Below are 144,179 nucleotides of genomic sequence, written 5' to 3'. Positions count from 1 at the left end.
TAAGTGAAATTATTTTGTGCCAAGTAACACATTATAAAACGATCGTTTGAAATCTCTTCTACAAATGTGTTTTACTTGAGAATCGGAGCTGTGGGTTTGAAGTTTTTTTTCTCTCTCTCTCTCTCTCTCACACGTAGTAAACATAATATGGCTATGCTGATATTGATAAACTTCATATACTGGTGAACTTCTATCACAGCTCTATGTGTACGATACTGCACGACTTCGAGACAACAAATCACGCATGGCTTCCCTTTTTGGGTGTCAGTCGACAACAAATGGTTTATACACACTTAAAGTCATGAACCCACCTGGGAATCTGGTGTTTGTTCTATAATAATTATATCGATCATGAAGTTTATAAAAAGTTGCGAGTTTAACAAGAACTCTCGAGTTTTGGAGCGCGCTCGGTAACCAGCTATTTTGTACGTGTGAATGCAGCTAGTGTTCTTACAAACAAACAAACAAACAAATCAGTGTTTTAATATTCAACCGTTTCTCTTCATCATTTCAATTACGGGTGCTAGGCCATGTGAGCAATGGAGGGAGGGATCGAGTATAAATATATTGCCAGTCGCAATGCTTATTCAGACTTATGATGATAATGATGATGATGCTGAAAACTTTGAAAAAGATTTCGTGAAGTTGTTGTGGATGGATTGATGACATGGAAAAAAGTATTGATTGTGGTGGAAGATATTGCTTGTGGTGATTATGTAAACGATGGTACGAGTGATAATCGTGGTGATGATGATAAGATGATATCCAGTTGTGAAATGATAGTAATGATGTTTATGGTCGTGCATGGTAATCTAATAAAAGCAATGATGGTAGTGATGATTGGTTGATATTAAGGAAACCAAAACCCAAAGACCAAAATGGATTGAGTGAACGCAGCATTAGCATTATACATCAGTGAAAGTTTGAGGAAAAATCGGACAATCGATGCAAAGTTTTTCGTTTTTATATTTTTTTGTGTTGTGATCACTGAATAAAGAGACTACTAGAGACCATAATGTAAAGAAAATATGAAGAGAATTCCACAAAAAAAAAATCAATGAAATTATACATTCCATCAACTTAATTGATACTGACTTATGTTAAGGGTATCATTCCCCCTACTTTCTGCAAGTGGTTAATCAAATGCTCTTCCATTACTCAAGAAAAGTGAAAACATGTTTGTTTTCTTTATATTTTCTTTATGTTGTTGCCCACACATGATGTCATGCATCCAGTGGTTCCAACATTCAAACTTAAATAATTCATAACTTTTGCATCGATTGCCCGATTTTAATGTTTAATGTTAATGTTGCTGCTTTCACTCAATCCACATTTCTTTTTGGGTTTTGGTTTCCTTCAATGATGGTCGTGATGGTAGAGGTGACGATGGTAAGTGATGAGAAGGACTATAGGGTTGGCAATGATAAAGTGAACATCAAAAAATTATTGATAGAGCCATTCAAACCGTGATACTAGAGCAATTTTGCACAAGTTGGGTCATGCATGGACTGGGAAAATAATTTGATTTTGATGGAAATAGCACATCTTTTGATTTTTAAATGCCGATCCAAAATGCCTTTTTAAAGCTGATTAAATTAAAATATCTATAGAGAGATTTCATCGATCAAAATCGATGATTACTAGCTCCCCCCCCCCCCCTCCCGCAGTTTCTCTTCCCTCCCCCATCTTCATCATGGATGTTATTGCATGAGAATGTAATCATATACGTTGATATATATATGAACCTGAACTAAAAAAGGAGCCTATACTGCGCCTTTCTGAATCATTGTGAAGTTGGAAGATAAACCCAAATTAACCTAGGAGTTCATCCATGTTATCCAAGACCAAATGCCCTCTTCGAATCTCATTTTGTGTTGCTTAAACATGATCAATGTTAACAATAGCAATCGCTGCAGACCTAAATATTTGTGAATTTTGTGAATTTTATTGACTCTTTCAACCTCCTCTCGGGGTATGAGAGCAGCAAACAAAGAGTATAGATAACAATATAACAAATCAGTGAATACAATACTCAAAGATTACACATGACACAAAAGATATACAAGATTATAGTGTATATGGGAATACAAACATGAGTAAAATGAAAGGATATACAGACGTTAATCTACATGTAAATAGCAGATTACAAATTACAAAGAAGGTTACTTCACTAACCTATATACCGCTACGTGTCGCTACGTATATGTAATACTTTGATTATGATTTATTCCAAGCTTCAATTAGATTTCCAATTTACTTTTTGCAAGATATTGATGACTACGTCGAGTTTGCATGCATCCTACTAACGCAAGTCTCGCGAGACACAGGAAAAGTGTCAGCAGACGGCTAACAAAACTTCAGAAATTACCACCTAAGGCAAAGCCTAACGCGATGGCGATGACATGTGAAGTGGAAACACACACACACACACACACACACACACACACACACACACAAACCCTCAGACACGCGCATACACATACCCATACACACAAACCCGTTGTTATGTTTCTGCTTGAAGGACGGCGTCCCATTCTCACATTGTAATCTGATTCTGTGGTTAGCAGACGACCATGCCAATGGTACTCTGTATACTGTGTAACAGTACGAACTCAACGCCTAACTGCTAAGTCCACGCACATGAGTACAAAAACCAACTTGTACAATGATAGTCTTTGCTCAAGTGACATAATGGGCAATTTCGACGCGTTAGGGTTACGGAAAAAAAAATCGCACCCCGCCCGAACGCACCAGTCGACTGGGCAGTGCTCGAGCTTCACGCTTCGGTTAGCAGCAAGCAGCAAACTGACCAATGAGATCACTCTGGTCGTTGTTAGGGGCGGAGCCTATCTGTGGCGCTCAATGCAAATTTTCGAACCAGTTTCTGCTTCGTTGAAATGCCAAAAAAACATGGCTCAGAAACACGCTATTTTTCATCTTTCCTTTGATCATTTTGCTTCAAAATTTCGACAGATGATAGAAGACATGTTAGACTCCAATAATATATCAAAATCATAAAATCGTAAGTTTTGACCAATTCTAATGCTCTGACTTCAAAATCGATTTTGACGGCTTCGACCGTGCGCGACTTTAGGACCTTTTTGTTGTAGCGGGTCACATATACAAGTATAAGGGTACGAATGGACAAAAGTATTAAACCTAAACATATTATTGAACGATGATGGAAGTTGATCATGAATATATTCAAAAAATAATTACTGCTAATTGAAAAATATTTAAATACAAACAAATTATCCAAATAAAAAACCTTTAATGTTTTAAGTTCATAAAATAAAGAATCAGTATGAGCAAGGAAATGCGATCCAGTAGAAATACCTATGTCATTCTTTTGTAATTTGGATATACAATTTATTTTGGTAGAGCCGCAAGTTCCCCTATACAATATTACAGTAACTTGTATATTGGGAATTAAGGAATTATTTAAAAGAAATAAAGTTGAACGAGGAATATATAAACTTCAGATTGAAGTTTTGTCTATTTATGTGATCGTGCACCACAAAACGAACATAAAGTCGCACACACTGATTTTGCGTGAGGACTGAAAATAAGTGAAGTGGGTCAACCTAGCCGATGTTGACTTTTTCATATTTTCTGAAAGAGCAGGTCTTCTTTTACATTATGCTAAAGTTTGGTATCATGAAACGGGCGGGAAAGTGTGTTTTTTTAACAGTTTATCTCGAACATTTTTGGTAGAATAGTGTGATTAGGTGTGACTTGAGAGTCCCTTTTTCATTTCTGAAAAACCTTGTCCACACTTTTCACTTTCAACTCTAATAACTTTTGACAGGATAGTGCTACTGCTTTGAAAGTTGGCATTAATTATGGACAGAATTTGTCAATGAGGCATACTCAATTTCAGTTTAATCTGATAATTACTTCATTGTTGTTACTCTGGTGGTTGACTTCCTGTTTTTCGTCCCATTCATCGCACAGCCAGCACGGTTTGGTAAAGATTAAGCACTTGAATAGACATTGTACTTCAGAGCCTCTTTTCTCAGTTCACACTTGTCCTGAGTTTGTGCTTTCTTTCCAATATTTTGATGGGTTAGGAGAGTCCATTTGATTTGAGTTATACATCGTTTTAAGGCTTAAGGTCTGTTCTTTCAGAATATGGACTTTCATGTTTGGCGACTTTTTGTTTGTTTTGTGGTGCAGGGTCACATATTTACTCCCAGAAATTTCGGATTTTGTTTTCTTTTCTCATGGGATATCAACAATGTTAATTATGCATCGACGTATCTGTATCATGAAGATAAAGTTTTAAGTAGATAAAACGAGTCTTTTTATGAAAAAAAAAAGTTCATTAGATTTAAACTAAGTTGATACTTTAATAATTTTAACATTTGAAGTATCATTCAAAATCTTAAGATCTGAAAGAGAATAAGATATGTTGGTATCATCAGCAAATAAAACGAAAGAGAGAAGAGAGGATGTATTAATAATATCATTGACGTCAAGAAGGAGATATAATCGACCCAGAATTGAGCCTGGGGGAACACCACATTTGATTTAAAGGGGACCAGAATCAAAACCATTAAAGGTAACATGTAGTCTTTGATTAGTTACATTATCTTCAAACCATAAATGTCCTTGACCCCGAATACCATAATGTTTAAGTTTAGAGAGTAGAATCGAATGGTCAAGATTGTCGAATGCCTTAAAAATCACATGATATACCTTCAACGTGTTTTTTATTGGCAAAAGCACTCGTAATTTTATCAGAAATTTGTATCAATGCTAAGTCAGACATATTTTGGTCAGACATATAATCTGTAAAATGAGCAGAAGTATCGCTATTTTTAGTAATAAGATCCGAAAAATCGAAATATGAGCTAAATGAACTGGCATACGTATTGGGATCATTTATTCTGATTTTTTCAATTTTCAATTTCAATTTATTTTCGTATTTCTCGATGGAAAATACATGGTATATAACAAAATATAATACAGAATGTCTAGCTTGGATATACACATGAAGAAATAGGAATACAAAAGTAATACATAACGGTCGATGTGTCATTTTCAATCAAAGTAAAGGATGCGAAGAGAAATAGGATGGAACCTACTAAAAAGCAAAGCTTGTTGAGTGTAGGTCCCAACAAAAGCCTAGTAAGGGGAACAGGATGAGGAGCACGGGTACAATTAAGACCAAAAGTAAGGATAAACAAAAGAGAATGACTATTACTCGGGGCTCAGAAGATTCTTCTCACATGTATTTATGTGTGTGATAAAATGAGAACAAGTGACCACATGCTGCACACTATAGCAGTTGCTCTAAAAGCAATTTTGACATGGGAGTGATAATGACGTGAATACTTAACCCGTTCCTTCGGCAATTCTCTGAGTGCCTTTAATGCCCCCAAACGAGATTCTTTTCGCCCGTCGACAGAGAGGCACACAGGTTGGTAATCCAGCTGTGTGAAGGCAGTCAAGCGTTTCATTGTTTCCCCCTTTCCACGGTCAACTACATGTGCCAGTGAACAATGGAAATATCGATCGGGTGCGAGGACGGTATGAATAGAGCGTGCGCTGATGAGCTCTCAGAATCTTTTGTTCTACACAAAATCAGGTACCTGAATGAGGTGACTGGGGTCAGCGAACCCGCATTTCTAACTGATCTCAGCCTTGATCGCTATGTACATGTTCGTATGAGTTTACGGCGGAACAAGCAAAAAAAAAACTAAATCAGGAAAAGGTACATAATACTGTAAAACACGCATTTTTCAAAACTGAAGGAGAACAAATCCTGATAGAGTAAACTCTGATCTTTTTATAAAACCCACTTTCCTGAGCATTTTAACACAAAGAAACATGAATTTAGGCCACTGAAACAGGCACCCTTGTCTTCATTTTGGGAACCTGGTAAACCAGGTTCCCGTAAATCAGTTGCTCCCACGGGAACCTGGTAAAACAGGTTCCCGTAAGGAACGGGTTAAGTACTATATGATTTTAGGGTTTAAACATTCCGGCTTCCATAGACACGGGGAAAGATTTGAAAAATGGCGAACATGAATCAATTGCAATTCCCATATGTGATATACCAGCCAGCTGCAATGATGCATAAAAGAAAGGAAAGAAAGAAAGGAGGGGAAACTATGCGACACGACCAAGGTCTTACTAGAAGTGGAAGGAAAAACACCAATGGGAAGGAATTTGAGAGAGCATGCAACTAAAATGTATATGCATGAGTCTGTTCACATGGCAACAACCGAGTAGTATAACAGAGCAGCCATCAGCATAATAAAAAGGAATTTTAGTGCACTTGTGTGTTGTAGCTATTCAATACATGCTGACTGAGTTTACGCTTAAAGGATGATAATGTCAGACAGCTTTTAACATCTGTTGGGAGATCATTCCAATATTTAGGACCTGTATACATAATTGTGTTTTTAGCGAAAACTGTTCGAGTTCGTGGTAGGTGATAAGCGTCACTCTGGCGAGTTGGATAATGGTGGACAGAATTGTTTCTTATGAACATCTGTAAAAAGACACCAGGAAGATCTTTTGAGGAAAATTTATATATAAAAATGCCTAAATTATAACCAAACAAATCTATCAGTTTTAAAATCTCATTTTTCTGAAATAGGGCGTTAGTAGAAGAAAAAGTGAATCCAGTAAGTATTTAGATGCGTTACCCCACGCAAGAATTCCATAATTAAGATATGGGGAAATCATGGTTGAATATACAATCTGCAAGATATGGTTGGGCAAAAAATGTTTCAGTTTGTTTAGGATTCCTGTATTTCGTGACAAAATTTCGCTTAAGAAATTAAAGTGAGTTTTCCAGGAAAGGTCACTATCGATGTAAAGTCCTAAAAACTTTGTACTATCTACTCGGGTTAGGTTAATATCATTAATCTTAACATCATCAGGAATAACTTGCAAGGAATTGCTAAATAACATATAATGTGTTTTATCAACATTTAGTGATAACTTGTTAGCGTAAATCCAGGCCTGAACAGATTTCAATTCATTATTCATTATACTTTAATACAAGGGTATTGGGATTGCGGTGAGACAGAAATAGATTTGTATCATCAGCGAAACAAATAAAAGAAAGAATCTGTGACGAATTCTGGAGATCGTTGATGTACAGGATGAATAAAAGTGGGCCAAGAAGAGAACCCTGGGGGACACCGCAAGAAGTTGACATCATACTTGACTCATAGCCATTTATGTAAACAAATTGTTTTCTGTTTGTGAGATAGTCTTTAATTTATTTTGATGCCATATAATGTGATATCATCCGTTGGTGCTGCAGCAGAATCGGATTTTTTTTTTTTTTTTTTTTTTTACTTACGACCTTTCTCTTACGACCGCTTTTTTTTTTATTCTGTCAGAAAATATAATATCTGGGATCAATTTCATCAATTTGTTTCGACAAACTTTATATATGTATCAATTAGATTCAGTTTGGTTATGAATATGTTACTTATACAAACAATTACGAGTTTTTACAGATTTCAAAATTCCTTTTTGTAATCTAAGGATCTTTTTTGTTCACTTTGGTTGTTTTTTAGTCTACATAAAGGAATATTTTTTTCATTATAATGAAACAATTTTTGATTAAAACATCTAAATGCAATATTAACATTTTAACCCTATAAATGTTTGTCCATTCCTCTTAAATTAATTTTTGTTTCAGTAATTCTACATTTCGTTTTGATTTTTTTATAATACTTAATTTTATCAAATACAGTTTTACAACCTAGTTTATATTTACAAATTGAGAATATAAGGCGCCTTGGCAGATTACATGTTCCGGCGAATCTGCGGCGCCGCCGATGAGCGTCTTTTTTTCTTTTTTTTTTCTTTTTTGTTCCGCCGGGGTCTTCTAAATCCTCCCTTTCAAAAGCCCTCATCGCGGCTCTTTTATATTTGGGCCGCCAACAGACCGCGGCGCTTTTAAAAAGCGTAACAAAAGTTGCATATCCGAGAGCCGTCGTTTTATTCAAACAAGGTAGCGCCCTCTGCGTCAGAGTTTCTGCATTCAATCAGATGCAATTTGAATGCAAACTTCAAAAAGTACAAAGACAAAGAATAACAAGTGCAATGAAATAAGTCGATAACAGTACATAAATAGAATACACATAGTTGATTGCATTGAGCAATGTAGATACACAGAAACATAAAATAAGATATACAGTATTTTTCAGTAAACAACAGAGATAATTGAATGCAGGAGACCACCATCATAAGCTATTAAGCTTGAAATGGATGGAGGCCTCATAAAATGACTATCCAACGACATAACTCTCTTGGAGGAGGGTGATCAGGTGAGTGCAGTGCAGTTGCAGGTGAGAGTGCAAGATGCAGTTGAAGGAAGAAAATAGAGATTGACAAAAAGATGACAATCTACACTTTAAATATTTGTTAGCTCAATTGGTTTGGAGAATATAATTGTATCAAATATCCTTTAAGTGAAGCTTTCAAAGAATAAATACTTGAACAAGACTTTATATTATCCGGGAGATTATTCCAAATGTCCGGACCCGAATGTCTTATAGATTTATATGTCACTAATAATTTGGGATTCAAAATGTGGAAATTTCTACATATACGAGTAGGGTACGAATGGACAGAAGTATTGAACCTAAACATGTTATCAAACGATGATGGAAGTTGATCATGTATATATTTAAACATAATTACTGCTACTTGAATAATATTCAAATCAAAAATCTTCAATGTTTTAAGCTCATGAAATAAAGAATCAGTATGAGCCAGAAATTGCGATCCTGTACAAATATGTATAACTTTCTTTTGTAATTTAAACATAGAATTTATTTTGGTAGAGCCGCAAGTACCCCATACAACATTGCAATAACTTACATATGGGGGAATTAAGGAATTATATAATAGAAATAAAGTTGAACGAGGAAGAAAGAACTTCAGCTTGAAAATTATCCCTATATTTCTAGAAATACACGTTGTAACATGGTGTAAATGCCCATTCCAAGTCTAACTTTCATCTATATATACTCCTAGAAATTTCGAATTCATTTTCTTTTCTAATGGGATATCATTAATGTTAGTATGTATCAACGTATCTTCATTATGAGAATGAATTTTGAAATGAATAAAATGAGTCTTTTCTACATTCAAAGAAAGTTTATTAGACTTAAACCAATTTGATACTTTACTAATTTTAATATTTAAGGTATCATTTAAAATCTTAAGATCTTTATGAGAATAACATATATTCGTATCATCAGCAAATAGAACAAAAGAGAGAAGAGAGGATGTATTTATGATATCATTAACATAAAGAAGGAATGATAATGGGCCCAGAATTGAGCCTTGAGGAACACCACATTTAAATAAAAGGGGGTCAGATTCACAACCATTAAAAGTAACATATTGTCTTCTATTAATTAGATAATCTTTAAGCCATAAAAGTGCTTGTCCTCGAATACCATAATGACTAAGTTTGGTGAGTAAAATAGAATGATCAAGAGTATCGAATGCCTTACTCAAATCACAAAATATACCTGCAACATGTTCTTTGTTTGCAAAAGCACTCGTAATTTTGTCATGAATTTGTATTAGTGCTAAATCAGTTGAATATTTTTTTCTGAAACCATATTGATTGGGAATAAGTAAATCATACTTATTGATAAATTTAAGAAGTCTATTATAAACAATTTTTTCTAAGATTTTGGATATACTAGGCAACAAAGAAATAGGACGATAATTGCTAATTTCATGAGGATCATCTTTTTTATGAACAGGATTAACTTTCGCTATTTTCAGCAGATCAGGGAAAATACCTTGTTATAAAGAAAGATTAAATATATAACTTAACGGTTCTGCGAGTGGATAAACTATTTCTTTCAATAACATCATACTTATTTTTATTTATCAGAACCACAAGATTTAGAGCTATTTAAAGATTTAGTGATACTAATGATTTCACTGGGACTTGTTGGATTAAAATAAATAGACTCTTGATTTTGGTCAAAAAGATAATCTGTAAAATGAGCAGAAGTATTGCTAATTTTAGTAGCAAGTTCCGGTCCGATGTTAACAAAAAATGAGTTTAATGGATTAGCATACATATTGGGATCATTTATTTTGATGCCGTTTAATGTGATATCATCCGTTGGCGGAGAATCATGTTTTTTACCTATGACCTCTTTAATAATTTTCCATGTTGCATTAATATTCGAAGAAACCTTTTTCATTCTATCAGAAAAATATAATCTGCCGGATAAACGAATCAATTTTGTCAATTTATTTCGATAAACTTTGTACATATTCAAATTAAATTCAGTTGGGTTACGAATATGTAACTTATACAAAAAATTACGAGTGTTTATGGATTTCAAAATACCTTTTGTAATCCAAGGATTTCTTTGTTTACTTCGGTTAGTTTTTATTCTACATAAAGGAATATTATTTTCATAATAATACAACAATTTATCATTAAAACGTTTATATGCCAAATTAACATTGTTAATACTATAGATTTCTGTCCATTCCTCTAAAAATAAATTATGTTTCAATAATTCCACATTACGTTTTGACTCTTTATAATACCATATTTTATCATGTAATTCATTACGACCAAATTTACATTCACAAATTGAAAATATTGGTAAATGATCAGAAACTTCAGAACATAATATACCCCCCGTAATTGTATTATTATACACATTCGAAAATATATTATCAATCTGAGTTGATGAGTGTGGATTTATCCTGGTGGGTTCATTGATAATCGACATAAAACCATATGAATACATTAAATGCATAAAATTACGGGAATTATTGTTATCGGATGTGGGGGAAAAGTTAATGTTGAAATCACCAAAAATAAAAACATGTTTACTTTCATTACCTATCTTATGGAGATATAAATCAAATTCATCACAAAAATAATTCACAATTCAGATCAGGGGGTCGATACCTTAAACCTATAATAACGTTTTTAGAGATTTACCAGGTTCCCGTGGGAGCAACTGATATACGGGAACCTGGTTTACCAGGTTCCCAAAATGAAGACAAGGGTGCCTGCTTCAGTGGCCTAAATTCATGTTTCTTTGTGTTAAAATGCTCAGAAAGGTGGGTTTGATAAAAATATCAGTTTATTCTATCAGGATTGTTCTCCTGCTGTTAAATAAAAAGGGTGTTTTACAGTATTATGTACCTTTTCCTGATTTAGTTTTTTGCTTGTTCTGCTGTAAACTCGTACGAACATGTACATAATGATCAAGGCTGAGATCAGTTAGAAATGCGAGTTCGCTGACCCCATTCACCTCATTCAGGTACTTGGTTATGTGTAGAACAAAAGATTCTGAGAGCTCATCAGCGCACGCTCTATTCATACCTCGCACCCGATCGATATTTCCATTGTTCACGGGCACATGTAGTTGACATGGGCGTAAATCCCGGGGAGGGGGGGATGGGGGGGGGGGGATATATCCCCCCCCCCTGAAATGTAGGAGGGGGGGATGGCCTGTACAATCATCCCCCCCCCCTGAATTTTGAAGAAAAAAAAATGGAGGAAGCAGAAATGTGATTGTATCAATTTTGGCATATTGCATGACGTTTGTACGCCGGCCTTCAGACAGGTAACAGAGCCGAACAGTATTTTATCTTGTAGGAAAATGTATACATAATTTTCTCAAGCGCTCGCTCGCTTCGCTCGCTCGCGAAGAAAGTATAATCGACATACACTGTAAGGTATGGCTCAGACGTTGACAACGTCAAATAGTATAGGCCTATATGTAAACATGCTATGACGCGAGTAACTGGGGACCATCTGCAAGATATGTACGAAAACAAACAAACAATAACAAAAACTATATTGCCATAATTGAACCCCCTCCATTTCCTGAATCATTCCTGAGAAACGACAGTGACTGGTGACTCAGTCAGGATACATCTATGAGCATACCCAGGAAAGATCAGGGGCGTCGAATCTATCTCGGGGGGGGGGGGGGGCAAAGGGGCATTTGCCCCGCCCCTACGGAAGTGTTTAGGCAGACAAATCATTTATCCCCCAAGCAATTCCCGAGATGAAGACAAATCTCGAACTTTCTTAAAGGAAAATTGTCCAAATATCGCCAGAACTACGCACCAGATCGTTGTATTGCAATCATAAACATGCAAAAGCTCCGCTATACAGGATCCCTTTCGATAGACTTTGTACACTTTTGAGATTGACGTATATTTCCCTAATTTATCAAAGAGTGTGCAGCAGATCTTTCACTTAACAAAAGCACCCTCATATGCAGAGGCGTCGATGGGGGAGGGGGGATGGTTCCCCCATACAAGTGGGACAAACAAAAGCGAAAAATATAGCTACAAACGGCAGTGTTTAGAGTGTAAAATGTCAAAATTTTGAAGCTCGCTCGCTTCGCTCGCTCGCATTTAATCATTATGCCATTCTCCTGATGCTGCTGCCAGTGAATGGCAGCAGTTTTCGCCCGATGCGCCCCCCTTAATTTCCAAAGCGAAAAATATAGCTACAAACGGCAGTTTTGGGACTGTAAAATGTCAAAATTTTGAAGCTCGCTCGCTTCGCTCGCTCGCATTTAATCATTATGCCATTCTCCTGATGTTGCTGCTAATAATTGCCAGTAGTTTTCGCCCGGTGCGCCTCCTTAATTTCCAAAGCGAAAAAATACAGCCACAAAGGACAGTTTGGGGGACTGTAAAATGTCAAAATTTTCAAGCTCACTCGCTTCGCTTGCTCGCATTTAATCATTATGCCATTCTCCTGATGTTGCAGCTAGTAATTGCCAGCAGTTTTCGCCCGATGCGCCCCCCTTAATTTCCAAAGCGAAAAATATAGCCAAAAGGGACAGTTTTTGGGACTGTAAAATATCACAATTTTCAAGCTCACTCGCTTCGCTCGCTCGCATTTAATCGTTATGCCATTCTCCTGATGTTACTGCCAGTAATTTCCGACAGTTGCGCCCGGTGTGTCCCCCCCCCCCTCCCCCTTGATTTCCAAAGCGAAAAAATACAGCCACAAACGACAGTATGGGGACTGTAAAATGTTAAAATTTTCAAACTCGCTCGCTTTCATTTAATCGTTATGCCATTCTCCTGATGTTGCATGCTGCCAGTAATTGCCAGCAGTTGTGCCCGGTGCGCCCCCCCCCCCCCCTTAATTTCCAAAGCGAAAAATATAGCTACAAACGACAGTTTTGGGACTGTAAAAAGTCAAAATTTTCAAGCTCACTCGCTTCGCTCTCTCGTATTCAATCGTTATGCCATTCCCCTGATGTTGCTGCCAGTAACTGCCAGTAGTTGCGCCCGGTGCGCCCCCCTTAATTTCCAAAGCGAAGAAATACAGCCAAAAGCGGCAGTTTTGGGACTGTAAAATGTCAAAATTTTCAAGCTCGCTCGCTTCACTCGCTCGCATTATGCCATTCTTCTGATGTTGCTGCCAGTAATTGCCAGCAGTTGCACCCGGTGCGCCCCCCTTAATTTCCAAAGCAAAAAAATACAGCCACAAACGGCAGTTTTTGGACTGTAAAATGTCAAGATTTTCAAGCTCACTCGCTTCGCTCGCTCGCATTTAATCGCTATACCATTCTCCTGATGTTGCTGCCAGTGATTGACAACAGTTGCGCCCGGTGCGGCCCCCCTTGATTTCCAATTAAGCGAAGAAGTATAGTTATAACAAACGGCAGTTTTTAGCATGTAAAAGCATTTGGGCCTATGTCAAAATTTTCAAGCTCGCTCGCAATTAATCGCTATGCCATTCTTCTGATGTTGCTGCCAGTGATTGACAGCAGTTGCGCACGGTGTGCCTCCCCCCTTAATTTCCAAAGCGAAGAATATAGCTACAAACGGCAGTTTTTGGACTGTGAAATGTCAAAATTTTCAATGTAAACAGATTTCACCGTGGGAGGGAGAAACCCCCCAACCATACCCTCCCCCCCCCCCCTCGCTTGCTTCGCTCCCTCACGATCTCATAACCGCTCCCCCAATCCTGTCTACGCCGGTGATAGGCCCCACTATTTAGTAGGCCTTCGCAGTGATGTCGCAAAGGCGGAGCAAGAGCTGAAATACCACGATTTAGTCATTCAATAATATATTGTGAATATTTCATTTTCTATTGGTTTTTTAAAGAAAAAAACAAACAAAAATTTCACCAAAAGTGTGCACCAGATCGCTGAATTTCAGGTCTGAAAATGCAAAATCTTCCTCGTGTGGGAGAGGGACACCCCCATACACACCCTCCCCCCGTTAACCCGGTCGCTCCGCTCTCTCTCACAGATATTTCAAAAACAAAAAATGTCTTCATACTTTTAAGGTCTGATTTTCCGCCGCAAGTCATCAGACAAGCAAAAAAAAAAAGCAACAACAAGAACAAAAAGTCTTCATATTTTTGCTGCCACTTTCCTCTCACTTTATATTTCATGCAAAAGAGTGGGACATCCGATCCCTGTAAAGTGTGTGTGTGGAAGGGGGGGGGGGCACCAAGCTTCTCCCCCCCCCCCCCCCCGGCTGCGCCGGTCCGGTTATGGGCTTGTAATCGTGGTGATGGTGACCACCCCCCCCCCCTCCTCAGTACGGATTTACGCCGTTGGTAGTTGACCGTAGAAAGGCGGACACAATGAACCGCTTGACTGCCTTCACACAGCTGGATTACCAACCTGTGTGCCTCTCTGTCGACGGGCGAAAAGAATCTCGTTTGGGGGCATTAAAGGCACTCAGAGAATTGCGGAAGGAACGGGTTAACGTGATTTCAGAACGGATTTTGAACTGTAAATTTTGCGCAATATAAAACGCAACACCGCCACCCCTTTTCCCTTGACGATCAGCCCTAACTAATTTATGACTGGGTAAATCAGAGATATCTGGGGAGTTTTTATGTAACCAAGTTTCACTTATTCCAATAACAGAAAATTCAAAATTGTTTAAAGAGTGCAAAAGATTTTCCAAATATTCAACATTTTTATTCAAACTCCTAGAGTTTATATGAAGAAGTGAAATATTATCTGAACTATACGGTACAATATCATTGAATTCAAGGGGTGTATAATATTTACTGTCGCGCATAGGCATAACGTCAGCAAGAATATCGGGGGTATTCACCTGTGGCGCCATTTTGTAATACAGAAATGCAAATTACTGGAGATTTGTGAGACAACAACTGCATAGGTGCTAATGTGCATTTTGCAAGTGCATACTACTGTGCAGGTGTGTGTACAAAGTGCAAATGTGTGTGGGGTTTCAATATACAATACAAAAGTTGGTACAATACTTAGATCCATCTTGGTCACAGTTACAATAATTACTCAATTACAACAGATCACCAGGGGATAGCCGAACCACTCAGTATAAAGGTGTTGTGTTTTAAAACATGTACAGACAGAGAATTCAAGGACCGTGACACTTGCCCAGTTAAAGTTCAGGGAGACTTTCCCGTATACGGGGGGGGGGGGGGTGGGGTGAGGGATGTAAAGGGGAGTAAACAGTAAAGGTACATTTCTTGCAACATCTGTATTGGCTATTGAATGTGGGACTTTTAACCATGCACCCATTAACACACGTATCAGAGAGAGAGAGAGAGAAAAAAAAAACAGTACAAATACTAAATGGAAATCAGGGTGTTAATAGCAACCCGAAAAAGCAGCCACGCCTCGTGTCGACACACAACATGTGAACGATTATACATTCATGGAAACTGCTTACTGTACATGTATGATAAGGACGTCTTATCAATGGGTTCGGAGTTTCAACAGGTGATTCGTAGAACAAAGGGATTTTTTTTTTCGAACAGTTCACAGTAGGATAAATATCTGCCAAAGCAGTGAGGGATGTGCTGTACTAAAAATAATAATAATAATTAAAAAATCAGAGTTCAATACCAAAAAGTGTGTGAGCTTTAAAAAAAACATTTACCAGTTATAAATTAAAAGACATTAGTGACTTTCTTTAAAAATGTAAAGTTATGGGTTCAAAAACATTTTGAAACTATGAAGTGAAATATGTGGGTAGAAATGTCTGGCTTCAATCAATACGTGAAAAAATGAGGTACTATAAACTGTCACCATACTGTGGAGAATGACCAGGTGGTGGATGAGCATAACCTTGCAAAATTGAACCGTGCATCCCTAAAATGATGACCGAAAAAGGTTTTCTATTTTCCCGTTAAACTTTTTTGATAACCGCCATCAAAAAAAAAAAAAAATATATATATATATATATGTATATATATGAATGTATATTATAGGAAATAGAAATGGTTGTAACAAGCCATGGTTCTATCATTCAATACACTCAGCGTTTGGAGTCACAGTGGATCAACAAGGAGGTCAGATAGCAGAGGCGTGGAGGGGAAACCTCTCCCTGACATTGGTTTACGCACAAGACACGTAATTAACAACACATATATTTGTAGTGATGTTACAAGGTACAATTGAGTTCTACGGTTAAATATCGAAAAAGGAAAAATGTATGGAAGCTTAGTTGACAATTGGTTGACTTTAGATGTTCTTGCTCAATAACAATAAGTTGTAAGAAAAAGGACAATTGTCAACCAAAGAGCTCCGGATGGGAATGTGCTTTGACATTCCCATTCGCAGTAATGGTGGACTTGGCAAATGAAGACAACCAATTTCAATCAAAGATTACGTAAGTTTTTTACGAGTCAAAGGGCGATGCCCGTCAATAAATCCAACAGGGTAAATAAAATGTTCCAGAATGGTAGCTTTTTAATGGCTCCTGGAAGGTAATGACAAACATACATTCTTTTCGTGGCTAATGTGTTAAATGATTTTTTTTTCTTTACTTGTTAATTTTTTTTTAATTCAACCAACGCCATTGTGCCTTACATGATCCTTAGCCACAATAAAACCAATACAAGTTGATCATGAGAGTCAAAGTGTCGAAGTATTTGACCCCTCCATACGAACAGGAAAGATAGCTCAAAAGACCGATATAAAATATTGGATATAATTTTACCGTGGTGAGGAAGGGGAGCCACGCCCTGTGTCTATATTTTAGACTTGTGTGGACAACTATAAAGACTACATATTTGTTTGTTTTTTATACATAATTATGGTTACGTTGCAGAAATAACTGAATAAAATCATTAGTTGACACAAATTCATTATACAAATTCATTACAAACTTTAGAGTTCTTTTATATGAAAACCAAAGGACCGTGACCCTTGGCCAGTTAGGGAGGGGAGGGGGGGGGGTAGTAAAGGGGGAGTGAAAGTACATCTCTTGCAACCTCTGTATTGTCTATCAAATGTGAGACTTTTAACCATGTACCCATTAAAAGACGCGTCGAAGAAAAAAAAAATACAGTACAAATATTGAATGGAAATCAGGGTGTACAAACAGGAACCCGTTCAACATGCGTCAAACACAGGTGCCACTTGCAGTGGCTTGATTAACATACAAACATATAAGCAGGTCGTGGTGTGAAAGAGTAGCCACGCTCAGTGTCTACACTAAACATGTGAACGATTACACATTCTTGCAAAATTCTGATAGTACACATGCATAGAATAAGAACATGATAACACACTGCATGAACATGTAGCCTACATGTTGTATCAGCCTTTCTCTGATCTCCATGGTTTGTGGTCTTACAGCAGCCATTTCTCACTGCGCGAGAAAACAAACGCCAGAATCCACAACTTCATTATACATTGGAAAATAAAACAACCAGAATACCAGATGATTGCTTTACAACATCTCTCCGCCAACCATTTTAATGATCTTTATTACTTGACAAAGGTTTATAGGCCCCTATTTTTCCCAATCAATTATTTAACATGGCCTCGCGGTTTTAGAAGGTTTTTATGTATTTTTTTCCGGTGTAGCTTTCAAAGTTGAATGCGGGTAAACTTTTGCATGTCTTTCTAATGGTGCGGAAATGGTGCTCGGAAACCAGACTAATCTACGTTGTTTTATGGATGGGTTTTTGCTTATATTTAGAATAAAAAAAGATGTTATAATATTGACTTGCTTTCATGCTCTCATTTCGATACGTAATTTTCGCTTCTATTACGTTATCACAATCTCTGCATCCACACTAGTGTTAAATCAGTAACAAAGTTAACCGACGCGTCAAAATAGTGTTAAAGAAAAATTTCCGTAAACGGCCCTGAAAATCTGATTTCCTGTTTTAATTTTTTCAGATCTTTTTCATTTCAGATAAAAAAGAAGTCTACTTCGTCTTTCTGATATTCCCAGACTATGAAGTCTTGTGTATATCCTTATGGTCATACTCTCGAGTGAAAATATTCACTCCTAAAGGAGTGAATATAAAATAAAAAGGGTTAATTTAGAGGGAAATTGGAGTGAATTTTGATTGAAAATGTTCATTTTCACTCGATTGAGAGTGACCTCAGGGATCACTTCAAAATCTTCGAGTGATCCTTGAGGTCACTCCAGAATGAGTGAAAATGAATATTTTCACTCAAAATTCACTCCAATTTCACTCTCTATTTTGTAATCACTCCTTTAAGAGTGAATATTTTCACTCGATTTTATGAAACAAAAACATCATCGTGAGGGCGAGTCGGTATGCCCTACATATTCCTTCTCGAAAGGTGGACAGTCTTGACACAAACCATGATAACCACGAGATTGTCACAACCAACCAAAACAGCTATGCATAATGATACCTGTTGATTGAGAGTCTTTTTTGTCATGGCTTATACATCAATATACAAACCTGGATAATTATGGACCAACTGTTTTGACCAACAATACTGTGGATACTAGAACCTCGGGGAAACAACCTGACATGTGTCTCCGACATTTGCCGTGACGGGTTACTTCACCATACCACCGTTATGTAGCTATATCAATCTAGAAATTGATTCAACAACAACAACAACAACAAGCAGACAAACAAAACAGGAGGGCCTGGCATCAATATAGTCATTAACAAGTACATAATGAATCATAGTCATTTTCATATCAAAGGTTAGAAGATGCAGGGCTGCCAACTCTCACGCATTGAGCGTGAAACTTCGGCATTTTGGTCCTTTCTCACTCTAAAACTGTATTAATTTTCATTTGCATGCATTTCTATTGATCTCACTCATTTTGACTCCTAAATTATAGCATTGGCTTATGGGAGTCTCACTCTCATCTAGTTTCCAATGTTGGCAGCTGTGGAAGATGTTTTTCTTTCTCGCTGATGACGGCAATTAAACATGCATCTCCAGATTTGTTAGACTTTGATACATACCACTTTATGTATCAAAACACGGATATCAGGCATTTAAACTGGCACTAAAAATCTACTCGTTTTTCTAGAATGACAGTAAATTGCATTATTCTATGTGCGGAGACATGCCTATTATACCCCTTGTATATTAAAATTTTGTGCGACGCTATCAGTTCGCACTGCTCTTTGATGATTGCGTTGAATGTACATCTCTAGGCCTTTCATCTTTCCCCAACCCACGACCCAGACAAAAACCCAAACCTCTCAACATTTTAGAAGTCATAAATAGCCTGTATTATCCTGTATTATAACTGCAACTGCCCATTTCATTCAGCTCACATGCTGACGCGCGTTAGAGTGTCGTCATGTAGAGCAACGTAAATTTTGTTATTAACGGACTGCCGCTGCCAAGGCAGAGTGATCGAAAAGGGCCGTGGCCAAAATATGATCAAAAGCAGAAAGGGCTGCACAAACTATTGAATGAAAGGGCCTAGAGATGTACATTCAACGCAATCATCATAGAGCAGTGCGAACTGATAGCGTCGCACAAAATTTCGACTTCTCCAAGGCCTTCGACACCATCAATCATGATATTTTACTTAACAAATTACATCATTATGGAGTGCGTGGGAAGGCCTTGGAGTGGTTCAGGAGCTACCTCATGAACAGGAAACAATATGTTTCTTTAAATGGTTGTAATTCACAAATATTAAATATTATATGTGGGGTGCCACAGGGAAGTTTATTAGGTCCACTGTTGTTTACTGTTTACAAAAATGATTTTTGTAGATCATCAGATGTTCTTTTTTTTATTCTTTTTGCAGACGACTCAAATCTATTTTTTTTTCACACAATAATCTTTTTACCCTTGTTAATACAATAAATTTAGAATTAGAAAATGTTGCCCAGTGGATAAAAGCAAATAAGCTATCTCTTAATCTTCAAAACACTAAATATATGCTCTTTAGTAATTCTACTGAGGCATTACCTGTTGATATTGTTTTAGATGGTACTCCACTCGAAAATGTTTCCTATATAAAATTTCTTGGAGTAACAGTTGACAATAAGCTGTCCTGGAAATTTCATTATTGACAGTATATGTAAAATCATTTCACGTAATATTGGTATAATTAATAAGCTTAAGTTTTGTTTTCCTTTGTCGTCCCTGCTCGTATTATATTCATCCTTAATATTGCCATATCTAAGTTACGGTATTCTCGCGTGGGGAAATACATATAAAACATTCTTAGATAAATTACTTTTATTGCAAAAGAAATCACTCCGTGTTATATGTCATACTGCATTTTTGTCCCATACTGACCCACTATTTTATGAGCATAAAATATTGAAAATTAATGATTTGTATTTGTTTAATCTAGGACAATTTATGTATAATCATAATGAAAATAATCTCCCAAATATATTTGAAACAATGTTTCAAAGAAATCAACCCGTTCATAATTATCCAACACGGCGATCAAATGATTTCCATTTGCCATTTCTGAGAACTTTGTTGGCTCAAAACACATTTATTTACAACGGGCCAAAGTACTGGAATTCACTTCCCAGTAACGTTACAACAGCTCAATCTCTGCATTCCTTCAAGAATAAATTAAAATCATTTTTATTGAAATTTTACAACATCCAACAGAGTTAGTTTCCCTTTATCATCTCAGTCAAGTCATCATTCTTTTTTACATAAGTCCTCCTAAGTATGTCCCTGTCTGTGTTCTAAATATAACGATGTGTTTGTTTTTTTCTCCTGCATTCTTACCAACATAACTACGTATAAAAAAATGTTTTGCATTACATTCAATCCAGCTTGTATTTCATCACTTATTTTACATTATGAAATCCAGATTGCTTGCGTCCACGATGGCACATGCTGTAGTTCCCTCTTTTTTCTCCCTTTTTTTTCCTCTCTTTTTTCCCTCTTTTTTTTTCCTTTCCTTTTCTTATTCCTCTTCCCAATTATTTTGATGTCAGTTGACATCGGTTCGTTTATTGTGTTTTATATTGATGTTTTGTGTATTTTCTGAGGGTCCCATATCGTACAAGCTTTGCTTCTTAGTGGGACCCTCCACTTCCATCCTCATCCTTAGTTGACTTGTATTATACGCTTTATGTATTTAACAAAGATGTAATCGCATCTACTTTTCATTTTCATAATTATTTTATGTACCTTTTCAAATTTTGTTCTGTATCACAAATATCCCGTGTATATGCAATGTACATAATTTCTTTGTTCATTTTGATGGAGGTGAAAAATAAAGTTGAAGTTGAAGTTGACCCGAGGAGAAGAGGTCATAAGGCGTGCATTGTTCATAACTGAAGTACAATACTACAAAGCCGTTTCAAAACAGCTTTGCGTTTATCAACTTCCAAAAGGCTTTTACAAATAGGTTTCTGAAAACCTGTTTAGGAAACCTGTATGGATAGCCACAAATTTGGCGCTTTCAAAAAGGCTTTCCTAAAGGGCTTTCAAAACAGCTTTGCGTTTACCAACTCGTAAAAATTCCTTGAAAGCTGTTTGGATAACGTGTGTCTGCCGAGAAAGGAGAGTTGATAAACGCACCCTTTCGTAAAGGCTTTCCTAAAGGGCTTTCAAAACAGCTTTGCGTTTATCAACTCGTAAAAATTCCTTGAAAGCTGTTTTGATAACCTGTTTCTGCCGAGAAAAGGAGTTGATAAACGCACCCCGAGACACTTGTACCAAGGAGGTTTTATACATGGAGTTCCAACTGGCTGTAATTATTCAAACGGTTGTCAGACTTCTATTGATGTACAGAGGAATTCCACAGGTGCACTTGTGCCTTTGATAATCGATGTTCCTTGCCGCCGTCTTAGCTGAGCATTCTGAAGATTAATTTTGAAAGTTATCATAATGTTGGCCATATTTTGCTTATCTATATATTAAATGAAATGAAATTTCACTTAATAATAAAGCATGTAAAACAAAAGACAATTCGGTCCAGAAATTTGCGCATAAGTGTAAATCAGAGCTGTATCATGTGAAACTGTTTGAAACTGTACCATCATAGAAAGCTGGTTTTATCATTTTTCCGATTAGTTTCCGCAAATGAAACTAGTATGGAATAATCTTTAAGTATAATTCTTTATTGATTGATGTATGAGATTAGTAACCGGTATGACCAGTGGAGTATTTTTCATCTTTATTTCATTTTTTTCTCAATTTCTATTCGCGCATGCTCATGTCTGTACCAACTACCTTTTATAAGAAGGGATAGCGAAAAATAATTACCATCACAAAGAAATATCTTCCTTTGAAAGCGGCTAGTGATTATGCAATGAGACAAGAGTCAATTGTCTTCCTATCTGCGCGGCAGATCATGTTTGGCACATGCTTCAAATACTTTTGAGCGGCGGCTTCGAACATCTAGCAAAGGAAATAAGACGGTTGTGACTCCATTCTCTAGAACCTCCTTGCTTACACACACATGCCCCTGTAGAGCCCAATAATGTCAAAACAACCACTAATGTCATTTTGATAACACGTCGACGACAAATGTCAAAACAACCACTTATGTCATAACACGTCGACGACAAATGTCATAACAACCACTAATGTCATAACACGTCGACGATAAATGTCAAAATCGGATCAACCACTAATACCATAACACGTCGACAACGAATGTCAAAATTTCCATTTTTACTGCAAATGTGATAACACGTCGACGACAAATGTCAAAATCGGATCAACCACTAATGTCATAACACGTCGACAACAAATGTCAAAATTTCCAAATTTACTGCAAATGTCATGACGCGACACAAGGGCGGATCCAGGAATTCCATAAAGAGGAGGCGCCTTTACAAAATCATAGGCTGGCGCGACCCTCGCCCCCCCCCCCCCACATTTTGTTATTTTTATTTCTGTTGTGTTGAAAAAATAAAGAGAGGGGGCACTATTCAAAAGGGGATACGCCCCCTGTAAATCCGCGATTGCGTCAACCACAAGTATCAATATTGGATTAACCACAAATATCATAACACGTCGACCACATGTCATAACGCGCCACAGGGGCGTATCCAGGAATTCCGTAAAGGGGGGAGGGGTGCCCTTACAAAATGAAAGGCTGGCGCAACCCACCTTTTCTTATTTTTGTTTCTGTTGGTTCAACCTAATAAAGTGAGGGTGCACCAGATGGGAAAGCGCCCCTCTCGATCCATCATTGCGTCAACCACAAATGGAAAAACTCATTGCTTGCATTACAGGGGCGGATCCAGGTATTTTGTAAAGGGGAGGCGTCTTTACAAAGTCAAAGGCTTGCGCGTTCATCCCCCTCCCCATTTTCTTCTGTTTAGTTCTGTTGTGTTGACGAAATAAAGAGAGGGGCAATAAAGGGGGATTGCCCCCCCCCCCCTCTCAATCCGCGGTTGCGTCAACCGCAAATGTCAAAATCGGGGATTAAGCACAAATGCCATAACACGTCGCCCACAAGGGTCATAACACGTCACAGGGGCGTATCCAGGAATTCCTTGAAGGGAGGCGCCTTTACCACAATTAAAGGCTAGCGGGACCCCCCCCCCCCACACACACACTTTCTTCTTTTCATTTTCTCTTGTTTTAGCAAAATATAGAGAGGGGGCACCATGGGGGTTGCGCCCCTCTCGATCCGTGATTGCGTCAACCACATTGGTTTAATGACCAAACTCATTGCTTGCATTACAGGGGCGTATCCAGGAGTTCCGTGAAGGGGAGGCGCCTTTACAAAATCAAAGGCTCGCGTGACACCACCCCATAATTTCTGCCTTTCATTTTCTCTTGTTTTAACAAAATATAGAGAGGGGGCACCACGGGGGATGCGCAACCTCTCGATCCATGATTGCTTCAACCACAAATAACCAAACTCATTGCTTTTTATTACAGGAGCGGATCCAGATATTTTGTAAAGGGGAGGCGTCTTTACAAATTCAAAGGCTGGCGCGATCCTCCCCCCCCCCCCCCCCCTCCGTCATTTTCTTCCTTTTATTTCTGTTGTGATGACAAAACAAAGAGAGGGGTGGGGGCACTAAAGGGGGATGCGCCCCCTCTCAATCCGCGATTGCGTCAACCGCAAATGTCAAAATCGGAGATTAACCACAAATGTCATAACACGGCGACCACAAAGGTCATAACGCGTCACAGGGGTGGATCCAGGAATTCTGTGAAGGGAAGGCGCCTTTACAAAATCAAAGGCACGCGCCACACCACCCCATTTTCTTCTTTTCATTTTCTCTTGTTTTAACAAAATATAGAAGAGGGGGCATCATGGGGGATGCGCCTCCTCTCGTTCTATGATTGCGTAACCCACAAATGACCAAACTCATTGTTTGCTTACAGGGGCCTATCCAAGAATTTCGTAAAAGGGAGGCGTCTTTACAATGTAAAAGGCTGGCGCGACCCTTCTCCCTCCCCTATTCTCTTCTTTTTATATCCCAGCCACACATAGTGTGAAGGGGGTATATAGGAATCACCGTGATGTTGGTCGGACGGCGGTCGGTCTGTTGCAAAATCTTGCCTCGCGAACTCCTCCTACAGTTTTGAAGCAATTTAAATGAAACTTAAGGGCTTTTTACACTTGTAAATTTTTGCTTAGCCCCGGACTATCGGTGGGGCTAAGGGGGGGCCTTAGCCCCACCGATAGTACGGGACTATCCTTAGCCCACTTTCTGTTTACACTCGTTTTTGCCAAAGTGGGCTAGCCCCACCGATAGTACGGTACTATCTGGCCCTGCAAAATAGCAGGGGTTAGCACCGCAATTGCGGTGCTAGCACCGCAATTGCGGTGCCAAGCAAGTGAGTGTAAACAGAACGAAAAAATAATCCTGGGCTAAGCGACGGAGACGAAGTGCGACCCTCACTGACCAATCAGAAACGAGGTAATCAAGTGCTGCCGGTGCGTGCGTGTACGTGTACAGTACACAGCGTAATTATGAATATTCATGTGGTTTGGAAAGTCCGGGGCTAAGAAAGACGAGTGTAAAAAGGTCAGTTTTCTCCTTAGCCCCGGACAAGAGATAGTACGGGACTAATTGGCGAGTGTAAAAAGCTGAAAAAATTGGTACGGGACTAACGATAGTCCTGGGTCAGAGAAAGTCCGGGGTTAAGAAACACAAGTGTAAAAAGCCCTTTAGGGTAATTCATGGTATTGAGGTATAGATGTGCAAGACATGTTTTGTGTGTGTGTTTGTCGGACAATGCGTTGCCATGGCAACCATAATTTTACCAAAACCTTGCGGATTGAATAATTCACTTCCATAATATTTAAGCAAACAATTTCAAAATTGGTATCTATGATGATCTATAGGTATAGTTATGCAAGACACTCTTTGTGTTTATACTTGACAAAGCGTTGCCATGGTAACCGCATGTTTTCTTCGAAATCTTGTGGAGTGAACACCTTCCACAGTTTTGAAGCAATTGGGCTAATAGATATCAAAGGTAAGAAAGAAGCAGATAGAAATATTTCCATAAAATCTTGTGAGATTATATTTTGTTTCAATAAATCTAGATTTTAATATAGATTTATTGAAACAAAATATAATCTCACAAGATTTTATGGAAATATTTCTATCTGCTTCCTTCTTAACTTTGATATCTAAGCCCACACGTTTAGTTAATGAATCCGCCTCCCTTATTGATAATATTTTTTGTAATATTCTGCCTTCTCCTGATTCCCTTATATTACTTTCAGATATTACAGATCACTTCCCCATTTCGACTAGTTTCTTTTTAAATGATACTATTGATAATAAATCTAGTTGTTTATTTACACGAAGAATTACACATGAAAATGTTGCCAGTCTGGGTGCTAGTTTAGACAGGACAGACTGGTCGTCTATTTTTGACTCAAATGATGTGAATTTGTCATTTGAATATTTTATGCATATCTTTACTCAACTCTTGGACATTCATATTTCAAAACGAAGAGAAAAGTCATCCAACTATAAAAAGGTACCCAGGTTACCTTGGATTTCTCAATCACTTTTGCGTTCAATAAATAGAAAGAATAATTTATATTACAAATTCAAAATGAAACCTACTGAGCAATCAAAACTGAAATATACTAGTTATAAAAATACTTTGACGAAAATTATACGTATCGAAAAAAAATATTATACTAAGCAGTTACAATTTTATAAGCATGATATGCAAAATACATTGAAAGTTTTAAAGCAAGCAATGAATATATCAAAAAATAAGTTGAATATTATTAAAATTGGATCTGATGATAAAATTTATGAAGACCCTCATTATATTTGTAATATTCTGAATAATTATTTTTCTTTCACTGGGGAAAATCTTGCAAGCAAAATTCCTTCTTCAAATAAACATTTTTCTGAATTTTTAGGTCCACCAAATTTAAACTCAATGTTTTTAGTCCAATATATAGTCAGGAGATAATCAATATTGTTTCTGATTTTCGTTCCAAAAAAAAAGTGCTGGACACGATGACATCAGTAATTTTCTGCTGAAGGGGGTAATATCTTCAATTGCGGATCCCTTAGCTCATATATTCAATTTATCTCTTTTTTATGGTATTGTTCATGAAAGTATGAAAATAGCAAAAGTCATCCCTTTGTTTAAAAAAGGTGACAAATTAGATGTTAATAATCATAGGCCAATTTCTTTGTTATGTACATTGTCCAAAATTCTTGAAAAAATTGTTTATAAAAGAACTATTACTTTTTTGAAATTCAATAATATACTCTGAAATACTCAGTTTGGTTTTAGGGAAAAACATAGCACCTCACATGCATTATTGAGTTTTGTAGAAAAAGTAGCACATGCTATCGACAAATCTTCACATCTCATAGGTTTGTTCCTGGACTTCTCCAAGGCCTTCGACACCATTAATCATTATATTTTACTTAATAAATTGCAACAATACGGAGTCCGTGGAAAGGCCTTGGAGTGGTTCAGGAGCTACCTCTTGAATAGGAAGCAATATGTCTCTTTAAATGGTTGCAATTCACAAATGTTAAATGTTAAATGTGGGGTCCCACAGGGAAGTTTATTAGGTCCGCTTCAGTTTCTTATTTATATAAATGATTTCTGTAGATCATCAGATATTCTTTCTATCATTCTCTTTGCGGATAATTAAATTTTTTTTTTCGCATAATAATCCCTTTACCCTTGTAAATACATTAAATTTTGAATTAGAAAAAGTTGCTCAATGGATAAAAGCTAATATATTATCTCTCAATCCTCAAAAAACAAAATATATGCTTTTCAGCAACTCCATTGAGGCACTACCTGTTGATATTATTTCTGATGGCACACCACTGGAAAATGTTGCTTACATCAAATTTCTGGGAATAACAGTTGATAATAAGCTTTCATGGAAATTTCATATTGATAGTATATGTAAGATTATTTCACGAAATATTGGTATAATCAAAAAGATTAAATTTTGTCTTCCTTTGTCTTCCCTGCTTACATTATATTCATCCCTCATATTACCTTATTCAAATTACGGTATTCTTGTATGGGAAAATACATATCAAACTCTTTTGGATAAATTACTTCTCCTGCAAAAGAAGTCACTGCGTATTATATGTCACACTGCATATTTGTCTCATACTGATCCGTTATTTTTTGAATTTAGAATATTTGAAATTAAAGATTTGTATTTGTTTAATTTAGGACAATTTATGTATAATTACAATAAAAATAATCTTCCATATATATTTGAATCAATGTTTTCAAAAAATCAATCTGTTAATAATTATCCTACAAGGCAATCAAACGAATTTCATTTGCCATTTTTTAAGGACTTTGCAGGCTCAGCAAACCTTCATCTACGAGGGGCCAAAGTATTGGAACTCACTTCCCAACGGCATAGTAACAGCACAAACTTTGAATTCTTTTCAGAACAAATTAAAATTCTTTCTGTTGAAATCTTATGATGTACAACCAAGTTAGGTTTGGTTTTATTGTCTCAATCAAGTCGGTTTTTTTTTTGTTTTTTTTTACAAGTATTAAGATATCACACGGAAATCATTTTTAAGGAAAACAATCTGTCTAACATAAGTTTACCTCAGATATTTCTTTTATTGTACCAGACAACAGTGTGTCTATTCTCTTTCTCTTTTTTTTTATATCCGTTCCTATGCATTCATACCGGCATATACACTCAATTAATCGCAATATCGAACCAGGGAGCGTTATTGCATTTCCATCATAAAGTACAGTATGCTTGTGTTCACGATGGCGTGTGTTGTACCATAGTCTCATTTCCCCCTTTTTGTTCTTTTTTTTTTCTTCCTTCCTAAGTTAATTTCATGTCAGTTGACATTGGTTTCTTTGATTTTGTGTACGTATTTTTCGAGGGTCCCATACCCTACAAGCTTTGCTTTTAAGTGGGACCCTCCATTTCCATTCCAATCTTTGTATTATGTATATGTATATACCTTAGAAAGAAAATTCTGTTGTTACTCGTGACCACTTGTACGTTTTCTTTGAAATTGTTACAAATATGTTCTGTATATGTATTGTATATATATATATATATATATATATATATATATATTTCTGTTTATTCAATGGAAATGGAAGTAAAATTGAATTGAATTGAATTGAATTGAAATCAAATTTGGTAGGCATTATGGTCTTGAGGCATAAGCCATGTTCAGACGTATTTCTAGTCGGAGTAAGAATTTATGGCTCGGCAATTAAAATTCAAATATCTTAAAACGACCCTTGTGTCCACACGACGGTCCACAGTGGGCCAGAGAGATACCAGAGTGCGCCAAAAGTCACTTTGGGCACTTGGGATTTTTTAATTTTTGACATGCGATCTTGAGAGGTAATGCTTTGAAGAATATATCATTAAAATATTTGAATCAGGTATGTACATTAAAGGGGTATATTTCCCACCTGAAGTAGCAAAATACAATATTTTAAGAGTTTCAAAGCAAATTGTAAACTTTTTAATAAATAAGTAATTTCAACATGTAGTTTTTGAGATATCAACCTGTAATTTCTCCCACATATTTCTCAAAGTTCATTTTACGTTATGAATGCCATAAAAATGCAAAGAAACTTAATGTTCATGAATTTTACGCTTAATATCCTGGAAAAGAGGGTAATTATTTGTCTTTTTAATATACCCTAATGAAAACTTAGATTGCCACGGATTTCCAACTAAATTCTATTACCACCACATTTCCTGATGTCTCAGCTTTAAGCTGATACCAGATTTGGCTGCCACCTTTTGCCACTTTTTGTGTTAGAGACGATTTTCCTCGACACATTACGCCTATTTTGGACCTTGCAGCCGCTTAGGAATGCTGTTATATCATACGGGGCTGCATGAGGGCGGCATTTATTTATTCATTTTTTTTTTCTCGCACGTTAAAGGCACAGAAACATGAACAACACTGAATAAGAGGCAAACAGAGTTCTAAAATACATGTATAGGGCTAGTCCGGCACCTAAAAGACCCCTCCTCCGAAGACAAAAGAGTACATAATTGCATATAGCCAAGGCCATATAGCCATATTGTCCATAATTGTCATAGCCACTACTGTAAACATAGCTATTCCCACTGCGATACATATTGTATGGACACCTAAATACATGTACTTCGATCCTACTCTTGACATATGCAGATAGAACGTTAAACACCAAAACACAGAGATTTCATTCTCATCGGCTACTCGTTGGAAGTCTGTTGCTTTCCGGCCACTCAGCAAAGTGTATAGGATCGCAGTTTGTGAATCCGATTGCAGGTCAATGTCAGACATTGCTCGCGTGATCCTCATCGGACGATCTTGCCTCATCGGATCACGCCTGACATGTCTGACATTGACCTGATAGGCGACCAATACAAGTCGGATTCATCAAAATGTGATCCCATACACTTTGTGGGTTGTCGGAAGCAAAAAAACTTTGCTTCCGACGACTGATGAGAAAAAAAAAAATCACTGTGGAAGGTGGATGAATTTATAATTTCATATGATAGTGATTTCGATAAATTTTTCATTATAAAAAAAAAAAAAATCTTATTATTTTAGCTTTTCCAAGTAAACTTTCATACACGGCAGACTCATTCTTAGCTGCTAAGTAGGAACCTTTCATTTTCCTGATTACTGACTTCACAATTTGTTATCTTTCCAATAAAATTAGACAAAATGGTTTTTGCGCTTGTATGAATTGATGTGGCATAGGCCTAAGGTTATATATGAAATAGAGAGATAAGAACTATATCGGAGATTGATTTTATATCGCGCATTTATGTCCTGCTATAGAATAAAGTGAATAAATTCACCCAAACGTACAGCGTACACCATAAACTTATATTCTAACTAGTTTACACGGACAACAGTATCATTTTGCAGTACGTGTGTAACATGGAACTTTCAGCATAAATTCGATTCTTTTAAGGAAACCCGAATGTTTATACACTTTCTATGACATGTAAGCATCGTGTATTCAATGGTAGTAGATAAGCAGTGTCCGTGAAGGTGAAAAGATAAATTAATCTTAAAAAAAAATAATAAAATAACAGCCTATGATTTGCATTGTTTTATTCGTCATTTACAGGCAGATTTTTGGTAGCCAATGAAAAATCAACCTCACAGTGACGTCATATGAGTTTGAAATTATGTTCAATCAATTCTACCCCCCCCCCCCCAATTACTCTTAGACATCAAATTTGGGTAAAAAGAAACCACGGAATATAATTTTGGCGCACTTTGAGCTCATTCTGCCCCACTGTACGCCCCTCCCCAGACCCCTCCCCCCCCCCCATCTCTCTCTCTCTCTCTCTCTCTCTCTTGCAACTCTGTGGTCTCTGTTGTTGTGTGTGCCTTGTGGGGCGGGGTGTCATGTTCATCATGATTGATAGATTTTTAATGTTTACATCAAGCCAGTGAAATGACATATTTTGATGCCAGAGTTATATTCTTCTTTGAAGGTAAGGAATATCCTCTTAGATAATCATAAATAATCTTAAAGTGTCGATAAACAGTTCATGTTACTTTGTTTTAGCATGATGTTTTCGCGGTAGGCCTACATCATAGGCTTCTGTTTCTGTTATTGTGTAGGGTTATTGAGGTGTAAGGTTAGTAAGTTTCCAATGTGGGTGTCAATGATTTTTTTTTTTCCTGTATTGAAATACATGTATGCATTCGTCCGAACGAGAATTCTTCATGCCTTATGCAATGCTGTAGACGACTGCACGCTAGAAAAACATCTCGCACAGACAACATCAGCGATGTTTTTCACAGACTGATGGTAACGGGTGACATCGTAATCAGTAGCAAATACAGAAATCACAGCCGCTTCCCGCTGATGTTGAGAAAATGTTGAAAGATCCAGCAATCCAGGACATTGCTGGTGACTCAGCAGAGATTGACTACGATTCAGAGTAATTTCAATATTTTGAACAGGTTGCTTCAGTGATACAGGTATACGGTATTTTTTTTTTGTTTCTTGTTTTGTTTTGTTTTTGTTTTTGTTTTATTTTTTTTAGTTTTCCGGGCTACAGAGGGCACTCTGAACATAATAAATTCATCAAATTTCTTTTTCAATTTGTGTACAATGTTTGTTTCTCACTTGTCTCTTATTTGCATTGTTATCGCATGCATTTTCAAGAGAGGACATCGTATACAGCAAACTATTGATTAAATATATCAAAAAAGTCCTGAAGGGCGCCCCTCTAAGTGTGACCTAAGTCTGAAAATTTGACGTCTTTCCTGTATTTTTTTTCTTTTGTTTTGTTACTTTTTATGTTGTTTCTGCACATGCGTTGCAGCTACAGTTCGCACTATCAATTTTCTGACATGGGAAAACTATTGAAACGAGAGAAATATTATATTTCTCATTGGATGTTTACAGCCAATCAGAAATCGCTATATAAATAACGTCATAGGTGTTTGAAAATGTTTTCATTGCATTCTACGGATCTGATTACCTCTAGATCGGCCAATTTAGCATACGTTTTAAGTTGATCTCGGTGAATATGAATTTTGGTGCACTTTGGAGCCATTCTGGCCCATTGTGCGCCGTATGCAAATTAGGCAATGATTAGGTTCCGCGTGCCAGTGTTGACTCGAGACGCATGACCGTCTCGCGAATTTGAGATTTCACTGGTTTTTGCTAGACTCTGTACAAGCTCCATTACAGTTGCCATGCAATTCGCGCTAGTGTCTACGATTTCGACGTGGTGGGGTGAGTCCAATTACCTCTTTCGTACTCTTCATTTCGATGTAAAATTTGTCGATATTCAAAAATATCTTCAATGTTTAATCTCTCGTTGAATTTACCTTATATTTTGCTCATAGTTTTAATGCATTCGAAACATAAACCTCTATTTTGCTGGATCCTGGCTGGTATAAAATTTTTCATACTCTATTTTTTTTTTTTTTTTAATTCGGCAGAGGAAGCATGTACCGATACTTGTTTTAAAAAATCGAAAAGATGCAAAATCTGTAAGTTACTTAAAAGTTCGTTCAAAAATTGACTAAAAAGAGACTTGCACCGGAAGTTGCGATCGCCGAAGTCAAGATATTTCTACATATGGCGCGAAGCTTGGCGCGCGCCCTTGAAAGTATTTTCTCACGACGTCAAGAATGTGTAGTCCCATACGTTGCAAATTTTGTAGTAAATGTTACTAACATGAACAAGACTAGTAGTCAACGTAGCAGAGTAACGTCTCACATTTTTTTAACAAAACTCTAAAGGAGTAAGAGTAAGACAGTCGATTGCCAAAGACTTTTTAGTGATATTTTAACTGATGAATAGACCTCAAGAGTGGTATTGTAAAATTAAATGTAGATCTAGACCTGGACTCTCTAACAATTCTAACGTTAGTCTCTAACTGTTGCAGATGGACATCTGACAAATGAAGAGTTCGGTTTCAAAAGGTACTACATCCATAATTTCAAGTTCTGAGAAAAACGCGATTTTTTAATTATCATATTAGACAAGCTCAGACTGGAATGATATTTCCCCCTATGATACTGCTAGGTGATACAACACTAAAACCACTCTCTGAGAAAATCCAGGTGCATTCATTTATTTTTTATGAATTAAACATTTTTATATTTTTGTGGATGTAGTACCTTTTGCAACCGAAAGTGGATGTAGTACCTTTTGAAACCGAAATTTCACATGTCAGAGATATATTTAGTGTGATGTTATGACATATTTCGCGGATTTATTTGTTTCATCAATGGTGTTGATGGGAATGGGATACGAGGTCAAGGGGGCCTAGGTAATTGACAATGCCCTGCCCTATTTAGCATCAAGAATAACAAACCAATGAGCATCGCTAATGCCCCACTTCTCCCTTGCTGACTAATATTTTGAATGAATGACTCTCATTGGTCATAAGTATGGGGGGGGGGGATCCCCAGACTGATGGTAACGGGTGACATCGTAATCAGTAGCAAATACAGAAATCACAGCCGCTTCCCGCTGATGTTGAGAAAATGTTGAAAGATCCAGCAATCCAGGACATTGCTGGTGACGCAGCAGAGATTGACTACGATTCAGAGTAATTTCAATATTTTGAACAGGTTGCTTCAGTGATACAGGTATACGGTATTTTTTTTTTTGTTTCTTGTTTTGTTTTGTTTTTGTTTTATTTTTTTTAGTTTTCCGGGCTACAGAGGGCGCTCTGAACATAATAAATTCATCAAATTTCTTTTTCAATTTGTGTACAATGTTTGTTTCTCACTTGTCTCTTATTTGCATTGTTATCGCATGCATTTTCAAGAGAGGACATCGTATACAGCAAACTATTGATTAAATATATCAAAAAAGTCCTGAAAGGCGCCCCTCTAAGTGTGACCTAAGTCTGAAAATTTGACGTCTTTCCTGTATTTTTTTCTTTTGTTTTGTTACTTTTTATGTTGTTTCTGCACATGCGTTGCAGCTACAGTTCGCACTATCAATTTTCTGACATGGGAAAACTATTGAAACGAGAGAAATATTATATTTCTCATTGGATGTTTACAGCCAATCAGAAATCGCTATATAAATAACGTCATAGGTGTTTGAAAATGTTTTCATTGCATTCTACGGATCTGATTACCTCTAGATCGGCCAAGTTAGCATACGTTTTAAGTTGCTCTCGGTGAATATGAATTTTGGTGCACTTTGGAGCCATTCTGGCCCATTGTGCGCCGTATGCAAATTAGGCAATGATTAGGTTCCGCGTGCCAGTGTTGACTCGAGACGCATGACCGTCTCGCGAATTTGAGATTTCACTGGTTTTTGCTAGACTCTGTACAAGCTCCATTACAGTTGCCATGCAATTCGCGCTAGTGTCTACGATTTCGACGTGGTGGGGTGAGTCCAATTACCTCTTTCGTACTCTTCATTTCGATGTAAAATTTGTCGATATTCAAAAATATCTTCAATGTTTAATCTCTCGTTGAATTTACCTTATATTTTGCTCATAGTTTTAATGCATTCGAAACATAAACCTCTATTTTGCTGGATCCTGGCTGGTATAAAATTTTTCATACTCTATTTTTTTTTTTTTTTTAATTCGGCAGAGGAAGCATGTACCGATACTTGTTTTAAAAAATCGAAAAGATGCAAAATCTGTAAGTTACTTAAAAGTTCGTTCAAAAATTGACTAAAAAGAGACTTGCACCGGAAGTTGCGATCGCCGAAGTCAAGATATTTCTACATATGGCGCGAAGCTTGGCGCGCGCCCTTGAAAGTATTTTCTCACGACGTCAAGAATGTGTAGTCCCATACGTTGCAAATTTTGTAGTAAATGTTACTAACATGAACAAGACTAGTAGTCAACGTAGCAGAGTAACGTCTCACATTTTTTTAACAAAACTCTAAAGGAGTAAGAGTAAGACAGTCGATTGCCAAAGACTTTTTAGTGATATTTTAACTGATGAATAGACCTCAAGAGTGGTATTGTAAAATTAAATGTAGATCTAGACCTGGACTCTCTAACAATTCTAACGTTAGTCTCTAACTGTTGCAGATGGACATCTGACAAATGAAGAGTTCGGTTTCAAAAGGTACTACATCCATAATTTCAAGTTCTGAGAAAAACGCGATTTTTTTAATTATCATATTTGACAAGCTCAGACTGGAATGATATTTCCCCCTATGATACTGCTAGGTGATACAACACTAAAACCACTCTCTGAGAAAATCCAGGTGCATTCATTTATTTTTTATGAATTAAACATTTTTATATTTTTGTGGATGTAGTACCTTTTGCAACCGAAAGTGGATGTAGTACCTTTTGAAACCGAAATTTCACATGTCAGAGATATATTTAGTGTGATGTTATGACATATTTCGCGGATTTATTTGTTTCATCAATGGTGTTGATGGGAATGGGATACGAGGTCAAGGGGGCCTAGGTAATTGACAATGCCCTGCCCTATTTAGCATCAAGAATAACAAACCAATGAGCATCGCTAATGCCCCACTTCTCCCTTGCTGACTAATATTTTGAATGAATGACTGTCATTGGTCATAAGTGTGGGGGGGGGGGGGATCCCCAGACTGATGGTAACGGGTGACATCGTAATCAGTAGCAAATACAGAAATCACAGCCGCTTCCCGCTGATGTTGAGAAAATGTTGAAAGATCCAGCAATCCAGGACATTGCTGGTGACGCAGCAGAGATTGACTACGATTCAGAGTAATTTCAATATTTTGAACAGGTTGCTTCAGTGATACAGGTATACGATATTTTTTTTTGTTTCTTGTTTTGTTTTGTTTTTGTTTTATTTTTTTTAGTTTTCCGGGCTACAGAGGGCGCTCTGAACATAATAAATTTATCAAATTTCTTTTTCAATTTGTGTACAATGTTTGTTTCTCACTTGTCTCTTATTTGCATTGTTATCGCATGCATTTTCAAGAGAGGACATCGTATACAGCAAACTATTGATTAAATATATCAAAAAAGTCCTAAAGGGCGCCCCTCTAAGTGTGACCTAAGTCTGAAAATTTGACGTCTTTCCTGTATTTTTTTCTTTTGTTTTGTTACTTTTCATGTTGTTTCTGCACATGCGTTGCAGCTACAGTTCGCACTATCAATTTTCTGACATGGGAAAACTATTGAAACGAGAGAAATATTAAATTTCTCATTGGATGTTTACAGCCAATCAGAAATCGCTATATAAATAACGTCATAGGTGTTTGAAAATCTTTTCATTGCATTCTACGGATCTGATTACCTCTAGATCGGCCAATTTAGCATACGTTTTAAGTTGATCTCGGTGAATATGAATTTTGGTGCACTTTGGAGCCATTCTGGCCCATTGTGCGCCGTATGCAAATTAGGCAATGATGAGGTTCCGCGTGCCAGTGTTGACTCGAGACGCATGACCGTCTCGCGAATTTGAGATTTCACTGGTTTTTGCTAGACTCTGTACAAGCTCCATTACAGTTGCCATGCAATTCGCGCTAGTGTCTACGATTTCGACATGGTGGGGTGAGTCCAATTACCTCTTTCGTACTCTTCATTTCGATGTAAAATTAGTCCATATTCAAAAATATCTTCAATGTTTAATCTCTCGTTGAATTTACCTTATATTTTGCTCATAGTTTTAATGCATTCGAAACATAAACCTCTATTTTGCTGGATCCTGGCTGGTATAAAATTTTTCATACTCTATTTTTTTTTTTTAATTCGGCAGAGGAAGCATGTACCGATACTTGTTTTAAAAAATCGAAAAGATGCAAAATCTGTAAGTTACTTAAAAGTTCGTTCAAAAATTGACTAAAAAGAGACTTGCACCGGAAGTTGCGATCGCCGAAGTCAAGATATTTCTACATATGGCGCGAAGCTTGGCGCGCGCCCTTGAAAGTATTTTCTCACGACGTCAAGAATGTGTAGTCCCATACGTTGCAAATTTTGTAGTAAATGTTACTAACATGAACAAGACTAGTAGTCAACGTAGCAGAGTAACGTCTCACATTTTTTTAACAAAACTCTAAAGGAGTAAGAGTAAGACAGTCGATTGCCAAAGACTTTTTAGTGATATTTTAACTGATGAATAGACCTCAAGAGTGGTATTGTAAAATTAAATGTAGATCTAGACCCGGACTCTCTAACAAATAGGTCTAACATTAAAGGGATAGTACAGTATTGGTGGAGATGAGAATCGGGCTTCTAACTTTTTGCAAGATACCAAGAAAACACTTATTATATAGTAAAGAGCATACCATTTTTAGAGGTATTCAAAGTTTATTTGATGAAAATCGGGTTTGGAATGACTGAAACATCCAAAAACAAAGTAAAACAAAGCGATCGTGATAAAGTGTGGGTCCCACACTTTAATAGAATCGCTCTTTTTTTATATCTCAGCCATTTCAAAACCAATTTTTATCAAATAAACGTTGAATTCTTCATAGAATTGCACGCTCTTTCATATTTTATAAGAGGTTTCTGATTATCTCACCAAAAATGGTTAGAAACCTGAAATTAGCCCGCAACCAAAACTATACGATCCCTTTAAGCAAGTTAGAATTCTATTTCTAACGTTAGTCTCTAACTGTTGCAGATGGACATCTGACAAATGAAGAGTTCGGTTTCAAAAGGTACTACATCCATAATTTCAAGTTCTGAGAAAAACGCGATTTTTTAATTATCATATTAGACAAGCTCAGACTGGAATGATATTTCCCCCTATGATACTGCTAGGTGATACAACACTAAAACCACTCTCTGAGAAAATCCAGGTGCATTCATTTATTTTTTATGAACTAAACATTTTTATATTTTTGTGGATGTAGTACCTTTTGCAACCGAAAGTGGATGTAGTACCTTTTGAAACCGAAATTTCACATGTCAGAGATATATTTAGTGTGATGTTATGACATATTTCGCGGATTTATTTGTTTCATCAATGGTGTTGATGGGAATGGGATACGAGGTCAAGGGGGCCTAGGTAATTGACAATGCCCTGCCCTATTTAGCATCAAGAATAAAAAACCAATGAGCATCGCTAATGCCCCACTTCTCCCTTGCTGACTAATATTTTGAATGAATGACTGTCATTGGTCATAAGTATGGGGGGGGATCCATTATGCGTGAATAGTTATAGATGGGGAGGGGTCGCAATATCTCACCAGGTGATTTCTCTCTTCCGATTTCTTCTTTTGTTTTTCTCTCACGATCTTTATATCAAGATTTCTTATCTTTTTCCTCTTTGTATCAAATTTTTGGCTATTTTTCTCTCTATGAATTCTCCCTTCATGTGTCTCAAGAATACTGTATTCATTATCTTTTCTTCGTTTTTTTTTTTTTGTAACTTCTAAGGGAAAGGTGGAAAAGCAGCATCTGAATTTGCTGTTTTTTTCTCAACGGTGTAATTAAATTCATTGCATGAATTTCATTCTTGTATGTTCTTTATCAGGTAAGATAAATCTGATAATCTAATAGCTGACAGAAATCAAGACCATCGATGAGTAATATGACCACCTACATTGTATATTAAACGCACATTTGGTATTACCTTTGTGACATTGTATAAACAAAAGGTGTCATTTACAAGAATGAATATAAATCTAGTGTTCAAAGCTGTATGTCACAATGTAATTTCAAGCCCTGGGGCCTGGTACTTGACTTCATGCACGTATAGAATATCACGGTATACCCACAGGTAAAGCACTGTTGGTAGGGAAGTCAGAATTTCATGCCATTGTATACAAAGTAACTTTGCTTTCAAACTATAGTTGTCAAACACTTATTGGCTGTTAAGCTATTTATGTAAGAAATAGACCATGCCTACAAAGTGTCTGTACTCTATTCTGGGGACAATTAATGGCTCAAACTCAACACCCTGCTAGCAGTAACGCACGGTACCTGTAACCGACAGTAGATGCAGTATGTGGGACTACATGAGAGTCGCGTAATTTCTCCAGTTTTCCCTTTGCTCTTTGTCGACTGCTTTTTAATTCACGATCCTTCTCCTGGGATGGTTTGTTCTGTCAATGAGTTCTCCTTCATTTTCCTACATTCCTTGATAAAAATGTAATGAGTTTTTCAAGATATTGGTCAGATTAGCGTGGTGATTTTAACGGAAAGCCAAAAAGCCAGAAGCCAACCTCTTTTGTTTACGGATTAAATCAGTAGACAATGGTAGAGGGTCAAGCCAATGCTGCACTCTGATTGGTCAATTGCACGATGATGTCATTGGAGTGGATGTAGTACCTTTTGCAACCGAACTAAAATGGATGTAGTACCTTTTGCAACCGAACTGATTTTTTAATGTAATTTTGTTAACACTTTCTGGTTGGAAATTGAACTTTTTGTTCGTATAGGTGTAAAGAGGTCCTAAAAATGTATACATCAAGACCAAAAAGTGGATTTTGATGGAAAATGGATGTAGTACCTTTTGCAACGGAGCTCTTCAAATATGGGTAATTAACAATTGCAGAACTGAAGTTTCATGTTGTGTTACCAATGTATACAGTTGGTGGCTTGATGGTGATGAACCCCCCCCCCCCCAAAAAAAAAAAATATATATATATTGATTGGATAGTTGAAGACATCATAAATCTTAAGAATTAAAACCACTGATTAACCTTGTGGTTGACTGATTTAAATTTTTTTTTTTAAACTGAGATGCATGACCTGTCTAACAATGTTCAGATGTATGAAAAAAAAAACAAGAATGCAAAAATAATGAAAGATACATATTCAGTATCAAGATATCTATGAAAATTGTATTTATCATTGCCTAGGACAATAATTCCGTCGCAGTAGTCTATGGGTTGAAGTTCACTCTTTTGATGCACTGAATGATAACCTTGAAGCATAATTTTTCACAGGTTCATATTTACATCATATCAGATATTCAGATAACAAATACGGACATGCAGCTCATATTTTTTTAACTGAGCACAATGTTAAATGCCTTAAAGGGTTCACTATGTTTTGAAATTAAGACAGAGCTTTTTTGTTACCAGATCATCCCAGTCAGCCTCTTGCAGAGCTTCATCCTGGTTTGGCAGTTCCTAAACCTGTGGACAAGTATGCACCTGAGCTGCCTCCAGACGAGCTTCATGTACCCACTCCAGTCCACTGTCCTGATCTGCCCCTACCGGAGAGGTTTGAAGAGCCCCCATCAGAGCCTCTTCCAGCCGTGTCATTGACAGGTGTGATGTGGTGATTTTTTTTTTTTTTTTGTATTTCATAGAAATTTGGAACTCAAATTTGCAAGTTTTAGTGGACTCCCTGAAACCAATGACCTTAATGAAAGGAAATATGGGGAATACAATCTCATTGGGGCTCCCATCATGCTCAAAAGAGTTACAAAATTGAGAAATGGCCCCTATAAACTTTATACACTGCCATGTTTTATGTTAATGCTCATCCAATTTTGTCAATTTAGGCTGTAGGCTAGAATATGTGACCTGTACAATAAAGTTTTTTTTTTGTTTTTTTTTTCTTATTCCTGCCTGCTTAGAAGATGAGCATATTTCACTTAAGATCATAGCCCACAGTTTTTTCACCACCCCCCCCCCCCTTTTAACTCAGATCTACCAAGTCATCCTGCGGAGCCCCATCCCGACTTGCCCCTTCGTCGACTTGTGGAAGAGTCTGCACCTAAGCTGCCTCCTAATCTACCTCCAGTGGACCTAACCATAGAGACCACACACGTCCCCTGTCTTGGTCTGCCTCCACTAGTGCGTCATGAAGAGTCTCCTCCAGAGCCATCTCCTGACCTGTCACTCATGGGTGTGTGATGAGATTTTTTTTTTTGTATTTTGTTTATCATTTACTGTGTTAAAAAAGTAAAAACTTCTAGTATCATTTACGTATACTCCTGTGCCAGAATTAAGAAGGCATACAAACATTTTAGCAAAGTCGTTTAAGACTTAATAGTAAATGCCTGATTTTTATTTATGTATGATTTTATTTCTTATTTGTTTTTTTTTTTCTGCATTGTTAGTTGGTTTTGCTTCCATATGATGGTCGACCACAATGTTAAATATTGGCTAGCTCTAAGTTGTAGTAGTAGATGCATTGATAATGAAACAAACAGTAAAATTCATAAGAGGTTGAATCTTTTCCTTCACATCCGTTTTTTTTTTTCTTTCGTTGTCCAATGAGATCCCCCAAGTCATCCTGAGGAGCACCATCCCGACTTGCCCCTCCCTCGACTTGTGGAAGAGTCTGCACCTGAGCTGCCTCCTAATCTACCTCCAGTGGACCTAACCATAGAGACCATTCACGTCCCCTGTCTTGGTCTGCCTCCACTAGTGCGTCATGAAGAGTCTCCTCCAGAGCCATCTCCTGACCTGTCACTCATTGGTGTGTGATAAAAACGATTTTTTTTTTTTGTATTTTGTTTATCATTTAGTGTGTTAAAAAAGTAAAAACTTCTAGTATCATTTACGTATACTCCTGTGCCAGAATTAAGAAGGCATACAAACATTTTAGCAAAGTCGTGTAAGACTTAATAGTGAATGCCTGATTTTTGTTTATGTATGATTTTATTTCTTATTTGTTTTTTTTTTTCTGCATTGTTAGTTGGTTTTGCTTCCATATGAAGGTCGACCACAATGTTAAATATTGGCTAGAAAGTTGTAGTAGTAGATGCATTAATAATGAAACAAACAATAAAATTCATAAGAGGTTGAATCTTTTCTTTCACATCCATTTCTTCTTTCGTTTTCCAATAAAATCCTCCGAGTCATCCTGCGGAGCCCCATCCCGACTTGCCCCTTCCTCGACTTGTGGAAGAGTCTGCACCTGAGATGCCTCCTAATCTACCTCCAGTGGACCTAACCATAGAGACCACTCACGTCCCCTGTCTTGGTCTGCCTCCACTAGTGCGTCATGAAGAGTCTCCTCCAGAGCCATCTCCTGACCTGTCACTCATTGGTGTGTGATAAAAACGATTTTTTTTTTTGTATTTTGTTTATCATTTAGTGTGTTAAAAAAGTAAAAACTTCTAGTATCATTTACGTATACTTCTGTGCTAGAATTAAGATGGCATACAGTTATCTTAGCAAATTCGTATAAGACTTGATAGTGAATGCATGATTTTTATTTATGCATCATTTTATTTCTTATTTGTTTTTGTTTTCTGCATTGTTAGTGGTTATGCTTCCATATGATCACAAGTCAAAAAGGTCGATTTTACTTCTTTCTTTTTTTTTAATTGGTCGACCACAATGTTGAAAATTGGCTTGCTCTAAGTTGTAGTAGTAGATGCATTAATAATGAAACAAACAATAAAATTCATAAGAGGTTGAATCTTTTCCTTCACATCCTTTTCTTCTTTCGTTTTCCAATAAAATCCTCCGAGTCATCCTGCGGAGCCCCATCCCGACTTGTCCCTTCCTCGACTTGTGGAAGAGTCTGCACCTGAGCTGCCTCCTAATCTACCTCCAGTGGACCTAAGCATAGAGACCACTCACGTCCCCTGTCTTGGTCTGCCTCCACTAGTGCGTCATGAAGAGTCTCCTCCAGAGCCATCTCCTGACCTGTCACTCATTGGTGTGTGATAATACCTTTTTTGGTTTTGTCTTGATTTTGTAAAAAAATCATCTCATGAAAGGCATAATTTTTAGCTTAAAAAAAATCAGAGCGTGATGGCCTGTATGCTATCACAGTATCTGATGGTGTTTGAATATAACCTGTGAGGAAATTACGTCCAAGATTATCTTTGAGTGTGTCCAAAAGCGAAAAGTTAGTGATATTATGTCTTTATACTACTGCACGTTTCATCGCAGGAGATCTAAGTAATTCAGCACCTGGTCATTTGAATCAGACCTCTGTCCTTACAGTCTATGAATATGGTTTGCTTTCATTTTATTGTCTAATATTGTGTATATACTTCAATGCATATCAGGCTTGTTTGAATAAGTTTAGCAATCCAATTGAACTCTTTGACAGTATAAATTCTGATTCTCCCTTAGAACATCATCACAAGGCTCTCGATGTGGTGAGAAGAGCTTCATGGAAAGGCACTTACGAGGATGAGCTGATGCCATCCAACAATGCTCTTCAATTTCACTGGAAAAGATCATGCTGGGTCAGCTCTGTGTGGGGTGAAGCCTTAAAGCCAATTTTCATGTATCCCGATATCTCGTTGTATGGTTACAATGTATCAAATCAAAATGGAGAAATCCAAGTTGATGTTGTATGGGATACAGATGAAAATATTGAAAGAGTAAAAAATAATATTTTGTACTTAACTCGAGGATGCTCATGTAAAAAAAAAGAAAATAAGTGCATCAATCGTCAGTGTATAAAAGCGCAAAAAAAGAAAACAATGCTTGCGGACCTGGCTGTAGGTGCAGAAGTTGTGAAAATACACCACATGCAGAAATTTCTGTAAGTTCTTCCATTGACAAAGTATTGTCAGATAGTGAAGACAGTGATATTAGTGATGATGAATACACAGAAGACAGTGATACTGAAGAGACAGGCCTCAAAGTTGATTCAGGCAGTGATTAGGAGCAGAGGATTTTGATTATCAGGAAATAGCACTGTTTTTCTTGCCTTTTTCATGTATTCATGTTTACATAGTTAAAGTGCATATATTTTGAGGTGCATTCCTTCAGAGTTAAGATTGAGGTGCATGAACTCAGAGGAGGGCGCTCATTTTCTTGTCCTATGCACATGTGTTGGATGCAGCTTTTTTGTAAGATTTAGTGTGAACCGCAGTATTTATGCTTGTACAGTATATACTGCAGAACAGAGATATTTCACTTTTACAGTATTACATGTACATCATTTACATCATGTTCTTATACTTTGATATTCAGGACTTGATACTCTTTTTTTTTTCTTGCCATGTTTGTTAGAAAGAAAAATATTTATGGCACTGTGGCAATTGTGTGTGTGTGTGTGTGTGTGTGTTTGTAGAACATGAGAGTGACTCGCATGTGTTATGTGAAACTCTGTAAGTAAACTGTGTTTGAACCATTATCTTTATATGCTACAGCACAGAGATAATTTATGTGTACAGTTTTTAAATTATTTTCATGTACCTCATACAGGTCTTGAAACCTACTTTCTCTTGCCCATTGTGTACTGATGCAATCTCACTGCGTGACTGCAGTTCTCTTTTTTTTTTTCTGTGATTGCTTTGGTGCTATCTTTATGTACTTTCCAGAGCTAGATGTCATTTGTTGCCAGTTTTACAGGTCGTTTTTTTTTCTTCATATTTTTGAATACCTGTTTCGCTCTTGCCAGAATTATAAAGAAACAGGCTGTGAACGTAGATTTTGACATTCATTTGCTTGAAATATTAAGTTGATACGACTGCTGATAAATATGTGATATACAGTCAACTCCGCGTAAGTCGACGTTGAATATCTCGAATAATCGGCTAAGTCAATGAGTTTGAAAAAGTCCCAATATTATTTCTCTCCATAGACTTGCATGTATTAAAACTCTGTATTAGGCGAATTATTGCGCAAGTCGACGTATTTCATACAGTCCCGTGAAAATCGACTTACGCGGAGTTGACTGTATTTATAAAGTGTTTTGTATTCCTTACCCTCATTTTCACAATTCATGAACAAGGATCCAATTTTAATCCTTTCCAGTCATTTTTTGCATGTAGCAATTTCATCTTTTGTGATTATCGTGTGTGTGATTAGTAATAATGGGGTTAACCCATTTATTTTGTTAGTCTATTGGGGTAGAAATGACAAAGCTAAAGCTACTAACAAGTTTTGAAAAGCTTGTACCCAATGACAGTATTAAGGATAAAGAGGTATCGAGAAAATTCAGGAATAGTAAATTTATGCAAATTGTCTGCTTGCCTGAGACCTTAACTCACGTGTGAAGAAAAGTCAGTACTGTGTGCAGATATACAATCATCTTGCCTCATGCACATGTACCTTCCGAATATTCACATTATTTACACCTTGATGGATGAATTGCACATGGTTTGCATCATTGTGTACCTCCTTTACATTCCATGTATTCCTGTGTACTTCTGTGGTGGTATTGTCAGCAAATAAAAACTTGTTTTTTTCTAAACTCTGCCTCACAAGTTTATCATATATAGGTTTCTTCCTCTTTATCCTGATTGTGTAGTCAAATATATTCACTAATGCCTGTTGCTGTGTGAGGGGAGTGTTTGTTCATGTTCCTTCTCCCTCTCTCCATCTCTGAGATGTGTGTGTGTGTGTGTGCGTTGTTGTTGTTGTTGTTTTTTTTTTTTGATTTGTTTTTTTTTTTTTGGGGGGGGGGAGGGGGTATTTGCATTCATAATATAGAGCTGCCAACGTTGAAATGCAATTATTAGAGAGATTGTTCAATGACATGCTTCTGATTTTATGCTGGTTCATAATTGTTCATTTCCAGAGAGTCTTCTGTAGAAACGGGGTCCCCCCCCCCATCCCCCCACCCCCAACCCCACCCCCCTACCTAAAAAAAAAGGTGGGGGGATTAACATTTTAAATAATCAGCCTGAAAAGAAAACGAAACTGCTTGCTTCATGAATCCAGGCCTTCGGGCTCTAGAATAATAAAAATGATGATAATAATAATAATAATAATAATAATAAAAACATGTGGCATGATTAATAGTTTATAAGATTATTTAAGATTAACATTCATGCAAATCAAAAGTACTCCACAACTTGATGTCAAACTAAACATGAAAAGAAAATCACAATGGAACATTTCGGAAAAGAAAAGGCATGAGAAACATCGTAACACAAATATCAGTATACGGGACTGAACCCATGTGTTTTTTTTTTTTTTTTTTTTTTAACAACGTGTGAAATTGCTGACGTGCTCGTATCTATATACAAGTAGTCAAACAAATGACAAAGTGGCGATAACGAAACCTTATATAATTATCTACGAAATTTTGACAGAATATGACAGAATAAACCTATTATATACACGTTTAAGCCGAGTTTCAGTCTTCGAGACCCGACACAAGAAGTGAAAAAACGACAGTAGCAGACGATGTGATGGCGTCATGCGACCGTCGTTTCTGACCAATCACGATCCAGCATTGTACGAAGGCGCTAATGGACGATTTCGAACAAAGAGCGATGTGACATACTGTTGTAACTTCTGGATCCCATGAGGTATAAAAGATAGAGTGACTTGATTTGTCCATATTTTGAAAATAAGATAATCAATTATCCTACTTATTCAGTTTGAAAGAGATGCAAGGTGGTTAAGAACGTATTTGACCCACTTCTTTCGGGGTTTAAATCTTATATTTTCAACGCGTGAAATTACTCGTATTTTAACCCTTATTTCCCTTTCCAGTATTATCAAATCATTGTCATTAGATTAGACCTTGAGCTTTCTTCTTTCATTTAATGTAAAAATGAGCTGTAAATGTTATGCTGGGGCTGCACAACCATAGTTTAAGAACAACACTGCACAGATAATTATGTATTCATGACCGCTCCGAGCGTGCATACGTCCTCCGCGCTCTGAGCGAGATTCGCACGCCGTGACGACTGACTGTTTGACATTTGTGTTTAACCCAATCGCGGATCGAGAGGGGGCGCATACCTCTACGGTGCCTCCTTTAATTTTTTGAAACAATAGAAATAAAAAGAACTAGAGAAGCACTCTGAGAGCGCGGACCTCCGCCAAGCATGCAAATCATTTTCACCACTGATCTTGTTCTTCCGTAGAGATATCAGTGATTTCCACCCATACGTACTGCATTGGGTGATTTCAATTTCGGTGCTAGTGCTAGTGCTAGCCCCCGGATAAAGCGTTAAATCGAGCTCCAACACCGACGGTCAGATTAACGAGGCGATACCGATCAAAATTATCGATCACCAGCACTAGGTGTTGGAATCACAGCACCGCGAGCTCCGCGGGAATTGCGCGACGAAAAAAAAAAAGCGATTGCGCGTGATTACAGTCAAGTATTAAAAGATGTAGCCAAAATTACTTAGTTTTAGGGACATAGTGGGGAAGAAATATTAAAATGCCACAAATTTCATCCACTCCCCAAAATACAACTATCTTAATTTTGCTCCCAGGCTCAGATTTATGAAGCCATGTCGAGAGTGTTCGTGTACGTTACGTGGGCGACCACTGCATTAGCATAGACTTTGCACGTAAAACATGCATCTATTATGGACGTGAATATGAGTCTCGCACGGCAACGCTAACACCAGCACCGAACTTGAAATGACGAAAATGTTAATCCCCAGGGGCTAGTGTTAGTCAATGGCGAAAAAGCACGTAAATCGCTAACACAATCGGCGCTCGGTTCAGCAGACGACATTCAACACCGAGCCAAGCACCAGCAACCGGAAATACGTCATAATTTTGAGGTCAACTCCCAACACCGACGTGATTTCAAGTTCGGTTTTATCGCCGGTGCTAGTGCTGAGATAGCACTAGCACTAGCACTAGCACCGAACTTGAAATCACCCATTGTGTGCTGAAAGTTGCCAGATTTCCCAATATAGAAGCCTTTGTTACGTCATAAACCCTCATCTGCACGGCGCGCCTCACCCCAGCATAAACTAGAGCACGCACTTTAGTGCGCGCAGGCAAACCTCAAATACGCGCAGCCTGAACTCCAAGTTCATTGACCCTACCTGCTAAAATATCAAAAATCCTTCATAAATTCCCCCAAAATTCTCGGATCACTACCAAACGTTAATTGTTTGGTACTTGTGTCATTCTCAACCTTTCCTGCACGTTTCATCTCAATCCGTTAACTACTTTTTGAGTTATTTTGCACACGGACAAACTAACAAACCAACGGTAACGAAAACATAACCTCCTCCCTTGGCGGAGGTAAAAATAGGGGGTGCGGCAGATTTTAATTTTGTAAAGGCGCTTCCCCTTTACGGAATTCCAGGATCCGCCCTGAAAGGCAAGCAATTAGTTTTTATATCATGGTTAAAGTGAAAACTAAGTTCTGGTAAGGGCCTGAGAACCCGTCTGACACCATTTCATATTTGCTTGCAATATATCGAAAGAGTCTACAAAGAAACTTACCTGGCTGACGCGGTTTGCCGGAATGATGAGTCGTTTTGGAGTATTTTGAGAAAAATAATAAAAGTCGGTAGACCGACTTTTATTCCAGAAGGCTCCAGACTAACTCGGTCTCAGGGAAAACTCGACCCTATTTCAGACAATTTACACACAGTTCGTGATCGCCATGTTCATCAGTACTCTATAATACTACGGGTACCAAACGAGGCCTTGATGAGCAGACAGGAAAGTTCGTGCTAATCCTGTACAAAACAAATGGACAGCGCGCGGTCCTCAAGCCTAAATACGCACATCACCTCAGTTGCTGAGACGCGCGGTCTTTGAAGTTTTTGTTGTTGTTTATCAAGCGTCTTTGATTGTTTTTCGAGGTACTTGAGAGGCGCACACTAATTTTACATGCGCGCCAAAGAGGTTTTTGATGCGCGCGTTGTAACAACTCGGACCATTACTGCAACATCCGGATCTTTGGGCTGGAGGAGATGCGAGGGGAGGATACAACTAGCAAAGTTGTGGAGCTGGCAGCCGATATGGGAGTATCCATATCAGCAAACGACATCAGTGTCAGCCACCGTCTTCCCGTCTCGGGAAGGAAACCGGATGTGCAGAAATCTTCGACGAGGCCTATCATTGTCAAATTCGTCCGTCGGTCTACGAAGCAGGCTCTGATGAAGAAGAAGAAGGAGCTGCGGAATAAAGAGACCAGGAAGAACGTCTACGTTGAGGAGGACCTCACACCCCTTCGAAACAGGATCGTGCGCGCCCTTCGGGAGGACAAGTCCATCAAAACCGTCTGGACCATCGATGGGAGAATTTTCGCCATCAAGAATGCGAACGGAAAAGAGGAGAAGGTATCCATCGACTCCGCGAAAGACCTGCGGAAAGTGGGCTGGACAGTGGAGAAGATCAAGGACATCACTCGCCACTAGGAATGCGATGGCAACAAAGAAGAAGTGGACTTCTTATCGATAAGTAGCTTAACTGATTCATCATTTCCATCTGATATTCAAATACTAGGTCTAAATGTGTGTGGCTTGCATTCTAAACTTGAATTGGGTATATTGTCAGAAATTATCCGGGATGTTGATATTGCCTGCTTATGCGAAACAAAAACAGATACTGTAGATGAAGAACTTATTCCAACAGGTTTTAAAGTCTTTTGTAAGGAAAATAATGACGGTTCATTTCGTTATGGTGGAGTTCACGGTCTGTGTATTATAGCGAAGTCGAATCTTAATATACAAGTTCTAGGTGATATAATCTCTAAATATGTCCTGTGGACCAAAGTGGAAATTAAACCTGATTGTAATTTTGTTCTTGGTGCTGTTTATATACCACATGAACATTCCAAATATTATGAACCTGACATATTTGAAGATATAGCCCGTGGAATCATAAATATTAAGAGTAAATTAGATTTACCACTGTGTTTAGTTGGGGACTTTAATGCTCGTACTGGAAATCTAGCAGATTATGTCGAAGATGGTGTACATGTGGACAACGCGGAATATTTTCCTCACTTAGAAATAAGTGATTTTATCTCTTCGCTTTCGGTAAGACGTAATAATGATAATTGTGTTAATGTTAATGGAAAGAATCTTATTGATCTATGCAAAGCATTCGATCTGTCTATTTTAAATGGCCGTGTAGGCAGCGATATTCCAGGCAACTTTACTTTTGCAAACTTAAGTACCATTGATTATTGTCTGTTTTCAAGGGATTCTTTTCAGCTTGTTAAAGATTTTGCGGTAGATCCATTTGATGACACAATTTCTGACAAACACCACGCAATACGTGTTATGTTACGTAATCATGTTGAATGTTTGGAAGAGAATAATGATACTGACTGTTTAGAAGATGATAAAGGAATTCCGCTTGAAGACGAAAATTTGTATTCAACTACAAAAACTATAATGATTATATGGGACAGATCCTTAGCTAATGAGTTTAGAGAAGGTTTGGATGAAAGACTTATAGATTCTATTTCAGACAAGATCGACGCAGTGCAAGATGAGCCTAGTCAAGACACCTTAGATGCGTTGTACGAATCAATTCAAAAAGTTTATGTTGAGGCTGCGTCCAAGGCAAACATGGTGAAAACGTTTGATTCTAAAAAAAGACGCTTTCAACCCTCTAGAACGCGTAATGATAAGCCTTGGTTCAATGACACCTGTAAAGAACTTCGAGCTAAATACCTAAAATTAAAGAAAAAATGTAAATCTCTTAACAGCACTAGTATTTGTGAGCTAGAAAGAGTAAAACGACTGTACAAGAAGACCACGAAGAATGCTCGTGATGTGTATTTTAGGGAGACCCATGAATCTCTGCGTGCTTTAAAGACAAATGACCCAAAGGAATATTGGAAAATACTAAACCCGAAAACGAAAAAGAAAATAAATAATTGCACTATCAGTATTGACGCATTTCAGGCGCACTTTGAAAATTTGAATGATAATGGTCCACCAAATCAGAACAGTATAAGTTTTAGTAGCCTGATTAATCGCAATGTTAATGTTTCAAGTTCGTCAAACGCAGAAATTTTTAACAACCCAATGTCTGGGGAAGAAGTAGTAAAGCATATCAAGCTACTGAAAAATAACAAAAGCTCTGGAAGTGATTTAATAGTGAACGAGTGTTTGAAAAATAGCAGTGGTTCATTGATAGGTGTGTTAACTAAATTGTTTAATGTCATTCTTGATACAGGGATCATACCAACAGAATGGTCAATAGGTCTTATTCGTCCAATCTATAAAAAGAAAGGTTCCATTGATGATCCAGATAATTATCGAGGTATTTCATTATTAAGTTGTGTTGAAAAACTATTTTCTTCCATTATAAATGAAAGACTCAATCAATATCTAAATTCCTTAGATCTTATTGGTGAAGAACAGGCAGGATTTCGAGAGAATTATTCCACAATTGACCATGTATTTGTGCTGCATTCTGTCATAGATTTGTACCTTTCCCAAAAGAAAAGATTATACTGCGCCTTCGTAGATTACAAAAAGGCATTTGATTCAATAGACAGAACATCTTTGTGGTATAAGCTTATACAAAACAACGTCAAGGGGAAAGTGTTCAGAGTAATATATAATATGTACTCCCATCTTAAATCTTGCGTAATAAATAATAATGAGAGGTCTGATTTTTTCAATTGCAATATGGGTGTCAGACAAGGTGAGAATTTATCTCCTCTTCTCTTTGCTATATATTTGAACGATTTTGAGTTGTACATGAGAGAGAGATTCAGTGGTGTTCATTTGTTACCAAAAAATATGAAGGAGCTCATGTTCGACAATGGCATAGACGTTCTTTTAAAACTTTATTCGCTTCTGTATGCAGACGATACGCTGATACTAGCAACAAGCGAAAATGAATTACAGTTGGCTTTAAATGCTCTCAGTGAATACTGTAAGTTATGGTCTCTCCAAGTCAATATCAGTAAAACGAAAGTGGTTATTTTCTCGAGAGGAAAGGTCAGGAGATTTAAACCATTTATGTTTAACACAGAAATATTAGAAGTTGTTGATGAGTATACATATTTGGGAGTAGTGTTCAGCTACAGAAATAATTTCAAAAATGCCCAAGATAAACAAATCAGTCAAGCAAAGAGAGCCATGTATAACTTGTTGATAAAATCTAGAAAATTAAGGCTGCCTTTAGATATTCAATTAGACCTTTTTGATAAACTTGTTTTGCCAATTCTTATCTACGGAAGCGAGGTATGGGGTTACGAAAATCTAAAGCAAATTGAAGCCTTCCATACAAATTATTGTAAACAGGTGTTAAGATTAAGAAAAACTACAATGAACTGCATGGCCCTTGGTGAGCTTGGGAGATTTGAAATGTCGCGAACAATAAAGGAAAGAATGGTTAATTTTTGGTTCCGAACTTTAAATGGTAAAGAAGTTAAAATATCGACGATTATGTGCAATATCCTAAAGCTTTTACACCAACATGACGTTTATTCCTCTCCATGGTTACTACACATCCAGAAAATATTAAACGACTTAGGACTGTCGAATGTGTGGCAAGACTATGGACACTTGTCTATTAAGTGGCTGAGGCCAGCAATTAAACTCAGGCTTTGTGATTTGTATACTCAAAACTGGATGAATAAAGTTAACACTAGCACGCAGTGCATCAACTATAGGATTTTTAAGAGCTCCTTATCACTGGATTCTTATTTAACTAAATTGCCATGTTTTTATAGAACTTCACTTGCAAAATTTAGGTGTCTTAACCACCGTTTACCTGTAGTTTCTGGAAGATATAACGGAATTGAAAGACAAAACAGACTGTGTAGCTTTTGTAACCTGGGTCGGATAGGGGATGAATTTCATTATCTATTTGAATGCCCAAAGATGGAGTCATGCAGAAAAAAGTTTGTCAAACCGTATTATAGGATTCGCCCAAATACATTGAAGATGAATCAGTTATTCAATACAGAATGTAATAAGGAACTGCTAAATCTAGCTAAATTTTCGATAGAGATAATGAAGATCCATTTAACATAAAACTTTAGTATTGTTCCCTTTTTGATATCTTAATTCTGTTATTTCATTATTATGTATATATACTGTACAGTTGTGTTTCGTCGGTTTTTTTTTCCTTGTTTGTATATATATTTAATTATTTGGATTGTTTTGTTTTGTTTTTCACTCTTTTTTAAATCAATCTCATATTGTAACAATGTCTTGAATTCGATCCAGATAGCAATTATAAATGATAATGCTAATACCCGGTGTTGCCTAGCAGAAATTTTAATCAATATAATCTAAGATATTTTTTTTTTAAACCCATCTGCATACTTTGATATATTAATTAACCACATACATACTCAGTCAAGATTTTCATTCATGCATACATGCATCTATTCTATTGTTGTTTTTACTGCTGATTGTAAATAATGTAAATAGTTTATCAAACGCATTTCGTTCAAGATTTTCGCCAATTATATCAAATGTATATTATCTACTGTGCTTTGCTGTTGATTTGTAAATAATGTAAATAGTAGTTATAAATTGTATTTTTCTTCGTTTTTGTGTTATTACTCTGTGCTATGATTTGATTTTCCCCAATACTCTATATTTGAGTGACATGGGAAAATAAAAAAACATTGTCATTGTCATTGTCATTGTCATTGTCATTGTCATTGTCATTGTCATTGTCATTGTCATTGTCACTGCGAGTAGCCAGAACGCTACAATGTAGTTTATACAGGCCGTATAGTACAACGCTGTATACAATCCAGCGGGACAACCAATACAACTCATCCCGCCGTCAAGCACAGCGAGACCGAGTTATCCCCGAGTCCGAGTCTAGCCTGACCCCGTTCGGGTAAGTTCTGAGACTGAACGTTTTTGGTTAATATTTCCCATTTTCGTCGTTACCCATCGAATATCTTGTTATTACAGCGTTATTCCGCACATTTCCTAGGCACACGTTCACATTTTGGAGCAAAATTTGACAACTTTTGCAGGCGTACCAGAACTTTCTTTGGGCTTTAACGTAATCGCGGATCGAGAAGGAGGCGCGCATTCCCCTCTGGTGCCACCTTTCTTTTTTTTTTTTAACAATAGCAATAAAATATGGGGGTGCGGCAGCCCTTATAATTATTTTGTAAAGGCGCCTCCCCTATACTGAATTCCTGGATCCGCCCTTAATGCAAGCAACGAGTTTTGACATTTGTAGTTGACGCAATCATGGATTGGGAGGGGACTGATACATCTCTGGTGCCCCCTTTTTTTTTGTTGTTGAAACAACAAAAATAAATAAAAATGGGGGCGGGGTGTGGAAGCCTTTAATTTTGTAAAGGCGCATCCCTTTTACGGAATTCCTGGATCACCCTGTAATGCAAACGATGGGTTTTGACAGTAATTTGTGGTTGACGCAATCACAGATCGGGGGGGGGGGAGGGGGAGGGGGAGGGGCGGCAGCTTCGATTTTGTAAGGCGCCTCCCCTTTACGGAATTCCTGTATTTGCCCCTATAATGCAAGCAATGAGTTTTGACATTTAAGGGCTTTTTACACTTTTTAAATTTTGCTTAGCCCCGGACCAACGGTGGGGCTAAGGGGGGGGGGGGGGCCTTAGCCCCACCGTTGGTACGGGACTATCCTTAGCCCACTCTCTGTTTACACTCGTTTTTGCCAAAGTGGGCTAGCCCCACCGATAGTACGGTACTATCTGACCCTGCAAAATAGCAGGGGTTAGCACCGCAATTGCGGTGCCAAGCAAGTGAGTGTAAACAAAACGAAAAAATAATCCTGGGCTAAGCGACGGAGACGAAGTCCGACCCTCACTGACCAATCAGAAACGAGGTAATCAAGTGCTGCCGGTGCGTGCGTGTACGTGTACAGTACACAGCATAATTATGAATAATCATGTGGTTTGAAAAGTCCAGGGCTAAGAAATACGAGTGTAAAAAGGTCAGTTTTCTCCTTAGCCCCGGTCAAGAGATAGTACGGGACTAATTGGCGAGTGTAAAAAGCTGAAAAAATTGGTACGGGAATAACGATAGTCCTGGGTCAAAGAAAGTCCGGGGTTAAGAAACACAATTGTAAAAAGCCCTTTTGTGTTTGACGCAATCGCGGATCGACAAAGGGCCGCATCCCCCCTCCCCTGGTGCTGCCTCTCTTTCTTTTTCTTTAGTTAAAACAATAGAAAAAAAAAGAAAAAATGGAGGTAGGGGTGCGGCAGTTCTAGTTTTGTAAAAACGCCTTCCTTTTTCGAAACTTCTGGATCCCCCCCCCCCTGTAACGCGTTATGCCGCACCCGATTTTTTTTTTATTTCATTTCTGTTGTTTTAACAACAACAACAACAAATAGAGAGGGGGTACCAGAGGGGGATGCGCCCCCTCTCGATCCGCGATCGCGTCAACCACAAATGTCAACACTCATTGCTTGCACTACGGGAGGGGGTCCAAGAATTCCGTAAAGCGCAGACGTCTTTTCCAAATGAATGGCTTGCGCAATCCCCCTCCCCCTTATTTATTTCTTTTTATTTCTTTTGTTTAAACGAAAAAAAAAATGAATGGGTGTGCGACAGTCTTTAATTTTGTAAAGGGGCCTCCCCTTTACGGAATTCCTGGTTTCGCCCCATGCAATGCAAACAATAAGATTAGCCATGAACTTGTGGTTGACGCAGTCGCGGATCGAGAGGGGTGGGGGGTGGTATACACAAAAGAAATTAAATTAAAAAAAATGAGGGGTGGTTTGCGCAAGCATTTGATTTTTTTAAAGGCGTCCCCCCCCCCCCCTTTACGGAATTCCTGGACCCGCCCCTATAATCCAATCGCGGATCGAGAGGGAGCGCATTCCTCTCTGGTGTCTTCTTTCATTTTTTTCAAACAACAGAAATGAAAAGAAAAAAAAATAGGGGGTGCGGCAGTTCTAATTTTGTAAAAGGGGGTCCCCTTTACGAAACTCCTTGATCCGCCCCTGTGACGCGTTTTGACATTTGCAGTACGTTTGGAAATTTCGACATTTTTGGGGGTCGACGTCTTATGACATTTTGTGGTTAGGCCTAATCCATTTTGACATTTGCGGTTGGCGCAATCGCGGATCGAGAGGGGGCGCATCCCCCTCTGGTGCCCCTTCGCTATGTTTTGTTAATGCAACAGACATAAAAATAAGAAAATGGGGGGGGGGGGGTAAGCCAGCCTTTGATATTGTAAAGGTGCCCCCTCCCCCCCCCCTTTTTTTTTCACGGAATTTCTGGATTCACCCCTGTGACGCGTTATCACATTAAATTTTGTGGTCGACGTGTTATGACATTTGTGGGTTAATCCCCGATTTTGACTTGTGGTTGACGCAATCGCGGATTGAGAGGGGGCGCATCCCCTTTAGTGCCCCTCTCTGTATTTCCTGAACACAACAGAAATAAAAAGAAGAAAATGGGGAGGGGGAAGGTCGCGCCAGCCTTTGACTTTGTAAAGACACCTCCCCCTTACAAAATTCCTGGATCCGCCCCTGTAATACAGGCAATGAGTTTTTCCATTTGTGATTGACGCAATGATGGATGGAGAGGGCTGCTTCCCCCTCTCGTGCACCCTCACTATATTAGGTTAAACCAACAGAAACAAAAATAAAAAAGGGAGGTCGCGCCAGCCTTTGATGTTGTAAAGGCGCCCCCCCCCCCTCTTTTTATTTATTTATTTTTTTTAACGGAATTCCTGGATCCGCCCCTGTGATGCGTTTTGGCATTTGTGGTCGACGTGTTATGACATTTGTGGTTAATCCAATATTGATATTTGTGGTTGACGCAATCGCGGATTTAGAGGGGGCGCACCCCCCTTTAGTGCCCTCTCTCTTTATGTTGTCAACACAATAGAAATAAAAATAAGAAAATGGGGGGGGGGACGCGTCATGACATTTGCAGTAAATTTGGAAATGTTGACATTTGTCGTCGACGTGTTATGACATTAGTGGTTAATCCGATTTTGACATTTGTCGTCGACGTGCTATGACATTAGTGGTTAATCCGATTTTGACATTTGTCGTCGACGTGTTATCACATTTGCAGTAAAAATGGAAATGCTGACATCTGTCGTCGACGTGTTATGACATTAGTGGTTGTTATGACATTTGTCGTCGACGTGTTATGACATTAGTGGTTGTTTTGACATTTGTCGTCGACGTGTTATGACATTAGTGGTTGTTATGACATTTGTCGTCGACGTGTTATGACATTAGTGGCTGTTTTGACATTTGTCGTCGACGTGTTATGACATTAGTGGCTGTTTTGACATTAGTGGGCGATTTTGACATTTCAATAGTGGGCTCTGTACAGCCCCCAATTACGTTTACATCCGTCGTCACACACTTCCCTGGACAAACACACCATACCCACACGACACGCACAAACATGTACACGCACACACACACACACACACACACACACACTCATCCCTTGCATGGTCTAGGTCCAGGTTACGGCACATTTTGGTAAATTGCACATTTTGGTAAATTACCAAAATATGCACTTACCGAAATGTGCCGTAACGTGTTACTGCACATTTTGGAAACTGCACATTTTGGTAAATTTACCAAAATGTGCAGGACATTGACGGCACATTTTGGTAACTTTCTGCTCCTCCACAATCATCACAAAAACAAATGATAAGATTTGCTTTCTCTCTGTCATTTCTCGGCCGATTTTGCTTCAGATTGCTCTGACTTATGGAGATAGGTGAGGGCTCTTCAACACAGAATTCTGAAATTCATTAATTGTGCAAATTTATGTAATTTTTTCCAGACTTGAAATTAACGAAAATGTTACTTCTCCTACACTTAATAGTGGGTTTCGATTCTGCTTGTTTTATCTGATAGGGCTTAGTTGGGACTTCCAAAGTTCAATAAAGAAAATTTATAAATTATGCAAATTTATACAAATGTATGCATTTTTATTCACAAATAAGCGAAAATGCTACTTCTACATTTTACAGTGGATTTTTATTCTGCCTGTGTTTTATCTGATAGGGCTTGGATGGGATTACCAAAACTCAACACAGAATTCTGCAAATCATTTATTAAGCAAATGTATGCAAATGTATGCAGTTTTTCGGTTTTTAACAAAAATGCTACTTCTCCTACATTCAACAGTGCATTTTGATTCTGCTTGTTCAATCTGATAGGGCTTGATTGGGACAACCAGAGTTCAACACAGAATTCTGAAATTCACTAATTATGAAAATTTATGCAAATTTATGCATTTTTCCCAGAAATTAATGGGATGATACATCTCCTTCGTTCAACAGTGGATTTTGATTCTTGTTGTTTTATTGACATATCTATGCCAGAAAAATGCCCCCCCCCCCCCCTTCACAAAATTACTAGCCCTGAACACTAGTCCTGCCTCGAACATTGATCACTTTAATTCTTACTCTTGGAATGCTAAATTTCCTACCAATGCTCCCTCAATAAAAAAGGAAAGAAATCCGGAGTTTTTATCTCAGGAACGGTTTATTATCCCCCCCCCCCCCCTTCCCTTTACTGGCCGATTACACACTAGCAGTGTCCCCTTAACAAGCCAGTCGAGGCTTCATTGTACACGAACTATATACAAATATCACAGAAGATAATTTATACCCACGCCCTAGTACGCGTACGACGGCCTTATGTGAGAAACAAAAAACGATTTTTGCATTTTCTCTGATTTCTTGCTATAAGTCGTTACCATGACAACGCAGTACCAATCCTTTAATGAACGTGTCTTGTTCGTCTTCACTCCAAGACCAAAGTGCGTGCCAACTGTCGTGAGCATCCAGGGGCCCAAGGGGTCTTGCCATGAACAAACTATATTCTTCACATATAAAGGTATCTACATATAACATACCTAGACTGCTTTGCTCTTGGGTCTGGAAAGACGATTTTTAAAGTTTAATAATTTTCCCCCCTTAAGGGCTGGGGGGGGGGGGAGGGGGCACACGCTCCACATGAACAACTTTGGGTTCCCTACCCCGTTAGGATGATCCCCACCAAGTTTGATTGAAATTCGCCCACTGGTTCTGAAGGAGAAGATGAAAATGTATGTTTCCCCCCTTGGTCCCCACCCCTCAAACTTTCACGCCCTCTAGGGCCCAAGAGGGCCATCTTGGGTCTTGCCATGAACAAACTAAATTCTTCATATAAGGTCTTTTTGTGTTTGGAGTTTGCTTTGGAGAAGATGTTAAAGTTAAAGTTTACTCCCTTTTCCCTTGGGGGCCCTCCCTCTGGGCCCCCTGGGGTCCACATACTCCACATGAACAACTTTGGGTCCTTACCCCCTAAGGATGATTTCCACCAAGTTGGTTGAAATCTGCCTACGGGTTCTTGAAGAGAAGATGAAAACAGTTTATTCACGACGCCCGACTCACGACGCACGACGCACGACGCACGCCGCACCACGGACAACGGACGACGGACGGCGGACGAAAAGCGATCGCAATAGCTCACTCGAGCCTTCGGCTCGGGTGAGCTAAAAGAGTGTCTTGCTTGTCTTTACTGCAGGACCATATTACCTTTACTCCTTGACCGTATGATAAGTCTCAAGCCCATCCATGGGTTTTAAGTTCAGTTACCAAAATGTGCAGATTGTCCAAAATGTGCAGGCAAATCCTCTTTTAACTGCACATTTTGGTAACAGTTCATCCCGTCAGGTATAGCCGCACTCTCGGCACATTTTGCTGTTTTGATAACAAAATTCTTTTACCAAAATGTGCAGTTAGCAAAATGTGCCCTAACATAATTACGGCACATTTTAGTAAATTGCACATTTTGGTAATTTACCAAAAGGTGCAATTTACCAAAATGGACCGTAATAGTCCATACTCGTAGTACGTTAAATTAGGGATTGGCATACCGGTATCCATAAAATCCAACCACGAGTGTGCGTTAAACCTCCATTTAAAAATGTAAAAGCTTCCTCGTGTGTTCGGTGGGTAACCAATCCCACATCCATCAGCGCTCGACCTCCATTTATTGCCTTATTACATAGTTTTTAGTGACATATTATTTCCTCTACTTGAGTGTGCGTCAGATTTTTGAATTTCAATTGTAAAAACTGCGAAATTCCCCTCATTCTCTCATTACTCGGTTCCCTTCCACATCATGAATCGATACAAGTTTACATGCATTGGCGTTACACTTTCCCTTAAATTTACTTTTCAACCCACCGCAACACGCCATCTTTCTCTGCAGATAGCTAGATTCAGGCAGCGCACCTACCATCCCCATTTACCTCATCCAAAAACATGATTGTCACAGAATCTCTCTTCACGAGCCTTACAAAGCCACATCATTCACACAGTTAACCTCAATGCACAAAACCAGCGCAGGTGACCAGTATAACGTTGACGCTCAACATATACTGAGCCCTCCCAAAGCATTACATCATAAACATATTATACACGTTCTGTGCAAAATCATGTTCATACGCATCCAGGCCTCTCATGATTTCCCCATATCCTTATAATTCTAATCAGCTCTACGAGTTATTCTCCGCCCTAACCATTGTCATTTTGAATCTCAACTAAGAAAACATAATGATAATAAGATAAATTAGAAAAAAAATGAAGTCATTCTTGCATCAATTTTCTCTCCTCTTTAATTTTGCCATGAATTTATGGAAGAACTTCTTTCTGTCGACTTATTTTTTTCGATTTGGCGATTTTCCGCTTCCATCTTCTCTCCTGAATCAGTGGTATCTTTGATTTTATTTGTATGGTTGACTGCTAGCTGTTTTAGGACAGACGGTTAAAATAAACTGCTAAGCCATTCAAGGCCATCCCGATCCTCGCCCTACGCATGAACGGGTATACTCTTTCCTTTCAGCAACAATTTTAGTTCTATGAATCCGCTCAATCCATGTATTTATAGTCTTTTTTTCTTTCTTGTTTTTCCCCAATTTCATTAAACATCATAGGTGTGTTTGCAACTAACAGGTTGTATGTGATCAATTACGGCTCTAAAGAGCAGCAAAATCAGCGACTCAATCGTATTCCTCGATCGATTGTTACCTCATCCAAAAACATGTCGTCACAGATTCGAGTCTCTGCAAGGTATGCCCATCCATAAAGTTAAGCTGAATATACAAACCCAGCCCTGCCGGTGGCCAGAAGTTGACGCTCAACACATACTCATCCCTCCCAAAGTATGACGTCATGAAAATAAACATTTTGTGTACACTCATTATCATACGTAACCAGTCCCCTCATGATATCCCCGTTAGTCCACGTCATAATTCTAATCAGCTGTACAGGATGTTCCCCGCATTCAACATTTTCATTTTGTATCCCAGCTAAACAAATCAAAAAAAGCAAACAAACAAAGAAAATGAAGGTGCAAAATATAGGAAGTCATAATTTGTCGGTGTCTTCTTGAATAAACTTTTTATCCATTTTAATTTTGCCTTGAATTCATGGAAGGACTTTTTTCTGTCCACGTGTTGTTGTTGTTGGTGATGGTGGTGTTTTTTTTTTCATTTGGCGATTTTGCGGTTCCATCTTCTGTTCTTTGTCTTTGGTATCCTTGATTTTATCTGTGTGATTGGCTGGTTGTCTTTGGACAGACGGAGAAAAAGGAAGCGCTAGGTCCAGGCCATCCAGGACCTCGCCCTATACGCATGAACAAGTATACTATTTTGTTTCAGCAACAATTTGCGTTCTTTGAATTCCCTCTTTATATTCTATTCACCTATCAAATTTTTCCTTTTTCTTCCTTTTTTTCTGGTCATTTCATTAAACATCATAGATGTGTCTACCTAACAGGTCGTATGCGTCGCTTACGGCTCCAGAGAGCAGACAAATCAGCGATTCAATTGTATTCCTCAATTGACTGTTATAATGAGAGTTGGAGGATATTCTCACGCGCTGTAGCTTCCAACTACAAATAAAAAAAAAATAAACAACAACTGTGCTTTGCTCGCTTGGTGATGCGTTAACTGAAGACCACGCTTTTACAAACGCGAGATTATAATTTGGACCATTTGACTCACCGGGTTGTGGCGTGCTCGTCCCTGCCGCTTGCTGTGTAGTTGCAGTCTCTTCCTCGCCCCCCTGTGATGCTTCACATTGCATAACAAGAAAAAAAGGATAGGAGATAAAATGGTAAACATGAAAGAACATCTTTAGCTCTTGATATGGAGTGTCATAAAAGCACCAGCAATCTTTGTTAACTTGAATTCTTTATCGAATATGATTATTTCCAAACAAGTCCTTGCCCCTTTTACGCCGATATCAATGTTTCCCTGTTTGATGCATGCCAATATTAAATTACCTGCTTCCTTCGCCGTATCTCCATTTATGCTTACCCAAAAAATATAAGAAATCATAACGGTCTGTGTCTTCTTCTTGCGTCAACTATCTGTTCTCTTTCGTTTTGTCTTGAATTCGGTGAAGAACTTCTTTCTGTCGACAATTTTTTTTTCGCAATTTTCCGCTTCCATTTTCTGTCATAAGTCATTGATATGCTTGATTTTATCTTTATGGTTTGCTAATTGTCTTTGGACAGACGGAGGAAAATGCAAGAACTATTAAAAGTACAAAACACCGAACACAGACGCAGTAACGAAGGGGCTGTCCGGTAGACGCCCCTTATCATCGTTGTGACTCAGAATATAGAATATACTCTTTCAGAATCTACCTTTACCTAGAAATCCATGTCTGGAGCGTTTTTTGTTGCTTTTATGATGCAGGGATACATTAGTCCATACAAATCACTCAGATTGGCATATTTGAATCAATGTTTTAAAAAAATCAATCTGTTCATAATTATCCTACAAGGCAATCCAACGAATTTCATTTACCATTTTTTAGGACTTTGCTGGCTCAGCAAACCTTCATCTACGAGGGGCCTAAGTATTGGAACTCACTTCCCAACGACATAATAACAGCACAAACTTTGAATTCTTTTAAGAACAAATTAAAATTCTTTCTGTTGAAATCTTATGATATACAACCAAATTAGGTTCGGTTTCATTCTCTCAATCAAGTCGTTTGTTTGTTTGTTTGTTTGTTTTTACAAGTATTAAGATATCACACAGAAATCATCTTTTAAGGAAAACAATCTGTCTAACATAAGTTTACCTCAGATATTTATTTTATTGTACCAGTAACAGTGAGTCTATTCTGTTTCTTTCTTTTTTTTTTACATCCGTTCCTATGCATTCATACCGGCATATGCACCCAATCAATCGCAATTTCAAACCAGGGAGCGTTGTATTGTTTTGTTATTGCATTTTAATCATGAAGTACAGTATGCTTGTGTCCACGATGGCGCGTGTTGTACCATAGTCTCATTTCCCCTTTTTTTTTTCTTTTTTTTTTCTTCTTCTTTTTTTCCCCTTCCTAAGTTAATTTCATTTCAGTTGATATTGTTTTCTTTGACTTTGTGTACGTATTTTTTGAGGGTCCCATACCCTACAAGCTTTGCTTTTTAAGTGGGACCCTCCATTTCCATTCTAATCTTTGTATTAGGTATATACCTTAGAAACGAAATTCTGTTGTTACTCGTGACCACTTGTACGTTTTCTTTGAAATTGTTATAAATTTGTTCTGTAAATATATTGTATATATTTTTTTTCTGTTTATTCAATGGAAATGGAAATAAAATTGAAATTGAAATTGAAATTGAAATTGAAATTCGTAAGAATATTTATCGGCTCAGTTAGATAACATTGCACACATATAAAGTATAACAAAGTCAAGTCCAGAGAGTTTCACAAAAATTCAATTTCTACAAAAATGCATTACTTCTGTGTGGCATAAAATAAATAAACTCTGTATACAATCACTTCTCTTCTATAAACTTTTCATTTTCGTAAGCGATTTGGCCCTTTTATTCGTTACTGTCATATCATATGTGACCGTGCATCACAAAATGAACAAAAAGTCGCACACACTGTTTTTGCATGAGGACTGAAAAACGGTAAAACGGGTTAACCTAGCCGATCTTGACTTTTTCATATTTTCTGAAACATTATGTTAAAATTTTGGATCATAAAACGGTCAGGAAAGTGTGGTTTTTTTTAGCAGTTTATCTCGAACATTTTTGGTAGAATACTGTAATTAGATGTGTTTTTAGAGTCCAATTTTCATTTCTGGGAAACCTTGTATAAACACTTTTCACTTTCAACTCTAATAACTTTTGAAAGGATGACGCTCCTGCTTTGAAAGTTGGCATTATTTTTGGACAGAGTGTGTTAATAAGGCATGCTTAATTTCAGTTCAATTTGATAATCACTCCTTGTTGTTATATCGGTGGTTTACTTCCTGTTTTTTGTCCTATTCATCGCATGGGCAGCACCGCTTGGTCAAGATTAAGCGCTGCATACACACTGTACTTCAGAGCCTTTTTCCTTCGTTCACACTTTTCCTAAGTGTGTGCTTTCTTTCCAATATTTATATAGGTTAAGAGAATCCATTCGAATTGAGTTATACATCATTTTAAAGCTTAGAGTCTTTTCTCTTACAGCCTGCCCTTAACTAAAAAAAAAAACTAATGTTTTGTGGTGCATGGTCACATATTACTTATCTAACCTAAGCGAATTATTAGTCAATAATGGTATCATATCTCCACCTGTATATGATACGATTAAATTGTACTCTGTACGTAATTGACAACAATCTGAGTACTCGTGTTTATACTGAGATAGCAGAATTGCTGATTTGTCAAAATTTGTACAAGCGGAGATAATAAAACAAATTCTAAGGGAAAAGAACATTTCCAAACACAGACGTTTCACATCCAGGGAACTTTCGAGACCATGCAACGAAATATACGTGTGCTCCATCGCAATAAATGTAATCGTAATACAATACTCTCGTAACAAAGGAGTTGGTTTAACCAGGGAAGTATTTACACTGCTTACCTCCTCTCTGTGCAGGCACTTCCGCCATTGTTAATTTCCAAAAGAGTTTTGTGGTTTTTTTTTTTTCAATTAGAAGTCGCGCAACCTGCAAGTGACGCACAAATTTCTCCAGAACGAAGTGCACTTCAGTGTCCTTTAACGTGCCAAGGCGTGGGCCTAATACTCGCTTATGACATGTACAACCCGTTTTAATAGCTGCATACAACCGGCATACCAACAGGGCATGCGCAAAATGTTGCTTATGAATAAGCGCGAGGATTTTTTGTTCTCTATTTATTTATTTTTTCTTCTAACCCCACTCCCCCCCCCCCCGCCAGAAAACACACACACACACACACATATATATATATATCATGAATTATGGAACGGTTACGATGATTCTGCAATTTTAGTGCAGAACTGGTATTTTGTTGTAGTTGTTGTGGTTGATGTTGTTGTTTAAGTGGCTGTACGTTTCAATATTGCCAGTTAAAAGAATTATTTGCCCTGAACTCACGGATTCATGATTACAACACACGTCAAAGAAACCTCTTCCATCGTCCTCATGTAAGGGCTACCTGTTTCCTTAAATTCTTTCCGAACCACTTGTATTAAAGAGTGGAACCAACTACCCATGTTGACATTAGGAAGAGTACAACATTTTCGAGGTTCAAAGTTCAGTGTAAAAAATATCTATTATACAATTTGAAATAAATTTGTTAAACTACATGTTAAACATTTATTTGATGTTATGTAGATTGGCCAGCCTACTTTAGTTTTGAGTGGTCTGTGTGGTGTTGTTGTGTATAGGGGTGTGAGGGTGTGTGTGTGTGTGTGTGTGTGTGTTAGTGTGTTTATGGTCTCCTTCATCTGTTACCATTATACATTATGATTGTTCTGATATATACTTGCCATGTCGTAGTGTTAGTGTGTGAACTTACGTGGTACCTTGGTCTGCTGTCGGTGGATTCGGTGACTGATCTGAATGTTCACTCAACTGATTATTATGATGGGGAATGCCATTTTACATCATTGGCGGTTGGCCTTTTGTGCTGCTGAGTCCCAAATTATTTGTATCTTGTATAGGGTCCCACTCACAAGCCTTGCTTCTTTCGGGGTCCTAAAGATCATGTGAATTTTTGTATCAGCGATTTTTGTTATGTTGCTTTTATGTGGGTTTTTTCTTTACTTGAATTGAATTTCTTCACTGACGAGAGCCACATTAATTTATTAGCGTGCACTTGTATCGAGAGTTCGCACGCTGTAGCAAACGTTCGCACATTCAGAAATGAACAGTATTATTGGCTTTAACCGTGCATCCAATAAATTTACCATGCATAGAGTATGTACAAGCTGGCTGGAATTACTGGACACATGGCTTCCGTACATGGCAAGCCTGAACTAATTCTTGAAGTAGATTTGCCATGAGTTATACTTTCAAAATTACTTTCTGGCAAATAATATGTTACTTTAAATACTGTACATATCCCTATTGTATTAAAAAAATCTGATGCACCTTGCACATAAGCCATTTTCAATCGTTAGTAGTTAAAAAAATTAAATTTCGTAAATATATGATTTTGTCTAAACCCATACGCCTTCGCCTTTTGGGTTAAGCATTCGATGGTTACCTTTTGCCTACAATTCCTTCTGACACACTCAAATTTGTATGTACGGCCTATATGCTTGTCGTATGTACTGTCCGCGTAGTACTATTGCTGCCCTGAATACAGTAGAGCATAATATGTTCGAATCGCACTGGTATGTTACTCAGAGTTGTGATGTTATAAATACGATGGTATAATACAGAGGATAACAATCAATACAAAAGCCCCAAAGATTCAACTAAATGTATATCTATAAATCGTCGAATTCATTCGATTTATCAGTATATAACATAGAAAGGGTTGTTATTATTCAAATATCCAAATTCATATACCCTCCCTCTCATAACCCCAATTCACCAGGAACGTGTTCAAACTACACTACAATTAGCATAATATATTGCGAACATGGTGCTTGTATTTGTTTGTAGTGTTGCCCAGGCAACGCCAGCCAGGCAGCAGCCGTTGTCACCGCACCGAAAATACAATAGATTAGTTCGTAATTCCATGCACTTTGGGCATAAGCAGAAAAAGGTCATAATTACCAACAGGCAATTGAAGACCTGAATATAAGAACGACCCAAGTCCAGTTTTCGGCCAAATTCAGTTTGACATGGGAAATTTTAGCTTATGCATGGACTCATCTTTTCTGTAAATGATAAATCCTAATTACCCCCGGAAGTGTTTGAAATGAATGAGTTGAATCCTATATGAATGTAAGAATGATGGACCTGGGTCATTTTTACGTTCATATTATAGCGCCCTCTCTTATTCTTCTCTCATCTCTATAGTAGAATATCATGTTATGAATCAAAGAACGACCGAAGTCCATATGATTCAAAGAACGACCCAAGTCCATCACACAAAATGGCCTCTCCACAATTAATGCAGGCCTAAATGTTAATTGTCATAATAACATATGTTCTAATTTGCATATACAAAAGTTGCCTTCCCATCACAGTTAAATAGAATATTATTGGACAGATTAAAAAGATATGAAGTTTTTAAAAGTTTACTCGAAATGGTCTTCCATGGACTTTGGTCGTTCTTATATTCAGATACTCAATTTGGTTGGTAAATTCACTGATATAAGAATCTATATAATGATGCGATGATTATTAATGTGGTCCTTATCTAAATGGTGCTTGCCAGCACATCCAACTGACAGCAAGAATGGTATTTCGCAATATGAAAGGAAACAGGCTGTTATTGTACTCAATACAAAATGTTGAAATGGTTACCTGCTAGATTGTCAACTGATGGAGTATTCTTTGTTTGAGCATGAATTCCATAGATTATTACGTCGGGCAAGCTTTTGCCTTATGTCGCTTTAAACGAGTGAAGTGCTCAACCAACTGAGAAAACAGAAAGGGCATTTGTACCAATGTGTGCATGAGCTAATTACGAACTGGCTTATTACCTCACTCCCAGAAACTCGCATTATCTTCATCGCATGTGACTTCGCCGGCGTAATGAATGGAGTCACGCAGGCATTTTACAATGGAATATTGCTGGGTTTGCGAATTCTGCTTCAAAAGATGAAACAAATCATCAAATACAGAAGCACTTTCCATTAGCATAATTTTGTCTGTGTTAGTTGGTTATGATTATGATGGAAACGGTGTCCAACGTATTGATGCAAAAGAACATAATAGATCGTTTGATGATTCCATCCCGTAACTTTATCGTATCCTAGTTACAATTTGCTGCTTTGATAGCCGCGCTGTATTTCTCTTTTTTTCCTTTCACCAAAACAACCTTTACACTGTATGCCACTCCCAAAAACAATCTTCATCACAAACATGTATGATTTCAGTTTTCACAAGATGACACAAATTGCAATGTAGAGAGGAAATTTCCTAAGTTCAATATTGATCTGTCTTAGTTTAAGTTGGTTTTAGTTTAGTTCATGGCAATCTGAATTGACACAAAACACATAATAAATACCTTTTTCACGAAAACCATGTTTTCCTATGTCATCCGTGCTTTTTTCTTTTTGTTTCCCAAACCATCCGTGTCCCGAATGCTGGCAGGGGAATTATCAATATTGCTTGGTACCTACACTGCAAAAAGTCCGGTGTTTAATATGAAACACCGAGCTGGTGTTAATTTTCCGGTGCTCATTCATGGTGTTAGATTAACACCTCCGGGTGTCATTTCAAAATTTAAAATTGATTTTGAATAGTTTCTTAGTTACTGCACTTCTTGTTAATTTTGAACTTTAACATGACGATAAAGAATTTTCCGAAAAAGTACTTGATTTTTGAAAAAAAAAATGCGTAAACGCATTTACACCACAGTAACACCAGTTGGTGTGGTCCCCTATTGAAGCTGGGCGGGTGTTTTACCATTGAAATTAACACCACCAATATCAAATCAACACCATGCTGTGTCATTATTGAATTAACTCTAGCGAAGTGTGAAAAATATGACCAGCCACAGTGTCAAATTAACACCACGAAGTGCCAGGCGAACACTTTTTAACCCGTTCCTTCCGCAATTCTCTGAGTGCCTTTAATGCCCCCAAACGAGATTTTTTTTTTTCGCCGTCGACAGAAAGGCACACATGTTGGTAATCCAGCTGTGTTGAGGCAGTCAAGCGGTTCATTGTGTCCCCCTTTCTACGGTCAACTACATGTGCCCGTGAACAATGGAAATATCGATCAGGTGCGAGGTATGATTAGAGCGTGCGCTGATGAGCTCTCAGAATCTTTTGTTCTACACAAAACCAGATACCTGAATAAGGTGACTGGGGTCAGCGGACCCGCATTTCTAACTGATCTCAGCCTTGATCATTACGTTTATGTACATGTTCGTACGAGTTTACAGCAGAACAAGCAAAAAACTAAATCAGGAAAAGGTATATAATACTGTAAAACCCCTTTTTTTTAAACAGCAGGAGAACAAATCCTGATAGAATAAACTCTGATCTTTTTATCAAACCCACTTTTATGAGATTTTTAACACAAAGAAACATGAATTTAGGCCACTGAAGCAGTCACCCTTGTCTTCATTTTGGGAACCTGGTAAACCATGTTCCCGTATAAAGGAACGGGTTAACACCATCACAATACATTTTCAACACCTATGGGTGTGGTCCTCTAGTGAAGTTTGATCGGTGTTACATTTAACACCCATGGTGTTAAATCTAACACCGATGTTTTTACAGTGTATACTTGAGACTTGTTAGAAAACCGACGTTGTTATTGTGACTCTTTCACATAATCACACCAGGAAATAAAACACTGCGCTTACTGTCGGCACTTTAGTAACATAGTATTTGCATTATCTAGTGGCCCACTATGTTGTGTGTCTACATCACAATCAGAAAATCCTAACTTTTGGTAGCCCCACCCGTCTTTTGCAGCTAGATGTTCATTGGATGACAACATATGTTTGAAAGTTTCTTCTTGACATATTTGAGTTGAAGTATTACTGTTTTGCCCTGTAAAATCTAAGAAGATCATCATGTTCTTTGAGGATAAAACATGAATCTGGCCCCACAGAGGTCACTTGTATCTAGGTGTTACAAAAATCATTTACCATTTATGATCCCTAGAGGGGCATTCCAGACGATTTTCATGATTTTACATCATGTAGTACATAAAACGACAGCTCCATGTATAGAATAGTGGAATTTATTGTGGTCCTTGAGCAGAGAAACAAAACTCCGAAAAATTCGTAAACAAATTAAACCGAACAGTGTTGATAAGGTATGAGCCTCACATATTTCAGAAATATAGCAATTCCATTCAATACCACTTGCAATACAAATTCACGTATGTAGAATGTATGCGTTCCAAATCCTTTTGCTCTGCTTCCTTGAGCCATAATTCATGAGTTTTTATGTTGAGGCTGCCATGTCATCATCCCTGTTCATTGCAATTTGTGTAAATCTATAAAACATTCTCAACCCAATCACTATGAATTCACTCTGAAATTCTGGAATCGATGTATCTAATGTATAGTTGTTCAAATGTAAAAGTCTAAAAATCATCCGGAGGTCTCCTTTAATTGTTCAAAAAGTGTATGTTACCAAAGAAAGTGAAATGTTTATGTTCTTTTCGAAAAATGAAATGAAGCATGAATTGAATTGAATTGAATGTTAGATAACACTGGCATTAATATGAGTAATAGCTAAATAGTCTACAAATAGTCTACAAACTTGAAAACGAAATCTTAAATCAGTTTCGTTGTCAAAATTCAAGAATAATTTTTAAAGTTGGTGGGTTCGAATTTCGCTCTATATCTTCAACTCTTTGTACAAAACTATCACTTTGCACATGGGTCCATTGCTGTCTATGGGAGTGTTTGGCTATTAACACCCAGATAATGATACTGGACAATGGCCATGGTTTGAATGTTTTTCTCCTGAGGAACTCCACTGTCACAGATAGTCTTTATTCATCCTGAAAATAGTGAATGAAGCACATGACTGCATGTGCTTACTCTCTTCATGTGCATGCATCATTTCACCATGATTTCAATCTAGCAGTTCCCAGGGCAATATATCATGAATATACAAATAAAGCATTCATGTCCCTTGGAGAAAGAGGCCAGAAGCCTAATCAGCAGAGCTCTGTCTACTGTTCAGGACCATTGTAAATCACACGCTCACATACACACCATTGGTTCCTGTGTAATGTTTGATTTCGTAGAGGGTTAAAATTTGACTTATATCTCAATTTTAGCTTTCAAATTGACCATGGATCTAATGAAACGGATTTATGCGTTTATATTCTGATCACTTCAAACTAAATTGCACACTCAGCCATTACACATATCAATGACAGTGCAATCTGATATAGTTCTAGATCTATTAAGGATTAAATGTGTAAATGAATTTTGTAACACCTAGCATCAACAACTAACATCTTTAGCACCAAATGTATACTCTATCACCGTCGGCGGGCTTACAATGCTAACATCTTCAGCACCAATTGTATTGTATCTCTTACTATGGTATACTGCAATGCTATGCAAATTAAAGCACATGTTCACTTTCATAGACATTTTATTTCATTTCCTTTCAATATATTTTCATATTTCTCACATACATCACAATCAAGTACATAAAAATTAGAAGAAAAAATCAATTAATTGAGACCTCACCGGAATTTACAAAAGTTTGTCTTGATGTAAACACAAGGCCTGTATACATGCGAATTGAACTGTAGTCATGATACGAACAAATATGATGGGACCTGCGTAAAAGCATTGGCTTGTACAGCCGCAGGTCCTGTGATAAGGGGATTAGGGGATCAGATTAGGGGAAGATTCAAATACAGATATTTTCAAGACCATACTATAACTGGGGGAACCGATTAAAACAAACAAAAAAGGTTATCAATTAAGTCTTACTAAATAGAATACAGAAAGGTCACATGTTGCAACAATATCATAAACTACTACAAGTAAGGACATTGGGAGAACAAATTGTAGAGATTCAAGGGATATGAAGGTACAGATAATGTATATTGAGTAAATGCAGCAATGTTAGTACAACAATTCAATTGAGTTTGAGGAAAATCGGACAGTCTGTTCAAAAGTTATGATTTTTTTATTTTCTGTCATGGTAGAACATGTTGAATGAGAAGACTACTATAGCTGTGATGTCACATGTTCACAACGATATAAAGAAACAATAAAGACAATTCAACGTATTTTCCCTTTCTCGCATAGCAAATGAACACTCGACTCTCCCTTTCAGAAGGCAGGGGAATGAAATTATCCTTATCATACGTCAGTGACGAGTCGAAGAAATGTGCACTTCATTCATAAAGTGAAGTTTTGTGAAATTCTCTTTTTATTTACCTTATGTCGTTCTACGCATGTGACATAATGAACCCTAGCAGTCTTCTCATCCAGCAGTGGTTGCAGAGATACTTTGAAATTTATTACTTTTGAACGGATTGTCGGATTATCCTCAAACTTAATAGTATTGGGCTGAAATGCACCTGTTTGGGTGCATTATCTCCAATAACAAACTCCATCCTTGCTTTTGTGACAAACACAAATAGGCGACCAATAAAAATCCGTTCGAAGACAATGAAAGTTTGGTTTTATACACGGTCGGTTAAGTCCCTGATCACCATGTGTAATGGACACATTTCCGTGGACTTCAGTAATATTCTCTTTTCAAATAGCTAATTATTCTAAAAGTGTATCACATACAATTGGAGTTTTTTTTTAATTCAATTTTCTAAACTGTGTCATTATGGATTCCGCGGGACACCTCTAGAATGGTTTAAGAGTTACCTAACAGATAGAAAGCAATTTGCTAACATTAACGGCTATGATTCGCATTTAAAACCTATATATTTCATGTGAAGTTCCACAGGGCTCCCTCTTGGGCCCACTTTTATAAACTTATACATAAACCATCTTCAAAAATCATTGCAAATTTTGTCTTTCATTTTTGCCGATGACACAAGTTTGTTTTATTCTCATCGAGACCCAAATACATTAATTGGTATGGTGAATGCTCAGGTCTGTGCAATCCTGGATTTATGCGAACAAATTATCCCTGCGTATTAAAAAAAAACAACAACTCATTAGATGGAATTAAGTAATTTTTGGATTGTTGTCCCACATGAGATCAAAATAATTGATATATGTTTAACGCAGGTTAATAACACAAAGTTTTTAGGGCTTTGGATTGACCGAGAATTATTCTGGAAAACTCATATTAATTTTGTGAGTAACATTTTGTCCCGAAGTATTGGAATTTTAATAAGCTTAAACATTTGTTCCCTGTTTATATTTTGCAGAGCATGATATTCCTCTTTAATATCTCCACACTTTAATCATGGCGTTGGGAAATGCAGTTAATTCATTATTAGATTCCCTCCTTGGTATTCAAAAGAATGCAATAAGAATCATAACCCATACTGGATATTTTGCTCATACCAACTCTTTTTTCATCAAATCAGAATTTTGAAAATTCCAGAACTATTCTATTATAATCTCGGAATTTTCATGCATTAACTTACAGCTAATAAATTACCATCAGCTTTTATCCACTTATTAAAAAAAATCGCTCTATTCATTGTGGTATAATAAGTAGTACTCTTTTGTAAGCACTGCGAAATATGTCTTGTTTGAGCGATAGTCATTTTGTGGTTCATTAGTTCATTCTTGATATTGATTTTTGCACTGGTACAATTTTAGTTGGTCAAGATAAACAGCCGTTCTCCGTGTAATTCCACGCCTATGAATTCGGGAACCTACAGTTTTACAAGCATCATTGTTTCTATGTAGGCCTCGTCATATTTCTGACATTTACTTGTGATATCCTCAGATGATATTGACCACTTACACTTGTGTTAAGTATGTTTGCTTTTTTCTTTCTTCTCCAGTCAAAAGTTATGGTTTTATATATTTTGTATTTTTGTTTTACTGTCAATCATTTTTGTAATCCCATCATCATTGAGAAAATGGAAACATGAAATGAATTTGAAACTGGACACTTGAGTAAAAGTTTAATAGTAATCGTGATCGAAATTGGATCGAAAATGGAAGCATTTTCTTTGAATCCCCCAAAATGCTTAGACTTTTGAAAGAAATATATTTCTTGCACTGAACAATATATAAGATTACGGCAAGACAAGGTTATATGTATGTGTACTATTTGTTTCAAAAAAGTTTCCCACTTTTGATCATTAATAGCTAAAAACCATTCATCCGATAAAACTGTCATTGATATGAATAATAGCTGAATAGTGTACAATTTTGTTGAAGGTAATTTGGATGTGAAAGCATAAATCAGTTTCATGAAATCTATGATTGATTTTGAAATAAGGTTTCAGATTTTGGTCAAATTTCAACCCTCAGTACAAAATGAACTTTGCACAGGAACCAATGATGTGTATGTGAGTATGTGCTGACAATGGCCCTGAACAATGGATATGCCTGAACCACCTGTTGACTAGGCATCAGTCTTGCGCGCCCAGGCACATGTTTTTGTTGAAGATTTGGGATTGCGGTCTCTGTCATAAAGTACAAAATAATACCTTTTATACGATATATTGGTCACTACAACTATAAAGTTATGTTTTTGAAGTTATGGTCAAAAGAAGCAACAATTTTCTTATTATTCTCTTTATTTTTCTTGACCTTTAATCGCAAATATCTCCATTTGGCAAATATGGACTTATCGGTTTTTGCCAACAAACTCTTTATATATATATATATATATATATATATGTGACCGTGCACCTCAAAACGAACATAAAGTCGCACACACTGATTATGCGTGAGGACTGAAAATAGGTGAAATGGGTCAACCCAGGCGAACTTGACTTTTTCATATTTTTTGAAAGAGCCGGTCTTCTTTTACATTATGCTAACATTTGGTATCATAAAACGGGTAGGAAAGTGTGTGTTTTTAGCAGTTTATCTCGAACGTTTTTGGTAGAATAGTGTGATTAAGTGTGTCTTTAGATTATCTCTTTCATTTCTAAAAAAAACCTTGTCCACACTCTTCACTTTCACCTCTAATAATTTTTGAAAGAGTAGTGCTACTGCTTTGAAAGTTGGCATTGATTATGAACAGAATGTGTTAATGAGGCATGCTTAATTTCAGTTTAATCTGATAATCCCTTCATTGTTGTTACTCTGGTGGTTTACTTCCTGTTTTTGTCCCATTCATCGCACAGCCAGCACAGCTTGGTAACGATTAAGCGCTTGAATAGACACTGTACTTCAGAGCCTCTTTTCTTAGTTCACACTTTTCCTGAGTTTGTGCTTTCTTTCCAGTATTTAGATAGGTTAGGAGAGTCCATTTGATTTGAGTTATACATGTACATCATTTTAAAGCTTAAAGTCTGCTCTTTCAGAATATGGTCTTAACTAAAAATTCATGTCTTGCGACTTTTTGTTTGTTTAGAGGTGCAGGGTCACATATATATATATATATATATATATATATATATATATATGTGTGTGTGTGTGTGTATGTGTAAAGATATATATATATATATATATATATATATATATATATATATATATATGTGTGTGTGTGTGTGTGTGTGTGTGTGTAAAGATATATACATATATATATACATGTATATATGGGTGAAAACGTTGAACAATGTACAATTGGGCAAATCAGGGGTCAAAATAAAAAAAAAAAAAAACGTCACTCACTGATATAAACATATCTCAGTCAAATGTCATTGATATCAGTTTTCTTGGAAACCCGATTATACTGGGATATCTCCAAGGGTGTTGTTTTTATTCAAGATTAGATAGAAGTGTGACATATTGGTGAACGTCTCTGACTAAAATAAACATTGTATTAGTGACAATTAAAATGAAGGGTAGCAAAAACATTGAAATGAATATATTTTCATCTTGTTCATGCTTTTGAAGACTGTGTTAATTTGTTCCTAAAATATTGTTTACCTCCTGTGAAATTTACAAAAGCTAATACACACGGAAGTTAAAGTAAAAGTAGAGTTTTTGTCATTTAAGCAGAGATTTTTATATTCTTATCTTCACTTTCATCTCATTTGAACAAAACATATAGCAGGGGTCTCATTTGTTTAAATGTTAATGTTCACTAGATACCTATAATGAATTTAGTGCATTTCGTTTGGTCAAATCCCCATAAAAGCCATTTACAGATGCTGAAAGTAAGCCACGTTTTGATCAGAGACGTTCAGGTTTCACTCATAGACGTTCCTCAGACATAGACAATAAAAACAATGACCTTTGATCCATAATTACGAGGTTTGTGAACAAACAACATTATTCTTTTATTAAACACATGTTTATCTTTTGTGAACAATTCAGAATGGTTATTTCAACTTGAATTATTTTTCATAATAACCGATTGTAACTACAAACCTCCAAATTGTAGGAGGAATTTCGATTTCTACACCAAAAATCAACAACAAACCTGTCCTTTTTATATTATTCATATCTTACAACACTTTTAAATGACAGACAAATAAAAATTACATGAAATACTTGCAATTTTGGCTACCTTACCTAAATTATTTGTTTATATCAGAGACATTTGCTTTTCCATCAGGGACGTTTCGGCTGTAAGTTATCACTAGAATTAAACACCAAACTCCCTATTTCAAAAGATGCTCGTAACTTAACATTCCACATTCATTGAGAAATCATTTACCGAGGCATATGTCAAGAATTGTTTTTGTTTATGATGACCACTACTTTGTATTTCACCTTCCGGTGTATGCGAAGGTGTGCCCACATGCTATCAATATTGTATATGTTTTCTTTCAAATGTAGTCCAAATCTATAACAAAGGTAAACACGAATTTACTAATACTATTTTAATTTGACCACTATACCTCAAATATGATTGTATGTGCATGTCAGGCCAGTTCGGATTTTTATTAGGGACCGTACCTGGGCCACTGTTATGATGTCGTCTCAGAAAGCTGTAATTAACCTATACTCATCCTAGAAGCATCAAATTCCGCTGTGCTTTTTTGTATACTATGGCAGATGTAAATTGAGTATATGAATATAAGAACGACCCAAGTCCATGGAGGATCATTTCGAGTAAACTAAAAAAAACTTCATATCTTTTTTAGTTGTCCAATAATATTCTATTTAACTGTGATGGGAAGGCAACATTGTATATACAAATTAGAACATATATCATTATGACAATTAACATTTACATTAATTGTGGAGAGGCCATTTGTGTGGTGAACTTGGGTCGTTCTTTGATTCATATGGACTTGGGTCGTTCTTTGATTCATATACATGATATTCTGCTATAGAGGTGGGAGAAGGATGAGAGAGGGCGCTATTATATGAATGTAAGAATGACCCAAGTCCTTCATTCTTACATTAATATAAGATTTAACTCATTAATTTCAGGCACTTCCGGGGGTAATTAGGATTTATCATTTACACACAAGATGAGTCCATGGATAAGCTACAATTTCCCATGAAAAACTGAATTTGGCCGAAAATTGGACTTGGGTCGTTCTTATATTCATATACTCAATTGTAAACGCCAAACTCAAAAGAATATCAACGGTGTGGTACAGCAAACGTTTGACCAAAAATGAACTGAAAACCTCTTTCAAGAGGTTGACAATGATAACATTACAATATCACATTTTACCCGTCACATCGGTAGGGGATTATCAATCCTTCTTTCTACTCGAAGGCGATACACGTGATACATAAGTATAGTATTGTAGAGGAAAAAGTAAAGGGACATTCTTAATAGACATTTTCTTGTTTCATCATGGATGTTAGTATTTTTCCTTTTCTCATGTATTTGGCTTACAAACCTCAAAAATAATACCACTAGAACATCTCACCTTACTTCTAAGAGAAAAGGAGTCATTACAGGGGAAATTCGGCCCAAATATGAGCTAGCCGCTGATAAGAAAGAATAAAATCTTACGGGCTCAAGAAAAAAATAATGAAGTTATGACGTTTTGAAGTTTCGCTAATTTTTCAGGAAACAGTTTTTGAACGGTCATTATGAATATGCTAATGGCAAATTGAGCTTGTCATTCCCTCACAACTTGCCATATAATGTTTGCACTTAAACTTTTGAAATTTTAAGTTTTTCATATACCCGAGGCTTTAATCCGGGTATAACTGATTACTATTCTGAAGGTAATCAACCAGGAATAGCATCATGTTTCAGATTTCAAAGACAGAAAAATTGAATGTTCGTTATTTTTTGTACACGATCAATGGAAAATTGTGAGGTTATGACATGGCTAGCTCACTCATTTGCATATTCTTATCAACTGTACGAGAACTTGTTTGCAGAAATTAGCAAAACTTCAAAAAGGCAGTTAATTAAGGGTGCAATTAAGCACAATTAAGGGTGCAAATATGCACCGCAGGTGTGCTGCTATTGTTACAAATTAAGAGCAAATTTGAACATTTATTTCTTAGCGTGTAAGCCTCAGATTTTACAGCCTCAAAAGCAAACGTAGTGATGTGCATTAAAAACAGAGTCCGCATTATAGCATTGAATTGTATTTCCCCTGCACTTGGTATTCCATGTCCTCAATCAGTGCATGGTACCGACTGCGTCGCTTGCTACCTGAAACAGGGGTTGGGATACCAGTAGTCATTATTTTGTAAACAGATGGCACCTCCAAAATGTCCGTCCGGTCTTGCCAGTACCACGGCCGTGATCTGGAACTTGTAGGCTCCATGAACATGACTGAGCCTAAAGATCCTGAGCAGGACGAAATTCTAATATTCGGAGCATTTAAAATCCATTCGGTCTTCCCATCTTGCTGTAAGAAAAAAAAAATAAAGTTAAAATGATATTAAAATGTATTTATCATGCACTGGAAGAACAATGTACGCACGAATGAACGTCTCTGATCAGAATTATAAAATCAACATTGTTTTTAGATTGCGTAAATTACCTAGAACGATATATGTATACGAGGGCCATATACTCTGAAATAATTAAAGATCTACTCCTTATTGTAGTAGTTGAAAATGTGTAAAACGTTCAATGTAACGTCTCTGACGTAATCATCTTTGCTTATCAGTACTTAATGGGTTTGATTTTTACAAGATATTGGCATTATAGTTGGATTGAGGAACCAATGTGCTACAAACATAGGCACCAATTCGCCATGGTGGGTCATTGATATTGGTTTGAGGGCAGATCCTATTTGTTCAGAGAACGTCTCTGACCTAAACCTATTTTTCTTACATTTCTGCCTCTCTCACAAAAAATGCCTCTCTCACGTAAACTAGAGTGACTGCTACATAATAATCACAGACTATTGACCTATTACTAGTCATAAAACATAGTTTCTGTCCTGGCAATGTGTTTACACTTGCTCAATCAACAGAAAATCTTAAATTTGAAACTCTTTTACATATTTTCAACATCTTTCAGGAAGCTTCATTTTTCTTAATATTACAACACGCCAGTGTTAACTTGGTTCTACTTGTTCCTATTATACTAACTGAGCCCATCCAGACATAAATTTACATTAATGTTCTCATAATTTGTAAAGTGGATGTCTTTATTTCATGAAACAGTAATTTTCAGAGACGTCTTTCATTTTGCTCAGAGACGTGCGGTCTTTGATTTTCGTGCAGATTCTTACATATTTACTGTCTATCCTTTTTTTAATTTACCTCTAATCCAAAGATTACAATACATAATTTCACAAATGATACTGATTGGCAAATCTACGGAATAATAATTCTAATATATCGGCACAAACACCAGGAAAGTTTTTTTGTTATTACTCACATTTTCAAGATTTGTGGGCATATCTGTCGTTGAACTGTGCTGACTCGATTCCAGGATGGCTCGTCAGTGCGTAAAATAAGCACGCAAATAAAATATCATGCAGTGCGAAAGTGTCAGATGAGGGAATATCCCTTCAGAGGCTTTCAATCAGGGACATTCGTTTCGATCAGAGACATTCACCAATTCGGGTTTTCAACCAGAACTCACTTTTGTGGACAGTATGCTACTAAAGTTGCCAATCATCATACTCGCCTGGCTCACACTGACATACTGATAACCACTTTTTATCTAAAGCATAATCCACATTCATTAATGAAACCATTAAACAACTGAACATCTCTGATGGTTATTCAGTATAATTTTCTTTAATGAGCCACCACACGATTATTTCACGCAGCTCACTCACAAATTTTGATGGAATGGTAGTATGGATAAGACGCTAAATAAATATGGCCTTACATGTTTTCATAGTCATTCTGAATCTTTGGCGTCATGGAAAAGATAATTCATTCAGAGACGTTCTTTTTCAGACATAAGTGAATTCAACGTTTCCTGATAAGATAAATAATACACACGTTGATGGCAGAAGTACTTGATTAAATAGTTGAAGTGTGTGGGCTTACTCACAAGGAAAAACAAAGCTGTAGAATTGCATTAGAACAAAAATTAAGACGTGTGATTCTGGGATTTTTTCCCAAAATATGCATTTTTGTCCATTTTTTTCAGCTTCAAAGCATTATTTTTTTTAAAGAAAATGCAGTAAGGACACTACAAAGTAAATATTTTTCTGAAAGGTACAACCCTCCCCTACCAAATGATACCTAAAACCATGAAAAACACCCCAAGGTGACAATTTTACAAGGGTTTGAATATCGAAAAGCCCGAAAATGGTCAATTGTACATCGTTCAACGTTTTCACCCATACCAATAGATATAGATATAGATATAACTAAACCCTACAAAACAGTTGCCACAAGCACATTAGATCGCTGTCTGAAGTGTCTGTCACCTCTGGCATCGACAGGAATGTGTTCACCACTCATGCTTATCCAGATGTATCTACTAGTTCACATTCGCTCACGGATCGCCCCTTTAGGACATGCTGAAAACCATTTACTGTTGATGAAGGTATATAGTGCCACATGCGTGCAATTGCGTTGCCTTCACGATTGTTGAAATCGTGTTGAAATCGTGTTGTTTGTTGAAATGATATTGTCACTCTCTAATTTGATGCTTCTACCCCCCCCCCCCCCCCAAAAAAAAGTACAAATCAAAAAGCTGCATTATCATACCCGGCTGAAAATAAATTGAAATCCCTTTCAAAATATAGTACAGTGAACTCCAGGGGGGTGTTTCATCAACGTTTGTCAGCGCTGACCAATTTCAGCAAAATCCTTGGTTTTGATTGCCTGAGATGCTCTGGTCACTGACTGTTACTATGGTGATCTCAAGTTGTCAGCGCTGACAAACGTTGACGAAACGCCCCCCTCTTTTAACAACGCTGTTATAGCGAAATTCCGGTTACATAATCAGTTTTATGTTATTAAGTATTTTATCGTTTATTTGTTCAGTTGTAATATATTTTGATGTAACGAAAGAAAACTGCCTGTCCCGAGGACTTCATTATAAGGGCGAGTAGCTGAAAAATACGTGGTAATGTGTTAATACACTGCCTTATCAAATGGAAATGCTACCTTGTATGACTTGTACTTCATTGTTACTTATAGCATTTCAGGTATGATTTATTAAAAGGCTCATGAAAACGGCCAATACAAACAAAAGAGTAACAAAAACACTTCCTCAAACTCGCACAATCTGTTTTAAACAATTTCAGTTAATGAGTTGAATCAACCTGGCATTCTACGATGTTCATACCTGGGAGTCCACAATACTTTACTGTTACAATGACATTTGTCAAGTATTTGGTATTTGGTGGAGTTAGATAAAAAAAAAAAAAGAGAAAAGGTTAAAAGTTATGAAGTTAATGAATTTTATATACGAAGATCTTTTGGACCAAAAGGTGTTATATCAATTGAAAAAGTGATTTATCGCCCTTTCGAAGCAAGCTCTTATCTAAAGACTATGAAATAGATTGAGATATGTAGGTAAGATATTGTTTGGAGTTTAGTTATGATGCAGGAAAAGATATTAATGAATACATCCTTATGTTGAATAGTTGTATAAAAGGAAAAGTGTTGATTGTTTTTGTACAGATATAAACGCCGATTACAGATAAATTTTGTCCAAAAGCTAGGCTGATAAGAAAGCGTAAAGAAATAACGAATTCAACGGTTTAATTTTGAACGAAATTTGATAAAAATAAGGAAATCATGGCATTTTGAAGTTTCAATATTTTGGGGGAAACAGTTCTTGAACAGCCAATATGAATATGCAAAATTGAAATTTCCATTTTTTCATTCAAGCGCAATAATGCTTGAGGCTCAATTTCTCGCATATCCAACTGATGACTATTCTGAAGTTATTCAACCAGGAAAAACATCATGATTCAGATTTCAACGACAGAGGCATTGAATTTTCATCCCTTCTTTTATATATGAACACGATCAATGGAATGTGTGAGGTCATGACATGGTCAGCTCACTCATTTGATATTCATATCCACTGTACAAGAACTGTTTTGCAGAAATCATCAAATATTCAAAATGTCACAACTTCCTCATTTTCACCCGATTTCAGTAAATTTCTACCAATAAACTAGTAGGATTCCACTGATTCTTATCAGACTAATTTATATTTGTACTGGATTTCTCCTCGATGTGTATCAGGTATTTATAGTGTTTGTGATATTGTACGTTAATGATATAATCTAGTTTCAGTTCCATTCCGCGATATTTCCGTGGTGTACCTTTGATTTATATCATAACGTCTACTTTGTTGTTATATCGAATACAGAAAGAATTTCCATTCTGGAAGATAAAGTAATTAGTCAATTAATCAATCATTCAGGTGTAAAGACACTTTCGTGAATTGAAGACTGTTTTGTATTATTATATGCAAACTTATAAGATATACTTTGGTCACCAAGTTATAAGATCAGAAGAGTAATGTGGCCGATGTTACTTTCATTTTATGGTAACAATCAACTTCGAATGAATTGTAACAAAATGATTCAACTCATACAACTTGCAAACCTGCCCTTAGGATATCCTTGGATTTATATGAGAAAACTGATGCCAATTTCAACTCAGTACTCATGCCAAAAGCTTGTTGAAACCGTCTTAAAAATTTTGTGATCAAACGCGAACAAGACAAGGATTAAATGTAAATCGAACTCAAGGATTGGGGGGGGGGGGGTAACACAATTCCCTTTTATAATGAACTTAAATGTATAAGTTAACATTGGGAGCAGTGACAAAAGATTTCCAAAAGTGTTCTATTTATCACATTTGATGCATATTTCGGTATATGTATAGGTTAGTTGTATCACAAAAACAAACAAAATCCTATCCTATAAGAATTTTGCAATCAAGCCTAAGATATTCAGAGATAACTCTACTTGTAGTTATATAATAAATCAATAAACTCAAACAAACCATAAGTACTGACAGTTTAGTCTGGAAAAAAAAAAGAAATCATAACTCTTGCTCACATTTTGCATATTTGTGACCGAGCACCTCAAAGCGAACATAAAGTCGCACACACTGATTTTGCGTGAGGACTGAAAATAAGTGAAATGGGTCAACCTAGCCGAACGTGACTTGTTCATATTTTCTAAAAGAGCGGGTCTTCTTTTATATTATGCTAAAATTTGGTATCATAAAACGGGCAGGAAAGGGTGTTTTTTCGCAGTTTATCTCGAACATTTTTGGTAGAATAGTGTTATTAGGTGTGTCTTTAGAATCTCTTTTTCATTTCTGAAAAACCTTGTCCACACCTTTCACTTTCAACTCTAATAACTTTTGAAAGGATAGTGCTACTGCTTCGAAAGTTGGCATTAATTATGGCGAGAATGTGTTAATGAGGCATGCTTAATTTCAGTTTAATCTGATAATCCCTTCATTGTTGTTACTCTGGTGGTTTACTTACTGTTTTTTGTCCCATTCATCGCACAGCCAGCACGGTTTGGTAAAGATTAAGCGCTTGAATAGACAACTGTACTTCAGAGCCTCTTTTCTCAGTTCACACTTTTCCTGAGTTTGTGCTGTCTTTTCAATATTTAGATAGGTTAGGAGAGTCCATTTGATTTGAGTTATACATCATTTTAAAGCTTAGAGTCTGCTCTTTCAGAATATGGTCTTAACTAAAAATTCATTGTCTGACGACTTTTAGTTTGTTTTGAGGTGCAGGGTCACATTTAACAACATTGACTATTGATCATACTGATTAACGTTTCTACATTGGTTATGTCTCTCCCTAAGTCACATTTTAGAACTATTTTGATTCACTAAAGCTGGGTTTTGTTTCATCTCTAAAAGTAAACTAGTGCCTTTCCTGGACCCATTGAACCAAATGAAAAATGCCTGTCACAGCCTCCATCGAGCTACGTAGAGAAATGTCTTAATTCTTGTTTTCTTCAAATCAATCCCATCATTTTGTCTACATGACGGCATAAAAATCTTCTTGTAAGAAATACATGGTGACCTATACTGTCACAACTCCTTGCCGAGAGACACGGCTACGTCTATTTCATCTTAATTTCATTTTCATTTTATTTATTTTTTTATTTTCATACTTATTCATTACTCATTTATGAATGTTAACAAAGAAATAATGATACATAATTTATAAACATATTTTATAAGTAACGACTAACGAAACTCTAAATCAAATTCTGTGCCCAGTTTTATGGAAAGATAAAATCGAAATTAAATCCTTCACCACACAGGCTGCCATAGACTTGCAGTTGAAATCAACTCGATTTTAAGTCTTCATAAAATAGGGTCCAGATATCATATCCGTAAAACTCGATGTTTATGTCAATCTATTAGTATATGGACAGGGAGGCAGATTGTTATGATTCAAACATCAACATTCAAGAACCCCCTCCTTAAGTATCCCTTCTCATCATCTTTACAGACTATAGATAACAAGATGAACCCTTCCAACTGCACTTCAGCATTATAGGGCCTACCAACCTGACGCTTGTGAGTGATTATTGTACATCCGTCTGATCTCTAAAGGTCTGATGCGCCAAGGCCATCCAGGGAGCTGCTAATTTTGGTTCACCCCCTCCCCCCAACAAAAGCAACAAAAAGAGGAAAAATATAGTATCGTTATCACGCTACCTCCAAATGGCAGTTTCCATCACGGATGATTTCGGGCGATGAGTGGAGTCACGCAGACACTTCGTGATGGAATATTACCTAGAGTGCATAAATTATACTTCACAAGATGAATCATCAAGTAGTAAAGCACTTCCATACAATCAACATTGGTTTACATTAGTCGGAAATGTTTGCGATGGTTGCCTATTCATTGATGGCAAAGATTTTTGCCATTCTTTAAAGTTTTTCAAGTTACAAGTCTTTTATTGTCCAAACATATTATATGTTATCTCTTATGCAATATTAATTATTATCATCATTATTATTATTATTATTATTATTATTATTATTATTATTATTATTATTATTATCATCATCATTATGATCAAAATCATTTTATTACACACACCAAAAAAAAAAAAAAAAAAAAAATCTGTGTCCTGAGTGCTACGATAGTAGCTGAAATTAATTTTGCCTGGCACTTCTTGATACCTTATGTATTACCAGCAGTTTATTCTCAGTACCGTCGCCCCTCTCATTACATTAAGGTTCAATTATTGTGTCCCTTTTTCGTATGATTAAATCCGTGAGTATGTTTACAGAAGGGCATTATGCCTGCTCAATTTAAATTTCAATTTACTGTGTCATATTTCTCCTGAAATATCCCAAAAAATATAACTGCTCAATATGAAAATTGGCACGTACAAATTAGCTAATAAGTCATTTAATTGTACAACAGTCTCAGTGAATTAATGCAAATGTCTCTTTGCACCAGTATCGGACTATGCTCAGTGTGTGAGAAATATGATGTATTGGACCTGTGTAAAGGCCGGCTGCCGTGTGTGAGAAATACGATGGTGCCATACCAGGTCCCAGGATTGATAGAATCGATGAAAGGAAAATGCGGAACACGGATATCTATATATCAAACCATATGATTGACAGGGAATAATAAAAAAGCGCATACAAACAACCAACCAGTCACACAAACAAACAAACAAATAAACAGAAAAAAAAAACTCTTACAAAGACAACATTTAAAACATCTAAGTTCCAGAACAATCCCTATATAATCTGCTGCTACAGAACATCAACATAGTCTGGGTGCCAAAGGCTGAACCTTGTTTTACCGTCCACCCAATGGTTTTTGATGGTTTTACCCTATTTCGGAGGTGCTGAATCCGAATTTGCATGATGCAACTCTTGCATCCTTGAGGGTTTTGAGATATTCTAGATGGCTGCCAAAATGGCCACTCAAACCGGAAATTTCCATGTATTTCCTTTTAAATGGTGAGAAATTGAAAACAATTAATGGTTCTACCCTATTTCGATAGTGCTGAATCCGAATCTGGATGATGCAACTCTTGCATCCTTGAGGATTTTGAGATATTCAAGATGGCCACCAAATTGGCCGCCAAAATGGCTGCCTAAACCGAAAATTCCTATGTATGTCCTTCTTAGTGGTGTGTAATTGAAAACAGTTGATAGATCGAAGCTATTTCGAAGGTGCTGAAATCGAATCAGGATGATGCAACTCTTGCATCGTTAAGGGTTCTGAGATATTCAAGATGGCCGCTAAAATGGCCGCCAAAACCGAAAATTCCCATGTATTTCCTTCTAAATGGTGAGAACTTGAAAACAATTGATGGTTCTAAGCTATTTCGAGGGTGCTGAATCAGAATCTGGCTGATGCGACTCTTGCATCCTTGAGGATGTTGATATATTTCAATTTCAATTTATTTTCGTATTTCTCGATGGAAAATACATGGTATATAACAAAATATAATGCAGAATGTCCAGCTTGGATATATACATGAAGAAATAGGAATACAAAAGTAATACATAACGGTCGATGTGTCATTTTCAATCAAAGTAAAGGATGCGAAGAGAGATACGATGGAACCTAGTAAAAGCAAAGCTTGTTGAGTGTAGGTCCCAACAAAAGCCTAGTGAGGGGAACAGGATGAGGAGCACGGGTACAATTAGGACCAAAAATAAGGATAAAAGAATGACTGTTACTCGGGGCACAGAAGATTTTTCTCACATGTATTTATGTGTATGATAAAATGAGAACAAGTAACTACATGCTGCACACTATAGCAGTTGCTCTAATAGCTATTTTGACATGGGAGTGATAATGACGTGACTACTTAAGTACTATATAATTTTAGGGTTTAAACATTCCGGCTTCCATAGACACGGGGAAAGATTTGAAAACTGGAGAACATGAATCAATTGCAATTCATGTATGTGATATACCAGCCAGCTGCAATGACGCATAAAAGAAAGGAAAGAAAGAAAGGAGGGGAAACTATGCGACACGACCAAGGTCTTACTGGAACTGGAAGGAAAAACACGGACGGGCAGGAATTTGAGAGAGAGCATGCAACTAGAATTTATATGCATGAGTCTGTTCACATAGCAACAACCGAGTAGTATATGAAAACAGAGCAGCCATGAGCGTAATAAAAAGGAATGTTAGTGCACTTGTGTATTGTAGCTATTCAATACATGCTGTCTGAGTTTACGCTTAAAGGATGATAATGACAAACAGCTTTTAACTTCTGTTGGGAGATCATTCCAATATTTAGGACCTGTAGACATAATTATGTTTTTAGCGAAAACTGTTCGAGTTCGTGCAAGGTGATAAGCGTCACTCTGGCGAGTTGGATTGTGGTGGACAGAATTGTTTCTTATGAACATCTGTAGAAAAACACCAGGAAGATCTTTTGAGGAAAATTTGTACATAAAAATACCTAAATTATAACCAAACAAGTCTATCAGTTTTAAAATCTTATTTTTCTGAAATAAGACGTTTGTGTGAGATAAATACCCAGCATAGTTAATAACTCTGATCGCTCGCTTTTGAAGAAGAAAAAGCGATTCCAGTAAGTATTTAGATGCGTTACTCCACGCAAGAATTCTATAGTTAAGATATGGGGAAATCATGGTTGAATATACAATCTGCAAAATATGGTTGGGCAAAAAATGTTTCAGTTTGTTTAGGATTCCTGTATTTCGTGACAAAATTTTTGCTTAAAAAATTAAAGTGAGTTTTCCAGGAAAGGTCGCTATCGATGTAAAGTCCTAAAAACTTGGTACTATCTACTCGGGTTAGGTTAATATCATTAATCTTAACATCATCAGGAATTACTTGCAAGGAATTGCTAAATAACATATAATGTGTTTTATCAACATTTAATGATAATTTGTTAGCGTAAATCCATTACTGAACAGATTTTAATTTATTATTCATTATACTTACAAGGGTATTGGGATTGCGGTGAGACAGAAATAGATTTGTATCATCAGTGAAACAAATAAAAGAAAGAATCTGTGACGAATTTTGGAGATCGTTGATGTACAGGATGAATAAAAGTGGGCCAAGAAGAGAACCCGGGGGACACAATCCGCAAGAAGTTGACGTCATACCTGACTCATGACCATTTATATAAACAAATTGTTTTCTGTTTGTGAGAAAGTCTTTAAACCACTCTAAAGCCCTCCCACGGATACCGTAATGGCTTATACTTATAATGCAAAATATGATGGTCAATGGTATCAAAAGCCTTCGAAAAATCGAGAAAAACACCTATGGTGTGGGAAGCATCATCTAATGCATGAGCTATTTTATCAATGAAGGCTAATAATGCGTGAGTTGTGCTATGCTGTTTTCTGAATCCAACTTGAAAATGGGAAAGAATATTGCAATTAACAAGAAATCTAAGAGTCCGTTTATAAACAAGCCTTTCGAGAATTTTTGAGACTGAGGTTAAGAGAGATATTGGGCGGTAATTACTCACAAATTCTTTTGGACCCTTTTTGTATATGGGAACAACTCGAGCGATTTTCATATTATCTGGGACTTTGCCACTAGATAAAGATTGATTGAAAAAATACGTGAGTGGAGAAATTATTTCATTTATTATATTCTTCAGAAGAAAAGCCGAAATACCATAATTACCTAAACTTTTCTTAATATTTAGGTTGTCAACAATTTCTTTGATTTCTTCTTCAACAATAGGAGTGAAAAACATGGTTTGTACATTCCTGTCTTTTAAAAAAGAATGAAAATTTATCTGGGCATTTGGTATTTTGCTAGCAAGATCAGGTCCTAAATTAACAAAGTAATCATTAACTACATCGGCCATTTCCTGTGGATCATCAATTTGATGACCGTCATTCAAAATATGAGTAGGGGATTTGTAACAGTGCTGGATTTCAAAGCTGTGTTAATCACCCTCCACGTACTCTTAATGTCACACTTGCATTTTTCAAACTGATTTGCAAAATACAGTTGCTTGGCTAAGCGCAACAAAGAAGTAAGTACATTGCGGTAACGAATATAACGGGATTTAGTTACATCATTTGGAGATTTTCGGTATCTGCAAAACAATTTATTCTTCCTATTGATAGACCTAAGTAGGGACTTTGAAATCCATGGTTGTTTTGGTACTCTCTTATAATTCGATCTGAATCGTCTTAATAAGGGTATATAAACATTACAAGTATTTATAAGGATGTTCATAAAAACATCAAAGGACGAATTTACATTTCTTTGGTTATAAACAGATGACCAATCAACTGACCTCAATCCCTCTCTAAATCTATCAAGATTACATTCTGACATATCACGAAAACCTGAATTAAGGGTTGGCATTTTCCTAATAGAAAACTGTGGTACAAGCGCATATATCGGGAAATGATTGGTGATATCAGATACTGCAATACCAGAAGTAACATCAGTAAAAACGTTATTAACGAATATATTATCAATGAGAGTAGAAGTAGCATCAGATATCCGAGTAGGTTTCCTGATAAGAGGAATGGATGATTTTGACAACATGAAATTAAGAAAGTCTTGACTGCATAAAGTGTCATGACAATTTAAAAGATTAATATTAAAATCATCCATAATGAAGCATGTCTTATTATCAAAGTAATCATTACAGAGAAGATTGTGAAATAGCTCAGTGATTTCATTAAGGTTGGAATGAGGAGGTCTATAAATTTCCCCAAAGATGATATTCCCCTTACTAGGGGTCATGACTTCAATAAAAATACTCTCAAGGCATTCAGACATGATACAATATTCATTTAACAGTTTATGGTTTAAATTTTGCATGACGTAGAAACCAACACCACCACCTCTTTTGGTAATCCTGTTGTTGGCAACTAATTTGAAACCGTCTAAGGTGAATAGAGAAGAAGGTGACGTTTCCTTGAGCCAAGTTTCACTGAGACCGATTATGCTGTGTTTAAATTGTAATTCGTTGAGAAATACGAGTAATTGATCAAAATTTTTATTCAGGCTTCTTATATTGAAATGTGAAACAAAAAGCTCATTAGAGTGTGAATGAGAAAGTGTAATCATTTCTTTTTCCAAGTGATAGTGAGAAAGTTGGCCTTCATTTCGAGCAGACGCATCATTAGCGTCAAAATCAAGCTTCAGATCTTGGGTTTCTGTGTTTAAAAAAGTAACAAAATCGGAGTCTTCACCTTCTTCGCTATCATAAGAATGTAAGAGGGTATTCAGTGCAGCTGGCTGATAATCGTGTACATCACTATCTATGACAGAAGAAGAAATAGCGTTTATGAACTCATCCATATTCAGAAGTGCACAAACAGGAGTTGAATAATGAGTTGTTTACCGGAAATACATGTTTATGACTTAGATTACAGTATGTCTCTTGGAAACGAGTTACAAAAACAATATTCAGTTGGTAAGCATATGCATACCACACTGCGTTCTCATGAGGTAATGACCTTGCAGTTGGTAATAACTGGAATGCACAGTGAATAATGAAACCGTCTTCTCTAGGGATGGACAAATACAAAGTGTCGAGGGACAGACGGAAAATAAAGGAAAATTCCGTGTGACACATAGGTGAGAAGGAAGCGTCATGAGTGATCTAGTAAGGAGAAATGCACAAGCTCTTTTGTGGCATAAGATTGTAGTAGAAAAAGCAGGTGGATAGATTTGTCTGAACATAATATCAAGCACAAACGAGGACATAAAGCTTTTTTTCAAGAATAACATTCAGAGTGAGTTTTTTTTTTTTGAAGCCATGTTATGGGTGTGCGGAAAATTGCAATCAGAGAACAATACGAACATTTGGCTACAAGAGTTTGCAGACATGCGGTTTAGCATAGAGCCGAGCGAGAAGATCTGGGATGCATGCATGGACAGTGAATTCTGGTTGGCATAATTGTTAAGAGGTTGCAAAGTAAGAATTGACTGATACGCATTCTTAAAGAAAAGTAGATCCAAAATTATGTACAAAAACAACAATGGCTCTAACTGGCTCTAACCAATTTAAGATGGCCGCCAAAATGGCAGCCAAATTACCCGGAAATTCCTATGTATTTCCTTCTAAATGGTGAGAAGCCAAAACAATTTGTGGTTCTAAGCTATTTCGAGGATGCTGAATCCGAATCTTGCTGATGCGACTCTTGCATCATTGAGGATTTTGAGATATTCAAGATGGCCGCCCAAACCTGAAATTCCTATGTACTTCCTTCTTAGTGGTGTGTAATTGAAAACAATTGATAGTTCGAAGCTATTTCGACGGTGCTGAATCCGAATCAGGATGATGCAACTCTTGCATCGTTAAGAGTTCTGAGATATTCAAGATGGCCGCCAAAATGCCCGCCAAAACCGGAAATTCCCCTGTATTTCCTTCTAAATGGAGAGAAATTGAAAAACTATTGATGGTTTTACCCTAGTTCGAGGGTGTTGAATCAAAATCTTGATAAAACTTTTGTAGCCTTAAGGGTTTTGAGATAATAAAGATGGCCACCAAAATGACCGCTAAAAATGGAAACTCACATGTAGACCCCCCTTTTCCTTCTAAATGGTGTAAAATTGAAAACAAATTGATGGTTTTACCCTGTTTTGAGTTTGCTGAATTTGAAGCTGCAGGATACAGCTCATGCATCCTTAATGGTTTTGAGATGATAAAGATGGCCGTCAAAACGGCCCCCAAATGGCCGTCAAACACGGAAATTCCCATGGAGGCCCCCTAATTCGTTCTAAATGGTGTAAAATTCAAAACAATTGGTGGTTTTACCCTATTTTAAGGGTGCTGAATCCGAACCTGGTTGATGCAACTCTTGTGTTGTTGTTGTTTTTTTTTTTTGAGAATTCCAAGATGACCGCCGAAATAACTGTCGATAATATTGAAATTGTTGAGACCCTATTCAGCACCCTCGACATTTTGTTGATGCCATTTTTGCGTTCCTTAGGGTTTTTGAGATGTCCAAGATGACCGCCAAAATAATTGGCAGAAATTGAAATTCCAATGTTAATATTTCTTCTAAATGGTGAAAGTTTGAAAATAAATGTATGGTCTCACCCAATTTCGAGGGTGCTGAAGGTTTTCAGATATTTACAAATGTCCTGTATAAATGGAAATTCCTTCATATTATCTTATGAATTGTGAAATATTGTGCTATAACGTGAAGCGAGTGATTAAAAGCAGTAGTCCGTATTCTTGAATTCAACTCGGTTGAGCAAATTAATTTGTCAAATCAGCCAACAATTAATGGCATCCAAAATGACTGTTATAATTGTATTGTAATATACTGAGATATTCCGATATGTCTCAAACGGAACTTTAACACGTAATGGAAAGAAAAATTATATTGACATCATATTGAAACGTACAAACACAGAGATAAGATTGAACATTCCTTTATGCATAATTGTTAAAAAGTAATGCCTGTGGTAGCCAATAAGGGCTCAGCAGACTGATGTGAAGTTAATCCTTTTTGGCTATAAGAGTAATATTAGATCATGGCCTGCTGGTATTTGGTGTTGAAATTTGTCTTGTATTCTTATGAGTCTCGCCGCGTACTCTTATGAAACTTGTGGCATATTCTGATTACGTCACTAGAAATGGTTGCATCCATGACCACTGTAGTAGATATCAATATAAGGGTAATTTCAAAAGCACTCTGCGTGATTATGATATTCGTAAGTACTGGACTATCAACTATTACCTTACATGTTGTTGTTTGTTTTTATTATTAGTGTAGTTTTTTTACTGCGCGTTACCTGTGATTTTTCCATCCCCTCGTGTGTATATATGATATCGTCGCTTGGGCGACAAGACCCTGTATCTGAAATTTTAGTGAAAATGGTTTTTTTGAATAAACAGATAATCAGTTAATGATGTCCTGTCCAAACCTTAGCTGTCTTACCCCAAAAATGAAGCTACCATGGCATGTCAAGGGAAGTGTTCTCTCATTTGTTATAGTGCTTTGGCTGCCATGTTTGTTTGCTTTTTGTTTTTGTTTTTTCTCTCCTGAACATGTGACATTTTGTAGATACGAGGTTTGCTGCCCCACATATATATATAATATATATATATATATAAATATATATATATATATATATATATATATATATATATATATATATATTACATTATATTGAAGAAAAGTTTGAAGCAGAACTATAAAAATGTCCAACTCTTGTCTTCAACAGTGTCATCAAGACCACCAATATATACTAATTAACCAATATGAGTGTTCATGGATGAAACGATTAAAACTGTTCCTGGATTAAAAGAGGTAATGTTGGGAATCTCAGTAAACTTCTCTATATCACTATCACAATATGATCAATATGAGTATGGTAGTTATTGTCTTGTCCACTGATTTTTAGTGTTCAAATCATATCCAGGATATGTAGATGAAACAGTGTAGTCTTTCAAATATTTAACCGCATCTGTAGTCTTGCAGGATTCATTCCTGGCACAGCTTACAAGCTCCAAGATATCCGGTAAAGCTGGTTTCACTGTACATCAAGTTCAAACTGGGATGTACAATATGCTTTCGTTTATCAGCAGAGTATGGATGGGTTTAGATTTTGCCATTGACGAAAACCTGAAATTGGGTAAAACCATCAATTGTTATCAATTTCTCACCATTCTGGCGAGCATTTTGGCGGCTATCTTGAATATCTCCAAACTCTCAATGATGCAAGGGTGGTTTCGTCCAGATTCGCATTCAACACAGTGATCGAAATATAATAGAATCATCAATGAAATTGTTCTCAATTGCGAAACATTAAAATTGAAATATCTGGAAATTTCCGGTTTTGGCGGCCATTTTGAAATCGGAATAGGATAGAACTATCAATTGTTCTCAATTTTGAACCATTGAGAATGAAATACGTGAGAATTTCCGGTTTTGGGGCCATTTTGGCGGCGATCTTGAATATCTCAAAATCCTCAAGGATGCAGGAGTTGCATTATCCTGATTCGGATTCAGCACCCTCCAAACAGGGTAAACCATCAATTGTTTTCAATTTCTCACCATTTAAAAGGAAATACATGGGAATTTCCGGTTTCGGCGGCCATTTTGGTGGCCATCTTGAATATCTCAAAATATCTTCAAGGATGCAAGAGTTGCATCATCCAGATTCGGATTCAGCACCGTCGAAATATGGTAAAATCATCAAAAACATTGGGTGGACGGTAAAACAAGGTTAGGCCCAAAAAGTGGCTTTGGCACCCGGACTAACAAGGGAAACCAATCATTCTACGGTTAGCAGTAATAATATGAGAACATTGTGTTTGTGTTTGTCTGTTGCCTGGCAATCCATTCTCTGCATTGCTGATGAATCATAGCCTACCAGGCAGCTGCTGATTTTTGCCGCACCAAGGGTATGATAATTACAATTGCCATTGTGGTTGATATCTCTTAATGAAAAGAGCCCTAGCTATTTTGTGATGAACAAACGAACTGGGAGGGCTTTTCACGTTCAGTCCGGATCATCTCCCTCGTAAACTCCAGTCTGCCATCGCGTCTCATAAATATTAAATAACCTTTTTACACAAACTGCCATCTGTTGGCATGGACACCAGTTGCCATTTACGGTAACGTATATTAATGCATGGTGCCGACCTCACGAGTGCCTCCGCTGTGTGTTTGCAAAGATATATTGCAGTTGAAACAACAACTTTAGTTAGCTCGTGATTTTCAGCCAATATTGCCAAGCTGTTTCGACAAAGCTCTGTGGCTGAGAACTATGACGAATTCACTAACACCACAGCACCCACATTCATCTCAGAGAATGAAAAGACAAACATGCTTACAATAGAATTTACCTGTTTCTTTTCATGTAGGCTACTTTATTTTTTTTTCTTCTCCTAAACTGCATTTCCTCAAATAATTTTTTTTATCCCCCGTATTGACTCCAGTCATTTCCTTGAATTCATATTTTTTCACGCGTCTTAAATCTGCCTCCCTCAGAGAAATATAAATTCTTCTCATTCTTCTTCTCTTTAAAGGATCCTGAGATACTTAAAGTTGGTTTTATGTGATCCAGCATTGGCAAATCAAGATCTATAAAACGGCATGAGATATGTCATGAATCCAAAACCCGGAATGTACAGAAAGCTCTTTTAAAACCAAAGTTGATTTTAAGTCAAATAATGGCCAATGCAAGTGTTGGTATGGAGACCAAAAATGCAAGTAGTGTAATATCTAACTTTAAACTTATTACCATTGCCCATCATTTGTTTATTAAGTCCTGAGAGATTTGACTACATTAATTGGCAGAGTGACATCTATTTGCAACATGACTTTGTCTTGAATTAAAGGACAAGTTCACCTTCATGGACGTGTTGGTTGAGTGTATGCAGCAATATTAGTAGAACACATCAGTGAGAGTTTTAGGAAAATTGGACAACCCGTTCAAAAGTTATGAATTTTTGACGTTTCTTCTCACTCAAGGCTGGATGAGAAGACTACTATAGCTTGTGATGTCACATGTGTAGAATGATATAAAGAAAGAATGAAGAAAATTGAACATATTTTCATTTTCCTCGAGTAGCAAAAGAACACTTGACTTCTCTCTTTCAGAAGGCAGGGGGAATAATTATTACCACTAACATATGTCAGTAACAAGTCAAAGAAATGTGCACTGTATTAAAAAAGTGAAGTTTTGTGAAATTCTCTTTTTATTTTCTTTATATCGTTGTACGCATGTGACATACACTGTAGTAGTCTTCTCATCCAGCAGTGACTGCACAGATACTTTAAAACTTCATAACTTTTGAACGGATTGTCCGATTTTCCCCAAACTTTCACTGATGTATGTTACTAATATTGTTGCATTCACGCAATCCTTATGTATATGAAGGTGGACTTGTCCTTTAAGCTAGATATCAAAATGAAAAATAGCATTACTTGGGCTAGAGATGTAATATGATAGTCTGTGGCTTCCGTGAAATACAGACCTATGCTACCCCCACAAGACATGTCTTTTTTCTTATTCGCAAAATAATCTTTTGCTTTTGTGACCATCTTTGAGAGTCCATCCAGTTATGGTATGAGTCACTACAGAATTAATGTGATACGAAAAAAAAAACAGTAACAAAACCATTTTGTGGTTCAAGACGTCTTCAATGTTTCTCTTTTTATTTTATTTGCTCTGTTTTACCTCAGGAAGGGACTATTGCTGAGTTTTATTGGTCATGTGTCATCAACAAGGAACATCTACAGTCACAGCCTTCGTCCTTTCTATTGGAGGATATGAAACCCTATTCCTTCTTATATGCAGCCGTGGAGAACAGCTTGGGGACTGTCTTGTCCAAGCATTGTAGCTACAGATGATCTTGTCTTCAAGTTGAGCTTTCAAATCTGTTCAACTGAAGCCTTATCTTTTCCAGCAACTTTGTGAATGACGTGTAATACATTCTGGGAGCAGGGCGCCTTTGAATGTTTCTACACATAAATGGCACTATGCTGTTTCCTCATCATCATGGTGATCTTTGTTCTAGATCTTAGCTTCTAGCCACATTCCATGGCAGAGTCACCATTTTCTTTTAAGAGGGATCTGTGTATAAACTAGGGGGATCTGCAACCGCGGCATCATTCTATCCTGCAATTGATGAATAAGCCGAGCCAACAGTAATGTAACAATTTATTCATCATCTCCAACCTCCACATAACAAGTCCACACAAATACGACAACAGTTGATTCAGAGGAATTAACTTAATTAATTGAATCAGGGGAATTAAAAGTTACTTTTGATTTTGATCTCCCTGTGTAACAACAATGGTATTCTTTCAAAAGTCATTTAGCATGAAAGTTTAGGCATTATTGTATGAATATTTTACTGTAAATGTGTTAATAGTGTCATGAATATGCATTTGTACAAAGTGGGTGTGGCCTGTTCTGCCCACAGTGGAAGTCAAGATTGCTCGAAGCTGGGACCATGCCGTCTGAGGAAGTGAGGGAAGAATAAAGTTTTCATTACTTTAAGTTTGATTTGTGGTGGTGATTTGTTCGGTGTCAGAATGTGTGACATGTTGTTGCCCCACCAGGATTTCCCTCATTCCGTAATATTGTAATAGCAAGTACAAGAGTATGCTGTAAGCAGATTCCTGGAAACTTATACCTTTGGCTGGTGAATACTTTTACTTTGAAACCTCACTCTTTAGCTTTTGACACGACATTGAATTTTATCTCATTGTGAACGTTTGTGAGCTTAATATATATATATATATATATATATATATATATATATATATATACATATATATAAAGAGTTTGTTTGCAAAAACCGATAAGTCAATTTTTGAAGATTTTGAAATACGGTCTCTGTCATAAAGCACAAAATAATACCTTTTAAATGATATATTGATCACTACATATAAAGGTATATTTTTGAAGTTATGGTCAAAAGAAGCAAAATCTTTCTTATTATTCTCTTTGTTTTTCTTGACCTTTAATCGCAAATATCTCCATTTGACAAATATGGACTTATCGGTTTTTGCAAACAAACTCTTCATATATATATATGTATATATATATATAATATGTGTGTGTTTTTGTAATCAATTTGTGTCATATTACTAATATGCATACTACAGGCCTTGAAATAGGATTTTGGAGGGGCAAGGCCATTTAGAAAAGGGCACTTTTTCCAAGAGGGCAGCCATTAAAGGGCACTTAGGTCAGTCAGAGGGGCACCAAGGCCACATTGGAAAGGACATGTTGGGTGTTTATACGTGATGTGAATGCCCCATAGAGCTGCATGCTATCGACCGTGCTGCTACACTCCAGCAGCTCACGCACGCATAAGGTCTCTCCCGCGCAGCAGACGACGTTAGGCAGTAGGCCATACGCAATACGATGTACGCATACCAGGGCTTGCCCTTAACTTTTTTTTTTAGGTGGCCAGCCGGGCCACTTAACCATGATTTTGGGTGGCCAAATGCAATTTCAGGTGGCCCAGATGCTTTACTAAATAGCCACTTTGTTTATTATGTATTTGTTTTATCTGACTATTATAGATTCATAGAGACCATCTAAGGCAATGAGTAAGCCATTTTAGTCATAGTCCTTGATTTTTTCATTTTTTCTTTGTCTATGTAATTGTGTGTCAAAGTCGTTATAAATCTGTAGTCTCTTCCATCCCCCTCTAAAATCAAAGTACATGGTATATATATCATATTTCCTCTTTCTTGCTCAATTTCTCTTGAACCTATTTTTCTCATTGCTCTCTTCTTGCTCTGCTATGATTCTTTCATTTTCATTCTCTCTGGTGTGCATAATATGCTACCTTTCTCTCCTTTCCATTCTCTTTGTTATGCATATACGCTACTTCAATCTTGACCTTTAACAATAAAAAAAAAAACACTTGTGTCTTGTGTTGGAGGCTTAAAAGAGGGAATGTCTGAATGGAGCTGTCTCATGTTGTAATGTACACGTTTCTACCATGAATTTGATTTGAATTTGAATATTTTTTTCAGTTGTAAGAGAAGAGAAGAGCTACTGCATGTAGAAGAAAGATGCATACTAGTATTAAGAGTTTCATTGGTGTTGATTTTCACATCTAATTCATTCATGACTTCAATTACCATTGTTCCCTCTATGTGATTTTAACACACCCAGATGTGATGTGTGAACGTGATGTAGTGGTGTTGAAACCCAAGAACAGGCTTTCAGATAATGAAGAGTGTGCATTTATTGCATTTTTTTTTTCCGGTAGCATTTTGACATTGCACAATTAAATGGCATCAAATGTGAATATTTTTTGTAACAGTTGACTTATTCAAAAGTGTCTGGAGTGCTGTATTTGATTGATGTTGTTTTATCGAGTGCTATAGTTGATGGTTTCGTTGGCGCACAGTGAATTTTGGGTATCTATGTAAATACACTATAAACATGTATACATGTAACCATGATATATAGCGCACAGGACCTTGGTCCACCTTTCAGTGCTCATGGCGCTTTAAAGATGAAAAGATAGATATACACATACATGTGTGTTCAAACATGTCAACAAAGATGAAAATGACGAACAAAAAATAAACATATATACCAGATAAAGAATACAATATTGTTCCAAACATTAATGACAGCAATTACAGTCCTCAGTGTGAGTGGAACAGATACATTTATATATGTAAATATGTATGTATGTATCATATTATACAACACCGTATATATATGTATATATATATATATATATATATATATATATATATATATATAATATATATGTATATATATATATATATGTATTGTATACATATATATATATATATATATATATATATATATATATCTGCATCATGTGTGTTAAATGCCCAACGTGGCGTATAGGTGAAACTAGCAGAAAATTCTGTACTAGTATGAGGTTCAACATAATTAAATTGATAATTTCACCGTGTGAATGGTCTTTATATCATTTTGGGCGATATAATGTACTTAACCTTGGCGTCTTACTAGTATACTGCATATGGCATTTTCCTCACCCTCTTCCTCTTTATTTTCTCTCTCTCCATTCTTTCTTCCTTCCCTTCATTCGTACTTTTATTTGCTCTTCTCTCTTTTCGCTCTATGTAACATACGAGCACATGATAAATTGTATCACTTCATTGCCATTATGACGCTTCTGATTGAGGTCATCGCTATTATGACATAACAATCATAAGCGCGCAACTCATCGAGTGTAATGGATCTTTCCCAACTTGGGTCAGATCTGAATCGATCCCAACTTTGGGTTCAATTCCCAGCTCTGTATCGTTCCCAAATTGCTTAGTGCAACAGTTCCTAACTTTTTTGGGGAATTATCAATCCCAAAACTGCCTCTGGGATCAATTGAATTGATTTTAGGATTGATCCCAGAGCTTAGTGAAACAGGCCCCAGAAGAGTAATGTGGCCGATGTTACTTTCATTTTATGGTAACAATCAACTTCGAATGAATTGTAACAAAATGATTCAACTCATACAACTTGCAAACCTGCCCTAAGGAAATCCTTGGATTTATATGAGAAAACTGATGCCAATTTCAACTCATTACTCATGTCAAAAGCTTGTTGAAACCGTCTTAAAAATTTTGTGATCAAACGCGAACAAGACAAGAATTACATGTAAATCGAACTCCAGTGTTGGGGGGGGGGGGTAACACAATTCCCTTTTATAATGAATTTTAATGTATAAGTTACCATTGGGAGCAGTGACAAAAGATTTCCAAAAGTGTTCTATTTATCACATTTGATGCATATTTCGGAATATGTATAGGTTAGTTGTATCACAAAAACAAACAAAATCCTACCCTATAAGAATTTTGCAATCAAGCCTAAGATATTCAGAGATAACTCTGCTTTTAGTTATATAATAAATCAATATACTCAAACAAATCATAACTGCTGACGGTTTAGTCTGGAAAAAAAAAAGAAATCATAACTCTTGTTCACATTTTGCATATTTAACAACATTGACTATTGATCATACTGATTAACATTTCTGCATTGGTTATGTCTCTCCCTTAGTCACATTTTAGAACTATTTTGATTCACTAAAGCTGGGTTTTGTTTCATCTCTAAAAGATAACTAGTGCCTTTCCTGGACCCATTGAATCAAATGAAAAAATGCCTGTCAATGCCTCGATCGAGCTACGTAGAGAAATGTCTTAATTCTTGTTTTCTTCAAATTATTCTCATCATTTTGTTTACATGACGGCATAAAAATCTTCTTGTGAGAAATACATGGTGACCTATACTGTCACAACTCCTTGCCGAGAGACACAGCTACGTCTATTTCATCTTAATTTCATTTTCATTTTTTTTTTTAATTTTCATACTTATTCATTACTCATTTATGAATGATAACAAAGAAATAATGATACATAATTTATAAACACATTTCATGAATAACGAGTAACGAAAACTAAACAAAATCCTCTAAATCAAATTCTGTGCCCGATTTTATTGAAAGATAAAATCGAATTTAAATCCTACACTACACAGGCTGCCAAAGACTTTCAGTTGAAATCAACTCCATTTTAAGTCTTCATAAAATAGGGTCCAGATATCATATCCATAGAACTCGATGTTTATATCAATCTATTAGTATATGGACAGGGAGGCAGATTGTTATGATTCAAACATCAACATTCAAGAACCCCCTCCTTAAGTATCCCTTCTCATCATCTTTACAGACTATAGATAACAAGATGAACCCTTCCAACTGCACTTCAGCATTATAGGGCCTACCAACCTGACGCTTGTGAGTGATTATTGTACATCCGTCTGATCTCTAAAGGTCTGATGCGCCAAGGCCATCCAGGGAGCTGCTAATTTTGGTTCACCCCCTCCCCCCAACAAAAGCAACAAAAAGAGGAAAAATATAGTATCGTTATCACGCTACCTCCAAATGGCAGTTTCCATCACGGATGATTTCGGGCGATGAGTGGAGTCACGCAGACACTTCGTGATGGAATATTACCTAGAGTGCATAAATTATACTTCACAAGATGAATCATCAAGTAGTAAAGCACTTCCATACAATCAACATTGGTTTACATTAGTCGGAAATGTTTGCGATGGTTGCCTATTCATTGATGGCAAAGATTTTCGCCATTCTTTAAAGTTTTTCAAGTTACAAGTCTTTTATTGTCCAAACATATTATATGTTATCTCTTATGCAATATTAATTATTATCATTATTATTATTATTATTATTATTATTATTATTATTATTATTATTATTATTATTATTATTATTATCATCATCATCATTATGATCAAAATCATTTTATTACACACACCAAAAAAAAAAAAAAAAATCTGTGTCCTGAGTGCTACGATAGTAGCTGAAATTAATTTTGCCTGGCACTTCTTGATACCTTATGTATTACCAGCAGTTTATTCTCAGTACCGTCGCCCCTCTCATTACATTAAGGTTCAATTATTGTGTCCCTTTTTCGTATGATTAAATCCGTGAGTATGTTTACAGAAGGGCATTATGCCTGCTCAATTTAAATTTCAATTTACTGTGTCATATTTCTCCTGAAATATCCCAAAAAATATAACTGCTCAATATGAAAATTGGCACGTACAAATTAGCTAATAAGTCATTTAATTGTACAACAGTCTCAGTGAATTAATGCAAATGTCTCTTTGCACCAGTATCGGACTATGCTCAGTGTGTGAGAAATATGATGTATTGGACCTGTGTAAAGGCCGGCTGCCGTGTGTGAGAAATACGATGGTGCCATACCAGGTCCCAGGATTGATAGAATCGATGAAAGGAAAATGCGGAACACGGATATCTATATATCAAACCATATGATTGACAGGGAATAATAAAAAAGCGCATACAAACAACCAACCAGTCACACAAACAAACAAACAAATAAACAGAAAAAAAAAACTCTTACAAAGACAACATTTAAAACATCTAAGTTCCAGAACAATCCCTATATAATCTGCTGCTACAGAACATCAACATAGTCTGGGTGCCAAAGGCTGAACCTTGTTTTACCGTCCACCCAATGGTTTTTGATGGTTTTACCCTATTTCGGAGGTGCTGAATCCGAATTTGCATGATGCAACTCTTGCATCCTTGAGGGTTTTGAGATATTCTAGATGGCTGCCAAAATGGCCACTCAAACCGGAAATTTCCATGTATTTCCTTTTAAATGGTGAGAAATTGAAAACAATTAATGGTTCTACCCTATTTCGATAGTGCTGAATCCGAATCTGGATGATGCAACTCTTGCATCCTTGAGGATTTTGAGATATTCAAGATGGCCACCAAATTGGCCGCCAAAATGGCTGCCTAAACCGAAAATTCCTATGTATGTCCTTCTTAGTGGTGTGTAATTGAAAACAGTTGATAGATCGAAGCTATTTCGAAGGTGCTGAAATCGAATCAGGATGATGCAACTCTTGCATCGTTAAGGGTTCTGAGATATTCAAGATGGCCGCTAAAATGGCCGCCAAAACCGAAAATTCCCATGTATTTCCTTCTAAATGGTGAGAACTTGAAAACAATTGATGGTTCTAAGCTATTTCGAGGGTGCTGAATCAGAATCTGGCTGATGCGACTCTTGCATCCTTGAGGATGTTGATATATTTCAATTTCAATTTATTTTCGTATTTCTCGATGGAAAATACATGGTATATAACAAAATATAATGCAGAATGTCCAGCTTGGATATATACATGAAGAAATAGGAATACAAAAGTAATACATAACGGTCGATGTGTCATTTTCAATCAAAGTAAAGGATGCGAAGAGAGATACGATGGAACCTAGTAAAAGCAAAGCTTGTTGAGTGTAGGTCCCAACAAAAGCCTAGTGAGGGGAACAGGATGAGGAGCACGGGTACAATTAGGACCAAAAATAAGGATAAAAGAATGACTGTTACTCGGGGCACAGAAGATTTTTCTCACATGTATTTATGTGTATGATAAAATGAGAACAAGTAACCACATGCTGCACACTATAGCAGTTGCTCTAATAGCTATTTTGACATGGGAGTGATAATGACGTGACTACTTAAGTACTATATAATTTTAGGGTTTAAACATTCCGGCTTCCATAGACACGGGGAAAGATTTGAAAACTGGAGAACATGAATCAATTGCAATTCATGTATGTGATATACCAGCCAGCTGCAATGACGCATAAAAGAAAGGAAAGAAAGAAAGGAGGGGAAACTATGCGACACGACCAAGGTCTTACTGGAACTGGAAGGAAAAACACGGACGGGCAGGAATTTGAGAGAGAGCATGCAACTAGAATTTATATGCATGAGTCTGTTCACATAGCAACAACCGAGTAGTATATGAAAACAGAGCAGCCATGAGCGTAATAAAAAGGAATGTTAGTGCACTTGTGTATTGTAGCTATTCAATACATGCTGTCTGAGTTTACGCTTAAAGGATGATAATGACAAACAGCTTTTAACTTCTGTTGGGAGATCATTCCAATATTTAGGACCTGTAGACATAATTATGTTTTTAGCGAAAACTGTTCGAGTTCGTGCAAGGTGATAAGCGTCACTCTGGCGAGTTGGATTGTGGTGGACAGAATTGTTTCTTATGAACATCTGTAGAAAAACACCAGGAAGATCTTTTGAGGAAAATTTGTACATAAAAATACCTAAATTATAACCAAACAAGTCTATCAGTTTTAAAATCTTATTTTTCTGAAATAAGACGTTTGTGTGAGATAAATACCCAGCATAGTTAATAACTCTGATCGCTCGCTTTTGAAGAAGAAAAAGCGATTCCAGTAAGTATTTAGATGCGTTACTCCACGCAAGAATTCTATAGTTAAGATATGGGGAAATCATGGTTGAATATACAATCTGCAAAATATGGTTGGGCAAAAAATGTTTCAGTTTGTTTAGGATTCCTGTATTTCGTGACAAAATTTTTGCTTAAAAAATTAAAGTGAGTTTTCCAGGAAAGGTCGCTATCGATGTAAAGTCCTAAAAACTTGGTACTATCTACTCGGGTTAGGTTAATATCATTAATCTTAACATCATCAGGAATTACTTGCAAGGAATTGCTAAATAACATATAATGTGTTTTATCAACATTTAATGATAATTTGTTAGCGTAAATCCATTACTGAACAGATTTTAATTTATTATTCATTATACTTACAAGGGTATTGGGATTGCGGTGAGACAGAAATAGATTTGTATCATCAGTGAAACAAATAAAAGAAAGAATCTGTGACGAATTTTGGAGATCGTTGATGTACAGGATGAATAAAAGTGGGCCAAGAAGAGAACCCGGGGGACACAATCCGCAAGAAGTTGACGTCATACCTGACTCATGACCATTTATATAAACAAATTGTTTTCTGTTTGTGAGAAAGTCTTTAAACCACTCTAAAGCCCTCCCACGGATACCGTAATGGCTTATACTTATAATGCAAAATATGATGGTCAATGGTATCAAAAGCCTTCGAAAAATCGAGAAAAACACCTATGGTGTGGGAAGCATCATCTAATGCATGAGCTATTTTATCAATGAAGGCTAATAATGCGTGAGTTGTGCTATGCTGTTTTCTGAATCCAACTTGAAAATGGGAAAGAATATTGCAATTAACAAGAAATCTAAGAGTCCGTTTATAAACAAGCCTTTCGAGAATTTTTGAGACTGAGGTTAAGAGAGATATTGGGCGGTAATTACTCACAAATTCTTTTGGACCCTTTTTGTATATGGGAACAACTCGAGCGATTTTCATATTATCTGGGACTTTGCCACTAGATAAAGATTGATTGAAAAAATACGTGAGTGGAGAAATTATTTCATTTATTATATTCTTCAGAAGAAAAGCCGAAATACCATAATTACCTAAACTTTTCTTAATATTTAGGTTGTCAACAATTTCTTTGATTTCTTCTTCAACAATAGGAGTGAAAAACATGGTTTGTACATTCCTGTCTTTTAAAAAAGAATGAAAATTTATCTGGGCATTTGGTATTTTGCTAGCAAGATCAGGTCCTAAATTAACAAAGTAATCATTAACTACATCGGCCATTTCCTGTGGATCATCAATTTGATGACCGTCATTCAAAATATGAGTAGGGGATTTGTAACAGTGCTGGATTTCAAAGCTGTGTTAATCACCCTCCACGTACTCTTAATGTCACACTTGCATTTTTCAAACTGATTTGCAAAATACAGTTGCTTGGCTAAGCGCAACAAAGAAGTAAGTACATTGCGGTAACGAATATAACGGGATTTAGTTACATCATTTGGAGATTTTCGGTATCTGCAAAACAATTTATTCTTCCTATTGATAGACCTAAGTAGGGACTTTGAAATCCATGGTTGTTTTGGTACTCTCTTATAATTCGATCTGAATCGTCTTAATAAGGGTATATAAACATTACAAGTATTTATAAGGATGTTCATAAAAACATCAAAGGACGAATTTACATTTCTTTGGTTATAAACAGATGACCAATCAACTGACCTCAATCCCTCTCTAAATCTATCAAGATTACATTCTGACATATCACGAAAACCTGAATTAAGGGTTGGCATTTTCCTAATAGAAAACTGTGGTACAAGCGCATATATCGGGAAATGATTGGTGATATCAGATACTGCAATACCAGAAGTAACATCAGTAAAAACGTTATTAACGAATATATTATCAATGAGAGTAGAAGTAGCATCAGATATCCGAGTAGGTTTCCTGATAAGAGGAATGGATGATTTTGACAACATGAAATTAAGAAAGTCTTGACTGCATAAAGTGTCATGACAATTTAAAAGATTAATATTAAAATCATCCATAATGAAGCATGTCTTATTATCAAAGTAATCATTACAGAGAAGATTGTGAAATAGCTCAGTGATTTCATTAAGGTTGGAATGAGGAGGTCTATAAATTTCCCCAAAGATGATATTCCCCTTACTAGGGGTCATGACTTCAATAAAAATACTCTCAAGGCATTCAGACATGATACAATATTCATTTAACAGTTTATGGTTTAAATTTTGCATGACGTAGAAACCAACACCACCACCTCTTTTGGTAATCCTGTTGTTGGCAACTAATTTGAAACCGTCTAAGGTGAATAGAGAAGAAGGTGACGTTTCCTTGAGCCAAGTTTCACTGAGACCGATTATGCTGTGTTTAAATTGTAATTCGTTGAGAAATACGAGTAATTGATCAAAATTTTTATTCAGGCTTCTTATATTGAAATGTGAAACAAAAAGCTCATTAGAGTGTGAATGAGAAAGTGTAATCATTTCTTTTTCCAAGTGATAGTGAGAAAGTTGGCCTTCATTTCGAGCAGACGCATCATTAGCGTCAAAATCAAGCTTCAGATCTTGGGTTTCTGTGTTAAAAAAGTAACAAAATCGGAGTCTTCACCTTCTTCGCTATCATAAGAATGTAAGAGGGTATTCAGTGCAGCTGGCTGATAATCGTGTACATCACTATCTATGACAGAAGAAGAAATAGCGTTTATGAACTCATCCATATTCAGAAGTGCACAAACAGGAGTTGAATAATGAGTTGTTTACCGGAAATACATGTTTATGACTTAGATTACAGTATGTCTCTTGGAAACGAGTTACAAAAACAATATTCAGTTGGTAAGCATATGCATACCACACTGCGTTCTCATGAGGTAATGACCTTGCAGTTGGTAATAACTGGAATGCACAGTGAATAATGAAACCGTCTTCTCTAGGGATGGACAAATACAAAGTGTCGAGGGACAGACGGAAAATAAAGGAAAATTCCGTGTGACACATAGGTGAGAAGGAAGCGTCAGGAGTGATCTAGTAAGGAGAAATGCACAAGCTCTTTTGTGGCATAAGATTGTAGTAGAAAAAGCAGGTGGATAGATTTGTCTGAACATAATATCAAGCACAAACGAGGACATAAAGCTTTTTTTCAAGAATAACATTCAGAGTGAGTTTTTTTTTTTTGAAGCCATGTTATGGGTGTGCGGAAAATTGCAATCAGAGAACAATACGAACATTTGGCTACAAGAGTTTGCAGACATGCGGTTTAGCATAGAGCCGAGCGAGAAGATCTGGGATGCATGCATGGACAGTGAATTCTGGTTGGCATAATTGTTAAGAGGTTGCAAAGTAAGAATTGACTGATACGCATTCTTAAAGAAAAGTAGATCCAAAATTATGTACAAAAACACCATGGCTCTAACTGGCTCTAACCAATTTAAGATGGCCGCCAAAATGGCAGCCAAATTACCCGGAAATTCCTATGTATTTCCTTCTAAATGGTGAGAAGTCAAAACAATTTGTGGTTCTAAGCTATTTCGGGATGCTGAATCCGAATCTTGCTGATGCGACTCTTGCATCATTGAGGATTTTGAGATATTCAAGATGGCCGCCCAAACCTGAAATTCCTATGTACTTCCTTCTTAGTGGTGTGTAATTGAAAACAATTGATAGTTCGAAGCTATTTCGACTGGGCTGAATCCGAATCAGGATGATGCAACTCTTGCATCGTTAAGAGTTCTGAGATATTCAAGATGGCCGCCAAAATGCCCGCCAAAACCGGAAATTCCCCTGTATTTCCTTCTAAATGGAGAGAAATTGAAAAACTATTGATGGTTTTACCCTAGTTCGAGGGTGTTGAATCAAAATCTTGATAAAACTTTGTAGCCTTAAGGGTTTTGAAGATAATAAAGATGGCCACCAAAATGACCGCTAAAAATGGAAACTCACATGTAGACCCCCCTTTTCCTTCTAAATGGTGTAAAATTGAAAACAAATTGATGGTTTTACCTGTTTTGAGTTTGCTGAATTTGAAGCTGCAGGATACAGCTCATGCATCCTTAATGGTTTTGAGATGATAAAGATGGCCGTCAAAACGGCCCCCAAATGGCCGTCAAACACCGGAAATTCCCATGGAGGCCCCCTAATTCGTTCTAAATGGTGTAAAATTCAAAACAATTGGTGGTTTTACCCTATTTTAAGGGTGCTGAATCCGAACCTGGTTGATGCAACTCTTGTGTTGTTGTTGTTTTTTTTTTTTTGAGATTCCAAGATGACCGCCGAAATAACTGTCGATAATATTGAAATTGTTGAGACCCTATTCAGCACCCTCGACATTTTGTTGATGCCATTTTTGCGTTCCTTAGGGTTTTTGAGATGTCCAAGATGACCGCCAAAATATTGGCAGAAATTGAAATTCCAATGTTAATATTCTTCTAAATGGTGAAAGTTTGAAAATAAATGTATGGTCTCACCAATTTCGAGGGTGCTGAAGGTTTTCAGATATTTACAAATGTCCTGTATAAATGGAAATTCCTTCATATTATCTATGAATTGTGAAATATTGTGCTATAAACGTGAAGCGAGTGATTAAAAGCAGTAGTCCGTATTCTTGAATTCAACTCGGTTGAGCAACATTAATTTGTCAAATCAGCCAACAATTAATGGCATCCACAATGGACTGTTATATTGTATTTTGTATTGTAATATACTGAGATATTCCGATATGTCTCAAACGGAACTTTAACACGTAATGGAAAGAAAAATTATATTGACATCATATTGAAACGTACAAACACAGAGATAAGATTGAACATTCCTTTATGCATAATTGTTAAAAAGTAATGCCTGTGGTAGCCAATAAGGGCTCAGCAGACTGATGTGAAGTTAATCCTTTTTGGCTATAAGAGTAATATTAGATCATGGCCTGCTGGTATTTGGTGTTGAAATTTGTCTTGTATTCTTATGAGTCTCGCCGCGTACTCTTATGAAACTTGTGGCATATTCTGATTACGTCACTAGAAATGGTTGCATCCATGACCACTGTAGTAGATATCAATATAAGGGTAATTTCAAAAGCACTCTGCGTGATTATGATATTCGTAAGTACTGGACTATCAACTATTACCTTACATGTTGTTGTTTGTTTTTATTATTAGTGTAGTTTTTTTACTGCGCGTTACCTGTGATTTTTCCATCCCCTCGTGTGTATATATGATATCGTCGCTTGGGCGACAAGACCCTGTATCTGAAATTTTAGTGAAAATGGCTTTTTTGAATAAACAGATAATCAGTTAATGATGTCCTGTCCAAACCTTAGCTGTCTTACCCCAAAAATGAAGCTACCATGGCATGTCAAGGGAAGTGTTCTCTCATTTGTTATAGTGCTTTGGCTGCCATGTTTGTTTGCTTTTTGTTTTTGTTTTTTCTCTCCTGAACATGTGACATTTTGTAGATACGAGGTTTGCTGCCCCACATATATATATAATATATATATATATATAAATATATATATATATATATATATATATATATATATATATATATATATATATATATTACATTATATTGAAGAAAAGTTTGAAGCAGAACTATAAAAATGTCCAACTCTTGTCTTCAACAGTGTCATCAAGACCACCAATATATACTAATTAACCAATATGAGTGTTCATGGATGAAACGATTAAAACTGTTCCTGGATTAAAAGAGGTAATGTTGGGAATCTCAGTAAACTTCTCTATATCACTATCACAATATGATCAATATGAGTATGGTAGTTATTGTCTTGTCCACTGATTTTTAGTGTTCAAATCATATCCAGGATATGTAGATGAAACAGTGTAGTCTTTCAAATATTTAACCGCATCTGTAGTCTTGCAGGATTCATTCCTGGCACAGCTTACAAACTCCAAGATATCCGGTAAAGCTGGTTTCACTGTACATCAAGTTCAAACTGGGATGTACAATATGCTTTCGTTTATCAGCAGAGTATGGATGGGTTTAGATTTTGCCATTGACGAAAACCTGAAATTGGGTAAAACCATCAATTGTTATCAATTTCTCACCATTCTGGCCAGCATTTTGGCGGCTATCTTGAATATCTCCAAACTCTCAATGATGCAAGGGTGGTTTCGTCCAGATTCGCATTCAACACAGTGATCGAAATATAATAGAATCATCAATGAAATTGTTCTCAATTGCGAAACATTAAAATTGAAATATCTGGAAATTTCCGGTTTTGGCGGCCATTTTGAAATCGGAATAGGATAGAACTATCAATTGTTCTCAATTTTGAACCATTGAGAATGAAATACGTGAGAATTTCCGGTTTTGGGGCCATTTTGGCGGCGATCTTGAATATCTCAAAATCCTCAAGGATGCAGGAGTTGCATTATCCTGATTCGGATTCAGCACCCTCCAAACAGGGTAAACCATCAATTGTTTTCAATTTCTCACCATTTAAAAGGAAATACATGGGAATTTCCGGTTTCGGCGGCCATTTTGGTGGCCATCTTGAATATCTCAAAATATCTTCAAGGATGCAAGAGTTGCATCATCCAGATTCGGATTCAGCACCGTCGAAATATGGTAAAATCATCAAAAACATTGGGTGGACGGTAAAACAAGGTTAGGCCCAAAAAGTGGCTTTGGCACCCGGACTAACAAGGGAAACCAATCATTCTACGGTTAGCAGTAATAATATGAGAACATTGTGTTTGTGTTTGTCTGTTGCCTGGCAATCCATTCTCTGCATTGCTGATGAATCATAGCCTACCAGGCAGCTGCTGATTTTTGCCGCACCAAGGGTATGATAATTACAATTGCCATTGTGGTTGATATCTCTTAATGAAAAGAGCCCTAGCTATTTTGTGATGAACAAACGAACTGGGAGGGCTTTTCACGTTCAGTCCGGATCATCTCCCTCGTAAACTCCAGTCTGCCATCGCGTCTCATAAATATTAAATAACCTTTTTACACAAACTGCCATCTGTTGGCATGGACACCAGTTGCCATTTACGGTAACGTATATTAATGCATGGTGCCGACCTCACGAGTGCCTCCGCTGTGTGTTTGCAAAGATATATTGCAGTTGAAACAACAACTTTAGTTAGCTCGTGATTTTCAGCCAATATTGCCAAGCTGTTTCGACAAAGCTCTGTGGCTGAGAACTATGACGAATTCACTAACACCACAGCACCCACATTCATCTCAGAGAATGAAAAGACAAACATGCTTACAATAGAATTTACCTGTTTCTTTTCATGTAGGCTACTTTATTTTTTTTTTCTTCTCCTAAACTGCATTTCCTCAAATAATTTTTTTATCCCCCGTATTGACTCCAGTCATTTCCTTGAATTCATATTTTTTCACGCGTCTTAAATCTGCCTCCCTCAGAGAAATATAAATTCTTCTCATTCTTCTTCTCTTTAAAGGATCCTGAGATACTTAAAGTTGGTTTTATGTGATCCAGCATTGGCAAATCAAGATCTATAAAACGGCATGAGATATGTCATGAATCCAAAACCCGGAATGTACAGAAAGCTCTTTTAAAACCAAAGTTGATTTTAAGTCAAATAATGGCCAATGCAAGTGTTGGTATGGAGACCAAAAATGCAAGTAGTGTAATATCTAACTTTAAACTTATTACCATTGCCCATCATTTGTTTATTAAGTCCTGAGAGATTTGACTACATTAATTGGCAGAGTGACATCTATTTGCAACATGACTTTGTCTTGAATTAAAGGACAAGTTCACCTTCATGGACGTGTTGGTTGAGTGTATGCAGCAATATTAGTAGAACACATCAGTGAGAGTTTTAGGAAAATTGGACAACCCGTTCAAAAGTTATGAATTTTTGACGTTTCTTCTCACTCAAGGCTGGATGAGAAGACTACTATAGCTTGTGATGTCACATGTGTAGAATGATATAAAGAAAGAATGAAGAAAATTGAACATATTTTCATTTTCCTCGAGTAGCAAAAGAACACTTGACTTCTCTCTTTCAGAAGTCAGGGGGAATAATTATTACCACTAACATATGTCAGTAACAAGTCAAAGAAATGTGCACTGTATTAAAAAAGTGAAGTTTTGTGAAATTCTCTTTTTATTTTCTTTATATCGTTGTACGCATGTGACATACACTGTAGTAGTCTTCTCATCCAGCAGTGACTGCACAGATACTTTAAAACTTCATAACTTTTGAACGGATTGTCCGATTTTCCCCAAACTTTCACTGATGTATGTTACTAATATTGTTGCATTCACGCAATCCTTATGTATATGAAGGTGGACTTGTCCTTTAAGCTAGATATCAAAATGAAAAATAGCATTACTTGGGCTAGAGATGTAATATGATAGTCTGTGGCTTCCGTGAAATACAGACCTATGCTACCCCCACAAGACATGTCTTTTTTCTTATTCGCAAAATAATCTTTTGCTTTTGTGACCATCTTTGAGAGTCCATTCAGTTATGGTATGAGTCACTACAGAATTAATGTGATACGAAAAAAAAAACAGTAACAAAACCATTTTGTGGTTCAAGACGTCTTCAATGTTTCTCTTTTTATTTTATTTGCTCTGTTTTACCTCAGGAAGGGACTATTGCTGAGTTTTATTGGTCATGTGTCATCAACAAGGAACATCTACAGTCACAGCCTTCGTCCTTTCTATTGGAGGATATGAAACCCTATTCCTTCTTATATGCAGCCGTGGAGAACAGCTTGGGGACTGTCTTGTCCAAGCATTGTAGCTACAGATGATCTTGTCTTCAAGTTGAGCTTTCAAATCTGTTCAACTGAAGCCTTATCTTTTCCAGCAACTTTGTGAATGACGTGTAATACATTCTGGGAGCAGGGCGCCTTTGAATGTTTCTACACATAAATGGCACTATGCTGTTTCCTCATCATCATGGTGATCTTTGTTCTAGATCTTAGCTTCTAGCCACATTCCATGGCAGAGTCACCATTTTCTTTTAAGAGGGATCTGTGTATAAACTAGGGGGATCTGCAACCGCGGCATCATTCTATCCTGCAATTGATGAATAAGCCGAGCCAACAGTAATGTAACAATTTATTCATCATCTCCAACCTCCACATAACAAGTCCACACAAATACGACAACAGTTGATTCAGAGGAATTAACTTAATTAATTGAATCAGGGGAATTAAAAGTTACTTTTGATTTTGATCTCCCTGTGTAACAACAATGGTATTCTTTCAAAAGTCATTTAGCATGAAAGTTTAGGCATTATTGTATGAATATTTTACTGTAAATGTGTTAATAGTGTCATGAATATGCATTTGTACAAAGTGGGTGTGGCCTGTTCTGCCCACAGTGGAAGTCAAGATTGCTCGAAGCTGGGACCATGCCGTCTGAGGAAGTGAGGGAAGAATAAAGTTTTCATTACTTTAAGTTTGATTTGTGGTGGTGATTTGTTCGGTGTCAGAATGTGTGACATGTTGTTGCCCCACCAGGATTTCCCTCATTCCGTAATATTGTAATAGCAAGTACAAGAGTATGCTGTAAGCAGATTCCTGGAAACTTATACCTTTGGCTGGTGAATACTTTTACTTTGAAACCTCACTCTTTAGCTTTTGACACGACATTGAATTTTATCTCATTGTGAACGTTTGTGAGCTTAATATATATATATATATATATATATATATATATATATATACATATATATAAAGAGTTTGTTTGCAAAAACCGATAAGTCAATTTTTGAAGATTTTGAAATACGGTCTCTGTCATAAAGCACAAAATAATACCTTTTAAATGATATATTGATCACTACATATAAAGGTATATTTTTGAAGTTATGGTCAAAAGAAGCAAAATCTTTCTTATTATTCTCTTTGTTTTTCTTGACCTTTAATCGCAAATATCTCCATTTGACAAATATGGACTTATCGGTTTTTGCAAACAAACTCTTCATATATATATATGTATATATATATATAATATGTGTGTGTTTTTGTAATCAATTTGTGTCATATTACTAATATGCATACTACAGGCCTTGAAATAGGATTTTGGAGGGGCAAGGCCATTTAGAAAAGGGCACTTTTTCCAAGAGGGCAGCCATTAAAGGGCACTTAGGTCAGTCAGAGGGGCACCAAGGCCACATTGGAAAGGACATGTTGGGTGTTTATACGTGATGTGAATGCCCCATAGAGCTGCATGCTATCGACCGTGCTGCTACACTCCAGCAGCTCACGCACGCATAAGGTCTCTCCCGCGCAGCAGACGACGTTAGGCAGTAGGCCATACGCAATACGATGTACGCATACCAGGGCTTGCCCTTAACTTTTTTTTTTAGGTGGCCAGCCGGGCCACTTAACCATGATTTTGGGTGGCCAAATGCAATTTCAGGTGGCCCAGATGCTTTACTAAATAGCCACTTTGTTTATTATGTATTTGTTTTATCTGACTATCATAGATTCATAGAGACCATCTAAGGCAATGAGTAAGCCATTTTAGTCATAGTCCTTGATTTTTTCATTTTTTCTTTGTCTATGTAATTGTGTGTCAAAGTCGTTATAAATCTGTAGTCTCTTCCATCCCCCTCTAAAATCAAAGTACATGGTATATATATCATATTTCCTCTTTCTTGCTCAATTTCTCTTGAACCTATTTTTCTCATTGCTCTCTTCTTGCTCTGCTATGATTCTTTCATTTTCATTCTCTCTGGTGTGCATAATATGCTACCTTTCTCTCCTTTCCATTCTCTTTGTTATGCATATACGCTACTTCAATCTTGACCTTTAACAATAAAAAAAAAACACTTGTGTCTTGTGTTGGAGGCTTAAAAGAGGGAATGTCTGAATGGAGCTGTCTCATGTTGTAATGTACACGTTTCTACCATGAATTTGATTTGAATTTGAATATTTTTTTCAGTTGTAAGAGAAGAGAAGAGCTACTGCATGTAGAAGAAAGATGCATACTAGTATTAAGAGTTTCATTGGTGTTGATTTTCACATCTAATTCATTCATGACTTCAATTACCATTGTTCCCTCTATGTGATTTTAACACACCCAGATGTGATGTGTGAACGTGATGTAGTGGTGTTGAAACCCAAGAACAGGCTTTCAGATAATGAAGAGTGTGCATTTATTGCATTTTTTTTTTTCCGGTAGCATTTTGACATTGCACAATTAAATGGCATCAAATGTGAATATTTTTTGTAACAGTTGACTTATTCAAAAGTGTCTGGAGTGCTGTATTTGATTGATGTTGTTTTATCGAGTGCTATAGTTGATGGTTTCGTTGGCGCACAGTGAATTTTGGGTATCTATGTAAATACACTATAAACATGTATACATGTAACCATGATATATAGCGCACAGGACCTTGGTCCACCTTTCAGTGCTCATGGCGCTTTAAAGATGAAAAGATAGATATACACATACATGTGTGTTCAAACATGTCAACAAAGATGAAAATGACGAACAAAAAATAAACATATATACCAGATAAAGAATACAATATTGTTCCAAACATTAATGACAGCAATTACAGTCCTCAGTGTGAGTGGAACAGATACATTTATATATGTAAATATGTATGTATGTATCATATTATACAACACCGTATATATATGTATATATATATATATATATATATATATATATATATATATAATATATATGTATATATATATATATATGTATTGTATACATATATATATATATATATATATATATATATATATATATATATCTGCATCATGTGTGTTAAATGCCCAACGTGGCGTATAGGTGAAACTAGCAGAAAATTCTGTACTAGTATGAGGTTCAACATAATTAAATTGATAATTTCACCGTGTGAATGGTCTTTATATCATTTTGGGCGATATAATGTACTTAACCTTGGCGTCTTACTAGTATACTGCATATGGCATTTTCCTCACCCTCTTCCTCTTTATTTTCTCTCTCTCCATTCTTTCTTCCTTCCCTTCATTCGTACTTTTATTTGCTCTTCTCTCTTTTCGCTCTATGTAACATACGAGCACATGATAAATTGTATCACTTCATTGCCATTATGACGCTTCTGATTGAGGTCATCGCTATTATGACATAACAATCATAAGCGCGCAACTCATCGAGTGTAATGGATCTTTCCCAACTTGGGTCAGATCTGAATCGATCCCAACTTTGGGTTCAATTCCCAGCTCTGTATCGTTCCCAAATTGCTTAGTGCAACAGTTCCTAACTTTTTTGGGGAATTATCAATCCCAAAACTGCCTCTGGGATCAATTGAATTGATTTTAGGATTGATCCCAGAGCTTAGTGAAACAGGCCCCAGAAGAGTAATGTGGCCGATGTTACTTTCATTTTATGGTAACAATCAACTTCGAATGAATTGTAACAAAATGATTCAACTCATACAACTTGCAAACCTGCCCTTAGGAAATCCTTGGATTTATATGAGAAAACTGATGCCAATTTCAACTCATTACTCATGTCAAAAGCTTGTTGAAACCGTCTTAAAAATTTTGTGATCAAACGCGAACAAGACAAGAATTAAATGTAAATCGAACTCCAGTGTTGGGGGGGGGGGTAACACAATTCCCTTTTATAATGAATTTTAATGTATAAGTTACCATTGGGAGCAGTGACAAAAGATTTCCAAAAGTGTTCTATTTATCACATTTGATGCATATTTCGGAATATGTATAGGTTAGTTGTATCACAAAAACAAACAAAATCCTACCCTATAAGAATTTTGCAATCAAGCCTAAGATATTCAGAGATAACTCTGCTTTTAGTTATATAATAAATCAATAAACTCAAACAAATCATAACTGCTGACGGTTTAGTCTGGAAAAAAAAAAAAGAAATCATAACTCTTGTTCACATTTTGCATATTTAACAACATTGACTATTGATCATACTGATTAACGTTTCTGCATTGGTTATGTCTCTCCCTTAGTCACATTTTAGAACTATTTTGATTCACTAAAGCTGGGTTTTGTTTCATCTCTAAAAGATAACTAGTGCCTTTCCTGGACCCATTGAATCAAATGAAAAAATGCCTGTCAATGCCTCGATCGAGCTACGTAGAGAAATGTCTTAATTCTTGTTTTCTTCAAATTATTCTCATCATTTTGTTTACATGACGGCATAAAAATCTTCTTGTGAGAAATACATGGTGACCTATACTGTCACAACTCCTTGCCGAGAGACACGGCTACGTCTATTTCATCTTAATTTCATTTTCATTTTTTTTTTTAATTTTCATACTTATTCATTACTCATTTATGAATGATAACAAAGAAATAATGATACATAATTTATAAACACATTTCATGAATAACGAGTAACGAAAACTAAACAAAATCCTCTAAATCAAATTCTGTGCCCGATTTTATTGAAAGATAAAATCGAATTTAAATCCTACACTACACAGGCTGCCAAAGACTTTCAGTTGAAATCAACTCCATTTTAAGTCTTCATAAAATAGGGTCCAGATATCATATCCATAGAACTCGATGTTTATATCAATCTATTAGTATATGGACAGGGAGGCAGATTGTTATGATTCAAACATCAACATTCAAGAACCCCCTCCTTAAGTATCCCTTCTCATCATCTTTACAGACTATAGATAACAAGATGAACCCTTCCAACTGCACTTCAGCATTATAGGGCCTACCAACCTGACGCTTGTGAGTGATTATTGTACATCCGTCTGATCTCTAAAGGTCTGATGCGCCAAGGCCATCCAGGGAGCTGCTAATTTTGGTTCACCCCCTCCCCCCAACAAAAGCAACAAAAAGAGGAAAAATATAGTATCGTTATCACGCTACCTCCAAATGGCAGTTTCCATCACGGATGATTTCGGGCGATGAGTGGAGTCACGCAGACACTTCGTGATGGAATATTACCTAGAGTGCATAAATTATACTTCACAAGATGAATCATCAAGTAGTAAAGCACTTCCATACAATCAACATTGGTTTACATTAGTCGGAAATGTTTGCGATGGTTGCCTATTCATTGATGGCAAAGATTTTCGCCATTCTTTAAAGTTTTTCAAGTTACAAGTCTTTTATTGTCCAAACATATTATATGTTATCTCTTATGCAATATTAATTATTATCATTATTATTATTATTATTATTATTATTATTATTATTATTATTATTATCATCATCATCATTATGATCAAAATCATTTTATTACACACACCAAAAAAAAAAAAAAAATCTGTGTCCTGAGTGCTACGATAGTAGCTGAAATTAATTTTGCCTGGCACTTCTTGATACCTTATGTATTACCAGCAGTTTATTCTCAGTACCGTCGCCCCTCTCATTACATTAAGGTTCAATTATTGTGTCCCTTTTTCGTATGATTAAATCCGTGAGTATGTTTACAGAAGGGCATTATGCCTGCTCAATTTAAATTTCAATTTACTGTGTCATATTTCTCCTGAAATATCCCAAAAAATATAACTGCTCAATATGAAAATTGGCACGTACAAATTAGCTAATAAGTCATTTAATTGTACAACAGTCTCAGTGAATTAATGCAAATGTCTCTTTGCACCAGTATCGGACTATGCTCAGTGTGTGAGAAATATGATGTATTGGACCTGTGTAAAGGCCGGCTGCCGTGTGTGAGAAATACGATGGTGCCATACCAGGTCCCAGGATTGATAGAATCGATGAAAGGAAAATGCGGAACACGGATATCTATATATCAAACCATATGATTGACAGGGAATAATAAAAAAGCGCATACAAACAACCAACCAGTCACACAAACAAACAAACAAATAAACAGAAAAAAAAAACTCTTACAAAGACAACATTTAAAACATCTAAGTTCCAGAACAATCCCTATATAATCTGCTGCTACAGAACATCAACATAGTCTGGGTGCCAAAGGCTGAACCTTGTTTTACCGTCCACCCAATGGTTTTTGATGGTTTTACCCTATTTCGGAGGTGCTGAATCCGAATTTGCATGATGCAACTCTTGCATCCTTGAGGGTTTTGAGATATTCTAGATGGCTGCCAAAATGGCCACTCAAACCGGAAATTTCCATGTATTTCCTTTTAAATGGTGAGAAATTGAAAACAATTAATGGTTCTACCCTATTTCGATAGTGCTGAATCCGAATCTGGATGATGCAACTCTTGCATCCTTGAGGATTTTGAGATATTCAAGATGGCCACCAAATTGGCCGCCAAAATGGCTGCCTTAACCGAAAATTCCTATGTATGTCCTTCTTAGTGGTGTGTAATTGAAAACAGTTGATAGATCGAAGCTATTTCGAAGGTGCTGAAATCGAATCAGGATGATGCAACTCTTGCATCGTTAAGGGTTCTGAGATATTCAAGATGGCCGCTAAAATGGCCGCCAAAACCGAAAATTCCCATGTATTTCCTTCTAAATGGTGAGAACTTGAAAACAATTGATGGTTCTAAGCTATTTCGAGGGTGCTGAATCAGAATCTGGCTGATGCGACTCTTGCATCCTTGAGGATGTTGATATATTTCAATTTCAATTTATTTTCGTATTTCTCGATGGAAAATACATGGTATATAACAAAATATAATGCAGAATGTCCAGCTTGGATATATACATGAAGAAATAGGAATACAAAAGTAATACATAACGGTCGATGTGTCATTTTCAATCAAAGTAAAGGATGCGAAGAGAGATACGATGGAACCTAGTAAAAGCAAAGCTTGTTGAGTGTAGGTCCCAACAAAAGCCTAGTGAGGGGAACAGGATGAGGAGCACGGGTACAATTAGGACCAAAAATAAGGATAAAAGAATGACTGTTACTCGGGGCACAGAAGATTTTTCTCACATGTATTTATGTGTATGATAAAATGAGAACAAGTAACTACATGCTGCACACTATAGCAGTTGCTCTAATAGCTATTTTGACATGGGAGTGATAATGACGTGACTACTTAAGTACTATATAATTTTAGGGTTTAAACATTCCGGCTTCCATAGACACGGGGAAAGATTTGAAAACTGGAGAACATGAATCAATTGCAATTCATGTATGTGATATACCAGCCAGCTGCAATGACGCATAAAAGAAAGGAAAGAAAGAAAGGAGGGGAAACTATGCGACACGACCAAGGTCTTACTGGAACTGGAAGGAAAAACACGGACGGGCAGGAATTTGAGAGAGAGCATGCAACTAGAATTTATATGCATGAGTCTGTTCACATAGCAACAACCGAGTAGTATATGAAAACAGAGCAGCCATGAGCGTAATAAAAAGGAATGTTAGTGCACTTGTGTATTGTAGCTATTCAATACATGCTGTCTGAGTTTACGCTTAAAGGATGATAATGACAAACAGCTTTTAACTTCTGTTGGGAGATCATTCCAATATTTAGGACCTGTAGACATAATTATGTTTTTAGCGAAAACTGTTCGAGTTCGTGCAAGGTGATAAGCGTCACTCTGGCGAGTTGGATTGTGGTGGACAGAATTGTTTCTTATGAACATCTGTAGAAAAACACCAGGAAGATCTTTTGAGGAAAATTTGTACATAAAAATACCTAAATTATAACCAAACAAGTCTATCAGTTTTAAAATCTTATTTTTCTGAAATAAGACGTTTGTGTGAGATAAATACCCAGCATAGTTAATAACTCTGATCGCTCGCTTTTGAAGAAGAAAAAGCGATTCCAGTAAGTATTTAGATGCGTTACTCCACGCAAGAATTCTATAGTTAAGATATGGGGAAATCATGGTTGAATATACAATCTGCAAAATATGGTTGGGCAAAAAATGTTTCAGTTTGTTTAGGATTCCTGTATTTCGTGACAAAATTTTTGCTTAAAAAATTAAAGTGAGTTTTCCAGGAAAGGTCGCTATCGATGTAAAGTCCTAAAAACTTGGTACTATCTACTCGGGTTAGGTTAATATCATTAATCTTAACATCATCAGGAATTACTTGCAAGGAATTGCTAAATAACATATAATGTGTTTTATCAACATTTAATGATAATTTGTTAGCGTAAATCCATTACTGAACAGATTTTAATTTATTATTCATTATACTTACAAGGGTATTGGGATTGCGGTGAGACAGAAATAGATTTGTATCATCAGTGAAACAAATAAAAGAAAGAATCTGTGACGAATTTTGGAGATCGTTGATGTACAGGATGAATAAAAGTGGGCCAAGAAGAGAACCCGGGGGACACAATCCGCAAGAAGTTGACGTCATACCTGACTCATGACCATTTATATAAACAAATTGTTTTCTGTTTGTGAGAAAGTCTTTAAACCACTCTAAAGCCCTCCCACGGATACCGTAATGGCTTATACTTATAATGCAAAATATGATGGTCAATGGTATCAAAAGCCTTCGAAAAATCGAGAAAAACACCTATGGTGTGGGAAGCATCATCTAATGCATAAGCTATTTTATCAATGAAGGCTAATAATGCGTGAGTTGTGCTATGCTGTTTTCTGAATCCAACTTGAAAATGGGAAAGAATATTGCAATTAACAAGAAATCTAAGAGTCCGTTTATAAACAAGCCTTTCGAGAATTTTTGAGACTGAGGTTAAGAGAGATATTGGGCGGTAATTACTCACAAATTCTTTTGGACCCTTTTTGTATATGTGAACAACTCGAGCGATTTTCATATTATCTGGGACTTTGCCACTAGATAAAGATTGATTGAAAAAATACGTGAGTGGAGAAATTATTTCATTTATTATATTCTTCAGAAGAAAAGCCGAAATACCATAATTACCTAAACTTTTCTTAATATTTAGGTTGTCAACAATTTCTTTGATTTCTTCTTCAACAATAGGAATGAAAAACATGGTTTGTACATTCCTGTCTTTTAAAAAAGAATGAAAATTTATCTGGGCATTTGGTATTTTGCTAGCAAGATCAGGTCCTAAGTTAACAAAGTAATCATTAAATACATCGGCCATTTCCTGTGGATCATCAATTTGATGACCGTCATTCAAAATATGAGTAGGGGATTTGTAACAGTGCTGGATTTCAAAGCTGTGTTAATCACCCTCCACGTACTCTTAATGTCACACTTGCATTTTTCAAACTGATTTGCAAAATACAGTTGCTTGGCTAAGCGCAACAAAGAAGTAAGTACATTGCGGTAACGAATATAACGGGATTTAGTTACATCATTTGGAGATTTTCGGTATCTGCAAAACAATTTATTCTTCCTATTGATAGACCTAAGTAGGGACTTTGAAATCCATGGTTGTTTTGGTACTCTCTTATAATTCGATCTGAATCGTCTTAATAAGGGTATATAAACATTACAAGTATTTATAAGGATGTTCATAAAAACATCAAAGGACGAATTTACATTTCTTTGGTTATAAACAGATGACCAATCAACTGACCTCAATCCCTCTCTAAATCTATCAAGATTACATTCTGACATATCACGAAAACCTGAATTAAGGGTTGGCATTTTCCTAATAGAAAACTGTGGTACAAGCGCATATATCCGGAAATGATTGGTGATATCAGATACTGCAATACCAGAAGTAACATCAGTAAAAACGTTATTAACGAATATATTATCAATGAGAGTAGAAGTAGCATCAGATATCCGAGTAGGTTTCCTGATAAGAGGAATGGATGATTTTGACAACATGAAATTAAGAAAGTCTTGACTGCATAAAGTGTCATTACAATTTAAAAGATTAATATTAAAATCATCCATAATGAAGCATGTCTTATTATCAAAGTAATCATTACAGAGAAGATTGTGAAATAGCTCAGTGATTTCATTAAGGTTGGAATGAGGAGGTCTATAAATTTCCCCAAAGATGATATTCCCCTTACTAGGGGTCATGACTTCAATAAAAATACTCTCAAGGCATTCAGACATGATACAATATTCATTTAACAGTTTATGGTTTAAATTTTGCATGACGTAGAAACCAACACCACCACCTCTTTTGGTAATCCTGTTGTTGGCAACTAATTTGAAACCGTCTAAGGTAAATAGAGAAGAAGGTGACGTTTCCTTGAGCCAAGTTTCACTGAGACCGATTATGCTGTGTTTAAATTGTAATTCGTTGAGAAATACGAGTAATTGATCAAAATTTTTATTCAGGCTTCTTATATTGAAATGTGAAACAAAAAGCTCATTAGAGTGTGAATGAGAAAGTGTAATCATTTCTTTTTCCAAGTGATAGTGAGAAAGTTGGCCTTCATTTCGAGCAGACGCATCACTAGCGTCAAAATCAAGCTTCAGATCTTGGGTTTCTGTGTTTAAAAAAGTAACAAAATCGGAGTCTTCACCTTCTTCGCTATCATAAGAATGTAAGAGGGTATTCAGTGCAGCTGGCTGATAATCGTGTACATCACTATCTATGACAGAAGAAGAAATAACGTTTATGAACTCATCCATGTTCAGAAGTGCACAAACAGGAGTTGAATAATGAGTTGTTTACCGGAAATACATGTTTATGACTTAGATTACAGTATGTCTCTTGGAAACGAGTTACAAAAACAATATTCAGTTGGTAAGCATATGCATACCACACTGCGTTCTCATGAGGTAATGACCTTGCAGTTGGTAATAACTGGAATGCACAGTGAATAATGAAACCGTCTTCTCTAGGGATGGACAAATACAAAGTGTCGAGGGACAGACGGAAAATAAAGGAAAATTCCGTGTGACACATAGGTGAGAAGGAAGCGTCATGAGTGATCTAGTAAGGAGAAATGCACAAGCTCTTTTGTGGCATAAGATTGTAGTAGAAAAAGCAGGTGGATAGATTTGTCTGAACATAATATCAAGCACAAACGAGGACATAAAGCTTTTTTTCAAGAATAACATTCAGAGTGAGTTTTTTTTTTTTTTTTTGAAGCCATGTTATGGGTGTGCGGAAAATTGCAATCAGAGAACATGTAGAACAACGACAACGATACGAACATTTGGCTACAAGAGTTTGCAGACATGCCGTTTAGCATAGAGCCGAGCGAGAAGATCTGGGATGCATGCATGGACAGTGAATTCTGGTTGGCATAATTGTTAAGAGGTTGCAAAGTAAGAATTGACTGATACGCATTCTTAAAGAAAAGTAGATCCAAAATTATGTACAAAAACAACAATGGCTCTAACTGGCTCTAACCAATTTAAGATGGCCGCCAAAATGGCAGCCAAATTACCCGGAAATTCCTATGTATTTCCTTCTAAATGGTGAGAAGTCAAAACAATTTGTGGTTCTAAGCTATTTCGAGGATGCTGAATCCGAATCTTGCTGATGCGACTCTTGCATCATTGAGGATTTTGAGATATTCAAGATGGCCGCCCAAACCTGAAATTCCTATGTACTTCCTTCTTAGTGGTGTGTAATTGAAAACAATTGATAGTTCGAAGCTATTTCGACGGTGCTGAATCCGAATCAGGATGATGCAACTCTTGCATCGTTAAGAGTTCTGAGATATTCAAGATGGCCGCCAAAATGCCCGCCAAAACCGGAAATTCCCCTGTATTTCCTTCTAAATGGAGAGAAATTGAAAAACTATTGATGGTTTTACCCTAGTTCGAGGGTGTTGAATCAAAATCTTGATAAAACTTTTGTAGCCTTAAGGGTTTTGAGATAATAAAGATGGCCACCAAAATGACCGCTAAAAATGGAAACTCACATGTAGACCCCCCTTTTCCTTCTAAATGGTGTAAAATTGAAAACAAATTGATGGTTTTACCCTGTTTTGAGTTTGCTGAATTTGAAGCTGCAGGATACAGCTCATGCATCCTTAATGGTTTTGAGATGATAAAGATGGCCGTCAAAACGGCCCCCAAATGGCCGTCAAACACGGAAATTCCCATGGAGGCCCCCTAATTCGTTCTAAATGGTGTAAAATTCAAAACAATTGGTGGTTTTACCCTATTTTAAGGGTGCTGAATCCGAACCTGGTTGATGCAACTCTTGTGTTGTTGTTGTTTTTTTTTTTTTGAGAATTCCAAGATGACCGCCGAAATAACTGTCGATAATATTGAAATTGTTGAGACCCTATTCAGCACCCTCGACATTTTGTTGATGCCATTTTTGCGTTCCTTAGGGTTTTTGAGATGTCCAAGATGACCGCCAAAATAATTGGCAGAAATTGAAATTCCAATGTTAATATTTCTTCTAAATGGTGAAAGTTTGAAAATAAATGTATGGTCTCACCCAATTTCGAGGGTGCTGAAGGTTTTCAGATATTTACAAATGTCCTGTATAAATGGAAATTCCTTCATATTATCTTATGAATTGTGAAATATTGTGCTATAACGTGAAGCGAGTGATTAAAAGCAGTAGTCCGTATTCTTGAATTCAACTCGGTTGAGCAAATTAATTTGTCAAATCAGCCAACAATTAATGGCATCCAAAATGACTGTTATAATTGTATTGTAATATACTGAGATATTCCGATATGTCTCAAACGGAACTTTAACACGTAATGGAAAGAAAAATTATATTGACATCATATTGAAACGTACAAACACAGAGATAAGATTGAACATTCCTTTATGCATAATTGTTAAAAAGTAATGCCTGTGGTAGCCAATAAGGGCTCAGCAGACTGATGTGAAGTTAATCCTTTTTGGCTATAAGAGTAATATTAGATCATGGCCTGCTGGTATTTGGTGTTGAAATTTGTCTTGTATTCTTATAAGTCTCGCCGCGTACTCTTATGAAACTTGTGGCATATTCTGATTACGTCACTAGAAATGGTTGCATCCATGACCACTGTAGTAGATATCAATATAAGGGTAATTTCAAAAGCACTCTGCGTGATTATGATATTCGTAAGTACTGGACTATCAACTATTACCTTACATGTTGTTGTTTGTTTTTATTATTAGTGTAGTTTTTTTACTGCGCGTTACCTGTGATTTTTCCATCCCCTCGTGTGTATATATGATATCGTCGCTTGGGCGACAAGACCCTGTATCTGAAATTTTAGTGAAAATGGCTTTTTTGAATAAACAGATAATCAGTTAATGATGTCCTGTCCAAACCTTAGCTGTCTTACCCCAAAAATGAAGCTACCATGGCATGTCAAGGGAAGTGTTCTCTCATTTGTTATAGTGCTTTGGCTGCCATGTTTGTTTGCTTTTTGTTTTTGTTTTTTCTCTCCTGAACATGTGACATTTTGTAGATACGAGGTTTGCTGCCCCACATATATATATGATATATATATATATATAAATATATATATATATATATATATATATATATATTACATTATATTGAAGAAAAGTTTGAAGCAGAACTATAAAAATGTCCAACTCTTGTCTTCAACAATGTCATCAAGACCACCAATATATACTAATTAACCAATATGAGTGTTCATGGATGAAACGATTAAAACTGTTCCTGGATTAAAAGAGGTAATGTTGGGAATCTCAGTAAACTTCTCTATATCACTATCACAATATGATCAAGATGAGTATGGTAGTTATTGTCTTGTCCACTGATTTTTAGTGTTCAAAACATATCCAGGATATGTAGATGAAACAGTGTAGTCTTTCAAATATTTAACCGCATCTGTAGTCTTGCAGGATTCATTCCTGGCACAGCTTACAAACTCCAAGATATCCGGTAAAGCTGGTTTCACTGTACATCAAGTTCAAACTGGGATGTACAATATGCTTTCGTTTATCAGCAGAGTATGGATGGGTTTAGATTTTGCCATTGACGAAAACCTGAAATTGGGTAAAACCATCAATTGTTATCAATTTCTCACCATTCTGGCCAGCATTTTGGCGGCTATCTTGAATATCTCCAAACTCTCAATGATGCAAGGGTGGTTTCGTCCAGATTCGCATTCAACACAGTGATCGAAATATAATAAAATCATCAATGAAATTGTTCTCAATTGCGAAACATTAAAATTGAAATATCTGGAAATTTCCGGTTTTGGCGGCCATTTTGAAATCGGAATAGGATAGAACCATCAATTGTTCTCAATTTTGAACCATTGAGAATGAAATGCGTGAGAATTTCCGGTTTTGGGGCCATTTTGGCGGCGATCTTGAATATCTCAAAATCCTCAAGGATGCAGGAGTTGCATTATCCTGATTCGGATTCAGCACCCTCCAAACAGGGTAAACCATCAATTGTTTTCAATTTCTCACCATTTAAAAGGAAATACATGGGAATTTCCGGTTTCGGCGGCCATTTTGGTGGCCATCTTGAATATCTCAAAATATCTTCAAGGATGCAAGAGTTGCATCATCCAGATTCGGATTCAGCACCGTCGAAATATGGTAAAATCATCAAAAACATTGGGTGGACGGTAAAACAAGGTTAGGCCCAAAAAGTGGCTTTGGCACCCGGACTAACAAGGGAAACCAATCATTCTACGGTTAGCAGTAATAATATGAGAACATTGTGTTTGTGTTTGTCTGTTGCCTGGCAATCCATTCTCTGCATTGCTGATGAATCATAGCCTACCAGGCAGCTGCTGATTTTTGCCGCACCAAGGGTATGATAATTACAATTGCCATTGTGGTTGATATCTCTTAATGAAAAGAGCCCTAGCTATTTTGTGATGAACAAACGAACTGGGAGGGCTTTTCACGTTCAGTCCGGATCATCTCCCTCGTAAACTCCAGTCTGCCATCGCGTCTCATAAATATTAAATAACCTTTTTACACAAACTGCCATCTGTTGGCATGGACACCAGTTGCCATTTACGGTAACGTATATTAATGCATGGTGCCGACCTCACGAGTGCCTCCGCTGTGTGTTTGCAAAGATATATTGCAGTTGAAACAACAACTTTAGTTAGCTCGTGATTTTCAGCCAATATTGCCAAGCTGTTTCGACAAAGCTCTGTGGCTGAGAACTATGACGAATTCACTAACACCACAGCACCCACATTCATCTCAGAGAATGAAAAGACAAACATGCTTACAATAGAATTTACCTGTTTCTTTTCATGTAGGCTACTTTATTTTTTTTTCTTCTCCTAAACTGCATTTCCTCAAATAATTTTTTTTATCCCCCGTATTGACTCCAGTCATTTCCTTGAATTCATATTTTTTCACGCGTCTTAAATCTGCCTCCCTCAGAGAAATATAAATTCTTCTCATTCTTCTTCTCTTTAAAGGATCCTGAGATACTTAAAGTTGGTTTTATGTGATCCAGCATTGGCAAATCAAGATCTATAAAACGGCATGAGATATGTCATGAATCCAAAACCCGGAATGTACAGAAAGCTCTTTTAAAACCAAAGTTGATTTTAAGTCAAATAATGGCCAATGCAAGTGTTGGTATGGAGACCAAAAATGCAAGTAGTGTAATATCTAACTTTAAACTTATTACCATTGCCCATCATTTGTTTATTAAGTCCTGAGAGATTTGACTACATTAATTGGCAGAGTGACATCTATTTGCAACATGACTTTGTCTTGAATTAAAGGACAAGTTCACCTTCATGGACGTGTTGGTTGAGTGTATGCAGCAATATTAGTAGAACACATCAGTGAGAGTTTTAGGAAAATTGGACAACCCGTTCAAAAGTTATGAATTTTTGACGTTTCTTCTCACTCAAGGCTGGATGAGAAGACTACTATAGCTTGTGATGTCACATGTGTAGAATGATATAAAGAAAGAATGAAGAAAATTGAACATATTTTCATTTTCCTCGAGTAGCAAAAGAACACTTGACTTCTCTCTTTCAGAAGGCAGGGGGAATAATTATTACCACTAACATATGTCAGTAACAAGTCAAAGAAATGTGCACTGTATTAAAAAAGTGAAGTTTTGTGAAATTCTCTTTTTATTTTCTTTATATCGTTGTACGCATGTGACATACACTGTAGTAGTCTTCTCATCCAGCAGTGACTGCACAGATACTTTAAAACTTCATAACTTTTGAACGGATTGTCCGATTTTCCCCAAACTTTCACTGATGTATGTTACTAATATTGTTGCATTCACGCAATCCTTATGTATATGAAGGTGGACTTGTCCTTTAAGCTAGATATCAAAATGAAAAATAGCATTACTTGGGCTAGAGATGTAATATGATAGTCTGTGGCTTCCGTGAAATACAGACCTATGCTACCCCCACAAGACATGTCTTTTTTCTTATTCGCAAAATAATCTTTTGCTTTTGTGACCATCTTTGAGAGTCCATCCAGTTATGGTATGAGTCACTACAGAATTAATGTGATACGAAAAAAAAAACAGTAACAAAACCATTTTGTGGTTCAAGACGTCTTCAATGTTTCTCTTTTTATTTTATTTGCTCTGTTTTACCTCAGGAAGGGACTATTGCTGAGTTTTATTGGTCATGTGTCATCAACAAGGAACATCTACAGTCACAGCCTTCGTCCTTTCTATTGGAGGATATGAAACCCTATTCCTTCTTATATGCAGCCGTGGAGAACAGCTTGGGGACTGTCTTGTCCAAGCATTGTAGCTACAGATGATCTTGTCTTCAAGTTGAGCTTTCAAATCTGTTCAACTGAAGCCTTATCTTTTCCAGCAACTTTGTGAATGACGTGTAATACATTCTGGGAGCAGGGCGCCTTTGAATGTTTCTACACATAAATGGCACTATGCTGTTTCCTCATCATCATGGTGATCTTTGTTCTAGATCTTAGCTTCTAGCCACATTCCATGGCAGAGTCACCATTTTCTTTTAAGAGGGATCTGTGTATAAACTAGGGGGATCTGCAACCGCGGCATCATTCTATCCTGCAATTGATGAATAAGCCGAGCCAACAGTAATGTAACAATTTATTCATCATCTCCAACCTCCACATAACAAGTCCACACAAATACGACAACAGTTGATTCAGAGGAATTAACTTAATTAATTGAATCAGGGGAATTAAAAGTTACTTTTGATTTTGATCTCCCTGTGTAACAACAATGGTATTCTTTCAAAAGTCATTTAGCAGGAAAGTTTAGGCATTATTGTATGAATATTTTACTGTAAATGTGTTAATAGTGTCATGAATATGCATTTGTACAAAGTGGGTGTGGCCTGTTCTGCCCACAGTGGAAGTCAAGATTGCTCGAAGCTGGGACCATGCCGTCTGAGGAAGTGAGGGAAGAATAAAGTTTTCATTACTTTAAGTTTGATTTGTGGTGGTGATTTGTTCGGTGTCAGAATGTGTGACATGTTGTTGCCCCACCAGGATTTCCCTCATTCCGTAATATTGTAATAGCAAGTACAAGAGTATGCTGTAAGCAGATTCCTGGAAACTTATACCTTTGGCTGGTGAATACTTTTACTTTGAAACCTCACTCTTTAGCTTTTGACACGACATTGAATTTTATCTCATTGTGAACGTTTGTGAGCTTAATAGATATATATATATATATATATATATATATACATATATATAAAGAGTTTGTTTGCAAAAACCGATAAGTCAATTTTTGAAGATTTTGAAATACGGTCTCTGTCATAAAGCACAAAATAATACCTTTTAAATGATATATTGATCACTACATATAAAGGTATATTTTTGAAGTTATGGTCAAAAGAAGCAAAATTTTTCTTATTATTCTCTTTGTTTTTCTTGACCTTTAATCGCAAATATCTCCATTTGACAAATATGGACCTATCGGTTTTTGCAAACAAACTCTTCATATATATATATATATATATATATATATATATATATATAATATGTGTGTGTTTTTGTAATCAATTTGTGTCATATTACTAATATGCATACTACAGGCCTTGAAATAGGACTTTGGAGGGGCAAGGCCATTTAGAAAAGGGCACTTTTTCCAAGAGGGCAGCCATTAAAGGGCACTTAGGTCAGTCAGAGGGGCACCAAGGCCACATTGGAAAGGGCATGTTGGGTGTTTATACGTGATGTGAATGCCCCATAGAGCTGCATGCTATCGACCGTGCTGCTACACTCCAGCAGCTCACGCACGCATAAGGTCTCTCCCGCGCAGCAGACGACGTTAGGCAGTAGGCCATACGCAATACGATGTACGCATACCAGGACTTGCCCTTAACTTTTTTTTTTTAGGTGGCCAGCCGGGCCACTTAACCATGATTTTGGGTGGCCAAATGCAATTTCAGGTGGCCCAGATGCTTTACTAAATAGCCACTTTGTTTATTATGTATTTGTTTTATCTGACTATTATAGATTCATAGAGACCATCTAAGGCAATGAGTAAGCCATTTTAGTCATAGTCCTTGATTTTTTCATTTTTTCTTTGTCTATGTAATTGTGTGTCAAAGTCGTTATAAATCTGTAGTCTCTTCCATCCCCCTCTAAAATCAAAGTACATGGTATATATATCATATTTCCTCTTTCTTGCTCAATTTCTCTTGAACCTATTTTTCTCATTGCTCTCTTCTTGCTCTGCTATGATTCTTTCATTTTCATTCTCTCTGGTGTGCATAATATGCTACCTTTCTCTCCTTTCCATTCTCTTTGTTATGCATATACGCTACTTCACTCTTGACCTTTAACAATAAAAAAAAAACACTTGTGTCTTGTGTTGGAGGCTTAAAAGAGGGAATGTCTGAATGGAGCTGTCTCATGTTGTAATGTACACGTTTCTACCATGAATTTGATTTGAATTTGAATATTTTTTTTCAGTTGTAAGAGAAGAGAAGAGCTACTGCATGTAGAAGAAAGATGCATACTAGTATTAAGAGTTTCATTGGTGTTGATTTTCATATCTAATTCATTCATGACTTCAATTACCATTGTTCCCTCTATGTGATTTTAACACACCCAGATGTGATGTGTGAACGTGATGTAGTGGTGTTGAAACCCAAGAACAGGCTTTCAGATAATGAAGAGTGTGCATTTATTGCATTTTTTTTTTTCCGGTAGCATTTTGACATTGCACAATTAAATGGCATCAAATGTGAATATTTTTTGTAACAGTTGACTTATTCAAAAGTGTCTGGAGTGCTGTAGTTGATTGATGTTGTTTTATCGAGTGCTATAGTTGATGGTTTCGTTGGCGCACAGTGAATTTTGGGTATCTATGTAAATACACTATAAACATGTATACATGTAACCATAACGATATATAGCGCACAGGACCTTGGTCCACCTTTCAGTGCTCATGGCGCTTTAAAGATGAAAAGATAGATATACACATACATGTGTGTTCAAACATGTCAACAAAGATGAAAATGACGAACAAAAAATAAACATATATACCAGATAAAGAATACAATATTGTTCCAAACATTAATGACAGCAATTACAGTCCTCAGTGTGAGTGGAACAGATACATTTATATATGTAAATATGTATGTATGTATCATATTATACAACACCGTATATATATGTATATACATATATATATAATATATATGTATATATATATATATATGTATTGTATACATATATATATATATATATATATATATATATATATATCTGCATCATGTGTGTTAAATGCCCAACGTGGCATATAGGTGAAACTAGCAGAAAATTCTGTACTAGTATGAGGTTCAACATAATTAAATTGATAATTTCACCGTGTGAATGGTCTTTATATCATTTTGGGCGATATAATGTACTTAACCTTGGCGTCTTACTAGTATACTGCATATGGCATTTTCCTCACCCTCTTCCTCTTTATTTTCTCTCTCTCCATTCTTTCTTCCTTCCCTTCATTCGTACTTTTATTTGCTCTTCTCTCTTTTCGCTCTATGTAACATACGAGCACATGATAAATTGTATCACTTCATTGCCATTATGACGCTTCTGATTGAGGTCATCGCTATTATGACATAACAATCATAAGCGCGCAACTCATCGAGTGTAATGGATCTTTCCCAACTTGGGTCAGATCTGAATCGATCCCAACTTTGGGTTCAATTCCCAGCTCTGTATCGTTCCCAAATTGCTTAGTGCAACAGTTCCTAACTTTTTGGGGGAATTATCAATCCCAAAACTGCCTCTGGGATCAATTGAATTGATTTTAGGATTGATCCCAGAGCTTAGTGAAACAGGCCCCAGAAGAGTAATGTGGCCGATGTTACTTTCATTTTATGGTAACAATCAACTTCGAATGAATTGTAACAAAATGATTCAACTCATACAACTTGCAAACCTGCCCTTAGGAAATCCTTGGATTTATATGAGAAAACTGATGCCAATTTCAACTCATTACTCATGTCAAAAGCTTGTTGAAACCGTCTTAAAAATTTTGTGATCAAACGCGAACAAGACAAGAATTAAATGTAAATCGAACTCCAGTGTTGGGGGGGGGGTAACACAATTCCCTTTTATAATGAATTTTAATGTATAAGTTACCATTGGGAGCAGTGACAAAAGATTTCCAAAAGTGTTCTATTTATCACATTTGATGCATATTTCGGAATATGTATAGGTTAGTTGTATCACAAAAACAAACAAAATCCTACCCTATAAGAATTTTGCAATCAAGCCTAAGATATTCAGAGATAACTCTACTTTTAGTTATATAATAAATCAATAAACTCAAACAAATCATAACTGCTGACGGTTTAGTCTGGAAAAAAAAAGAAATCATAACTCTTGTTCACATTTTGCATATTTAACAACATTGACTATTGATCATACTGATTAACGTTTCTACATTGGTTATGTCTCTCCCTTAGTCACATTTTAGAACTATTTTGATTCACTAAAGCTGGGTTTTGTTTCATCTCTAAAAGATAACTAGTGCCTTTCCTGGACCCATTGAATCAAATGAAAAAATGCCTGTCAATGCCTCGATCGAGCTACGTAGAGAAATGTCTTAATTCTTGTTTTCTTCAAATTATTCTCATCATTTTGTTTACATGACGGCATAAAAATCTTCTTGTGAGAAATACATGGTGACCTATACTGTCACAACTCCTTGCCGAGAGACACGGCTACGTCTATTTCATCTTAATTTCATTTTCATTTTTTTTTAAATTTTCATACTTATTCATTACTCATTTATGAATGATAACAAAGAAATAATGATACATAATTTATAAACACATTTCATGAATAACGAGTAACGAACACTAAACAAAATCCTCTAAATCAAATTCTGTGCCCGATTTTATTGAAAGATAAAATCGAATTTAAATCCTTCACTACACAGGCTGCCAAAGACTTTCAGTTGAAATCAACTCGATTTTAAGTCTTCATAAAATAGGGTCCAGATATCATATCCATAGAACTCAATGTTTATATCAATCTATTAGTATATGGACAGGGAGGCAGATTGTTATGATTCAAACATCAACATTTAAGAACCCCCTCCTTAAGTATCCCTTCTCATCATCTTTACAGACTATAGATAACAAGATGAACCCTTTCAACTGCACTTCAGCATTATAGGGCCTACCAACGTGACGCTTGTTAATGATTATTGTACATCCGACTAATCTCTAAATGGCTGATGCGCCAAGGCCATCCAGGGAGCTGCTAAATTTGGTTCACCCCCTCCCCCCAATAAAAGCAACAGAAAGAGGAAAAATATAGTATCGTTATCACGCTACCTCCGAATGGCAGTTTCCATCACGGATGATTTCGGGCGATGAGTGGAGTCACGCAGACACTTCGTGATGGAATATTACCTAGAGTGCATAAATTATACTTCACAAGATGAATCATCAAGTAGTAAAGCACTTCCATATAATCAACATTCGTTTACATTAGTCGGAAATGTTTGCGATGGTTGCCTATTCATTGATGGCAAAGATTTTTTTAAGTCTTTTATTGTCCAAACACATTATATGTTATCTCTTATGCAACATTGGTTATTATTATTATTATTATTATTATTATTATTATTATTATTATTGTTATCATTACTATTACTATTATTATTATTATTATCATCATCATCATCATTATGATCAAAATCATTTTATTACACACCAAAAAAAAAAAAAATATATATATATATTATTATGTGTCCTGAAGGCTACGATAGTAGCTGAAATTAATCTTGCCTGGCACTTCTTGATACCTTATGTATTACCAGCAGTTTATTATCAGTACCGTCGCCCCTCTCATTACATTAAGGTTCAATTATTGTGTACCTTTGTCGTATGATTAAATCCGTGTGTATGTTTACAGAAGGGCATTATGGCTGTTGAATTTCACTTTCAATTTACTGTGTCATATTTCTCCTGAAATATCCAAAAAAATATAACTGCTCAATATGAAAATTTGCACGTACAAATTAGCCAATTAGTCATTTTTTTTTTTAATTCACGTGCCATATTTCACATTTCGTACAAGTTTTATATATATTCCATTTGATTTGAAGCAGAAATGTTTTTCACACAATGGTCAGTTTGAACCAATAATGCACAAAATGTATAAGGACGTATAATTAACGTGTAATATGAGGAACCCACTAAAAAGCAAAGCTTGTAGGATGTGGGTTCCAAAAATATAACATAGGGTTTTAGTGCAGTATATCAAAGTCAGAAGTGATGTAACATGCAAAATTCAAAATATCGAGAATATTACAATGTTTACGGGATGTACAAAGTATAGTATATGTGACTCTGCACCTCAAAACAAGCAAAAAGTCGCCAGACATGAGTTTTTAGTTAAGGCCATATTCTGAAAGAGCAGACTTTAAGCTTTAAAATGATGTATAACTCAAATCAAATGGACTCTCCTAACCTATCTAAATATTGGAAAGAAAGCACAAACTCAGGAAAAGTGTGAAAAGTGTGAAAAGCGCTTAATCTTTACCAAACCGTACTGGCTGTGCGATAAATGGGACAAAAAAGAGGAAGTAAACCACCAGAGTAACAACAATGAAGGGATTATCAGATTAAACTGAAATTAAGCGTGCCTCATTAACACATTCTGTCCATAATTACTGCCAACTTTCGAAGCAGTAGCACTATCTTTTCAAAAGTTATTAGAGTTGAAAGTGAAGAGTGTGGACAAGGTTTTTTTCAGAAATGAAAAAGGGATTCTAAAGACACACCTAATCACACTATTCTACCAAAAATGTTCGAGATAAACTGCTAAAAAACACACTTTCCTGCCCGTTTTATGATCCCAAATCTTAGCATAATGTAAAAGAAGACCCGCTCTTTCAGAAAATATGAAAAAGTCAAGTTCGGCTAGGTTGAACCATTTCACTTATTTTCAGTCCTCACGCGAAATCAGTGTGTGCGACTTTATGTTCGTTTTGAGGTGCACTGTCACATATACTGTTTTATGATTAATTTATGATATAAATGCTTAAAAAAGTACCAAGTTAATCAAACTGGTGAGGTCATCCGAGCGAGGCATCATTTAAGTATATGCAAAAAAAAAATAATAAGCTATTACGGCAAAATAATTACAAATAGGATTTTAGAAAATTGGCTTTGAGATTTTTCTTAAAGGAGCTTAAAGAACATGAGTGCAACCGAACCGAATCTAACTCATTCCAGAAAGAAGGGCCGGTAGATGTAATTGTCTTAACCCGTTCCTTACGAGAACCTGGTTCACCAGGTTCCCGTGGGAGCAACTGATATACGGGAACTTGGTTTACTAGGTTTCCAAAATGAAGACAAGGGTGCCTGCTTCAGTGGCCTAAATTCATATTTCTTTGTGTTAAAATGCTCAGAAAAGTGGGTTTGATAAAAAGATCAGAGTTTATTCTATCGGGATTTGTTCTCCTATTTAAAAAAAAAGGGGGGGGGTTACAGTATTATGTACCTTTTCCTGATTTAGTTTTTTGCTTGTTCTGCTGTAAACTCGTACGAACATGCACATAATGATCAAGGCTGAGATCAGTTAGAAATGCGGGTTCGCTAACCCCAGTCACCTCATTCAGATACCTGGTTTTGTATAGAACAAAAGATTCTGAGAGCTCATCAGCGCACGCTCTATTCATACCTCGCACCCGATCGATATTTCCATTGTTCACGGGCACACGTAGTTGACCGTAGAAATGGGGACACAATGAACCGCTTGACTGCCTTCACTCAGCTGGATTACCAAACTGTGTGCCTCTCTGTCGACGGGCGAAAAGAATCTCGTTTGGGGGCATTAAAGGCACTCAGAGAATTGCGGAAGGAACGGGTTAAGGGCTAAAACTGTACGAACAGGAGAAAAATGATTGGATTCACTGTGTCTTGTAGGGTAAGTATGAATATCACTGTTTTTCACAAACATTGAGGAAAGTATACTTGTAAGGTCACCAGTATTCAACTTATACATGAAATTTCCAACATGATATAAATACAAATCAGAAATTTTTAACAATTTACTTCAAACAAACAATTCATCAGTGTGATCAAAAAATTGCGCTCGATTTTTGATCCGCAAGGCCTTTTTCTGAACCAAAAATAACGAATCAATTTTAGTCTTTGAGCAATTCCCCCAGGCTAATATTCCGTAATTCAAGGTAATAATAAAGTTGTATAAAGAGAATGCAATATTCTCTTTTGGAAGAGATATTTCAGTTTGTGAATAATTCCAACATTCTTGCACAACAATTTACATAAATAATCAACATCTACCTTCCATGAAAGGTTACTGTCAATATAAATACCTAAAAATTTTGTTGAATCTATTTGATTTAACTGTAAACCGTTCATTAAAACTAAACCTGGAAGAGATTTTATTGTGTTACTGAAAACCATCTAATTGGTATTATTTATGTTAAGCGACAATTTATTTGCCTGAATCCACTCAAACATTTAATTTAATTGTACAACAGTCTCAGTGAATTAATGGAAAGGTCTCTTTGCACCAGTATCGGACTATGCTCAGTGTGTGAGAAATATGATGTATTGGACCTGTGTAAAGGCCGGCTGTCGTGTGAAAGAAATACGACGGTGCCATACCAGGTCCCAGGATTGATAGAATCGATGAAAGGAAAATGCGGAACACGGATATCTTTATATCAAACACGGGAAATCTTTCCAATCATTTTATGGTTAGCAGTAATAATACGAGAACATGATGTTTGTGTTTGTCTGTTGCCTGGCAACCCATTCTCTGCATTGCTGATGAATCATAGCCTACCAGGCAGCTGCTGATTTTTGCCGCACCAAGGGTATGATAATTAGGTGATCCGAGTATCCTCTCGGATTACCTTCTGTATCTGTACTGATTGAACATATGAATATAAGAACGACCCAAGTCCACGGAAGACCATTTCGAATAAAATAAAAAAAACTTCATATCTTTTTTATTTGTCCAATAATATTCTATTTAACTATGATTGGAAGGCAACATTGCATATATAAATTAGAACATATATCATTATGGCAATTAACATTTACATTCATCGTGGAGAGGCCATTTTGTGTGGTCGACTTGGGTTGTTCTTTGATTCATATACATGATATTCTGCTATAGAGATGAGAGAAGGATGAGAGAGGGCGCTGTTATATGAATGTAAGAATGACCCAAGTCCTTCATTCTTACATTAATATAAGATTTAACCCGATTTAACTCATTCATTTCAGGCACTTCCGGGGGTAATTAGGATTAAAACACTTATACACAAGATGAGTCCATGAATAAGCTACAATTTCCCATGTCAAACTGAATTTGCCAAAAATTGGACTTGGGTCGTTCTTATATTCAGGTCTTCGATTCTTTCTTTTTTTTTTTCTTTATTTCTCCCCAAAAGTTTTGTAGAGGATAGCTCAGAAAGTGCATTGTCTATGAATGTCAAACTTATACCATATATGTATCGTGTCCCAAAGACGACAATCGAACTAAAATCAAAGTGATCAGTCGACCATGACGTCACTATGACGTCATTATATGAAAACACATTCTCAATCATATCCCATTAATGGAATGGGATTTTACAATGAAATTTACGTCACATATATTTCAAGTCAAGCGCATTCTAGTCATATTCTCAAAATTCATCTATTCTTTAAGAAATATTTGTATGCTCAAATCGAGCTCAAAATTTCTTTGCACACGTTTCAGACCATTTGGAGCATTTTTCGAAATATTGAAAAAATCGGACGGACGCGTACGCGCGCGCATATATACGCATGCACAGCTCATATGCAATAGATATTTCCCGTTTTTTCACACAGATCGGATGTCTAAAATGTCAAGAAATATTTCTACCAAGTTTCAAATCGATCCGACTCACTTTGACGTCATACGGGCCCGTCAAAGTTGAAATTCCGCGCGCGCGTCAATGGCGATATACAGTGCAACTATGCCAAAAAAACCGCCAATTTTAAATTCGATTTTGCTCGTCAGGATGGACGGTGATCCCCAATTTTCTTTACATGTTCTGAAAGCTGATGAGTTGTACATGTCATTTCATGGGTTGGTGATGCTGAAAAAATGATTAAAAGATATCAAATTTTTTAATAAAGTAATAACAGTGAATTTTCAAAATGACATCATCAAATTTCAAGTTTATTCAAGCGTATCTCACTAATCCTTTGCCAATTTTCACCGAGATTTCAGTATGTGGTAGGTTATTTAATATTCTTTCAAAAGTACGATAACATTATTTTGATTAAATGACGTCATCACCTCGTAAAAATGAATTTAAAGTCATCTTGTCAAATTTTTCCACTTTACGTGTTATCACTACGGGAGTGCAGTTCTTTTGGAAATGAAAATTGACATGACTATCTTTATCGAGCACTAGCTCACTTACACTACGATGAATTTCTCCCAGATTTTAATATGTTGCAGCTAAGACTTTGGGTTATCGTTAGTGTTCCTTTATTTTTTCATACGATGTAGGGATCACGTTAAAAAACTTGGTTGAAATTAAAGCTTATCTTCGATGTATTGAGATGTTTCTTTCTTTCTGCAACTTTCTTTGCAATAACTCAGGAAAAACGGCCTCTATCACCCCCAAATTTTGCACATGTTTAGTTCATGTCACGTACATTATTTCCTAAAATAACAACTTCTTGATCAGACACCATCTTGGGTATGTAAATTAGGGTCAAAGGTCATAAATGTTTCATCCTGTATTTTAGTGAATACATGTCCTATCTCTCCCATATTTTGCACACGCAAAGACCATGTTACACGAATCATTTCAAAAAATAACTACTTTTTGCTCAGATGCCATCATGTCTGTGCAAAGTGGGGTCAAAGGTCATATGTACTTCTTTCTGTATCTTCGTTATGACGTGTTATCTCTATTGGAGTGCAGTTTTTCTGCAAATAAAAATTGACATGACTATCTTTTTCGAGCATTAGCCCACTTATGCTTCGGTGAATTTCTCCCAGATTTTAATAATATTATGTTGTAGTTGAGGTTTTGGGCTATCGTAATGTACCCTTCGTTTTTTCGTACAATGTCGGGATCACGTTAAAAAACTTGGCTGAATTTAAAGCTTATTTTCAATGTATTGAGATGTTTCTTTTCTTTCTGCAACTTTCTTTGCAATAACTCAAGAAAAACAGCCTCTATCACCCTCAAATTTTGCACATGTTTAGTTCATGTCACGTACATTATTTCCTAAAATAACACCTTCTTGATCAGACTCCATCTTGGGTATGTAAATTAGGGTTAAAGGTCATAAATGTTTAATCCTGTATCTTAGTGAATATATGTCCTATCTCTTCCATATTTTCCACACGCAAAGACCATGTTACAAGAATCATTTTACAAAAGTACCACTTTTTGCTCAGATGCCATCCTGGCTGTGCAAAGTGGGGTCAATGGTCAAATACACTTTATTCTGTATCTTCGTTATAGTGTATACGGAATTTGGTACCAAAGATGGCAGGTCTGACTCGCTTTTCTAAATGAGATTCCAAACATCACACGGCGAATGTCCCTAAACACAGATGAAACCTGTATGGTCATGCCTATTGCGATCAGGACTCGAATCATTGATTTAAAAAAAAAAAATCGGATCACCTTAATTTGTCAGTAATGACAAATTACAATCTCTAGTTACTATTGCCATTGTGGTTGATATCTCTTAATGAAAAGAGCCCTAGCTATTTTGTGATGAACAAACGAACTGGGAGGGCTTTTCACCTTCAGCCTGGATCTCCTTCGTAAACTCCTTCTCCAAAAAAATACAATTGCTAAATACGAAAATTGGCACGTACAAATAAGCTAATAAGCCGTTTAATTGCACAACAGTTTCAGTGAATTAATGCAAAGGCATAGGCTGCCATAGACATAGACCCCGTTTACAGTACGGGGCTGGGCCGAGCCGCGGCCGAGCCACGGCCGAGCCCAGCCTCGATTGCGAGGCCGAGCCCCGCCATTTTGTCTGTTTACGCTGCAGGGCTCGGCTGCGCTTTTAATTCAAACCTTTCAATATTTTTTCGTAGTGGCGCTCTGCTTGTAAACAAACGCAATTTGGTATAGTCTGGTTTTCATACCCTTTGCCAACTGGATTCTGTTGCAACAAAGTCGCCGTTCGGGCAAAGGCCTTTGTCGAAGGAAAAATCCTTTTCAGGACAAAACCACCTTACTCTGTACTAGTTTTCGACGTTGAAGGGATTAATATCCTGAATAGCGAAATAGTACAGGCAGAGGGTTTAGAAGCCAGACTAAAATTGGCCGCGCATTTGGCCCAGTTTGCCTTTACACTGAGAAAAGGCCGGGCTCGGCCGCGGCTCGGCCACGGCCGAGACCACCTCCAGATCGTGGCCAAATGCGAGGCCAATTTTGGCCTCGCATTTGGCCTCTGGCGCATTTATACTGAAATGAAGGTGGCGCAATTTTGTCTGTTTACACTGCCGGGATTTGCCGCGCTTCTGATTCAAACCTTTCAATATTTTGTCGTAGTGGCGCTCTGCTTGTAAACAAAAGCAATTTGGTGATGTCTGGTTTTCAGACCCTTTGCCAAATGAAGGAAAAAAATCCTTTGCAGGACAAAACCACCTTCAACTATACTAGTTTTCGACGTTGAGGGGTTAATATCCTGAACAGCGAAATAGTACAGGCAGATGGTTTGGAAGCCAGACTAAAATTGGCCGCGCATTTGGCCCAGTTTACGTTTACACTGAGAAAAGGCCGGGCTCGGCCGCGGTTCGACTGCTGCCGAGACCACCTCCAGAGCGACGCCAAATGCGAGGCCAATTTTGGCCCCGCATTTGGCCTTTTCCGCGTTTACACTCAAGCGGGGCTGGGCACGGCCGCGGCCGAGCCTCGCACTGTAAACGGTTGAAATATACAGTTGAAATCAGCTCGATTTAGAGTCTTCATAAAATAGGGTCAAGATTTTATATCCATAGAACTCGATGTTTATATCAATCTATAAATATATAGACAGGGAGGCAGATTGTTATGATTCAAACACCAACATTTAAGAACCCCCTCCTTAAATATCCCTTCTCATCATCTTTACAGACTATAGATAACAAATTGAACCCTTCCAACTGCACTTCAGCATTATAGGGCCTACCAACGTGACGCTTGTGAGTGATTATTGTACATCCATCTGATCTCTAAATGTCTGATGCGCCAAGGCCATCCAGGGAGCTGCTAATTTTGGTTCACCCCCTCCCCCCAATAAAAGCAACAAAAAGAGGAAAAATATAGTATCGTTATCACGCTACCTCCAAATGGCAGTTTCCATCACGAATGATTTCGGGCGATGAGTGGAGTCACGCAGACACTTCGTGATGGAATATTACCTAGAGTGCATAAATTATACTTCACAAGATGAATCATCAAGTAGTAAAGCACCTCCATACAATCAACATTGGTTTACATAATAGTCGGACATGTTTGCGATGGTTGCCTATTTATTGATGGCAAAGATTTTTGCCATTCTTTAAAGTTTTTCAACTTATAACTCTTTTATTTTCAGAACACATTATATGTTATCTCTTATGCAATATTAATTATCATTATTATTATTATTATTATTATTACTACTACTATCATCATTATGATCATAACCATTTTATTGCACACACACACACACACACACAAACACACACACAAAAAAAATCTATGTCCTGAGTGCTACGATAGTAGCTGAAATTAATTTTGCCTGGCACTTCTTGATACCTTATGTATTACCAGCAGTTTATTATCAGTACCGTCGCCCTTCCCATTACATTAAGGTTCAATTATTGTGTCCTTTTTTCGTATGATTAAATCCGTGAGTATGTTTACAGAAGGGCATTATGCCTGTTGAATTTCAATTTCAATTTACTGTCTCATATTTCTCCTGAAATATCCAAAAAAATATAACTGCTCAATATGAAAATTAGCACGTACAAATTAGCTAATAAGTCATTTAATTGTACAACAGTCTCAGTGGATTAATGCAAAGGTCTCTTTGCACCAGTATCGGACTATGCTCAGTGTGTGAGAAATATGATGTATTGGACCTGTGTAAAGGCCGGCTGCCGTGTGTGAGAAATACGATGGTGCCATACCAGGTCCCAGGATTGATAGAATCGATGAAAGGAAAATGCGGAACATGGATATATATCAAACCATATGATTGACAGGGAATAATAATAAAAAAAAAAAAACAGACACACACACAAACAAACAAACAAACAATCAAACAAACAAATAAACACACAACAAACTCTTACAAAGACAACATTTAAAACGTCTAAGTTCCAGAACACTCCCTATATAATCTGCTGCTACAGAACATCAACATACTCTGAGTGCCAAAGGCTGAACCTTCTTTAACCGTCCACCCAATGGTTTTTGATGGTTTTACCCTATTTCGGAGGTGCTGAATCCGAATCTGCATGATGCAACTCTTGGATCCTTGAGGGTTTTGAGATAATCAAGATGGCTGCCAAAATGGCCACTCAAACCGGAAATTTCCATGTATTTCCTTTTAAATGGTTAGAAATTGAAAACAATTCATGGTTTTACCCTATTTCGAGGGTGCTGAATCCGAATCTGGATGATGCAACTCTTGCATCCTTGAGAATTTTGAGATATTCAAGCTGGCCGCCAAATTGGCCGCCAAAATGGCCGCCCAAACCGGAAATTTCTATGTATGTCCTTCTTAGTGGTGTGTGATTGAAAACAATTGATAGATCGAAGCTATTTCGAAGGTGTTGAATCCGAATCAGGATGATGCAACTCTTGCATCGTTAAGGGATCTGAGATATTCAAGATGGCCGCCAAAATGGCCGCCAAAACCGGAAATTCCCCTGTATTTCCTTCTAAATGGTGAGAAATTGAAAACAATTGATGGTTCTAAGCTATTTCAAGGGTGCTGAATCAGAATCTGGCTGATGCGACTTTTGCATTATTGAGGATTTTGAGATATTCAAGATGGCCGCCAAATTGACCGCCAAAATTACCGC

This window comes from Diadema setosum, chromosome 6 (assembly GCF_964275005.1).
Source record: "Diadema setosum chromosome 6, eeDiaSeto1, whole genome shotgun sequence".
In the NCBI taxonomy this organism is placed as follows: Eukaryota; Metazoa; Echinodermata; class Echinoidea; order Diadematoida; family Diadematidae; genus Diadema; species Diadema setosum.
The sequence above is the reverse complement of the archived record's forward strand: the minus strand, read 5'-3'. Positions refer to the sequence as shown.